Source organism: Dipodomys spectabilis, unplaced genomic scaffold (genome assembly GCF_019054845.1).
Source record: "Dipodomys spectabilis isolate Male_0828 unplaced genomic scaffold, ASM1905484v1 ptg000173l, whole genome shotgun sequence".
Lineage (NCBI taxonomy): Eukaryota > Metazoa > Chordata > Mammalia > Rodentia > Heteromyidae > Dipodomys > Dipodomys spectabilis.
In genome coordinates this window covers 1,558,306-1,694,155 of record NW_024870850.1, presented here as the reverse complement: position 1 = coordinate 1,694,155, position 135,850 = coordinate 1,558,306, and the positions used below count along the sequence as shown (strand labels likewise).

Here is a 135,850-nt window from a genome sequence, read left to right as displayed (position 1 = left end):
CTTTCTCTTTTTTTTTTTTCTTTTTAAATTATCTTTTTGTTTTTTGTTTAGCTCTACTGAACTTCTCATCATTTTCTTCTTCCTTTCTTATCCTTTTCACCTTCTCCTCTCGTTCTTCTTTATGTGACTTAATTCTTGTCCTGCACATCCTCAGATAAACCCATAGTTGACTATTAGACCCTATCCCCCATTGTGTACACACTTAATCCACAAATTGATTACTCAAGTCAAAACCTCTAAGACTTAAATTCCTTAATAGCAGTACTACCTCTTTTTATTTTTAAGTTTTTCACATCTCCTTTATATCCCTCCCCTTCTATCAATACATTCACGTTTTTATCTAAATAGATTGTTATCGAATCTACATAATTTCATTAATTTCTACCTTTCTATTTTTTCTGGTCTCTTTTCTTTTCCCGTTCCCTTTCTTTTTTTCTCTCTCTCTCTACTTTCATCCTACCCAACCTATTTCCTGCTTTGAGATTAAGACTTAGTTAACTCTCCCTGAGCCTCCCCACACCAATCTATTCCTATTTTTTTACCCACATCTCTCCCTAACCCTAATAATTTCTGGTCTTCCAAATTCATCTTTGCGGTTCGTAGTCCATTAACTTATAGTTGTTTGATGCTGAATAGATGTATCCGTTGAACTAGATTGTATCTGTAGACTATTGACTGTGAAAATTCAGACTGGGGTTGATGCTTGCCTTAAGATAGTGTTCTAGCACAAAACTGGTGCTATTTTCATCTCAAATGGGCACAGTAAGCAGGAAAAACACAAGAAAAATGGCAAATCCGGGTATCTCAATTCCCAATCCCGATAATCAGGGGACAGAACAGATAATGAATAATCCAGAGGAGAATTCCCAAATAGCTCTACAAACACTGCTGGCAAACATGATAAATCAAAAGATTGAAAGCATACAAGGGTCTCTGTATGAGCATGATAGGGAGAGAGAGGAGTCATTCCAAAAGTTTATACAGGAATATCATAAGCGTGAGGAAGCTACTCAAAAGCTGATACAGGATTTGCATGAGCAGCTTGAGAATACTCAGAGAGAAAGGCAAGAATGGCAAGAACAGGCTGAGAACACTCAAAGAGAACTACAGGAATCCTACGAACCGGAGGAAGCTAATAAGAGTAATACAGGAATTGAGAGAGCAGGAAGAGAATACACAAAGATCACTAAAGGCATTCATGGAATCCATTAACAAAGAGCTGAAGGAAGTCAGGGAGACCACAAAGAAAATGCTGAATGGAACCCAACAGAAGGAATGGGAGTTCAAGGAAACCATAACCAATCAACTAAGTGATCTGAGAATAAACACTGAACATCAAATTAAGGAAGTAAAGAAGTTCATACAAGATCTAAAACAAATCTTCAACAAAGAACTTGAGGCCATCAAAGCTGACCAATTAGAAGGAAAGGAGACAAAAAACAAAGTAGAAAGTCTTGACAGCAGGTTAGACCATGCAGAAGATCGATTTTCAGGGATTGAAGACAGCCTAGATATTATAGAGAAAGAACATACAATCATCCAACACAAGTCCAAGAAATATGATAGATCTATCCAATACTTGGAAGACACCATCAGAAGGCCTAATCTAAGGATAATGGGTGTAGAGGAGCACCTAGAAACAGAAGTTAATGGTCTAGGAAATTTGTTTAACAGGATTCTAGCAGAGAACTTCCCAAACATGCAAAAAGATAGGTCTATTCAGATACAAGAAGCTTTTAGAACTCCAAACAGACCAGACCAGAATAGGACATCCCACCGTCACATTATAATCCACACAGGATCAACTCAGACCAAGGAAAAGATCCTTAAAACTGTCAAGGAGAAAAGATTAATCACCTATAAAGGAAAACCAATTAGAATCGCCTCAGATTTCTCAGCAGAGACAATCAAAGCAAGAAGAGCCTGGAATGATGTATGTCATGCCCTAAAAACAAACAACTATCAAGAATACTGTACCCAGCTAAACTCTCCTTCATAACTGAAGGCCAAATAAAAACCTTCCATAGCAAAGAAAAATGGAAACAATACAGCTCCACCAAACTAGCCCTACAAAAGATTCTTAAAGATGTCCTACACATAGAAAAACAACAAGACCACAATAAAGGTCAAGAAACTGCACCCAAACTGAGAATCCAAGAACCATAGGAAGAACCCAGTTTTTGCAACCCCCAAGAAGGTGGATAAAATGGCAGGAACTCCCAAATACCTCTCAGTCTTATTTCTTAACATTAACGGACTGAATTCTCTAATTAAGCGACATAGACTGTCTAGTTGGATTAAAAAACAAGACCCTTCTATCTGCTGCCTTCAGGAGTCACATCTTGCGAGTAAAAACAAACACATTTTCAATGTTAAAGGTTGGAACAAAATCTACCAAGCAAATGGCCCCCATAAACAGGCGGGAGTTGCAATCCTAATATCAGTTAAAATAGACTTCAAATTAAAATTCGTGAGAAGAGATAAAGAAAGTCGCTACATACTAATTAAGGGATCTCTCTTTCAGGAGGATATTACAATTCTAAATATCTACTCGCCAAACAATGGAGCACCCAAATTTATCCAAGAAACACTACTTTCCCTCAAATCCCATATAACTACAAAGACATTAATTGTTGGGGATTTTAACACACCACTCTCCCCACTAGATAGATCAACTCGGCAAAAACTCAACAGAGAAACTACAGATCTAAACAGCTGCATAGATCAACTAGATTTAACAGATATCTACTGAACATTTCACCCAGCAGCATCAGAATACACATTTTTCTCAGCAGCACATGGAACATTTTCTAAAATAGACCACATTTTAGGCCACAAAGCAAACTTGTCCAAATTCAGAAACATTGAATTTATACCTTGCATTCTCTCAGACCACAAGGGAATAAAATTAGAACTCAACACCAAAAGCCACCAAAGAAAGTCTGGTATCACATGGAGGATGAACAACACACTGCTGTATCAAGAGTGGGTCATGGAAGAGATTAGAAAGGAAATTCAATGTTCATGCTATTCAACAAAAATGAACATACAAATTACCAGCTCCTCTGGGACACAGCAAAGGCAGTACTCAGAGGCAAGTTTATAGCTCTGAGCTCCTACATCAACAAATTGGAGAGATCTGAAACCAACAATTTAATGACACATCTAAACCTCCTTGAAAAAGAGCAGCAAGATAAACCCCAATCCAGTAGACGGAAAGAAATAATCAAAATTAAATCAGAATTAAATGAATTAGAATCCAAAAAAAACTATAGAAAGAATCAACAAAACAAAGAGTTGGTTCTTCGAAAAAATTAACAAAATTGACAGACCCTTAGCAAATATTATCAGAAAAAGAAGAGAATACACCCAAATAAATAAACTCAGAGACGAGAATGGAAACATCACCACGGAAAAAACCAAGATTCAAAACATTATAAGGGAATACTTCTCAAAACTTTATGCTAATAAGTTTGAGAACTTGACAGAAATGGACCTTTTCCTAGCAAATATTGACATGCCAAAACTAAACCAAGATGAGTTAAACCAGCTTAACAGGCCCATATCAAGCATTGAAATAGAAACAGCAATAAGAAACCTTCCAGCTAAGAAAAGTCCAGGACCAGATGGTTTTACAGCGGAATTCTACAAGGCCTTCAAAGCAGAGCTCACACCAACACTCCTCCAACTCTTCAATGAAATTGAAAGGGAAAGTTCACTACTGAACACACTCTATGAAGCCATCATAACCCTCATCCCAAAACCAGGCAGGGACTCATCAAAGAAAGAGAACTATGGACCCATTTCTTTGATGTATATTGATGCAAAACTTCTCAACAAAATATTGGCCAATCGACTTCAACAATTCATCCAAAAAATCATACACCATGATCAAACAGGATTCATTTCAGGGATGCAAAGCTGGTTCAATATACACAAATCAATTAATATTATTCATCACATTAACAGGAGCAAGAATAAGAACCAGATGGTTATCTCAATAGATGCAGAAAAAGCATTTGACAAGACCCAACACCCTTTATGATGAAAGTTTTGGAAAAATTAGGAATCCATGGAACATTCCTCAATACAATAAAGGCTGTATATGACAAAGCTACAACCACCATTATACTTAATGGTGAAAAAATAAAGCCATTTCCTCTTAACTCAGGAACAAGACAAGGATGTCCACTCTCTCCACTTCTCTTTAATCTAGTATTAGAATGCCTAGCTACAGCAATAAGACAAGATGCAGACATAAAGGGGATCCAAATAGGGAAAGAAGAAATAAAACTCTCCCTCTTTGCAGACGACATGATCTTGTATTTAAAGAATCCCATAGACTCCACTCCCAAATTACTCAAGCTGATTCAAAACTTTGGCAAAGTAGCAGGGTATAAAATTAACTCTCAAAATTCAATGGCTTTTCTGTATGCCAACAATGAGAAAAGTGTGGCTGAAATTAGGAAAGCAACTCCATTTGTAGTAGCCCCACAAAAAATAAAATACCTAGGAATTAACTTAACCAAAGATGTGAAGGGCCTCTATGATGAAAACTTTAAAATCTTGAAAAAGGAAATCAACACAGAACTTAGAAAATGGCAAAAGCTCCCATGCTCATGGATTGGAAAGATTAACATCGTGAAAATGGCAATACTTCCCAAGGCTATCTACAAATTCAACGCAATACCTATCAAAATTCCACCCTCATTCTTCAAGGAAATAGAAGAGGCAATCCAAAAATTCATATGGAACAATAAAAGACCCCAAATAGCAAAAACGATCCTCAACGGAAAGAACACTGCTGGAGGAATATCAATACCAAATTTCAAACTCTACTATAAAGCCATAATAATCAAAACAGCTTAGTATGGGCATAAGAACAGACCTCAGGACCAATGGAATAGAATTGAAAACCCAGAAATGAACCTACAGACCTATAGCCATCTAATCTTCGATAAGGGAGCTAAAACAATAGAATGGAAGAAAGAGAGCCTCTTCAGTAAATGGTGCTGGCAAAATTGGTTAGCTACTTGTAGAAAACTAAAGCTAGATCCTTATATATCACCCTGCACCAGAATCAACTCCAAATGGATCAAAGACCTCGAAGTCAAAGCAGACACTTTGAAAACATTAGAGGATGGAATAGGCGAAACCCTAGGTCTCCTTGGCTCAGGCCGAAATTTTCTGAATAGAGACCCGGAAACACAACAAATCAAAGAAAGTTTGAACAAATGGGATTGCATAAAGTTACAGAGCTTCTGCTTGGCAAAGGACATAGCTAGCAAGATCAATAGAAAGCCCACGGATTGGGAGAAGTTCTTTACTAGCCATACAATGGACAAGGGTCTCATATCTAAAATATACTTTGAACTCAAAAAATTAAATCCCCCAACAACAAATCCTCAAAGAAACAACTGCCCAATAAACAAGTGGGTGAAAGACTTAAAGAGAAACTTCTCTGAAGAAGAACGAAGGATGGCCAATAGACACATGAAGAAATGCTCAACATCCCTAGCCATAAAAGAAATGCAAATCAAAATAACATTGAGATACAACCTCACTCCAGTTAGAATGGCAAAAATCAAGAACTCTAAAAACAACAGATGCTGGAGGGGATGTGGACAGAAGGGAACCTTACTTCATTGTTGGTGGGAATATAAACTTTTTCAACCACTTTGGAAAGTAGTATGGAGGTTCCTCAAAAGACTCCACATAGAACTCCCCTATGACCCAGCAATCCCACTTTTGGGCATTTACCCAAATGTTTACAAACAAGACAACACTAAAGCTACCAGCACAACTATGTTTATTGCAGCATTATTTACCATAGCTAAGATCTGGAACCAACCCAGATGCCCCTAAGTAGCTGAGTGGATCAAGAAAATGTGGTAAACATACACAATGGAAATCTATGCCGCCATCAGAAAGAATGACATTGCCCCATTTGTTAGGAAATGGAAAGACTTGGAAAAAATTATATTAAGCGAAGTAAGCCAGGCCCAAAGAAACATAGGCCCCATGGTTTCCCTTATTTGCAATATTTAGTATATGTATGAGTCAAGCAGAAAAGGTCAGATAATGTGATGTTAGGAAAATGAACCCTTAGATATGTATTTTAATGTTTTTTTCTTTCATGCATGTGTTTCTAACGCATATATAAGATTATTTCTTTGTTGCTTTGTAAGTCCCTCCCCCACAGTATAACCCCTGCTTTCACTATATTTGATGTCACTATAACTTGTGGAGGAGATCAGAAAAAACAAGTCGTTTAAGGATACAGGTGGAACATGATCTTGTATTTAAAGAATCCCATAGACTCCACTCCCAAATTACTCAAGCTGATTCAAAACTTTGGCAAAGTAGCAGGTTATAAAATTAACCCCCAAAAATCAATGGCTTTTCTGTATGCCAACAATGAGAAAAGTGTGGCTGAAATTAGGAAAGCAACTCCATTTGTAATAGCCCCACAAAAAATAAAATACCTAGGAATTAACTTAACTAAAGAAGTGAAGGACCTCTATGATGAAAACTTTAAAATCTTGAAAAAGGAAATCAACACAGAACTTAAAAAATGGCAAAACCTCCCATGCTCCTGGATTGGAAAGATTAACATCGTGAAAATGGCAATACTTCCCAAGGCTATCTACAAATTCAACGCAATACCTATCAAAATTCCACCCTCATTCTTCAAGGAAATAGAAGAGGCAATCCAAAAATTCATATGGAACAATAAAAGACCCCGAATAGCAAAAACGCTCCTCAACGGAAAGAACACTGCTGGAGGAATATCAATACCAAATTTCAAACTCTACTATAAAGCCATAGTAATCAAAACAGCTTGGTATTGGCATAAGAACAGACCTCGGGACCAATGGAATAGAATTGAAAACCCAGAAATGAACCTACAGACCTATAGCCATCTAATCTTCGATAAGGGAGCTAAAACAATAGAATGGAAGACAGACAGCCTCTTCAGTAAATGGTGCTGGCAAAACTGGTTAACTACATGTAGAAAACTAAAGCTAGATCCTTATATATCACCCTGCACCAGAATCAACTCCAAATGGATCAAAGACCTTGAACTCAAAGCAGACACTCTGAAAACATTAGAGGATGGAATAGGAGAAACCCTAGGTCTCCTTGGCTCAGGCCGAAATTTTCTGAATAGAGACCCGGAAACACAACAAATCAAAGAAAGGCTGGACAAATGGGATTGTATAAGGTTGCAGAGCTTCTGCAGGGCAAATGACATAGCTAGCAAGACCAATAGAAAGCCCACGGACTGGGAGAAGATCTTTACTAGCCATACAACGGACAAGGGTCTCATATCTAAAATATACTTGGAACTCAAAAAATTAAACCACCCAACAACAAATCCTCAAAGAAACAACTGCCCAATAAGTAAGTGGGCGAAAGACTTAAAGAGAAGCTTCTCTGAAGAAGAAAGAAGGATGGCCTATAGACACATGAAGAAATGTTCAATATCCCTAGCCATAAAAGAAATGCAAATCAAAACAACATTGAGATATCACCTCACTCCAGTTAGAACAGCATAAATCAAGAACTCTAACAACAACAGATGCTGCAGGGGATGTGGACAGAAAGGAACCTTACTTCATTGTTGGTGGGAATGTAAACTTGTTCAACCACTTTGGAAAGCAGTATGGAGGTTCCTCAAAAGACTCCACATAGAGCTCCCCAATGACCCAGCAATCCCACTTTTGGGCATTTACCCAAATGATCACAAACAAGGCCACACTAAAGCTACCAGCACAACTATGTTTATTGCAGCATTATTTACCATAGCTAAGACATGGAACCAACCCAGATGCCCCTCAGTAGATGAATGGATCAAGAAGATGTGGTATATATACACAATGGAATTCTATGCCTCCATCAGAAAGAATGACATTTCCCCATTTGTTAGGAAATGGAAAGGCTTGGAAAAAATTATATTAAGTGAAGTAAGCCAGGCCCAAAGAAACATAGGTCCCATGGTTTCCCTTATTTGCAATATCTAGTATAGGTATGAGTCAAGCGGAAAAAGTCAGATAATGTGATGTTAGGAAAACGAAACCTCAAATATGTATTTTAATGTTTTTGTTTCTTTCATGCATGTGTTTCTAACGCATTTATAAGATTATTTCTTTGTTGCTTTGTATGTCCCTCCCCCACAGTGTAACCCCCGCTTTCACTATATTTGATGTCAGTATAACATGTGGAGGAGATGGGGACAAACAAGTCGTTTAAGGATTCAGGTGGACCTGTTGCAACAATGAGAAGTACAAAATGTCATGTCAAAACCAGCTTTACAATGTCGGTGGGGGGGGTGGGGGGGTATGATTGGGTGGGAGGGAGGGGGGAGGCTGGGAAGGGAGGCGAAGGGTAAACAAAGGAGGAGGCTGCAATGCTTGGTAAGAAATGTATGCATGTATGCATTATCCTGCCCATGTAATTGTAACCCCTCTGTACAGTATGTTCTCAAATAAAATAAAATAAAATTTAAAAAAAAAAAAGGATACAGGTGGACCTGTTGCAACAATGAGAAGTACAAGTTGTCATGTCCAAAACGAGCTTTACAATGTCGATGGGGGGGGTGGGGGGGGGGGGAAGGATTGGGAACTGGGGGTTGGGCGGAGGCTGGGACGGGATGTGAAGGGTAAACAAAGGAGGAGGCTGCAATGCTTGGTAAGAAATGTACGCATCATCCTGCCCATGTAATTGTAACCCCTCTGTACAGTATGTTCACAAATAAAATAAAATATATTTTTAAAAAAAGCAAATATACACTCAAGCAGTAGAGGACTATGAGTAATTCCATAAGTGAATGTATAGAAATGTTATAATGAATGCTTTTCATTTAACTTTTAATGAGATTTTTCATTGAACAATTTAAGATAAAATATTAAAGACATACAAACGAAAACTGAAACTGCATTTTATTCCTCCCATCTTTTGTAATACTAGATATCCATGTGATATAGTAATTCCTAGAAATATTAATAATTTCCCACTTCCTAAGAATTATGTGTATTATTTAACACATTCACAATGTTAGAACATTCTCAGCTTACTTGTATAGTCATTCTTATCAATAAGTTTTATAAATTTTGAAATTATATCTTCCTGAGGTAACTGTACAAAAGTGTTGTCATTCAACAGATTAATTTATAAATACAGTGCCTCTTGATCAAGGTCTTCGTGTTCTTTCTGGGTCTTCTATTCTATTCCATTGATCCTTTGCCCTACCATTTTCCCAGAACCAAGCTGATATCATTACTATGGCTCTGTAATAGGGTTTGAAGTATGGTAATATCAGTCACCCAACACTGTTCTGACTGTTAAGTATTGCCCTAATGTTCGTGGTGCTTTTTATTTTCCATGAGCTTTTGGATTGCTTTCTCTATCTCTTTCAAGAATTTTGTTGGGATTTTGATGGATATTCCATTGAATTTGGAAATTGCTTTGTGCACTATTGTCATTTTTCACAATGCTAATTCTTAAAATCCAGGAGTATAATATTTCTTTTCATCTGTTTAAGTCATCTTGCATTTCCTTTTCCATTATAGAGGTCTGTCACTTATTAGTTATGGTCCATGCATTTTATATGTTTGAGGCAATTACTAATGAGGTTGCTTTTATAATTTCAGCATTGATCCTCTTAACAACAGCTTAAAGAAAGGTAATTGATTTTTTATTGTTTTTTTATTGTGAAAATACTGTACAGAGGGGTTACAATTACATGGGCAAGATAATGAGTACATTTCTTATCAAGCATTGTAGCCTCCTCCTTTGTTTCCCCTTCCCATACTTTCCCATCCTCCCCTGCCCCCGCTCCTAATTCTCCCTCCCCCCCACCAAAGTTGTAAAGTTCGTTTTTCCACATAACGACTTGTACATCTCGTTGTAATGGATCCACCTGTATCCCTATTTAAACAATTTGTTTTTTCCCTTCCCCTCCACAAATTATACTGACATCAAATACAGTGAAAGCAGGGGTTATACCATGGGGGAGGGACATACAAAGCAACAAAGAAATAATCTTATAAATGTGTTAGAAACAATCACCTGAATGAAATAAAATTGAATACACATCTTAGGGTTCATTTCTCTAACATCAGTCAAGCAGAAAATGTAAATGATTTTTTTGGTGGATTTCATACCTAGCTATTTTGCCAATTTTGGAGACACTTAAGTACAGTATATTGTCATCTCTAAAAAGGCATAATTTTATTCTTGCTTCTCTACTTGGTTCCCATAAATGTTTTTCCCTTGTTTTCTGCTTTTGCTAGGAATTCCAATACAAGGTTGAAGACGAATGGAGAGACTGGATATCCTTGTCTTGTTAATGATTTTAAGGGAAATGGCTTTACTTGTTCACCATTGAGCATAATGTTGGCTATAGGTTTGTCATATACAGCCTTTGTTTTATTGAGGAATGTCTTAAAGGTCCATAGCTTCTCCAGAGTTTTTATCACAAAGGGTTGTTGGATCTTATCAAAGGCTTTTTCTGTATTGATCGGGATGATCATGTGGTTCTTGCCTTTGCTTCTGTTGATATGTTCTAATATGCAAATTGACTTACATATGTTAAACTATATTTGCATCCCTGGGATAAATCCTGTTTGATCATAGTGTATGATATTTTCATCAGTGTTTGGATTCTATTTATCAGTTTTTTGTTGAGCATTGTTGCATAAATGTTCACCAACGAGATAGAGATGAAGTTCCCTTTTCTCAATGTGCACTCATCTTATTTGAGGATAAGTGTAATGCTTGGTCCATAAAATGAATAGTGTTTCCTCACTTTCTATTTCATTGAAGAGTTTGAGAATAATTGATAATAATTTTATAGGTCTTTTAGAGTTCAACTGCAATGCCACCAGGTCCTGGGCTTTTCCTGGAAGGGTCGTTTGCTATTGCCAATTCAATCTCATTGTTTGTGATGTGTCTGTATTCATTTGATGTTATTTATTTGGTTTTATTTTTATTGTTACTGTAAAGTTAATATTGACAAGGGTTACAGTTACATGAGTTAGATATTCAGTAATGAGGACAATTCTTTTTCAAGAATGTTTCCCCTTCCATCTCTCTCTCTCCCACTCTTTTCTTCTTGTCCTCACCCACAAGATGGCCAATTCATTTTCCACAGTGTCTAGTGAGTATCACTGTTGTACTTTTTTATCCTTGTTCAACCTTTTATGTGCCCTCAATTACCCTCCAAAATACAAACAAACAAAAGAAAATGTAAAGAGAACAAAACAACAGCAACAATGGAAAATAAAAATTTTTCCTTTTCTTGGAGTTCATTTCATAGTATATAATTTTATATAGTCATCTGTACATGTCTACCATGACTTTGTCTACCATTCTTATAGATATCTTCCCTTGATCTCTCTATGTTAATGTCTAGGGTACCATAAAATATATCATCTCCCAGTGTGTGTGTGTGTGTGTGTGTGTGTGTGTGTGTGTGTGTGTGTGTGTGTGTGTGTGTGTGTGTGTGTGTGTGGTGTGTTTGTTGTAGTCACTTAGTTTACTTGTAGATTTATGGACATGTTTAGTTACAGAAAGGAGGGGAAATATTCAGCTTTTATTTCTCTGGCTCTGGCTTACTTTGCTTAATATAATTTTTCAAAGTACTTCCATTTCCTTACGAATATCATTTTTTATGATGGATGAGTAGAATTTCATTGTGTATATAACATGTTTTCTTGTTCTATTTTCCACTGAAGGATTTCTACATCGATTGCATATCTTGGCTGTGGTAAACAAGGTTGTAATAAACATGGTTGTGCTTAGGGCTTTAGAATGGCCTGGTTTGTGATCCATTGAATAAATGTCCAGTAGTAGAATTGCTAGGTCATAGGGAAGCTCTGTGTTTAGTCTTTTAAGAAACTTTCATACTGGTTTCCAGAGTGATTGAACAAGTTTACATTCCCAACAACAGATTCACAGAATTCCATTTTGGACACATCTCTGTCAACATATGTTAGTGTTAGTTTTCTTGATAAAGGCCATTCTAATTGGAGTGAGGTGCACTATCAATGTTACTTTGATTGGCACTTCTCTTATGGCCAGAGATATTGAATACTTATTCATGTGCCTCTTGGCCATTCTTTTTGCTTCCTCTGAAAAGTATCTCTTTTAAGTCTTTGATTTATAGTGAATGAAGATTTTCTCTCATGCTGTGGGCTATTTATCTTGTTAGCTATGTCCCCTGCTATGCAGAAACCCTTCACTTTGATATGATCCAGTCTTTATCCAGTCTTTCTTTGATTTGTTGTGATTCTGGATTTTTGTTTAGAAAGTTTTGCCCATTCCTAGAAGGATTAGGATTTCCCTTTCCCCTTCTTGTAATATTTGCACCATATCTGCCCTTACATTGAGGTCTTTTTTCATCCATTTAAGAATTGATTCTGGTGAAAGATGATATATTGTTATGTAGCTTCAATTTTCTGCATGTAGATACCCAATTTTGTGATCACCATTTGTTTTAGAGCTGTCTTTCTTCCAAACTGTGTTTTTGTCTCCCTTATCAAATATTAGCTGGCTATATGTTTGTGGGATCATTTCTGTGTCTTCTACTGTGTGGTATTTGTTCTTAGGCATATTCTTGTGCCAGTATCAAGCTATTTTTCTTACTATTGTTTTGAAATAAAGCTTGAAATTTGGTACTGATATTCCTCCAGCATGGTTCTTCCTAATGAAGATTGGTTTCGCTATGCTAGGTCTTTTCTTATTCTCTTTGAATTTTGGGGTTCATATTCCTAATTCTTTGGAGAAAATTGCTGGGATTTTTTTTTGGGGGTCCAGTCGTGGGGCTTGAACTCTGGGCCTGGGCGCTGTCCCTCAGCTTTCAGCTCAAGGTTAGCGCTCTACCACTTGAGCCACAGTGCCATTTCTGGTTTTTTTTCTTTTTGCTTATGTGGTGCTGGGGAGTCGAACCCAGGGCCTCATGCATGCAAGGCAAGCGCTCTACCACTGAGCCACCTTCCCAGCCCCAGTTGCTGGGATTTTAATCGATATAGCATTTTTTTGTTTGTTTTTTGTTTTCTTTGTTGGTCATGGTGCTTGAACTCTAGGCGTGGGTGCTGCTTCTCAGCTCTTCAGCTCAATGCTAGCATTCTACCACTTGAGCCACTGTGCCACTTCCAGTTTTCTGGTGGTTTATTGGAGATAAGAGTCTCATGGCTTTTCCTGCCCAGGCTGGCTTTGAACCACGATCCTCACATCTCAGCCTCCTGAGTAGTTAGGATTACAGGTGTGAGCCACCGGTGCCTAGCTTTGCATTAGTTTTACATATTCCTCTGGGCTGAATTTCCATTTTCAAGATATTAATTCTTCCAAACCAAGTGCACAGGGTATTTCTCCATTTCCTTAAGTCTGCTTCAATTTTGATTTCAGAGACAAAAAGTTTTTACATTATAGATCCTTCCCATCTTTGCTGAAGTTAATTTCAAAATATTTTATTTTTATGAGGCTATTACAGATGATGTTGCTTTTCTGATTGAGTACTTTGGGCACCCAGGAAGGGTGCTGATATTTGTAGTTTGCCAAAGTGTTGAATCAAATCAAGTAGCTTGAGTTAGGAATCCATAGGATTATTTCAATACAGGATCATATCATCTGCAGAGAGGGATAACTTTACTTTTATTCATATCACCTTTATGTGTTTCTCTTGCCTTTTTTCTCTTGGTAAGAATTCCAGCACTATGTTGAAGAGGGATGGAGAAAATGGGCCTTCTATTCTTTTTCTTGATTCTAGAGGGAATGCTTTGAAATTTTCCCCATTAAGTATAATTCTGGCTATATATTTTGTCATATACAGGAACTGCTTCTGAAAGATAGAAGCTGTATATTTTCCTTTGTTGAGATGTCGGTCCTTGTGTGAATGAGTAGAGCAATCAGAATTGAAAACAAATGTTTTCAGGCCCCAAATTCTGAGTGCTCTACCTTGTCAGTTGCATCCTAAGCTCCAAAGGGTGATGACTTTTGTCAAATGACTTTTCTACATCTATTGAGATGATCATGCTGTTGGGTGAGAGTCTGCTGTTAAATCTAGTTGGTTGGTGTAGTTTAGAGTTCTGAAGGTTCTTGGGTGAGTTTTTGCCTAACTGATCTATCCAGCAGTGACAATGATGTGTTAAAGCCACCAACTATCAATGTGTTTGATCTATGTGTATTTTTAAGATGTATATGTTTGATGAAATTGATTAGTCCAGCCTTTGGTGTGAAGATATTTAGAATTTTCATTTCTTCCAGGAATATAGTTCCCTTTATTAGTATGTAATGACCTTGTTTGTCTTTCTTTACTGATTTTAATTTGAAATCTATGTTAAAATATTGATTGGGACTCTGGCTCTTTTATTTATTTTCTTCCAACCCTTTATTTTGAGAATGCTTTGTTAGCAAGATGTGTCTTTTGTAGGCAGCAGATGGACAGATCTTGCTTTTGGATCCAAGAAGTCAGTCTGTATTTTAATTGGAGAGTTAAGTCCATTGATATTGGGGGTTAGGACTGAGAGGTGTCTGGTAATGCCTACCAGCTTATTTCCATCTTTAGTGGTCATGACTCCTCTTTTCCTGCTATGTTTCTCTGGTTCTCTGGTAAGGGGCAATTTCTCTGCCTACAAGTTATCCTTGTCTGTATGAAGGGCAGCTTTTAATATTTTTTTAGAGGGCTAGTTGGTTGGACATAAATTGTTTCAAGTTTTCTGTGTTATGGAATATATCAATTTGTCCTTGAATTATGAAGGAGAACTTTGCTAAGTTCACTATTCTTGGTTGATAATTGCTTGATTTTATGGTTTGGAACACAACATTCCTTACTCTTCTTGTTTTTGTGTTCTCAGCTGAGAAGCTTGTGCTTATTCAGATAGGTTTTCCTTTATAAGTAATCAACCATCTCTCGCTGACACATTTTAGGATCCTTTCCTGGGTCTCTACTGATCCTGTATGAATTGTAATGTGGCTATTTTTTATTCTATTCCAATCCAGCCTTTTGGGTGTCCTAAATGTTTCTTGTATCTGAATAGGCCTTTCTTTTTAGATATTTGGGAGGTTCTCTGCTAAGATTCTGTGAACTATGTTTCCTATCCCCTTGTCTATCTGCTCTTCCCCCTTGTATTGTGTATTGTTAGTCCTGAAAATGGCTTGTTTCTTAGATTTTTTCTGCATAACTTCCTGGCATGCCATTTAATCTATTCTATCTTCCAGATCTGAGACTCTGTCTTTTGTTTCATCTATTCTGGTACAGAATCTTTCCCCTTTCTAGTTTAATTCTCTGTTTTCTGTTTGGTCATTTCTGAGGGTTTCTATCTCTTACTAGAATTCTGGTTTTAGGCTGTGTAAAGACTCTTTACATCACAAATTTGTTTGTATTTTCCTTAATCTCCTTTACTATCTTGGTTCAGGGTTTGTAGAGATCATTGAGGGTTAATGTGGGTTCTGATGCGCTGTGCAATTGTACTATTTAATTTTGACTGTCAGATGAACGTATTAAGCTGGTGAGGTTAAGGTTAGAATGGAGAAGGTTAGTTTTCAGGATAATATTTGATTGAGATGGGTACACGTTTTAAAGGAATTAGAGGAAAAAATAAGCAGGAGATAGGGAATGAGTGTGGTGAAGGATATAAGTGAGGGAGAGGAAGGAAGAGAAAAAGAAATGGAAGGGAAAGAGAAAAGAAGAAACAAACATATTGAGGAAGAAGTCAGGTAAAGAAAAGTTGGATTAAGCTCTCTGAAGCCTAATGCTGCCTTCTCTAAAAGGTTCAAGGTCATTGCTGTCTCCTGTCAGAGTTCAGCTCTTCTTATAAAGAGAGAAGGGCCATATAAGGAAGAATAGGTTATTATTTAGGTGTACTTTGCAAACAACAGACCATAACTTGTGAAAACACATATTTCAAATCATCACATCTGTAGACCCAAAGCATTCAAGTTGGATATTCATGTTCTCTGAAGAGTGAGGAAGGGAAAGAGGGAAAAAGAAAAACATTCTTTGCTAAGAGATAAGGGCAGTTCTGCATTGCAGTTTCTATAGGAATGGCTGAATTAGGACACCTTTGGTGGAAGATCCTGAGTTTCCAGTGGTAACTTGACTCTAGTTGCTCCTAGAACTCTATGCAGCTGTTCCCATAAGAGATGCTTGGATGGGAAATGTAGTGGGAGATATCATTGTTGTCACCTTTTTTCCTGTGTTGTGGTGAGTCCTGGTGCTGTTTTTGTGGTGTCTCCCTGGATGCATGTGCTCCCTAGGGTGTTGCTGTCCTCATGGTGGAGTTTGGGGAGAGTTGGGAATTGTCCTTTGCTGGCACATGGGTGGGTCCTGGTTTGTCTTCCCAGGTGCTCCCTTGGCTATGTGTGGTATTGATGTCAGCCAGTGGGAGTATGGAGGAGAGTTGGGAGTTTTAGTTTGCTGGCAGAGGAGGAGAGCTCTATCTCTTGAGACTTGTCACTGTAGCTCCAGATGATGTGGATCTTTTTCCTCTTCAAATATGTTGCTGCCCTCTTCAGCGGGGGTTCAGTCAGGGCACTTTGGGTCACCAAAGGAAGCTGGTCCTTCAAGGCAAGGTTATGGGTTGGGTACTCACAGATTCTGGAGCCTGTGCTTAGTGGGCTAGGGAAGTCTTGGTGAGGGACTTCTTTGTCTGGATGTGTCCATGTCAAACTCCTCTTTCTGGTTTCCTCTCCTCTCTCCAGTCCTGTGGTGTGTCTATCCTCTTCTTAGTCTCCCTGAGCTGCCTGGAGTGGCATGGGGCCTAGACTGTCTGCTAAGAGTGAGTATGCGTACTAGCTTGCTGTCTTCTGCTTTTGCATTTATGCAGTGAGATATTGCATTAGAATTACTTTCTGTTAAAGTTTGATTGGTGTGGATCTCTTGTGGAAAAATGTGTGGTAGGACCTTAAATCTCTATTTGGTCAGTGATATCTAAGGAGTTTACCTGTGATGATGCCACCATCTTATTATAAATATCAGGCCTGTTTTTGATATGCATCATTAGGGTATTGACCTGAGGTTTTTCTAATTTGTTGATGCAATCATGAACATGAACTGTTCTCTGAGTATTGCATTTTTGGTCCCCATCCAGTTGGTATTTCATGTTTTTATCTACATTGAATCCTAGAAATGATCAAATATCCTATCTAATTTCTTCAAAGACTTACTGATTACTCAGTAATGAATTGTTCACTTTCTATGAGTTTGAGTATTTTCTGTGAAGGGTTTTCCTGTTGAACTCTACTTTTATTGTATTGCCAGGATACAGGATATATATATATGTGTGTGTGTGTGTGTGTGTGTGTGTGTGTGTGTGTGTGTGTGTGTGTGTGTGTGTGTGTGTATTTATTATTTATTGTAAATACAATACATACACACACATATCCACACACACACATTCTTGTATCTTTTTCTTGCTCATTAACAGTTCTGCCTTTTAGACTGGAAAATTACTTAAATATTACTTATAGGAGTTGTCTGCTGGAAATATATTCTCTTAACTATGCTTGTCTGGGGAGATTATTATTCCACCTTCATTACTAAAGGATATCTTTCTCCCTAAAATACTCCTGGTGGATAATTTGGATATTTTTATAGTCAATATTGTAAAGATACCCTGACATCTTCTCCTGACTCTTGTGGATTCTACTGAGAAGTCTGTGGTTCAGGAAACAGGGACATAGCTATGTGTTATGGGTCTAAATTCTCTTCTAGACTAGAGAATCTACCCTGTATACGTATTTCACTTGTGAGAGCTTGATCATAAAACAATTTGATGTAGATGTCATGGTCAGAAATTTGTTTATCCTTTAATTTTTAGGTAACTTACATCCTATCCTTGTCTATGCTAGGAATTTTAAATTCTGTCACTACTTATTAGAACAGGCATTTAAAATTATGGGCATTCCCAACCATTTGCTGAATGCCAAAAACACTATTATTTGCTTTTTGGAAAATGCTTTGTCAACTTTTACAACCCTTTTTCACACATTTTCGCTCTTATGGTTTACATCTCTATATGTGTATATTCAATCAATTTTTCTTCATGCTCACTATTTTCTTCTGCTTAGAAGACTTCACTAAATTTGATACGCTTTCATTGTCATTGTTTCTCATATACTTACACCATATGTTGAACAAATTAATCCTTTTATTTGTGTTTCCATCATGCCTTCATTGTTTTACTTTAAAACAATGCCTGTTTATTTCATTATATGAATTTCTTTAGAATAGGCACATGCACAAACACATCATTGCACACAGACAGGACAGAGAGAAAGAAACTAATTTACTTTGATCCTCTGTCTTCCATTGTATTGGTTTATTTTTCATATCTCAAACTAATATTTTAGAAAGGGAGTAGTCATCACTACATTTTACCATGGTAAAATGGAACTGGGATTTCAATGTAAAGCATTCCTTACATTTCGATTCTCATCCATTGTATTTGTGGTTCCTTTCTCCATAATGACTTTATTGGAGTAGGATGCATCTCTTTAATTTTGGTACATAAATAAAAATAAAGTTGCCTCACCTTATATTTGAGCTCTTCTTCTGGTTGATATTGCAGGAAGAGATGTTCAATATGTTAGGTGTGTGAGCAGAGATTGCTGTAGAATCTTTCATAATTAACACTTTGTTTCTGAAAGCTGCTCATAAATTGAACATTTGTTAGTTAGACTGGCCTGCCACACAAGCACATAATATAAACTAGGTGACTAAAGTAGACTTATTTTTTACACAGATGAACTTAGTTACCTTAAGATAAAGGCAAGAGAATATTTGCTGTCTGATGTAAACCTAAAACAATGGTCAACAGCTATTTCCTGAGGTGCATGTGGTAGTGGGAAAATCGCTCTCTCTCTCACTTTCTCTCTTTCTTTTTCTTATTGTGAAAATACTGTACAGAGGGGTTATAATTACATGTGCAAGATAATGAGTACATTTCTTATCAAGCATTGTAGCCTCCTCCTTTGTTTCCCCTTCCCATCCCGTCCCATCATCCCCCTCCCACCTCCACACCCAATCCTCCCTGCCCCCCACGGCACAAAAGTTGTAAAGTTTGTTTTCTACATAACGACTTGCACATCTCATTGTTGCAATGGGTCCAACTGTATCCCTATTTAAGTGATTTGTTTTTCCCCTTCCTCTCCAGAAATTGTACCAACATCAAATACAGTGAAAGCAGGGGTTATACTGTGGGGGAGGGACATACAAAGCAACAAAGAAATATTCTTATAAATGTGTTAGAAACAATCACATGAAAGAAAAAAAAACATTTGAATACATATCTTAAGGTTCATTTCCCTAACATCACCTTATCTGACCTTTTATGCTTGACTCAGACATATACTAGATATTGCAAATAAGGGAAACCCTGGGACCTATGTTTCTTTGGGCCTGGCTTACTTCACTTAATATAATTTTTCCAAGCCTTTCCATTTCCTAACAAATGGGGCAATGTCATTCTTTCTGATGGAGGCATAGAATTTCATTGTGTATATATACCACATTTTCTTGATCCATTCATCTACTGAGGGACATCTGGGTTGGTTCCATATCTTAGCTATAGTAAATAATGCTGCAATAAACATAGTTGTGCTGGTAGCTTTAGTGTGGTCTTGTTTGTAAACATTTGGGTAAATGCCCAAAAATGGGATTGCTGGGTCATAGGGGAGCTCTATGTGAAGTCTTTTGAGGAACCTCCATACTTCTTTCCAAAGTGGTTGAACAAGTTTACACTCCCACCAACAATGAAGTAAGGTTCCCTTCTGTCCACATCCCCTCCAGCATCTGTTGTTGTTAGAGTTCTTTATTTTAGCCTTCTAACTGGATTGAGGTGGTATCTCAATGTTGTTTTGATTTGCATTTCTTTTATCTCAAAGTAGGTTGAGCATTTCTTCATGTGTCTATTGGCCATCCTTCTTTCTTCTTCAGAGAAGTTTCTCTTTATGTCTTTAGCCCACTTATTTATTGGGTAGTTGTTTCTTTGAGGATTTGTTGCTGGGGGATTTAATTTTTTGAGTTCCAGGTATATTTTAGATATGAGACCCCTGTCCGTTGTATGGCTAGTGAAGATCTTCTCCCAATTTGTGGGCTTTCTATTGATCTTGCTAACTATGTCCTTTGCCATGCAGAAGCTCTGCAATTTCATGCAATCCCATTTGTCCAACCTTTCTTTGATTTGTTGTGTTTCTGGGTCTTTATTAAGAAAATTTCAGCCTGTTCCAAGGAGACCTAGGGTTTCTCCTATTCCATTCTGTAATGTTTTCAGAGTGTCTGATTTGACTTCGAGGTCTTTCTTTTTCTGTCTCTCTGTCTCTCATCTTAAATAAGTTTCTGAATCTCATTCATGACAAATTCCCTTCATGTTCTTTCCTAATTCTATATACAAGCATAAGACAATACATTCATATTCCATCACAATTGATAATGTTTTAACATATTTATGGACAAAGAAACAAGGATTCAATCCAGAAAATCATAAGTTTTGAAGTACTCCTACTCAATTTCTATCCTCATTATGTAGGATCTTCAAGAACTATCAGTTTGTTTTGGCCGTGGCTTTTGCTATTGAGATCAACAAAAACCCTGATCTTTTGCATAACTTGACTCTCAGACTTGATATCTATGATGTTCACTTCAGAGCTTGGACAATGCTTAAGAATCCCTTCATTTGGCTCTTTGGAAAATACAAGATTCCAAATTACTCCTGAATGAGAGACAGGAGATCTATGGCAGTACTTACAGGACCATCAGGAATAACATCTGACCAGATTGGGACATTGCTGGGACTCTACAGATTTCCACAGGTGATGGTGGGAGGTGTGGAAGTATACAAAAATGTCTAATTTGGTGGCATTTTAGGTGTTAGAAGAGAATAAAAAAAAGAAGAGAATGGTAGGAAGAGACTGGATTTATAAACCTATCATATGTTGTTGTACTGAAGAGTAAGTACTTAAAGATGGTGGAATATATATTCCACTGTTTGGAAAAGAAGATGGAAAAGTTCAAGCAGATAAATGGATAATTTATTGATTCAAGCCTTATCAATAATTTTCTTTAATAAATTACAAAATGGAAAATGACTTTGCAGTGTGAAAATATGTTGAGCAGTGTACTGATGGCTCACACTTGTAATACAGGCTGCTCAGAAAGCTAGTATCTCCAATTAACCAATAAAAACACAAAGTGAATGTGTGACTCAAATAGTAGAGCACCAGTCTTTGGGGGAAAAGCCAAGGAATTGCAAGAGGCCATGAGTTTATGCACCTGTACTTGTATGTACAAACACACACACACACACACACACACACACAAAACAAACACACACACACACACACACACACACACATAGAAAATGTGTTAAATGAAGAAAGTCAGCATCAGAACAAGAAAGGATAAATGAGTTCTCTCATATGTGAAAGTTAGATCTACAATATGAATATGTAATATGAAATAAATATGGAACACACATAGTTATTTACATAAATACATGATCAATATGGTATAATGAGGCATGGAACTCCATTGTTTAACTTTTCTGATCTACTCACAGTATAAAAAAGAACACCAGAAGGCTGAAGCATGCCTTGTCTGACTGGAGTAGATATTTAGGGGGAAAGGCAGATGAATACCAAATGGACAGATGGGGAAAAATATCATAATATTCAATGTACATATGTGGAAATGGAATTAGGAAAGCTGTGGAGTGGGTAGAGTTGATATAAATGGGAAGAATTCTTGGAAATAGTGACAAAGAGCAAGACACATTTTACAAATAAATCAACATGTTGTACAACTATTTGAAAATGATTAATATATCATTTCAAAAATAAAAACTTACCTTCCACCTTCTTCAGCTGGTTCTTAACATACTTCAAGAGTGAGATTGTGACTCATGTAGTTGTATCCCCTCTATACAATAAAATTAAAAATTAAAAAGCCAGGAAAAACAAAAGGGTCAGATTGTGATTGATGGCAATCTTCTCATTCATGGAGCATCCAATTTTTTTTCCCATTAGTTTAACTTTGAGCCTTTTGATCATGCCCTGAATGATCATAACAAATTTCCTGCTCTCTATCAGATGGCTCCAAAGGACACATCAATAGCCAATGCCATGGTCTCTTTACTGTTTCACTTCAGCTGGAATTGGGTGGGACTGTTGACCTCACAAGATGAGAATGGTGCATGGGTTCTTGCTGAATTAAAAGAAGAGAAGGTCAAGAAAAGAGTTTGTGTAGACTATGAGATAGTGATCTCAAGCCAATCCAATTCACATATATTCAAACTCATGGCAGTTTATAACAAGATCAACAAATCTTCAGCAAATGTCCTCATCATATATGGTGACAATGATTCATTAATAACTATAATAGTGTGTCTTGAGCAAATTTTAATACAAGGCAAAGTTTGTGTCATGAATTCACAGTGGGATTTCACCATAAGAACGAGATATTTCACTCTAGGCTCATTGAATGTACCTCTTATTTTTACACAGCCTCATGTATATGTTTCTAGATTCACAGATTTTATCAAGGCAGTAAACCCTTCCAAATACCCAGAAGACATTTTTCTTGCTAGGCTGTGGTTTTTGTCTTTTAATTGTTCAGGTCTGAGTCTGACTGTGTAACATGGGACAACTGTCCTCATGACGCCTCTTTGGATTGGTTGCCTAGGCATATTTTTGACATGACTATGTCTGGACACAGTTACAATATATACAATGCTGAGTATGCTGTGGCCCAGGCTCTCCATGAGATGCTTCTTCAACAAACAGAAGTTCAAACAGTGGGAAATAGGAAAGGAACAGTGCTTTCCCCTGCAAAGGTAATTTCTTCTATGTTGGAGAGCCCACACGATGAACAAAGGCATTTGCTAGAGGGGTTTCTTATTGTATGAATTTCAATATTTCTGGATGTATGCATGTATGTTTATGTATATATACACATATGTATATGTACACACATTTATATAACTGTATTCATAGGTCATACATACCTTGGATTCTGATATTAATGAATTATATTTCAGTATATGAAGTAATTTTCTCAAATGTGAAGCTCTATCTTTAATATTAACAAAACCTACTGTAAATACAAAATTGAGTAAACATAGATTAATGCTTAAAAATTAAATATATCAGGTGCTTTTGAGACCCAAAAAATTCTTTATGTTGCAGTGTCTGTGAGATACTCTAAACCAAGTGCATATGCTCTTAAGTAAACACCAGGTCAGTAACAGGGATACAATATATTCCATGTTTCTATGTTATGTTTTTGCAAGTTCAGGGGCTTAAACTCAGGACCTGGGCTGAGTCTCTTTGCGCTCAAGGATTGCATTCAAGCACTTAAGCACAGCACTGCTTCTAGATTTTTCTGAGTAGTTTATTGGAAACAAAGCTCTCACAGACTTTTCTTCCCAGCCTGGCTTTGAAGCATGATCCCCTGATCTGGACCTCCAGAATAGATAAGAATACATTCATGAGTCACCGGCACCTTGCTTATAAATTTCATTAGTTTCCAATAACTTCAGCATGTTCATAGCTAATGTTTTGAAAACTGTAAATTCAGCTTTTCTTCAATCATAGCAAGATATGACCTACTGAACAGAATTGTCCATATTTTTCATAAGTGACCTGGGTTCATTCAACTTTTGGTATTAAAATTTAATAAGTCCAACTATTAACATTCACGAAAAAGGGATTTGGCAAGCTATAGCAAAATGGTTTCTCTTGAAAAAAGGCCTTCTACTCCTTTTCTGACAGATAAGGTTATTTTTCAGAAAGATTATTTTTATTCTGCCATAGATTTTCTTCTGGGATATTTCATTAGGTGTCTGTGATATTCTTGAATTCAGATTTAGAGATTAAAGGCAATCAGAAGCTTTTCTTACATTTTCTGTCATAAATCTGGGAGTGTACCTCACCATAAGAAAATATCTCCCTTATAGCTGCACCCTTTTCTGAAGAACATCCAGTTTTACAGTTCTACTGGAGACCAAGTGATTTGGGATAAGAAAAGGAAATTGGAGCCAGAGTATGATATTCTGAACATTTGGGATTTTCCATCGGGTCTTGAACTTGCAGTGAAAATAGGAATGTTTTCTCCATATGCTCCACATGGCAATCGACTGTCTTTATCTGAAGATTTGATAGAGTGGGTCATTCGAACTACAGAGGTGGGTTGGATCTAATCCTAATAATTTTGAGGACACACAAGTCAGCAAAAGTCACCCTTTAAATGCATACCTAGCTGAGTGTCAGCGACGTTCTCTCATAATCCTACTTACTCAGTGAGTTGAGTTCTGAATATCATAGTTTAAAATAAGCTCACCCAGGAAAGTCTCTGAGACACTTATCTCCAATTAACCACCAAAAATCTGGAAGTAAAGCTCTGACTCAATAGTACTGTGCTAAACTTGAGCAAAAACACCAATTCCAGTGCCCAGATCTTGAGTTATAACCCAAAGATCAGATCTGAAACAAGTAAATATGTTTCTAAATATTGATTTAGAATATTGTCATAAGATATAAACTATATATTTCTCAGTAGATTTCTAACACTGTGATAAAGTACCTGATGAGTTGCTCCCTTCTATAGAAATTCATTCAATGGTTAATTGACCTGCTACTTAACAGGCTACAGTGAAAGGAATCTTTGAAGGCACCTGTGAGAAGATTCTCACATCATGGACACTGGAAAGGGAACAGAAAGATACAATAGTCCTGTGGTTTACATAACCCTATAAAGTGGAGGTCTTCCTCCTTACCCTTCCCCATGTAACAGAAGATATGTATAAGACAACATATATGACACAAATTAAAGTAAATCCCATAGGGCTGTACACTAGGAATTACTTTCTCACCACTAGTTTCTACCTTTTAAAGATCTCATACATTTCAATAACTGAACAGGCTAGAAATCAAGGTTGTAGCATATAAGGTTTTGGAAATCATAGCTGTAACAAATCATAGCTGTAACAAAATTCAATTACTCCACTACACTCATCTGCATAGAAACATTATGCTTAATAATACATTATTTAAAGCAATGGTCTTTTTGGACTGTTAGCTATAAGTCTGAAGAGTTACTAAACATCTCTGATTTTCCTCAGACTCCTCACTCTATCTGCAGTGAGAATCGTGGGACTGGATTCAGGAAATCTCCTCAGGAAGGAAAGGCTGCCTGTTGTTTTGATTGCACCCCTTGCCCAGAGAATGAGATTGCTAATGGGACAGGTAATTCTGTGACTAATGAAGAAATTCTTCAACCCACCCTAGTTGTCTTCAACCCAAACAAGCAATGCAAAAGTTGTTTATTCGGATTACAGAGCCCCTCTTCCTTCAATCTATTAATAAATTAATTTTGAAAAATACAGGTATTGCTAATTACAATATGATAGATCATGCCTTTGAATTACCTATTTAGTAATTTTTAGTCTATTGCAGTCAAAATTTTCTCCAGGAATCCTTCTTATTACTGAACATTAGGGCAAGTAAACTCTAACATGAAATTTAAAAAAGTCTTACTAAGGACTGTTTTGATCTTAAAAGTTACATTTAACCCATACAAAAAATATGGATCTTGCATACCATTGTTTGACAGTTCCCAGAACTGTTATTAGCACAGGGCAAGGTCTCAGAAAGGTGGATTCAGTATGAGAAGTGAGCATGACTATTGAGTGCCCAAGAGTGGTCACTCTATTCCTACAGTTGCAGAGGTGAGTAGGCCACACAAACATAAGGAGATGAATTCAAATATGCCATAGGATAAAATTAATGTTATTTTATATACACCTGTATAATTACAAATTTAAATATGATTTGAAAAACAGTTAATGAGAGTGAACAAAACTGTAGAAAATATATTAGGTTTTACAATGCCTCAACTATTACATTATCAATATGTTTGATAGTCACAGAAGGAAAACAGTTGAATAAAAAAGCCTGAAGAAGTTGGAAATAGGAGGTGGTTATGGTTTGGTAAAGAAAAATACTTTTATGATAGTAAGTACTGACGTCTTAGGATTATACCTAAGTAAATAATTTCCTAAACTCTTTGAAGAAAAAGAAGTTCGTAAAAACAACTAATGGAAGTGTATACTTTCCACCAGAAATGCAGCAATGTATGAAGTGTCCAGAACATAAGTATGCCAACACACACAGGATTCAATACCTCCTGAGAGCTGTAAGTTTCCTGGCCTTTGGAGATCCCTTGGGCATGGCTCTGGCCTGTTTGTCTATGCTAACTGCTGTTGTTCTTGGGATGTTTGTGAAACATCAAGACACTGCCATTGTCAGGGCCAATAACCGGGCTCTCAGCTACATCTTGCTCATCTCCCTCATCTTCTGTTTCCTCTGTTCCTTGCTCTTTCTTGGACATCCCAACAGTCACCTGCATCCTGCAGCAGGTCACTTTTGGGATTGTGTTCACTGTGGCTGTATCCACAGTGTTGGCCAAAACAGTGACTGTGGTTCTGGCCTTCAAGGCCACTTCTCCAGGGAGAAGGATGAGGTGGCTGCTGGTATCGGGGGCTCCTAACTTCATCATCCTCATCTGCATCTTTGTCCAGGTGACTCTCTGTGGACTCTGGCTGGTAAACTCCCCTCCCTTTGTGGACACAGATGCACACTCTGAACATGGCCACATCATCATCCTGTGCAACAAGGGATCCCTCACTGCCTTCTACTGTGTCCTGGGATACCTGGGATCCCTGGCCATGGCCAGCTTCACTGTGGCTTTTCTGGCCAGGAACCTGCCTGACACCTTCAATGAAGCCAAGTTCCTGACCTTCAGCATGCTGGTGTCCTGCAGTGTGTGGGTCACCTTCCTGCCTGTCTACCACAGTGCCCAGGGGAAGGTCATGGTGACTGTGGAGGTCTTCTCCATCTTGGCCTCTGGGGCAGGGGTTCTAGGCTGCATTTTTGCCCCCAAATGTTACATCTTGTTAGTGCCCAATAGAAATTCTCTGCATGGTTTCAGGGATAAAATACATAGTAGGAGACATTAGCTTTCTTATGATTAACCTCCTGTTTCATTAGTATACAGGAGGTCTGGTCTAAATCTACAGTAATTTTCCATTGTTCTATTAATGTGTATTGTGGAATTTTTACTTCAATGAATGAGGATCTATTGCTCATGTTTCTACTAATGGAAGTGACAAATGGTGTGGATCACCATTTCAATTAGAATTTTTCTTGTATAGTTTTGGTTCCTTCTATTCCTCATATTTGATTCCTCCTTCTCCCTTCTCAGTTTCTTTCACTGTTGTGTTTTGCAATCATGTTCCCAAATTTTCAAGTATACTGACTTTGTTTATTCACACTAATATGTTGAAAAATCCTCTAATACTTTTTATTGAGCTTTTCTTCTCATAAAGTTTCACCTTTTAATATGATCCTTAGAAATTGTTTTGTTCAATACTTGTATATTTCTACTCACACATTCACCTTTTTCAATAATCCTGAGTCTCTTTTGTGGCACTCTTCTCATTGTCTGTGTCTCTCTTTCTCTTTGCCACTCTCCATCTCCTCTATCTTCCTCCTCCCTCTCATGCTTCTTTCTTTTTTTTCAAATTATATTTTACTGTAAAGATGCTGAACAGAGGTGTTACCATTACATGAGTAATGCAATGAGTACATTACTTGTCGATCATTGTTACCCCTTCCCTTGTTGTTGTCCCACAATCCCTTCCCTCCCCCACCTCCCACACTCCTCTCACCCCACCCTACCCCACCTGACTGGAAGTTTATGTCTATGACAGGATGAAGAGGTCAAAAGCTATGTACATATGACCATATAAGCTGATGCTAAGCAAAATGAACCCTAATATAGGACACAATATTTTTTTATCTTTCCTGCTGTTGTTTTTATTGTACTTATAATGTACTATGTGATTTTTTGTTTCTTTGTATGTTCTTCCCAAATGTATAATCCCTTTGTCATTGTATTTGATTCTGGTGTCCTTTATCTTGTATATACATTTTTCTAATTTGGGGAGGGAAAGTGAAATAACCAAATGCTGAAATAAGGTTATAGGTGACCCACTGTAACAATGAGATGTACAAGACATTCTGTTGAAAATGAACTTTACAACTTTGGAGGGGAGGGAGGAGTTGAGGAGGTGGGAGGTAAAGGAGGGTAGGGGAAAACAGGAGGGGGTAACAATGCTCAATAGGAAATGGACTCATTACATTGTTTATGTAACTGTAACCCTTCTGTACAGTATCTTTACAATAATAGATATATATATATAAAGATAAAAGTCCTTAATACATCATACTTTGTTCCTCTATGGTTGGCTATACCTTCCAATTTATTTGTGTTTAATCATTCTTTAATTAATTTTGGTATGTAGAATTTTGTGCATTAAATATATATAACATTATCTCTTATAAGTTTATCACATTTATAATCTGTTAAAACATGAACATTTTTATATGTCACATTTCAAAAGACTATATTTGATAAGGAAACATTACTTATTGTTGCAAATATTCTGACTTAGTGGGTTCTATACTATTTCTATATAATTAAGACATATCGACACAACTGCACTCATTTCTTGCCTCTTCTAGTGTTCATTACATGTTTCTTTTGATATTATTAATTCATTTATGCATGCTTCAGTTCAAGGCTTACACTGTGCCAGGCACCAGTGGCAAAAGTCCTGCAATCCTAGCTACTCAGGAGGCTGAGATCTGAGGATCGTGATTCAAAGCCAGCCCAGGCAGGAAAGTCAGTGAAACTCATCTCCAATAAACCAGAAGTGGCATTGTAGCTCAAGTGGTAGAGTGCTATCCTTGATCTAAGGGACCGTGCTCAGGCCCAGAGTTCAAGCCCCATGATGAACAAAAATAAAAAATAAAAAAGGGAGTACCATCATGGCTTTTCTGCAAAGACTGGGATTGAATCCTGATCCTCAAATCTCAGGCACCTGAGTAGCTAAGAGTTACAGGCATGAGCCACCAGCCACCAGCTCTTACATATTTTAAAGATGTACTCAATAGAATTCCTTTCTAGATTTTCATTGCAATTTTAAGTGAACTTACACAATATTTACACTCTGAAATGTATAGGCATGGATGAATGGATGTATTGAAAGATGGATGGATGGATGGGAGGCATGGAAGATTAATGTGAGTGAGAGAAGTTTGTGATTAAATGGATGAAAGACATGCAAAGAAAGGAAGGAGTGTAAAAATTTTGCTGATTTCTTTCAAAGATTTCTGTAAATTCTAACAAAACATTATGTCTAATGTATGAAAAAATAATAACGGAGTTCCTTGAAACTGGTTTGAAACGAGGAATGAGTGAATGTTATAAAAATCACAAACATGTATAAAATATCATTGTGAATCCCATTTTTGCAAATACACACTGATAAAAATAAATGAAAATATAAAAATGAAAATTTAAGGTCCTTCAACTTCGAAGAGTTAAACAATATTTTCTCTGTGCCCCAAAGTTACTGGAGGACAAAGAGCTTTCCTCATTCCTCCCCTCAATCTAGCACCAGGACTAATGACTGAAATAAATTCTTCCTTACTTACAACTTGAACTTTTTCACTCATCTCTATTTTCTTTTTCTTCTTTATTGAGATTAATTATATAACTTTCACAGTAATGTGGTGTAGTGATACTTAGCTAAAGTCACTAACACATTTTAACCTTCACAATGCAACTTGTCATTGTCTTCATCTACAAAGTTTATGAACTCTACAGACTTTAACAATAAAAGCATTTCTTCCAAACTAGGTGATTTGTACATTTCTTTCCTTTTGCTTAGTGTCAGCTGTTTCCTTTCTCTCTGTCATCTTTCCCTCCCATCGCCACCCTTGAGTTGCTTAGTTCACTTTCATCAATGTGCAGAGCAGCTGATGGGCCACTCTGATGTTTTTTTTTCACCTGTTTGCCTCTAGTTCTGGGCCCTCCTACTAGTTTCCCTCAAATGTGTACATCTATACACCATATATGGGTCAAGAACATAGAGTCATCTAGAAACTACATGACAAATTAAGAAGAGGTCCTTTGTTTCTTTGGTCCTATTTAATCATCTGTTTTCCACATTTATAATGCCTTTCATTCTATTTCAGTCACTACATTGAATATTCAATTGAATTTATCATACCAAACTTGCTCTACAGAAGAAAAGGTAAATGTTTTCCATCCTTTTATACATAATTCAATATAGCCTGGAATAAACGGCATGAATGTAAAAAACTTTCTTAGCATATTCTAAAGACTTTGGGGTAAATCTCTTAAAATACTTTACATGTCCTGTAAGATTCAGATCAAGAGAAGAAACTTGTCCCATTACTGGAAAGAGATTTTGTTTCAGGACAGAAAACTACCCTCCATGAGGGCTTTCACTGTCAATATGTACTTCTCCACCGACATCTTCTCTACTCACTCACAAAGCTGTTGAGCAATAACAAGGCTGAATTTAACAAGGAGAGGGAATTCACCTTAACCAGAAATACCAGTGTGAATCACTGAAACTTTCTGTCATGGGTCCCCTAATCTAAACCAGATACAATGGAAGAGTGAACTAAGAAACAAGGAATCTCAATATGGTTTTCATTTGCATTTCTTTTATGGTTAGAGAGGTTGAGCTTTTCTTCATGTGTCTATTGGCCATTCTTCTTTCCTCTTCAGGTAAGTTTTTCTTTAAGTCTTCAGCCCACTTATTTATCAGGCAGTTGTTTCTTTGAGGATTTGTTGTTGGGGGATTTAATTTTTTTGTGTCCCAAGTATATTTTAGAGAAGAGACCCTTATCCGTTGTATGGCTAGTGAAGATCTCCCAATCTGTGGGCTTTCTATTGATCTTGCTAACTATGTCGTTTGCCATGCAGAAGCTCTGCAGCTTCATACAATCCCATTTGTCCAACTTTTCTTTGATTTGTTGTGTTTCTGAGTCTCTACTGAGAAAATTTTGGCCTGTGCCAAGGAGATCTAGGGTTTCTCATATTCCATCCTGTAATTTTTTCAGGGTGTCTGATTTGACTCGGAGGACTTTGATCGATTTGGAGTTGATTCTGGTGCAGGGTGACATATAAGGATCTAACTTTAGTTTCTACAGGTGATTAACAAATTTTGCCAGCACCATTTACTGAAGAGGATGTCATTCTTCCGTTCTATTTTTAACTCCCTTACCGAAAATTAGGTGGCTGTAAGTTTGTGGGTTCGTTTCTGGGTTTTCAGTTCTATTCTATTGGTCCTCATGTCTGTTCTTGTGCCAATACAAAGCTGTTTTGATTACTATGGCCATGTAGTTGAGTTTGAGAATTGGTATTTATATTCCTTCAGCTCTATTCTTTCCATTCACCATTTGGGTAATTATATTCCTTCAGTTCTTTCTGTTTTCACTATTCGGGTCTTTTATTGTTCCATATGAATTTTTGGATTGCTTCTTCTATTTCATTGAAGAATGAGGTTGGAATATTGATAGGTATCACATTGAATTTGTAGATAGCCTTGGGAAGAATTGCCATTTTCACGATGTTGATGCTTCCAATCCAGGAGCAGGGAGGTTTTTCCACTTCCTAAGTTCTGCTTTGATTTCCTTTTTCATGTTTTTAAAGTTTTCATCAGAGTGGTCATTCACCTCTTAGTTAATTCCTAGGTATTTGTTTTTTGTGGGGCTATTACGAATGGAGTTGCTTTCCTGATGTCAGCCACGCTTTTCTCATTGCTGGCATACAGAGAAGCCATTGATTTTTGAGGGTTACTTTTATACCCTGCTATTTTGCCAAAGTTTCAAATCAGCTCGAGTAATTTGGGAGTGGAGTCCATGGGATTCTTTAAACACAAGATCATGTCATCTGCAAAAATGGAGAGAGTTTTACTTGTTCAACCACTTCGGAAAAAAGTATGAAGATTCCTCAAAAGACTCCACATAGAGCTTCCCTATGACCCAGCAATCCCACTTTGGGGCATTTACCCAAATGATCATAAGCAAGACTATACTAAAGCTATCAGCACAACTATGTTTATTGCAACATTCTTTACTTTAGCTAAGATATAAAAACAACCCAGATGCCCCTTGGTAGATGAATGGATCAAGAAAATGTGGTATATATACATATACAAAATTTCTATCCCTCCACCAGAAAGAATGATCCACCCCATTTGTTAGGAAATAGAAAGACTTGGAAAAACTTATATTAAGTGATGTAAGCCAACCCAAAAAACATACGTCCCATGGTTTCTGTTATTGGCAATAACTAGTATATGTTAGGATAAGCAGAAAAGGTCAAAAGTTACATGCATATGACCAGATATGATGATGTTAAGTGAAGTGAACCCCAAGATAGGGACACAAGTGGCTTTTTTTCTTTCTTACTATTGTTTCTAACATTTATAATGTACCATATGATTTTTTTTTCTTTGTGTGTTCCTCCCCCTTAGTAAAACCCCTTTTTTCACTCTATTGGATGTCAGTGCCCTGCATCTTGTATACACATTTCTCTAATTTGGGGAGTGGAAGGGGAAAATGCTTAAATAGGGATACAAGTTGACTCATTGTTAACAATGAGATGTAAAATACACCATGTTATAAAATGAACTTTACTATTTAGACGGAGGAGTAGGGGAGTTTAGTTGTGGGAGGGAAATTATGGTGGGGAAAAAAGGATGGAGTAAACAATGCTTGATAGTAAATGTCCTCATTACCTTGCTCATGTAACTGTAACCCCTATGCACAGTATTTTTACAATAAAAACATATAAAAATGTAAAAAAAAACTACAAAGAAAGAAACAAAGAAGTCCTTGTGTACACTAAGGTCACAATTCATGTGGTGGCTCAATTGTCAGTGACCAGAATACATACTCTTACATGTCAATTATCATTAAATTCATGTACATTATTCAATATTTCTCAAGATCCAAATCTTCAGTTCACTGAACACAAGTCACATACAGACACTTATCTCCAGAAAAACATGCCATTCTCAGTATTTTCTGAGATCATGCTATTCTTGCACTTCCAAAGGTTTGTTCTAGCTTTTGTACCAAGGCATTTTTCTTCCTAACTCATCCTAGAAGACTGTAACTTTACAGACTCCTCGACCCATCTAAGATTCCTGACGCAGTGAGTGAAATGGTCTCAGACATTTTGGTTCCTTTGGGCAGCAGTCACACATGGTGGTTCTTCAATTCTGACCAGGAAGTGACCGCATCCTCTGCTTTGGTAGATCAGGATTCCCCACCTGAATTCTATGGAATATTTTTAAATGCTGGGTGGAACATTTTGAAGAATTCAGAAACTCTGACAAGTGAAGTCTAGTACTAAAACACCTTGTAAAAACTCACCTGCACCCAGGTCCAACGCCAATGTTTTGCACACAACTGGCACCAGGAATGACAAACCCTACACACAAGCACTCTAGGGAAATAGAGAAGCTGCACTTGTTACTTGAGTAAGTAAAAGGTAAAATGCTTCATATATTACTTGTTATGAGTAGAAATACATTAGGTTTCCTAATACAGTAGTGGGAAAATTTGGAAACATTAGTTCTATGTAACAGTGTAATTCTTAAAAATACCAAATGGATAAATGCTTCACCATACAAGATTCCTTTCTCAGCATCTTGGAAGCAACTTCTGGATGCAGGAAGACTTCTCATCTATGATCCAGGCAGGTTGTCTATGGTTGCAAAAGTCCAACTTGCATACACACAATGGCAGTACATGTGCTGATTACATGTTTCCACTAACAGACCTTCTATTTCTATGCCACCTTGTCGCCATCTTCTCCAGGACCCTGGGGCCAGGTAGCTCAGGATGTCCTAATTTATGAATGATCCTTATTTTCCTACCCTCCATGAATTCAGAAACTAAAACTTAACCCAGTATGGAACAGATAACAAAAACAACAAAATATTTAGTATAGGCAGTCACTTCCTAATTAAAATTTCAAATAACTCAGTAAATAAGAACAAGAATTTACAAATGTGATTACATCAAACTAAATGCCTTTGGTTAAACAAAGTTAGCAGTCTCAAGACTAAATAGATGGCCTACAGAATTTGCCAACTAAACATCTGGCAAGTGATTCATAACCAGAATATAAAAGAAACTCAGAAAACTAAACTCCTAAAGAACCAAAAATCCAACTAACAAATTGCCAGACAAACTTAAGCACACTTCTCAAAACCAGAAGCATAAATGGTTAATAAAGGAAAAGCAAAGCCAAACAACACTAAATTTTATGTCACTTCAGTGACACAGTCTATCATCAAAAATACAACTGAGGAATTTTCCTAAGAATATAGTGAAAGGGGACACTTACATATTATTCATGGGAACGTAATTTCATGCAACCACTATAGAAAACAATATGTAGGATCCTCAAGATATTATAGATTTATGATATGAACCAGTGCCACCACCTTGTGAGGCTGAGGCCCATTGCATGCATACATGTACACAACAAAGTTAATCCTCTATCCATCTAACATATGCTACTAAGAATTTTTAAAGTAACTGATCAGATCCTTTAAAATGTAATGATTATACAACTTTAAAAGACCAGTGGCAATTTCATTAGAAACGTTTTTTTCTTTTCCTCCCACATTTTAAAGTACATATGTGATGTATATTGTCTGATACCCTAATGCATGATTGTGAACAAGTGTACCAAAATATGCATCCAAAACTACAGCCTTGTGTAGAGTATGTCCACCGCCCTCAAGTAGCTCTGTTCTCCAGGGCCACTGAAGTCTTTGAATGGAATTTGGGTCTAACATATGTTGACAAGTAGAAAACATAGAGTTGCTTTTGATATTGATTTAGGTTTCTGACAGAAAAGAATTTCCTCTATTATCACATGTTCTCAGACCACTGCATCCTGAAAATGTCTTGATCTATGTTAGCAACATACGTAATAGTTACCTGTTTGAAGGTAAAAGTTGAGAATGCAAAAGTGGAACTCAATTTCACCATTGACCTTGAGTTATTCACTTGTAATTGCTTGCTTCAGCAACATCACTGATTCCTTGGGCAACAGCATTTCTAGAGGCCTCTGCACATGCAATTCTTATTGAAACTTCCCTGTTATCAACCACCAATGCCACCAATGTTCTGTGGCTGGCATATATCTATATATCTCATCTCTCTCTCTTTCTCTCTCTCTCTCTCTCTCTCTCTCTCTATATATATATATATACATATATATATAGTGTGTGTGTGTGTGTGTGTGTGTGTGTGTGTGTGAATCAATCCTCTGAGTGTGATGCCCTTATAACTTTCATTGACATCTCATAGGCATGGACTTTGTGTGGACACTTCACCATGCATAGGACATGGAATCCTCTGAGGGAGTCCAGTTGCATCAGATGGCTTTCATGAAAATAGTTTCTTGACACACACCATGGACCAAATACATCCAAGATAACTGTCCCTGGGGCCTCATTCTCTGAAGTCTTGGATGAAATCATAGCACCTGGAGTGGAGAAGGTAAATCTGCAAACATGTTTTCCAACTCATGTTTTTCTCCTGGATGAAGGCCACCAAAGCCAGGCCTCAGGCTAGAGTTTTACAAATTACTTCTGGTGACACACAAGAGGCTTTGAGGAAAGGTGAGCTATAGTGTATACCTCTGTCAATATAAAGACACATACGTACATATATAAAGATATATGAAGATACATACCTGAAACTGTGGGCCTCACTTCCAGCCAGAATTTCAGCTTAGAATATGATTCAGGGATGTGGCCTTTGACTTTCACACTCCTTCTCCAGTTTCCCCTCTTTATCAGGTCCTTGGCTGGCACTAGCTGCTTTTCTAGTATGAAGCAACGAGCACACATGGATGGAGATGTGATGATCACTGGGTTTTTCCCTCTCTATGCTCTGGAAAAAGCTCATAGTAACCTTGATGCTTCCAGACAAGAAGAGAACACGCTGTAAGTAATTCAATATTTTATTCCCATGTACTGTTCTGTTCTGAGGATGGGTGATGGCTGAGGGAACTCTAGGTACACACATCAATGTCTGTATTTTCTACACTGACTATCATCTGTATTGAAGCAGGAACAGCTCAATTTCACTGTTTTATCTTACATCTATTGTTGAGTGATTTTCTGCCTGCTAGTAGGACAGGACTCTATTTCCATACAGCTTCTCCTTTGCAGGCCAGTAAATTCTTCACTTTACTTCTGCATGCCTGTATCTCCTACACTTCAGCTGTCATTGCAGAAAGTGAAGTGATGTTATTACAATCAACCTGAATCACTGGCATGACATCTGTACTAAAGGGCTGTAGCTACATTTCCTGGCCCCCTAAGCCAGTAGTTTTGTGAACTTTTCTCTAGGAACATCTATATTTTGAGAATGTTGATAAAGTGTCGAATGGTAGGCTGGAGGCTCATGCCTGATGCCTGTAGTCATAACTATTCATGGGGCAGATAATTAAGAATGGAAGTTTGAAGCTGGCCCCGGCACAAAAATCTGTGAGACTTTTATCTCCAATTAACCAACCCAAAGCTAGAAGTGTGGCTCAAGTGACAGTGTGCTAGCCTTGAACATAAAAAGTTCAAGGACAGTGTCCAGACACTGATTTTATGCTCTAGGACTGTGTCTCCTCCTTGGCTCTCTCCGTTTTCTCTGTCTGTTCTCTGTGTCTTACTCTCTGTCTCTCACACATGTCCACACACATATTCTTATTATAGACAAGTAGTTACTGTCCCAAATTAAGCATTGTATCATTATTTTATGTCAAATATGATGCACAACCCATGCCTTACCAGGCTGGTTAGTGTGATAAGGATCACTTACTGGAGAATTTTATCTGCCACAGTAAGTTCTGCTTTACTTGTGCACATTCATATTCTTAAATTTGGTTCTGTAACATAGAGTCTCAGCAATACATAGCTGCACTTAAAAAAGAAAAGAAGTAGTTGGAGAGGTGGGGAGGGAAGGGATGATAGGGGAAAAACAAAGGAGGAGGTAACAATGCTCTATAGGAAATGTACTCATATCTTACTCATGAAACTGTAACCCCTCTGTACACTATTTGAACAATAAAAACATGTAAAAAAAAGAAAAGAAAATAACTGCACAGAACTTCAAGAAATTCTAGCAAAGTGATTCCTACTGCAAAAGAAAATGTCATTGTGTCTATCATTTTCACTCCTTTTCAAGTACTGGTGTGACAACTATAGACTGAGGTAGCTGCCCACAATTAAGAGCAGAGATCCCAGGATAGGAATTGCTCTCTTCCCTGCAATAGCATATATTTTTCCTTATTGATCACTAGTACATTCATCTTTCTTTAGTGCTGGGAACTCAGGGCCCGGCACTGTGCTGTCCTTGAACATTTTGCTGAAGGCTAGTGCTCTAGCACTTAAGCCACAGCTCCACTTCCAGCATTTTTGGTGGTTAAATGGAAATAAGAGTCTCACAGATATTCCTGCCCAAGCTAGCTTCAAAACACAATCCTCATATCTCAGCCTCATGAGTAGTTAAGACTACAGGCACGACACACTAGTGTCTGGCTTAACTTATTTATATTACCACTATTTACACACGTTTGGCTGATTTTCATTCTCTTAATTTCCCAAAAATATATTTGAGTGCTTTTGTTAAGGCATTGATATAGACACATCGAGTAGTATGATTTCAGCCAATTATGTTTCTTAGCTACCAATAGATATGAAGTAAAGTCTTACCTGGCTTAGGAAAATTTTATGTGTGCTATTGACTACAGATAGCAATAATTATTGACTAAGTCTTTCTTGTAGATAAATAGCACACTGCAATTAGACATGAGTAGGTGACAGATTTGACTCAAGTCTACACCCATTGATTTGGGGTGATGCTTATCAATTTTGATAAAATATAGAGCTTATGCCAAGTACCTGATTCATATTGTAGTTCCACCATGCATGTAACATATTTTGATTATATTCACGCATTTTTTATAACCATTTTATTGTGTCACACTTCTTTTTTTCTCTCCAATATTTCCAATTTCTTTTACTCATTTTCATTTTTCTGAGGTAGCTAGGAGTGAGCCACTGATCACTGGCTTGCTTTACATTCTTGATTGTCTTTTCCTCTCAAAACTGATACTCTACCACTTGACCTACACTTCCACTTATAGCTTTTTGTTAGTTAACTAGAGATAAAGTGTGTCATGGTCTTTTCTGTACCACCTTGCTTTGACTCAGAATTCTTAGCCCTTTGCTTCCTGTTTAGCTAGGATTGCAGACATAAGCCACCATTAGAGATAGCTTCAATTTCTTGAAGTATCTCCAAGCTTTACTTCTTATATACCTTTATCAAAAATGCAATTTTTGTCTGGATTGATATATAACTGATGTATATCCTGCTTGCTCAAATGATTGAACATTTTTTCTGCTGTGATTTTCTATTTCTAATTTTTTTATTGTGAAAATACCATACACAGGGGTTACAATTACATGGGCAAGATAATGAATGCATTTCTTATCAAGCACTATTGCCTCCTCCTTTGTTTCCCCTTACCATCCATTCCCATCTCCCCCCTACACGGTCCTCTCCTCTCCCCCCTTCCCTTCTACCCCCCCTCGTCAAAGTTGTAAAGTTTATTTTTGACATAACATCTTCTACATCTCATTGTTGCAATGGGTCCACATGTATCACTATTTAAACAATTTTTTCCCTTCCCCTCCACAAATTATACCAACATCAAATACAGTGAAAACAGGGGTTATACCATGGGGGAGGGACATACAAAGCAACAAAGAAATATTTTATAAGTATGTTTGAAACAATAGCAAGAAAGAAAACGCATTTGAGTCCTTATCTTGGGGTTCATTTCACTTAACATCAACTTATCTGACCATTTCTGCTTGTCTTGGAAAAAATTATAATAAGTGAAGTAAGCCAGCAACAAAGAAACATAGGTCCCATTGTTTTCCTTCTTTGCAATATCTATTTCTAATTTTTAAGTGTGTATTTCTTGATTAGATTTTGTCTCTACTTGTGTTTTAGAGTTGTTTTTCACTATTTTTTTCATATATATATATATATATATATACATTATAAAAAATACTGTACAGAGGGGTTACAGTGACATGAGTAAAGTAATGAGTACATTTTGCATCGATCAGTGTTACCTCCTCTTTTGATTTCCCCTACCACCCTTCCCTCCCAACCTCCCCAACTCCTCCCCCAAATTGTAAAGTTCATTTTCAACATAGTGTCATGTACATCTCATTGCTACAATGGGTCAACCTGTATCCTTATTTCAGCAGTTTGGTATTTCTCTTCCTTTTCCCAAATTAGAAAAATGTATAGGTGAGATTCAGGGCACCAGAATCAAATACAGTGAAAACAGGGGTATTACCATGGGAGAACATACAAAAGAAACAAAAAAATCACATAGTACATTATAAATACATTAAAAACAACAGCAAGAAATATAAAACCTATTTTTTTGTTTTTTTAAATGTTTTTATTATAAAAATAGTGTACAGAGGGGTTACAGTTACATGAGTAAGGTAATGAGTACTTTCCCATCGAACATTCTTACCTCCTCCTTTATTTTTCCCCTACCATCCCTTCCCTCCCTACCTCCCTAACTCCTCCGTCCCTCCTCTCCACAAGTTGTAAAGTTCGTTTTCAACAAAGGTCTTGTACATCTCATTGTTACCATGGGTCAACCTGTATCAACCTGCATTTTGTTTTTTCCCTTCCCCTCCCCAAATTTTGTGTCCCTATCTTGGGGTTCAATTCACTTAGCATCATCTTATATGGTCATATGTACATAGCTTTTTATCTTTTCCGCTTGTCTTAGACATATATTAGTTATTGCAAATAAGGGAAACTATGAAACCTATGTTTCTTTGGGCCTGACTTACTTCACTTAATATAATTGTTTCCAGTCCTCTCTGAAATGAATAGCTAGCAAGATTTTTAACTATTCAATTGTCTGTTTCAAAGTTTCTTTCATTATGCTGTATATTTTCAATTGAATACCAACACAGCTGCTTTAACTTCCATTTCTGGAGGTGGAATTTAAGGCCTTGTATATGAGACAATTGATTCTAGCACATAGTCAAAAGCAGAGATTAATTCTTGCTGTTGTTTTATGAGCTATTTGAATTGTATTTAAGTTACCTGTGTGTGTATGGTCCCCTCATTTTCTCTATTACTTGCAAAGTTTAGGTCTCTATTAAGAACTAATCTATTTTTTTATTGAAAAGGTCATGAGCTGGGGGTTACAATTACATAGGTAAGACTATAAGCAAATTTGTTTTTAATCATTGTTTCCCCGTCCCTCTTTACATCTAACTTAACACTTCCCTCTCCCCCAAAAAAGTTGAAATGTTCATATCCTACATAGTGTCAAATGAATATCAATGTTGCTATGGCTCATCAATTGTTCTGCTGCTTCTGTGATTCTCTCTCCCCTCCACATATTGCATTGTCTATTATGCAAAACACAAGGTACAAAAAAACTAATAGAAATGAATAAAGAAAAAAACAATGATGAAGGTAAAAAAAAACCTATATGCAGGGTCTAATGAGAATCTCGTTTCCACAAGTTGTAGTTCATGTTCATATGCTTCATTATCAAACCAAATGCCCCTCAGTAGATGAGTGGATCAAGAAAATGTGGTATATACACACAATGGAAGTCTAGGCTTCCATCAGAAAGAATAACATTGTTCCATTCATAAGGAAATGGAAAGACTTGCAAAAATTTATATTAAGTGAAATAAGCCAGACCCAAAGAAAAGCTTGCCACATGATTTCCCTCATTTTTCAGAATTAGAATATGTGTATGATATTCTTAACAGAGGTTCTCAATAACCCAAGTGCTTAGTGCAAAGAACTAAACAATTTTGACATTAAAAAATATATGGTGTTTCACGCATAAATGCCCAGTTTCACAATGTCATCCCTTCTTATGGGTGTGGGGTTTAAGCCATGTATTATTTGGCACCTTCTCCAAGAATCAGATATCTATTGTTTGCAATTACTTTTTGGTCTTTTATTTCCTTGATCCATGTATCTGTTTTCATCAGAATTTTTTCTGCTATTATAGCTCTGCAGTATAAGAGAAAACCAGATATAGAGATACTGTCATGTTGTTCTTCTGCCTTAAGGTAGCTCAGGCTAATTGAGGATTTCCTTTTTCATAAAATTTAGTTGTGCCTTTTTAATTTTTGTGAGGGAACTGATAGGAATTTTGATGGAGACTCCAATGAATCTGTAGCTGGTTTTTCAGTAATACCGCTATTTTCACCATACTGATAGTGGGATCCAGAATAATGGGTGATATGTGTTGATATGTGTAATTTTGTTGCTTTTGCCTTTGATATTGCATGATTTTTACTTCAGTCTTATCCCCCTGCTGTTTTTGTAAAGCCTCCTCTTTGCTTTATTGATTATTGCTATTGTGTTCTTTATTCTCTAATTCTTTTCCTTATACTTGATTATTTCATTATTTCTACTTATCTTGGGTTTATTTTTCTAGTTCCATGAGATACAGCATAGATTCTTTAGTACAGTGTCTGTACTCCTGATTTCAGCAAAGGTTGTTAAAGTGCCATTTCATTCCTCTTTTTCTGTATCTGTAGATTCTGATAATTGTTTTCATTTTTTTGTTCCAAAAAGCAGTTATCTTCTTGAAGTTTGGCTTGAAAACAAATCATTTAATGATGCATTAATCACTGAATGAAATTGAATATTTTAAGTGAAATTTATTTTTTTACCTGAAAAATAATTCATTTCATTTCCATGTTATGGGCATATTTTCGGTGTTTTCCTGGTTAATTTCTACTCTTACTACAGTGTGGTCTACAGGTGTGCTCGACATACTTTCAATACTTTTTAAATCTGGCTAGATTTGTGTGTTATCATACGATCTCTTCTGGAGATCAAATGCTCAGTATGTTGATGAAAAATGGTTTATTCAGACGTTGGTGAAATGTTCTATAAGTGGATGTGAGACTCATCTAATCAAAGGTGACATTTAATCCTCATACCTCCCTGTTGAGTTTCTCTGGATGATCTCTCCAGAAAATCTTCAACTATTAATATATCGAGGACTATTTCAAAGGCTGCTTAAGTTAAGTGATTGGATAGTGTGTTAATATACATTTACAATTGTTATGTCATCTTGTTGATTTGATCCATCTATCATTACTACAAACTTGTCACATTTGGTTGCTTTGATTAAAGTCTGTGATATACGATGGATGCTTCTGCTTTCTTTTGGCTTTTATGTGCGTGAGCCGCCTTATTCCACTGCTTTTTTGTCCTTTCACTTATTGTTTATTTCTATTATAAAGCTGATGTACAGAGGGGGTTACAGTTGCATAAGTGAAAGAGTACATTTCTTTTGGAACAACGTCACCTGTTCCCTTGCTATGTTTGCTTCCCATCCTCAGCCACAACTTCAATAGTTTATTTTCAGCATAGTGTCTAGTGAGTAGCACTGCCTCATTTGTTTACACTTTGTTCCACCATTTCTGTGCCCCCATGCTCTCACAAAAACACATGCATGAACAAACCAAAGGTAGATAAAATAGCAAAATAAGTAAAATAAACAAATGAACAAACAAACAAAAACCTCTTGTGACCATTTACTGGAGTTCATTTCGACAAATATAATTTTGCATGATCAGATGCACATCGTTATTTCACCTTTGTGTTCCTCTCCTAAATATAATCTTTATTCACACTGTGTGGAATACCTAGAGACCTGTACAATTTATCATGTTCAAGTGACTTTTTATTGGTGGTGGTGGTGGTCATGGGGCTTGAACTCTGATGCTGTCCCTGAGCTCTTCAGCTCAAGGCAAGCACTCTACCGCTTGACACAGCACCGCATCTGGTTTTCTAGTGGTTCTTTGGAGTTAAGAGTTTCAAGGACTTTCCTGCTTGGGCTCCCTTTGAACCATGATCCTCATATCTAAGTCTTCTGAGTAGCTAGGATTACAGGCATGAACCACCAGCACCCATCCCAAATGTCTTTTTTAAATTGTTTTTTTTTTTTTTTTTATCATTTGGCTTGTTTATTTGTAGATTTAGAAGTACATTCTAGCTACTACATTCAGAAAAACCATGCAAACTATGCTTCTCTGGGTCTGCCTTACATTCCTTTCTTACACTCATTGAGGGCCACTGATGGCGAATTGTGTTTCTTGGAATCAAACTATCATTTGGATTGGAGGTTTTATTCATTCAGACATTCTAACTCTTATTGGTAGTTTCTTGCGTTTCCATTCCCAGTCATTATTGACAGATCACTTGTCACTACTTCCAATATGTGACTTCTTCTTCAGGTTTATTGCAACTTCTTCCGCCCTTGCTCTCCATCTAGAATCTTCTATTGAGTTCAATAGTAGTGACTTTTGACTTTTGGAATATGAGTTTTAATTTGTCGGTTATACATTCTGTGGTGCTTGTGGGGCTAAAATAGATTACAACAAACTATTTAGGAATGATGACAGCTATCCTTGACAATGAGGATAAAAAAGAAACAAAATATACACACGCAAATAGTAGAGGACTGTGATCAAATCCATAAATGAATTACAGAAAGGTTATAATGAAATCTTTTCATTTAACTGTTAGTGAAACTTTTTCATTTAATATTTTAAGATAAAATATTAAAGACATACAAATGAAAACTGCAACTGCATTGTATTCCTCCCATCATTTGTAAATTGGATATTCAAATTTATATTGATCTATGGTAATTACTAGATATATTACCAATTTTTCCCTCTTCATAGGAATTATGTGTAAGATTTGTCTACCACATTTACAATGTTAGAACATTCGCAGGTCACTTTTTATAGTCACTCTTACCAGTAAGTTTTATACAGTTTTAGATTTTTATTCTCTTTTGGTAGAAGTACAACAAATTACCATTCAATAGAACAGTTTATGAATACAGTGCCTCTTGATCAGTGCCCCTTTCAACATTCTCACCCACACCTCCCACCCCACTCCCTTCTTTTCTTAATTTTAGGTTATTTATTGAATTGTTTTTTGCCATTTAACAAACAATTTATGTGCACTTTATGTATACTGATGTATATATACCCCCATCCTGGCACTCATTTTTTGGACTTGGACTCTATCTTTCTAAAGAATTATACTATTTGTGTTCTCCATAGATTCTATTAAACTCAGTTAATTCATTTATAAATGCTTGTGTGCCCCAGGCACATTTTAGTTCCCAACAATCATACAACCTGTGCTTCTCTGAGTCTGGTTTACTTCACTTAACACAATCTTTTCCTAGTCTTTCCATTTCTTTATGAATGGTTTGATGTCATTCTTTGTAATGGATGAACAGAATTCCATTGTGTATACAGACTACATTTTCCTCCACTGAGGAACATCTGGACTGCTTCCATATCTTGCCTATAGTAAATAAAGCTGCAATAAGCATGGTTGTAGTGGCAGCATTGTTGGAACATTCTCAGCTCAATGGTATAGTCACTCTTACTAGTAAGTTTAATAGATTTTTTAAATTTTATTTGCTTTATGCAGTTGTATAAAGAGAGCAGTTGATGAATTCAGTGCCTCAATATCACTCCCACCTGAACCCCATGCTTCATTTTCTTAATTTTAGATTAGGTCTTGATTTTTTGCCATTTATCAAAGCAATTCATGTATACAATGCATCTTGATCTGTGTCATCCCTTCAATATGTTTCATCCAACCCTTCCCTTATTTGTCCTAATTTTGTGGCATATACAATGCATTCTTGCCTGCATTCTACTCATCTCCCATATTCATGCTTCTATTCCTATACATTTGACCTCCTACACCCTGCAGGTATTCCTAATACTCATTTTGTTGGGCTTAGACTTTATCTTTCTTAGTAATTACATTATTTTTGCTCTCCATGGATTCTTTTTTTAAAATTTATTTATTGTGAAAATACTGTACAGAGGAGTTACAATTACATGGGCAAGATAAGGAGTACATTTCTTATCAAGCATTGTTGCCTCTTCTTTGTTTCCCCTTCCCATCCCTTCCCATACTCCCCCTACTTCCCTCACTCGATCCTCCCCCCCCCCACCAAAGCTGTAAAGTTCGTTTTTCGACATAACTACTTGTACATCTCATTGTTGCAAATGGGTCTACCTGTATCCCTAGTTAAACGATTTGTTTTTGCCCTTCCCATCCACAAATTATACAAACATCAAATATAGTGAAAGTAAGGGTTATACCTTGGGGAGGGACCTACAAAGCAACATAGAAATCATCTTATAAATATGTTAGAAACAATTGCATGAAAGAAAAAAAACATTTGAATACTTATCTTGGGGTCTCCATAGATTCTATTATACTTCAGTTAATTCATTTAAAATGGCTTGGATACCACTCAGTGTGCTTACTTCCAGATTTATAGACACATTCTAGTTTCCATTAAAGAGAGAAATCATACAATCTGCGTTTCTCTGGGTCTGACTTACTTCATATTTCATAATCCTCTCCAAATCTTTCCATTCCTTTATCTTTTTAATTTTTTTTTTTTTTTTTTTTTTTTTTTGGTCAGCCATGGGGCTTGAACTCTGGGACTAAGTGCTGTCCCTCAACTCTTCAGCTCAAGATGAGCACTCTACCACTTGAGCTACAGTGCCACTTCCAGTTTTCTGGTGGTTTATTGGTGATAAGAGTTTCAGGGACATTCCTGCCCGGGCTGGCTTTGAACTGCGATCCTCAGATCTCAGCCTCTTGAAAATCTACGATTATAGGTGTGAGCCACCGGTCCCTAGCTTCCATTTCTTTATTAATGGTTCAATGCCATTCTTTATCATGAATAAGCAGAATTCCATTGTGTATATAGATGTATCTGGGCTAATTCAATACCTTGGCTATATTAAATAAAGCTGCAATAAACATGGTTGTGGTGATAGCTTTAATGTGACTTTGTTTGTTCAGTATTGGATATATGCTCAGAAGTGGAGTTGTTGGCTCCTAGGATAGTTTTATGTTTAGTGTTTGAGGACCCTCCATACTACTTTCCAAACTAGTTGAACAAATTTCTATTCCCACCAACAGTGTAATAGAGTCTCTTTGGACCACATCCTCACCAACATTTCTTATTGTTTTCTTGATAATGGCCATTCTGGGTTGAGACACAGTCCCAGTTTGGTCTTCATTTGCATTTCTTTATAGAAAGCGATGTTCAACATTTTTTAATGTGTCTATTTGCCATTGTTATTTCTTCTTCTAAGAAGTCTCTCTGAAGTCATTAGCTCATTTATTACTCAGATACTCTTAACTGTGCTTCTCTGAGAACATCTTTATCCTTTCTTCATTTCTAAAGGATATCTTTTGTAGGCTCAATATTCTTTGTGGATAATTTACATATATTTTATCTGCATTATTACTGTAAAGATTTCTTGCCACATTCTCTAGATTTATATGGATACTACTGAGGATTAGCTATTAGGCAAATGAGAGCACACCTATATGATATAAGTCCCATTTCTGTTATAGTTTAGAGAATCCTCCCTGTATATGTATCTCACTTGTGAAATCATGATGAGACAGCTTGCTGTAGATGTTATGGCCAAAAATTTCATTGCCCTTCATGTTAAGGAATAGAACACTGTATCCTTGTTCACAATTCCTTTTTTGAAAATAATCAACTTTTGACAAACCATTTCACACATCTTCATTCTTACTTACAGTTTGCTTTGCCATATGTGTGGTTCAATTACATTTCCCTCAAAGTCACTATTTTCTTCTGTTTAGAAGACTTCACAAACATGATAGGTTTTCATTGTAATCATTTCGTATATACCTACAGCATATGTTGAACAAGTTTATCCTTTAATTAGTAGTTCCGATGTGCCTTCATTGTTTCCATTTTTGAAGAATGTCTGTTGATTTCATTATATAAATTTCTTTAGAATGTGCATAACACATGCACATGTGGGCAAGTGCGTACACGTGCATGTGTGTGCGCATGTGCACATGCATGTCCACATACACACACACTGGCACTCACAGATATGAAACACAGAAAAAAAGAAAAGTACTTTGAAACTTTTTTGGAGGGTCCAGTCATGGGGCCTGAACTCTGGGCCTGGGCGCTGTCCCTCAACTCGTCAGCTCAATGCTAGCACTCTACCACTTGAGCCAGAGCACCACTTCCAGCTTTTATTTCTACTTATGTGGTGATGAGGAATCAAACTCAGGACCTCATGTATGCAAGGCAAGCACTCTACCACTGATCCACATTCCCAGCCACTTTGAAACTTTTTATTTCTCTCTATTTGTTCCTTTTCAGTTTCTCAATCTATATATATTTGGAAGAGAATAGTGAGCACAGCATTTTACCATGGTGGCCTTGGAATTGGGATTGCATTGTAATTCTTCCTTACAGTTCTCTTCTCAACCTCCATATTGGAGGCTCCCCTCTCCATAATTAGTTCATTGAAGTTGAATGCAACCCTTTTGTTTTATTGCATAAATAAAAACAAAATTCTCTCACCTTATATTTTAGCTCTTGTTCTGGTTGATATTCCAGGAAGAGCTGTTCAACAAGTTAAGTCTATTAGAACAGTTTGCTATATAATCTTTCATAAATAACACTTTGCTTCTGAAAGTTACTCTTAATTTGAACATTCATTAGTTAGTCTGACCTGCCATACAAACGCATAACATAACTGGGTGACTCAAACACAAGATTTCCAGAATATTTTCTGCCTCATGAAAACCTAATGCAATGGATAAGCGCTTTTTTGCTGTGGTGCATGCAATAGTGGGGGAAAAGGATGTCTCTCAGCTTAATTAAGTTTCTGAATCTCATTCGTGGCATGTTCCTTTCATGTCCTTACTTAATTCTACATACAAACATAAGACATTGCATTCACATTCTATTCCAATTAGGATAATATTTTAACAGTCATTAGCAGAGAATTGAGAATTCAATCCATGAAAATCCTAAGTTCTGTAAAAATCCTCCTAAATTTCTATGCTTATTATACAGGCTTATCTTCAAGAACTATCAGTTTGTTTTGGCCTTGGCTTTTGCTATTGAGGAGATCAACAAAAACCCTGATCTTTTACACAACTTCTCTCTGGGATTTGATATGTATAATATTCACTTCAGAGCTTGGACAATGTTCAAGAATCCCTTCACTTGGCTCTTTGGGAAGTACAAGATTCCAAACTACTCCTGTATGAGAGAAAGGAGGTCTATAGCAGTACTTACAGGACCATCAGGAATAAAATCTGACCAAATTGGGACGTTGCTGGGACTCTACAGATTTCCACAGGTGAGGGTGGAAGATGTAGAAGGATATAAAAATGACTAATATTTCATGTGCTAGAAGAGAATGAAGGAAGAGACTTATGAGCCTATCAAATTTTGTGGCATCAAAAAGTAAGTATTCAAAATTATATATAAAGTGGGATGTGTGTGTGTGTGTGTGTGTGTGTGTGTGTGTGTGTGTGTGTATTCACTGTTCAAGAAAGGAGAAATGGAGAGTTAGAGCAGACAAATAATTTATTGTTTCAAGCCTTATCAATATTTTTCTTTAATACAATCAGGAAACGGAAAATGACTTTGTAGTGTGAAGATATGTTGAGCAGGGTACTGATGACCCACACCTGTATGCTAACTAATCAGGAAACTTGTATCTGCAATTAACCAGCAACAAGCAGAAAGTAAATGTGTAGATCAAGTGATTGACCAGTCTTGAGGGGGAAAAAACAAGGAAATGCATGAGGACATGAGTTTTTACCCCTCTACTGGCTTGTAAGTTCACTTAAAATTGCAATGAAAATCTAGAAAGGAATACTACTGAGTGCATCTTTAAAATATTATGTAAGAGCTGGTGGCTGGTGGCTCATGCCTGTAACTCTTAGCTACTCATGTGCCTGAGATTTGAGGATCAGGATTCAATCCCAGTTGAATGAAGTAAGTCAGGCTCAGATCCAGAAATGTGAAATGTGTTCTCTCATGTGTGAAAGTTAGATCTATAATATTAACTATGCAATATGAAATTAATATGGCACATGCACATAGCCTCTTACATATATATATATATATATATATTTGTATATGTATATATATGATCAATCTGGTGAAAGTATGGTATACATAGGGGTGAAAGTCCATGCTGTGACTTTTCTAATAAAAAATAAACACCAGATTGCATATCTTGTCTGAGTCAGGTAGGTGTTGACGGAAAAGGCAGAGGAACACGGAATGGATGGGTGGAATTAAACAATGTAATATTCAATATACATGTGTGAAAATGGAATTAGGAAAGGCAGGGAATGGTTAGGGTTGACATTGATGGGAAAAGTTGATAAAAAATAGTGACAGATCAGGAGACATTTTACAAATAAATTCACATATTCTACAACTATTCAAAAACAATTAAACTATTTTTTCAAAACTAAAACAAAACCTACCTTCTACCTACTTTACCTACTGGTAATCTTCTCATTCATGAAGCATCCGATTTTCTTTCTCTTTAGCTTACCATGGGGCCTTTTGATCATGGCCTGAGTGACCATCACAAGTTTCCTGCTCTCTATCAGATAGCTCCAAAGGACACATCAATAGCCACTGCCATGGTCTCCTTACTGCTTTACTTCAGCTGGAGCTGGGTAGGATTGCTGACCTCACAGGATGAGAATGGTTCATGGGTTCTTGCTGAATTGAAAGAAGAGATGACCAAGAACAGAGTTTGTGTGGCCTATGAGCTACTGATCTCAAGCAAAGGTGTGTCTCATCTATTCAAATTAATCGAAGTTTATAATGAGATAAATAAATCTTCAGCAAATGTCCTCATCATATATGGTGATAATGAATCACTACTAGATTTAATGGTGTGTATTGAGCAACTCTTAATCAAAGGCAAAGTTTGTATCATGAACTCACAGTGGGATTTAACCATGAGAAGGAAATATTTCATTCTAGGCTCATTGCATGTTCCTCTTATTTTTTCACATCATCATACAGATCTTTCTGGATTCACAGATTTTGTCAAGGCAGTAAACCCTTCCAAATACCCAGAAGACATTTTTCTTGCTAGGTTGTGGTTTCTGTCATTTAATTGCTCAGATGCTGACTCTGACTGTGTAACATGGGACAATTGTCCTCATGAAGCCTCTTTGGATTGGTTGTCTGGGTATATTTCTGTCATGACTATGTCTGGAGATAGTTACAATATATACAATGCTGTGTATGCTGTGGCCCAGGCTCTCCATGAGATGCTTCTTCATCAAACAGAAGATCACACAATGGGAAATAGAAAAGGAACAGTGCCTTCCCCTGCACAGGTAATTTCACCTTTGTTCAATGGCATACACCATGAACAAAGGCACTTCCTAGAATGTGTCTTATTCTATGAAATTGAATATTCCAGGTGTTTTCCCAAACCCAGGAAATAACTTTTTGTCGGTTTTGAGGCTTGAACTCTCAGCTTGGGCACTACTCAGCTCAAGGCGAGCACTCTACCACTTGAGCCACAGCACCACTTCCAGTTTTCTAGTGGTTTTTATTGGAGATGAGAGTCTCATGGACTTTCCTGCCCAGGCTGGCTTTGAACCGTGATCCTCAGATCTCAGCCTCCCTAGTAGCTAGGATTACAGGCATGAGCCACTGGCACCCAGCCGGAAATAACTTTTGTTTAAATATTATGAGGGGTTACAGACATATGTTCAAATGCTCTTCAGAAATCAACTGGCCAGTAACAAGAATAAAATGTATTCCATGATTCTGTATATTGTTTTTATTTTGTTGGTTCAGAAACATGAATGTTTTACCTGGGTCCCTTTGCCTTAGGCTAGCAATCTATCACTTGAGCCATACCAGTACTTCTCTTTTTTTTCTGAGTAATTTATTGGAGACAAGTCTCACGGACTTTCAGCCCATTCTGGATTTTAGCGGCAATCCTCAAATCTCAGCCTCCTGAATAGCTGAGTGTAGAGGTGTGAACCACCTGGCTTATGAAATCATTTAGTTACAGATAGCTTCAATCTGCTCATAGCAAATGTTGTGAAAACTGTGAATGCAGTTTTCTCTTATGAGTTTTTCAATAATAGCAAAGGAAGACCTACTGAAAGAATTTTTCATATATTTCATAAATCATCGTTTCATTCAACTTTGGTATTAAAAATTTAGCAAGCTCAAAGTGTAGACCTTCATAAAAATAGTGCTTATGCTAAGCTGTGCCTACACAATGGAGAATTGTCTCATTCATAACTACTTAAATCACATTGGTTTATTTTTTAATACAATTTTATTGTAAAAATACTGTACAGAAGGGTTACAGTTACATGAGCAAGGTAATGAGTACATTTCCTATCAAGCACTGTTAACTCCTCCTTTGTTTTTCCCCTACCACCCCTTCCTTTCCACCTCCACAACTGCTCTCCCCCACCCCGAAGTTGTAAAGTTCATTTTCAACATAATGTCTTGTGTATCTCATTGTTACAATGGGTCAACCTGTATCCTTATTTAAGTTTTTTGTTTTTTGCCTTCCTCACCCAAAATTCGACAAGTGTAGTATGTACGAGATGCAGGGCACCAACATCAAACACAGGAATTATACCGTGGAGGAGGAACAAACAAAGAAACAAAAAATTCACACATTACATTACAAATACTTTAGAAACAATAGCAAGAAAGAAAAATCACTTGTGTCCCTATCTTAGGGTTCATTTTGCTTAACATCATCTTATCTGGTCATATATACATAGCTTTTGAGCTTTTCTGTAATTGCACATAAGGGAAACCATGGGACCTATGTTTCCTTGGGCCTGGCTTACTTTACTTAATATAATTTCTTTCTGATAGAGGCATAAAATTCCATTGTGTGTGTGTGTGTGTGTGTGTGTGTGTGTGTGTGTGTGTGTGTGTGTGTGTGTGTGTGTGCATCACATTTTCTTGATCCATTCATATACTGAGGGGCATCTAAGTTGGTTCCATATCTTAGCTATGGTAAACAATGCTGCAATAAACATATTTGTGTGCTGGTAGCTTTAGTATGGTTCACCTTGGTTTCTCTTTGGGATAAAAGATCTTCTATTCCTTTTATAAGTGAACAGAATTCAAAAAGATTATTTTTATTCCTCCATAGGTTTTATTCTGTGATATTTCATTAGGTATCTCTCCTATTCTTCAATTCAGAATCAGGGATTAAAGGCATTCAGGAACTTTTCTTAGTTCAGGTTTTCTGTCTTAACTCTGGGATATACTTCACCATAAGATGATGTATCTATTTTAGCTGCACCCTTTTCTGGAAAACATCCAATTTTACAATCCTGTGGGAGACCAAGTGATTTTGGATGAGAAAAGGAAATTGGAGCCAGAGTATGACATTCTGAACATTTGGAATTTTCCAGAAGGTCTTCAATGTACAGTGAAAGTAGGAAAGTTTTCTCCATATGCTCTCCATGATAATCAACTGTCCTTATCAGAAGATATGGTAGAGTGGACCATAGGAACTGCAGAGGTGGGTTGGATCTAATCATAATGATTTTAAGGACAAATACATAAGTAAATGTCATCCTTTAAATTTATACCTGACTGAGTGCCAGCCACTTTCCTCTATATTCCTAGCTACTTGGATAGCTGTGATTTGAATATCATGGTTTAAAGTCAGCCCAAGCAGGAAAGTTTATGAGACTGTTACTGCCAATAAACCACTAAAAATCTGGAAGTAGAGCTGTGACTCAAGTAGTGGAGTTATAACCTTGAGCAAAAAAACTCAAGGCCACTGCCTAGATCTTGAGTTCAAACCCCAGGATCAGCACCAAAAAATTAAATGTTTTAAATATTGATTGAGAATATTTTCATAAAATATAAATTATATCTTTTTGGTAGGTTCCCTGCACTTGTGATAAAATACCTGAGGAATCACTTTATGTAGTGGAACCTTTTAGTTTGTTCCCTTCTGTGGATGCTACTTAGGCAGCTTTTGTGAGAGGAAACTTTGAAGGTGTCTGTGATAAGATTTATTCTTCAGAGCCACAGGAAACTTAGGCCTGGGGTTCACATAACCTTATAAAAGCTAGGTCCTCCTCTTTGCTTTGCCGCATGTCACAGATGAGTAAGAGACAAAATATAATGACTTGAATTCTCAAAAGCTCCATGGCACTGTATATTAGGACTTTTTCTTCACCATTAGTTTCTAACTTTTAAAGAGTCCATACTGTTCAATAGTTCAACAAGCTAGAAATTCAGGTGGAACATAAAAGTCTTTTAGAATAATGGGATATAGAATGTATAACCGAATTCAATTAATTGACTGGACTTAATTGCATAGAAACATTATGCTTAATAATCTGATTCTTTAAAACAATGGATTTTTGAAGAACTAGTTAAGAAAGTTTGAAGAGTTACTGACATATACTTGATTTTCCTCAGACTCCTCACTCTGTCTGCAGTAAGAATTGTTGTCCTGGATTCAGGAAATCTCATCAAGAAGGAAAGGCTGACTGTTGTTTTGATTGTACCCTTTGCCCAGAGAATGAGATTGCTAATGAGACAGGTAAGTCTGTAACTTACTAAGAAATTGTTCATCTCTCCCCTGTTTTCCTCAATTTAATGAAGTCAATGCAAAAGTTATACATCATTTTACTTCTCTCTGTTAATAATTTCATTTTCACAAGTGGTAGTATTGCTAGTTGATATATGATAGGTCATGAGCTTGAGTTACATATTTTAATGGTATTTTCTAGTCTACTGCAGGCCAAGTTATTTCATTAATCTCTCTTATCACCTAGGGTTAACACAACTATAAACTCTAATATGAAAGTAAACACAGTCATCTTAAAATTTACATTTTGTTCACACAGAACACATGGATGTTGCAAATATATTTCCCTCTGCCCAGAACTGCTCATATCACAAAGCAAATATTTAGAAAGGTGGATTCATTTTAAGAAGTGAGCATGAATATGTGTCCAGGAGTGGTTACTCTGTTCCTACTACTTCTCAGATGAGTTGGAGAGAAAAATAGAATGAGATGAATCAAGGATGTGCCATAGGATAAAATTAATGTTTTACAGAGACATGTAGGAAAATGTAAGCCATATTATTTACAATTTTCAATTGGATTGTAGAACAGGGTATAGTTCTGTTAATAAACATTAGAAAAAAGGTGTAGGAAGTCACTGGTACACTAGAATGTCCCAAACGGCACATTATCAACAGATGTAATAATCACTGAAAGAAAAAAAACGAATACAAAAGCCAAAATAAAAAAGATGCAAAGGAGAGGAAGTTATGGTTTAGAAAATAAATAAAAGTAGGTTTATGATACTTAATGTTAGAATTATATCCAAATGAACAATACCCTAATTTCTTTGAAGAAAGGGGCTTCACAACAAGAACTAATGATAATGGCAGCTTAAACTTCTTACCAGATATGGAACAGTGTATGAAGTGTCCAGATCATCAGTATGCCAACACACAGAGAGACCACTGCCTCCTGAGAGCTGAAAGTTTCCTGGCCTTTGGAGACCCCTTGGGCATGGCTCTGGCCTGCATGGCTCTCTGCTTCTCTATGCTCACTGCTGTTGTTCTTGGGATATTTGTGAAACACCAAGATACTGCCATTGTCAAGGCCAACAACAGGGCTCTCAGCTACATCTTGCTCATTTCCCTCATCTTCTGCTTCCTCTGTTCCTTGCTCTTTCTTGGACGTCCCAACACAGTCACCTGCATCCTGCAACAGATCACATTTGGGGTTGCATTCACTGTGTCTGTTTCTACTGTTTTGGCCAAAACAGTGACTGTGGTCCTGGCCTTCAAGGCCACTTCCCCAGGGAGAAAGATGAGGTGGCTGCTGGTATCAGGGGCTCCAAACCTCATCATTCCCATCTGCACCCTGATCCAGGTGACCCTCTGTGGACTTTGGTTGGGGACCTATCCTCCCTTTGTGGACACAGATGCACACTCTGAACATGGCCACATCATCATCCTGTGCAACAAGGGATCCCTCACTGCCTTCTACTGTGTCCTGGGATACCTGGGCTCCCTGGCCCTGGCCAGTTTCACTGTGGCTTTTCTGGCCAGGAACCTGCCTGACACCTTCAATGAAGCCAAGTTCCTGACCTTCAGCATGCTGGTGTTCTGCAGTGTGTGGCTCACCTTCCTGCCTGTCTACCACAGTGCTAAGGGGAAGGTCATGGTGGCAGTGGAGGTCTTCTCCATTTTGGCATCTGGTGCAGGACTCCTAGGCTGCATTTTTGCCCCAAGGTGCTACAATATCTTGTTAATGCTCAACAGAGATTCTCTACATGGCTTCAGGGATAAAAGACTATGTAGTAGAAGAAATTAATTTTCTCATGTTTAAACTCATATGCTTGAGTAGTATATATGTCTGGTCTAAATCTACAGTAATTTCTCATTGTTATACTAGTTTGTATTGTGAAATTTTTATTTCAATGAATAAGGGTCTTTTGCTCATTTTTCTGCTAGTAGCAGCCATAAGTAGTGGTGCTCACTTTTTAAATTTAACTGTTCCTGGTATAGTTTGGTTCCTCCTATTTAATCTGCATTTAATATTATCCCCTCTTCTCAGTTTATGTTCACTCTTGTCTTTCTGAATCATTTTTCTAAATTTTCAAGTATATTAACTTCTTTTCGACACTCTACCATGTTGCATAGTCCTTTAATTCATTTCATTAGTATTTTTCTCTTCACAAAGTTTCATCTTTTAACATGATTGGTAGAGGTTGTTTAGTTCAATACTTGTAAATTTCTACTCACATATTTTCCTTTTACAATAATCCCGAGTCTCTTTTGTGGGACCATTCTCTATATATCTATCTTTCTCTTTTTCTCTTTGTCTATCTCTATATCCTTCTATCTCTACTTCTTCCCTCTCACTCTGCTTTCCTCAGGTGGTGTAAGAAATGAATTGTATAAGCTACTAAACTACTCTTCAATTTAAAATTACAATTTAGAAGTACCTTTTGGGTTTTGTCTTAAAATTAATGTCTGTAATGCATCATAGTTTGCTCCTTTTGGCAATTATTGCTGTTTAATAATCCTTTATTAATTTGGTAACTAGAAATTTTTGCATTAAATATACATAAGATTATTTCTTATAATGGTATCACTTCTTACACTCTGTTGACACATGAACATTTTTGTCATATTCGAAAACTCTTAATTTGATAAAGAAAGCATTAGTTATTGTTTCAATTAGGTTGACTTAGTGGGTTCTGTACTATTTTTTTTACCAAATCATATATTTAAGACATATGAACACAATCACATTCGTTTTTTGTCTCTTCTAATTCTTATTACATGTTTCTTCTGATATTAAGTAAATTTATACATGATTGAACTCTAGGCCTAGACTGTCCTTACCATTTTCACTCAAGGCTACCTTGAACCCCAGCTTCATTTCTAGCTTTTTCATCTTTAATTGGAAATAAGAGTCTCATGGATTTTCCTGATCAGGATGACTTTAACTCTCTTCTCACATTTATATTTCTGACAAAGAAATGACTATGTAAGTGACTATTAATTTCTATTAATTAAATTTGTAGTTGACAATAAAACAATATATTGACAAAAATGTTTTGTGCATACTCTCTTCTTAAGGGCATGGTGTTTAACAATTGAAAAATATATGTGTGTTTTATTTCCAACTCCTCAGCATGGTAATCAAGATATGATCAAAATACTTACCAGTTTCTATTGAGCTTTCATCTATTTTTCATATAGACGTTACAATTCCATTATTAGAGTTAAGTCTATATTATTTTTCTATATTTCTATTGTAAAAATACTGTACAGAGGGGTTACAGTTACTTGAGTAAGGTAATAAGAACATTTCCTATCAAGCATTGTTGCCTCCTTCTTTGTTTTTCCCCTACCATCCTTTCCTTCCCCACCTCCCCAACTACTCCCCCCCACACCCTGCTGAAGTTGTAAAGTTTGTTTTCAACATAGTGTTCTGTACATCTCATTGTTACAATGGGTCAACCTGTATCCCTATTTAACATTTTTTTTGTTTTTTTTTCTTTCCTCTTTTACTATAAAAATGCTGTACAGGAGGGGCTACAGTTACATGAGTAAGGTAATGAGCACATTTCATAGTGAGCTTTATTACCTCCTCCTTTATTTTCTCCCTACCATCACTTCCCTCATCACCACCCCAACTCATCCCACCCAACCTCCCACCCCAACATTGTAACGTTCATTTTCAATATAGGGTCCTGTACATCTCGTCATTACAATGGGTCAGCCTGCATCCCCAATTAAGCATTCTGCAATATCCATTCCCCTCCCCAAATTAGAAAAATGTGTATAAAGGTGCAGAACACCAGTATCAAGTCCAGTGAAAACAAGGGTTATACCATGGGGGAAGAACATACAATACAAACAAAAGAATCACATAGTGCATTGTAAGTACATTAAAAACACTAGCAAGCAAGAAAGAAAAATAAATTAAAAAACTTCTTGTGTCCCAGTCTTGGGGTACACTTTGCTTAGCATTATCTCATGTGCTCATATGTACATAGCCTTTGACATTCTCTGCTTGTCCTAGACATGTACTAGTCACTGCAAACAAGGGAAACCATGGGACCTATGTTTCTTTGCGCCTGGCTTACTTTAGTTAATATAATTTTTTCCAAGTCTTTCCATTTCCTAACGAAAGAGGCAGTCATCTTTTTCTGACGGAGGCATAGAATTCCATTATTGATATATATATATATATATATATATATATCACATTTTCTTGATCCATGCATTTACTGAGAGGTATCTGGGTTGGTTTCATATCTTAGCTATGGTAAATAATGCTGCTATTAACATGGTTGTGCTGGTAGCTTTGATATGACCTTGTTTGTGATCAATTGGTTAAATTCCCCAAAGTGAGATTGCTAGGTCAGAAAAGAGCTCTATGTAGAGTCTTTTGAGGAAACTCCATACTGCTTTCCAGAGCGTTTGAACAAGTTTACACTCCCACCAACAATGCAGTAGCGTTCCCTTTGACCATATCCCTTCCAGCATCATGACAGTGCTCTTACAGGTAGCCCCCACTATGTGTCTTGGACCAAAAGAAGATCTAGGGGCACAGCCACACTTTACCTCAAGAGATCCATGCCAATCAAACTAAACTCCTAAACACTTTTGCTACTACAAGAGGTCTATCCTAGCAGGCAAATAAGGAAAGAGGAAAGAGAAACAGTGATTGGGACCCCTGCAGAGCAGCTGCACCAGGAGGCTCCTGCTGCCCCCCCCCCCACCTGCTCTGGGACTGTCTGCAGACTTTAAGCAGAGGAGCACCCAAAAACTGAAGAAAGCGCTCAACACTAGACCCACAGAAAGTTAGGAGGGAATCTGCTGAAGACCTCCAAGCAAGCGAATCCCCCAGCTCAACCCACCTCCTCCCCTGGGGCGGCTATGAGAAAGGAGTGAACTCAGCAATACTGCCATTACAATCGCCAGAAATTCGCACTACTGGGTAAGTCCCCAAACTCAGCCCAAGACTGTAGTGCTGACAGGATTCCCTTGGGCCCCAGCCAACCCCACACAAGGTTCCCAGGAAACCATAGCCACAACCAATCCATTGCTCTAAGCTCTTTTGGCCAACTCCCCTGAAGACTTGGCACTCTGCTGGGACCTGCTCCCTCCCTGCTGCCACCCTGGCTCTCACAGCCTCAGCACCACCAAGAGTCTATAGGCATCTCCACAGAAACACCTAGCAGCTGCAGGCAGACAGCCCCAAGGCTACCCTGGCTGCCTGCCGGCCACCTCCCTCTGCCTCTGCTGCAAACCAGCATGTACTCCTGCAGCCCACATCAGCCTGCTGCACCAACCTCCACCTGGGACCTCAGCACCAGGACTCCCCATGCCACCACAGAGGAGACCCTTCAGCATCAGCAGAGCCACCCCCCCATCTGTACCTGCCAACACCCAGACCTTCTGACTGAGAACCTGCCAACTCCATCCTACCCTCCAGAGCACAGGCTCTGTGGTCCAGCACAGCACCAACTACAGACCTCATGAGTAACCCAACTGAGTCCACTCCCTGGGTGGCAATCCCTGTGGGATCCCAAAGCTCTCTGATCCAAGCCCCCTTCCAAAAGGGAGGGATCATACCAGAACAGAACAGGGACCTAAGCTCTGTTCCTAAGGCTCTTGTGACTACCTGGGAAAGCTGGGTACAGAGCTCCAGGCCTATGTTAACAGTCTACAAACCTGAAACCCCCAAAACTCCCTCTCACCAGGCCTGAGAGTGGGACTATGGATAGCAGGCACCCTCCCCCATCAAAAGCATTTTGTTTTTTCCCTTTTCCTCCCCAAATTAGAAATATGCAAGATGCAGGGCACCAGAATCAAATACGGTGAAAACAGGTGTTATACCATGGGGGAGGAACATACCAAAGAAACAAAAAAACCACATAGTGCATTAGAAATATGTTAAAAAAAACAATAGCAAGAAAGGAAAAACCATTTGTGTCTCTATCTTGGGGTTCATTTCACTTATCATCACCTTATATGGTCATAGCAATCCCACTTTTGGGGATATACGTAAATGATCACAAACAAGGGTACACTAAATCTACCAGCACAACTATGTTTATCGCAGCATTATTTACCATAGCTGAGATATGGAACCAACCCAGATGCCCCTCAGTAGATGAATGGATCAAGAAAATGTGACACATATATACACACATATATATGTATGTACACATACACACACACACAATGGAATTCTATGCCTCTATAAGAAAAAATGACATCGTCCCATTTGTTAGGAAATGGAAAGACTTGGAAAAATTATATTAAGTGAAGTAAGCCAGACCCAAAGAAACATAGGTCCCATGGTTTTCCTTATTTGCAATAACTAGTATATGTCTAGGACAAGCAGAAAAGGTATAAAGCTACGCACATATGTCCACATAAGATGATGTTAAGCAAATTGAGTCTATATTATTGTGTAAAATACTGAATCCTCATGATGTGAAATGAAATGGTTGGAAGAATATTTGATTTTAGTGCTTTTGCCTAATATTTTGAACCCTGCTCATTTCTTATTAGTTGGGATTTCGGTAAAGTTGCATCATGCTCTCTGTCTTCTTAAATGAAGGAATAAAGAGAATGTATACATGGATGGATTAAAGTGCTCAAGCAAGAGTGTATGGATGGCAGGACTGGAGAAAGCTAATGGCACATAAAAAAAGAAGCTTATAGAGTATAAAAAGGACAGAAACATGAAGAATGGAACAAGGAAAATGTAGCAATATGAAGTTACTTTTCTTTTGTGTTACAATAAAACTTTATTCATGAAAAGTAGGCTGGATTTGGCTCCTAAATTATGTTTTGCCTATCTTGGTGTTGTGTGTTTGTGTGTGTGGTATTGAGAATCAAATGCCATATGAAAAAAAAATCTAATTTTTGTTGCTTTCAACGGCTTAGATATATTCTATTAAAACATTAGGGATTTCACATGCATGAATGAAAATAAAACACTGTAGGGCATTAAGATAATTTAAATTTTTAAAGGAAATAAATAAACAGTAATGGATATGAGCACATTATTTCAAAAGACTTCATGTGCCCATATCATACAGAAATCCATTTTACCATATACACTAGAAAATTTAAAGTAATACACAAACTAAATTTAAAGGTCAATCTACTTAGAGTTGGTAAAATAACTTTTTTTGGTCTGGCCCAATTGAATTTTTACTCCATTAAGATAAACTAAACTAAACAAACACATAATTGATGTCATATTAACTCCAAATGATGGCTTTACAAAAAGTAAATAAAACTAGGATCCAAAATCTAATAAGAGACATAATAGATTTCTATGATGAAAAGTAAAGCTTTGAAGTAAGAAACTTGATAAGAACCAGAAAATGGGAAGCATTCCTGTGTGTATAGACTGGCATAATTAAAACTATGGATGTAACAATGTTCCAAAAAGTATACCATAGATTCAATGCTATTTCCCTGAAATTACTGGAAATTTTTTCAGGAATAGAAAAAAAATAATCCTAAACCAAAAACCAATGACAAATACCTATAATCCTAGTTGAGAATATGAAGATGCTTGACTTATTTCAGCTGGGGCAAAGTGTTTATAAGATCTCTTACCTGGGTGGGGTAGCAGACATCTGTAATCCCAGCTCTGTAAGAATCGGAGATGGATAATCAGAGTTCCAGTGGAGTACTGTACAGATGTTGGTGTCAACAGTGGTGAGCGCCTGGAATCACAGCTATGATGGGAATGTACAAAAGGATTGATGTCCTGGCCTATGTTTATGCCCGATGACATGTTGGTGTCATTTGGCACACAGAAGACAAGAGTCTTGGTCTGGTTTATTTTCTACGGTATCCACTAGTCATGGTGGGGGGTGGGGGACTTGTTATGGCCCTCGTCTTGGATTGGCATCTATTTCCAGAGGGACCAGGAGCAGCATTCCAGTACCCAGACCTCATTTGAGATCTGAGGTGAAGGCACTGGTTCCCATTATGATTTAAAGGGAGATTGTCCCCACACAACTGGATTGAGACAGATGTGGGTCTCCGATGGGACCAGCTCCCACACGCTGGTGAAGGAGATTATCTTCATTCATATATTTGGCCCTTATCTTCCTTGTTCCAGGTTTGTTTCTATTTCCCATGGAGTGAGGGACTCCAGCCACTGGACTGGCATACATACTTTCAAATGTTGACTTTATGAAAAAAAAATACCTAGGATACAAATTCTAATGAAAGACCTGTAAAAGACCCCTATACTGAAAGGTAAAGCTTTGATGTAAGAAATTTGAAAAACTCCCCCTTGGTGTAATCCCTGTTTTCACAGTACTTGATGTTGGCATAATTTGTGGAGGAGAAGGGAAAAACAAATTGTTTAAATAGGGATACATGTGGATACATTGCAACAAAGAGATGTACAAGTCCTTATGTTGAAAAACGAACTTTAAAACATTGGGTGCGGGGGTGTTGGGAGGGCAGGGATGGTAAGGAGGAGGCAACAATGCTTGACAAGAAATGTACTCATTACCTTGTTCATGTAATTGTAACCCCTCTGTACGGTATTTTTTTTTTTTTTGGTCCGGTCATGGGGCCTGAACTCTGGACCTGGGCGCTGTCCCTCAGCTCTTCAGCTCAAGGCTAGCGCTCTACCACTGGAGCCACAGCGCCATTTCCGGCTTTTTTCTTTTTGCTAATTGGTGCTGAGGAATCAAACCCAGGGCCTCATGCAGGCAAGGCAAGTGCTCTACCACTGAGCCACATTCCCAGCCCCTGTACGGTATTTTTACAATAAAAAACATTAATAAAAAACATACTTCACTTAATATAATTTTTTCCAAGTCTTTCCATTTCCTAACAAATGGGGCAATGTCATTCTTTCTGATGGAGGCATAGAATTCCATTGTGTTTATATACGACATTTTCTTGGTCCATTCATCTACTGAGGGGCATCTGGAATGATATTTTCACAATAAAAAAAATTTAAAAAAATATAATGAAGAAAGTACAGGAAAATAAAGAAATTGGAAAACCAGAAAGAATTCCTGTGTCCACAAACTGGAAGAATTAAAATTCTGAATGTGGCTATGTTCCTAAAAGACATTATAGATTCAATGCTATTCCCCTGAAAATTTCTGGGGTTTTTTTTTTTTTTTTTTTTTTTTTGCTGGAACAGAAAGGGAAATCTTTGTCTGAATCTAGGTGGGGCAAAAAGTTTATGGTGGACAAGAAATGTACTCACTACCTCCTCCGTATATCACCTTGACAATTTAAAAAAAAAAAGTTTATGGGATTTCTTGCTGTGTGGATAGCAGATGTCTGTCCTCCCAGCTCTGTAAGGGGTGGAGCTTGAGAGAATCAGAGCTCCAGTGCAGTCCTGTACAGATGTTAGTGTCAATAGTAGTGCACTCCTGTAATCATTCCTATGATGGGAATGTGCAAAAGGATTGAAATTCTCCTGTATTTAAGCCTGGTGGCTTGTTCACGGTTTGTGACACACATTAGACCAGTGTCTTGGCCCAGTTTGTGTCTCGGATAGGCAAATTCCTGCTAGTCATACTGGGAAGGGGAGGAGGGAGATGGCAACTCATTATGGCCCTAGTCATGGATTCACATTATTTCCAGAGGGGCCAGTAGCAGCGTTCCAGCACTCAGATCTCATTTGAGACGTAGGAGGGAAGGCACTGGTTTCGATTTTGCTTTCACAGGAAATTGTTCCCACACAAAGTCTTGGATTGAGACAGATGTGGGTCTTGGAGGGTGTGGGCTCCCACATTCTGGTTCAGGAAATTGTTTTCACTTGTATCCTAGGCTGACATCTTCGTGACCCCGGGTTGGTTTCTACTTCCTTCGGAGAGTGGGTGTGAGGCATCGGACTGGCAGGCTCTTGGCCCTGGGCTGGCTGGCTTGCACCTGGTTGGTAGTAAGTGCTTGGTCCCGCCCTGGCCTAAGCCTGGCAAGTGGCGCGTGCATAGCCCTGGGCTAACTCGTGCTGGTGCACTAGCACGTGCTTGGCCCCCAGGCTGGCAAGCTCTTCTCAGACTGGTGGGTTATCTGGCTGGCCTGAAGTAAGGTCTGAGGGAGTCTAAATTCAGACCTCAGGGGTGACAGTGAGCTTTGGAAGGGGCATGCTCCCAACAGGTGAGAGGGAGATTGTCTCCGCTGTCTTTTTAACAAATCAGGTTTCCACAGGCAGCCAGGATTACATAAGGTGTTTGGTCTTATTTCTGAACCAGTATTAGTACCAGTGGTCTCTTGCTGGAAGCAGACAAATGAGAGGGATGAAGATGGTTTCTGGCCTCTTTATCCTCTTCGAATATGGTGTCCTGGGAGGGAGAGGTCTGGGCCTAGCACTCTGGGTCATTAGCAGTGCAGCCTCCCATGTGACTGGTCCTCAGATGGGTATTCGCAGTTCCGCATGATGGTACTGGGCTGACCGGCTGCACTATGAAAGTATCCTGCCCCTGGATGCTGGACTCTCATCTACTTGATCTGTGTCCTTGGGTGTGCTGGTCAAATTCCTAGCACCATGAACGTTTTCTGCATCTGGATACTGTGGTCTCACCTTAACCTGTGTCGCTGTGTGTGCTGGTTGGGGTCCTGACATTTTGAAAGTTTTCTGCATCTGGTTGCTGTGATTTCACATTGTTGATCCTTGCTGCTCTGGACACAGGTTGCTCTACCTATGAGAAAAATCTCAATTTGTACTGCAATTTTAGCCTAAGTCCGCATTTAATACTACCCTATTTAATTAATATACTACTCCTTTTCTTGTGTCTTTTCTAATTGCTTTCCTAAATATGTAAACTAAAGTTCTGCCCTTCTATCATTATATTGCTTAGTTCTCTAAGATATTTCCCGCTTATCAATGTTCTAAATTTTAAAGTGCTCATGGAGTATGTTTGGTTCAAGAGTCTATTCATATATTTGCATTCTACAATATTCTTGAGTCTATTTGGTTCAATCTCTCCTTATCTCCACATTGCCTTTAAAATTCTAGGAATGGAAGGAGTTCCAGAAGATGTTGGAAAATTAACAGGGGACCAACAGAACTCTCTCTGAAGAGCAGAGTTTTAGAGTCTGGATGGTTACATGATGTAAGCTGCAATTACACAGGGATTAATACAAAAGAAGAAAATTATAAGCAGCCTGCATACCAAGACAGATTTAAGCACCTGCCGGTGTCAGCAGTGGCAAAGATGGTGGCTGGGGGAGCCATAACATACTGTGATGGCAGCAGAGACAGCATGCACTTGGACTTTCTACTTTACCTTCACCATGAACTCAAAGACCAAGAAAGGAAATCCACAACCCAGCTGGCCACAGACACATGCAGAAAGAACTCACCACATTGTGGATGGTCTGAAACACCACAAGAAAATGTGACCACCCCACCAAGAACATAATCCCTTCCTTCCAAAGAACAACACCTGGAAGGAAATTCTTCCCCCTACCAGAGAAGAATGTCATCTTTAATAGTGGCATGGAGCCTACTAGAGCAACTGGACAGTAACACTTGCTGGAGAAACAGTGACATTTTTCAAAATGGCAAATGACTCTGGTGTCCTTACATCTCTCCTCTCTAGCAGAAAAAAATATGACTCCATGGGAAGGGAGGCAGCTCCACTCAGGGGGATGCAGGGTCAGGGAGAGAAGGCCACACATCTCTCCAGAAAATAAAAACAAGCTCAGCATCCAGGAATATTGCAGCCCAACCTGCAGCTAGCCAGGCATCATGGAATTATAAACAAAAATTCTCACTGAAAAAAAAACTGGACAGGTCATAAAATTTGAGGACAGTTTCAGGCTGGGCCAAAAGGAAGGTCTCAAGATCTTGCCCCTCTCAGGATCTAGACCCTCTCAGGTTCTACCCCCTCTGTCTAAATGAATTCTCTGCCCAGCTACCATATGCAACTAAGAATTTTAAAAGTAAGTGATAAAATCCTATCAATGTAATAAATAAACAAATGTAAATGACCCTTGATAATATCATTAGAAAAGTTTTTTTCCTCCTGCAGTTTTAAAGTACATGCATGATATATTTTCTGACACCCAGTGCATGATAATGGATAAGTGTCCCACAACGTGCATCCAACACTACAGCCTTGTACAGACTGTTTATTATGCTGAAGTATCTCTGTTCTCCAGGGCCACTGAAGTCTACATGGAATTTGAATCTAAAATATGTTGACAACTTGAAAACATAGAGTTGTTTTTGATATTGACTTAGGTTTGTGATAGAAAAAATTTCCTCTATTATCGTGTGTTCTCAGACTACTACATCCTGAAAATGTCTTGATGTGTGTTAGCATATTTAGTAGTCATTATCTTTTTAAAAAGGAAAGTTCAGAATGCAAAAGTGGAACTCAATCTCAACACTGACTTTGAGTTATTTATTCACATGTAATTGTTAGTTTCAGCAGCATCATTGCTTCCTCAGGCAACAATAAATGGGTACATTTCTAGAGGACACTGCATATGGAATTCTTGTGAGCACATCCCTGTATCAACCACCAATGTTCTGTGCCTATTATGGACATTGTGGGTGGGAATCAACCTTCTTGGTATGATACCCTTGTAACTTTACTTGAGATATAGACTTTTTGTGGACATTTCACCATGCACATCAAATGGCATCCTCTGAGGAAATCCAGTTGCATCATCCCAAATGGCTTTCATGAAAACAGCTACTTGACACAGATGTTGACCAAAAAAACCATCCAAGGTAACTCCATCTCTTGGGCCTCACAATCTGTGGTCTTGGATGAAATCATAGCACCTGGGGTAATTCCACAAACATGTTTCCCAACTCATGGTTTTCTCCTGAATAAAGGCCACAGATGTAGAGCCCCAGGGAATACTTTTACACATGACTTCTGGGGACTCACAGGAGGCTTTGATGAAAGGTGAACTATAGTATAGATTCCTATCAATAAAAGGACACATATGTTCATAAAGAGATATCTGTCTTCGGGTCCTCACTTCTAGACAGAATTTCAGAGTGGCAGAGGCTTCAGGGATGTACCTTTTGTCTTTCATACTCCTACTTCTCCAGCTTCCCCTCCCTGTCAGGTCCTTGGCTGGCACTAGCTGCTTCTCTACTATGAAGCACCGAGCACACATGGATGGAGACCTGATGATCACTGGATTGTTCCCTCTCTACACTTTGGGAATTGATCGCAGTAATAGCGATTCTTCCTGGAAAGAAGACCACACACCGTAAGTAACTCATCATTACTGTTTTATTCTGAGGATGGGCAGTGGCTCAGGGAGCTCAATGTTCTGTCTCCTCTCCACTGACCTCCTGTCCATATTGTACCAGGAACAGCTCAATTTCATAATTTAGTCTTATATCTACAGCTAGTAGGAAAGGACTCTATCTTGTTCCAGGTATCTTCTACTTTCCAGGTTGGTAGGGTCTTCACTTTAGTCCAGAAACTCTTATCACTTCTCTATCCCAGGTGCCATCACAGAAAATGAAGGAATGTTATTACAATCAAGCTGAGTCCCTGGAATGAGTCTGGGACTCAAAGGATGCAGCTACATATTCTGACCCCTGGGCTAGTAATCTTAGGACTTTTCCTTATTAACACCTATATTTTGAAGACATGGATAAAAATTCTTATTGAAGGCTGGGTGACTCACGCCTGTAATCCTAACTACTCATGTGGCTGATATCTGAGGATGGAGATTTGAAGCCTGTCAAGGCACAAAAATCTTCAAGACTTTTATCTCCAATTAACAAGCCAAAAGCTGTCAGTGGAGATATTTCTCAAGTGACAGAGTGCTAGCTTTGAGTAAAAAAACTCAAGGAGAGTTTCTGATGCACTGATTTCAAGCCCTAGGATTGCCACACCCAAAGACACACACACTTATATTATTACTAAAGACAAGTAGATACTGTTGCAAACTAAGCCTTGTGTCATTATTTCATGTCAGAAATGCTCCACAATCCAAGCATTACCAGGCAGCTCCATGGTAAATTTTCCCTTATGGGAAAATTTTATATGCCCTGATGAGTTCTGCTTTACTTGTGCAAATGCATATTCTTGGCTTTTAGTTGGTTCCAGGGTCTCATTAAGTAAAAGCCAATAAAGAAAAAAGGAAAATGACCATGAAGAACTTCAAAGAATTCTGGCAAATGATCTGATTCCTACTGCATTGTTTCTACTGTCATTGTTTTCATCATTTACACTTTTTTTCAAGTACCTCTATGACAAGTATAACCTAATGTAGCTGCCCGAAGATGAGAGCAGAGATCACAGGACAGGAATTACTCTTTTCCCTCCTATAGAAGATGTATACCCTTGTCTTATATGTCACTGATGTGGGTAACTTTCTTTTATTTTGGTACTGGGAACTGGCCCTGAACTGTTTTGCTGAAGGCTAGTGCTCTAGCATTTCAGCCACATCTCCACTTCTGGCACTTTCTGGTGGTTAAATAGAGATAAGAGTCTCACAGACATCCCTGCCCAAGCTGGTTTCAAAACACTGTTCTCAGATCCCAGCTTCTTAAGTGTATAAGAATACAGGTGTGAATCGCTAGTGCCTGGCTTAGTTTATTTTTATTATCCACTATTTTACCAAGTTTACTTGATTTTCATTCTCTTAATTTCCTAAAATGTTTGAGTACTTTTTATCATGTGCTAATATAACCGCATTAAGTATTATGGTTTCAGCCAATGGATGTTTATTATCTACACATAGATATGAAATGAAGTCTGGTCTGGGATAGTAAAATTTTATGTGTAGTATTGGCTATGGATAGCAGTATTTATTCAATAAGATTTTCTTGTAGATAAATGTAGCATGGCAACTAGACATCAGTAGATGAGAGATTTGACTGAACTCTATACCCACTGATGTTACAGCAATGTTTCTCAATTTTTACACAATGTGGTGCTTGTGCCAATTATATGGTCCATATTGTAGTTTCACCACGCATGCCTCATACATTGAGTTGAGGCATTCGCTATATTTATGATTATTTTTATATCTTTTGCCACGTCCTTTTTCACTCTGCCATATCTATCATTTCTTCTGCTCATTTTTAGAGTCCTCAAAGTAGCTAGGATTAGAGGCAGGAGCCATGGTGACTGGCTTGCTTTGCACTCTTGATTGGCTTTTTCTCTCAAGGCTGATGCTCTATCACTTGAGCTACACCTCCACTTCTAGCTTCTTGTTGGTTAATTGGAGATGAAGAGTGTCATGGACTGTTCTGCCACTGCTGACCTTGGCTCAAGACCCTTGCCTCTTAGCCTCCTGTTTGGCTAGGATTTCAAGCATGAGCCACCAGTGGAGGTAGTTTTAATTTCTTGAGAAATCACCAGTCTTTAAGTTTTATGTACCATCACCAAAACTGCAATCTGTGTCTGGGTTGATAGGCAACACATAATCACTGATTTGTATTTTCCTAATTGCTCAAATGGTTGAACCTTTTTTTCTTCATTGGTTATCCATTTGTACTTTTTCATTTTTAAATTGTCTGTTCCTTTATTGAATTATCCTACTGGTATATAAGTTTTGGAGCTGTTTTCCACTATGCTATTATTCCTCTATGAAATGAATAGCTAGCAAGATATTTAACAATGCATTTGGCTGCCCTAGCATTTCTTTCATTGTACCAAAGATTTCAATTGGATACAACCACAGCTTCTTTCCCTATCCAAGAATCAGATATCTGTAGTTGTTTGCAATTACTTCTTGGTCTTATATTTCTTTGATCCATGTGTCTGTTTTATTGATTTTTTCTACTATTATGACAACACAGTATAAGTGCAATTTAGTGTCTTGGGAATGAGATAAAGTATTCTATCACTTAGTCCAACCCACAGCTTAATTATTGCTGTCATTTTATGAGCTATTTGAGTTCTGTTTAAGTTACCTGTGTATGTACATTTCCTCTCATTTTCTCTATTACTTTCAAAGTTCCAGGCTCTATTAAGAACTGACCAATTTTCAGTTTAAAAAAAAAAACAAGTTGAAAATAGAAACTAGTTTCTGTGTGGAAACTCAATTTTACAATGCCACCCCATAATAAGGGTGCCATCTTTAAGCTGTGTATTATTTCACAACTTCTCCAAGAATCAGATATCTGTAGTTGTTTGCAATTACTTGTTGGTTTTATATTTCTTTGATCCATGTGTCTGCTATATTGATTTTTTTCTGCTATAATGGCAAAACAGTATAAGAGAAAAACAGATGTAAGTATAATTCAGAATTGTTCTTGTGCCTTAAGATAGCTCTTGCTAATAGAGGATTTACTTTTTCATAAAATTTAGTCTTCCTTGTTCTATTTCTATAAAGGAAGTGATGGGGAATTTTGATGGAGACTGCACTGAATCTGCAGATGACTTTTCAATAAAAATGATTATTTTCATGAGACTGACTCTCACATCCAGAATAATGGAGTGTTTGTGTTGGTATGTGTAATTTTGTTGCTTTACCCTCTGATTGTTCATGATTTTGACTTCAGTCTGATCACACTGTTATTTATGTAGAACCTCCTCTTTGCGTTATTGAATATTACTATTGTGTTATTATTTTCTGATACTTTTTCTTCTACTGATTATTTCAATTCCTTCTACTGAGTTGGGATTTATTTTTCTAGTTTCTTGAGATGCATTTTAGGGCCTTTAGAACAGTTTCTGCACTCCTGATTTAAGCAAAGAGTGTTACCCTTTCATTTTTTTCCCTCCCTGTTCTGTACCTACAGATTCTGATATTCTCTGTTTTGCAAGGAAATTTGTTTTGAACAACAGTTCATTTAATTTTGTGCTAATCATTTAATTAAATTGAGTAATTTAATTTCATTATTTATTCATGGTTGAAAAAAATTCATTTCTAAGGTTATGTGCATATATTTTCTGTTTTTTCTTGTGTGATCTGTATATGTTCATGGTAGACTCAATATTTTAAAAACCTGGTTAGTTTTGTGTCCTATCCCATGATCTTTCCTGGAAAATTCTTGGTATGTTCATGAAAGATGATTTATTCAGACTTTGGATGAACTGTTCAATAGGTGAATGTGAAGCTCATCTTGTCAAGGGTGAAACTGAATTCCAGTACCTCCCTGTTTATTTTCATGATGATCTCTCCATAAAATCTTCAGCTTTTATTGTGTTGATTATTTTAAAGTCTGCTTAAATATAGTTAAATGCTTTGATAGTCTGTTAATATACATTCAGAATCGCTAAATCATCTTATTGATTTTATCCTTCATCATTTCATTACAAACTTGTCACATTTTGGTGCTTTCATTGAAGTCTATTTGATCTGATATGTGATGGGTACTTCAGTTTTCTCTTGTTTTTCATTTGCATGGACTGCCTTATTCCATTCCTTTTTCACGAATTGTATATTGTTGTTATAAAGGTGATGTACAGCCTGATTACATGTACATGAGTCAGATAAAGAGTACTTTGCTTTTTGACCATTATTACTTCTTCCATCCCTCTCTGTCTTTCCCTCCCATCCTCACCCACAAGTTATATAGTTCATTTTGAGTATGCTGTCTAGTGAGTACTACTGTTGAACTTGTTCATGCTTTGTCTCATTGCTTTTGTGTCCCCATTCCATCCCAAAAAACATATGAATGAACAAAACAAGATAAATCAAAACAACAACAAAGGAAAAGAACCTCTAGTTTCCATTTCCTGGAGTTCATTTCAATGAATATTATTTTATATGATCAGATGCACATAGGTATTGAGCCTTTGCATTCCTCTCCTAAGATTATCCTCCCTTATTCTCATTGTGCAGAATGCCTAGACAGTTGTAAAATATATCATGTCTCAGTTGGGTGTTTTTATATTTAGTTTCTTTACTTGCAGATTTATGTGAACACTCTATATGCACATTCATTTCCCTGGGTATGGCTTACATTTCTTTCTTCCAGTCATTGAGGGACATTGATGGTGAACTGAGTTTCTTGGAACCAACAAATCATTTGGCCTCAAATTTTCATTCATTGAGCCATTCTATTGATAGATTTTCCTGCATTTCCATCCCAGTCATTATTGACAGATCACATCTCACTACTGCCATTATGTATCTTGTTCTCCAGGTTTCTTAAAACTTCTTCTACACTTTCTCTCTTCTTAGAGACTTCAATGGCTATTGAGTTCAATAGTAGAGAACATGGATTTCCAGATTAGGAGTTTCCATTTGTCTGTTTTGAACTTTGTGATACTTAGAGGTATTAAAATAGGTTACAACAAGTTCTTTTAGAAGGATGACAACAATCCATGATGATGAGGATGAAATAAAAAGAGAAAATACACACAAATAGTAGAGGGTTATGATCAAATCCATGTAAATGTGCAGAAATGTTATAATGAAATTTTTCATTAAATTTTTATGATTTTTTATTACATATAATGCATATTATCATTATATATTATCATATTATTACATATATAATGTATATTATATATTACATATAATATACATAATATAAATTATGTATATAATATATTATGTATATTATATATAGTATTATATAATATATATTATATATGTAATAAAAAGTTTCATATAGATAGATAGATAGATAGTCTGTCATGGGGCTTGAACTCTGCGCCTGGGTGCTGTCCCTCAACTATTCAGCTCAAAGCTAGCACACTACCTCTTGAGTCATAAGATCACTTCCAGTTTTCTGGTCATTTATTGGAGATAAGAGTCTCACAGTCTTTCCTGCCCCGTCTGGCTTTGAAATATGATCCTCTGATCTCAGCCTCCTAAATAGCTAGGATTACAGGCGTGAGCCACCACCACCCAGCTTTTATTTAATATTTTAAGATACAATATTAATGAAATACAAATGAAAACTGTAACTGCCTTGTATTCCTCCCATCATTTGTAATATTGGATATCCAAATTTACATTGCTCTATAGTAATCACTACATATATTAATAATTTTCCCTCTTCAGAAGAATTATCCCTACAATTTGTCTAGAATATTTACTAGGTTAGAACATTCTCAGATCAGTTGTCTTGTCACTCTTTTTTTTGGGGGGGGGGTGGGTCCAGTCATGAGCCTGAACTCTGGGCCTGGGCACTGTCCCTCAGCTCTTTAGCTCAAGGCTAGCGCTCTACCACTTGAGCCACAGTGCCACTTCCAGCTTTTTTTTTCTGTTTATGTGGTGCTGAGGAATCGAACCCAGGGCCTCATGCATATAAGGCAAGCACTCTACCACTGAGCCACCTTCCCAGCCTGTATTTTCATTCTTACCAATAGGTTTTATATAATTTTTAATCTCATTTTCTTTAGATTCTAGTAAACAGGAATTAATATTCAACATAAAAGTTTATGAATACACTGCCTCTTGATCAATGTCACCACTTTTAACATTCTCACCTACCCCTCCTACACCTCCTCTTCCTTCACTTTTTTTTGGGGGGGGCTCCGGTCATGGGGCCTGAACTCTGGGCCTGGGCGCTGTCCCTCAGCTCTTCAGCTCAAGGCTAGTGCTCTACCACTTGAGCCACAACACCACTTCTGGCTTTTTTCTTATGTGGTGCTGAGGAATTGAACCCAGGGCCTCATGCATGCAAGGCAAGTGTTGTACCACTGAGCCACCTTCCCAGCCCTCATTCACTTTCTTAATTTTAGATTATGTGTTGAATTTTATCATTTAACAGTGAAATTTATGTATATAATACATTTGATCATTGTCATCCTTTTAACATGCTCTCCTTTACCCATCCCTGTTTTCTAAGTTCTGTGGCCTATACAATGCATTCTTGCCTACTCATTTCCCCTATTCATACTTCTATCCCTCTTCTTTTTGTCTTACCTCCCCCCGACACACACAGATTCCAATTACTCATTTTGTTGAGCTTTCACTTTATATTTCTAAAGAATTATACTAATTTTGTCCTCTATAAAGTCTCTTATACTTCAATAAATTCATTTATAACTACTTGGGTGCTTACTTCTATTTTTACCCAGTTACTGAATCCCCAAAACACTAATATTTGCTTTTCTGAAATACTGTTGTCAAAATTTAACAAAACCTTTTTTTGGTCGGTCATGGGGCTTGAACTCTGGGCCTGGGTGCTGTCCCTCAGCTCTTCAGCTCAAGGCTAGTACTGTACTATTTGAACCACACGGCTCTGGTGGTTTTTATTGGAGACAAGAGTTTCATGGACTTTCTTGCCCGAGTTGGTTCTGACCTGCAATCCTCAGATCTTAGCCTCCTGAGTATTTAGGAATATAGGCATGAGCCACCAGTGCCCAGTGATGAAACTTTTATTCACTCTTCACTCTTGCTTCCAGTTTACTCGTCCATATGTGTATGATCAATCAACTTTTCTTCAATCTCACTATTTTCTTCTGTTTAGAAGATATCACCAACATGATAGGCATCCATGGGGATGATTTCACATATGACTGTATATGTCAAACATATTGTTTCCTTTTAAAAATGGGTGTTGATTTCATGATATTAATTTCTTTATAATGCACATGCACATACACACACAAACACACACTTGTACACACAGACAGGACACAGAGAAAGGTAAAAGAGTACTTTGATCCCCTTTATTCCTCTCTATTCTTTTCTTTACAGTATTTCAATCTAAATATATTGGGAAGTGGGTAGTGATCATTGTACTTTACAATATTGGCCTTGGTCCTGGGATTTCAATGTAAAGCTTGCTTACAATTCTCTCCTCATCCCCTGTGTTTGAGGTTCCTCTCTCCATAATGAGTTCATTGGAGTTGGATGCATACATTTTTTAGTTACATAAAGAAGAATAAAATTCCCTCACCTGATACTTGAGCTCTTCTTCTGAATGATATTGGGAGAGCTGTTCAATACGTTGGGTTTGTGAACACAGCTTGGTATAGAAACTTTCGCAAATAAGACTTTGCTTCTGAAAGTTGCTCTTAAAGTGAACATTGGTTAGTTAGCCTTGCCAGCTACAAAACATAATTTGGGTGCTTAAAAACAAGATTTATTTTTCACACAGATAGAACTAGTTATCCTATGATAAAGGAAATGGAATATTTGATGATCACGAAAGCCTAATCCATGTTTACCAGACAACAGCTTTTTGTTGTGGTGCATATGATAGTGAGGAAAAAGCATGCTCTTTTCAGCTGAATCACATTCATGACATACTCTCTTCATGTCATTACCTGATTCTGTATACAACCATAAAACACTGCATTCCTATTCCATCCCAAATGAAGATAATGTTTTAACATATTCATTAGCAAAGAAGCAAGCATTCAATGCAGCAAAGTCATAAGTCTTGAAATGCTCCACAATTTCTATGCTCATTATGCAGGTTTGTCTTCAAGAACTATCAGTTTGTTTTGGCCTTGGCTTTTGCTATTGAGGAGATCAACAAAAACCCTGAACTCTTACATAACTTGACTCTGGGATTTGATGTCTATGATGTCCAATTTGGAACGTGGAGAATATTTAAGAATCCCTTCATTTGGCTTTTTGGGAAGTACAAGATTCCAAACTACTCTTGTCTGAGAGAAAACAGGTCTAGAGCAGTACTAACAGGACCATTTGGAATAACATCTGCCCTCATTGGGACATTGCTGCAACTCTACAGATTTCCACAGGTGAGGGTTGGAGGGATACAAAAATCTCTAATTGGTGCCATTTTCGGTGTTAGAAGATAATGATAGGAAGAACCTGGATTTATGTGCCTATCAAGTTTTATGGTATCAAAAGTAAGTACTCCAAGCTAGTGGGATATGTATATTCCTACTGTTTGGGAAAATAGAAGAATTCGTCTAACCAATGTATTTTTTATTATTTCAAGTCTTACCAATAATTTCCTTGTGGTGTGAAGATATGATGAGCAGAGTACTGGTGACTTGTACCTGAAATCTTAGCTACTCAGAAACATTTCCAATTAACAAGCAAAAAGCAAGATGTGAATGTGTGGCTCAAACAGTAGAGTACAAGCCTTGAAATAAAAAGCCAAGCAAGTGTCTGACGCCTTGAGTTTGTGCCCCTGTACTAGCATGCACATTCACACAAACACAAGTATATGAACACACATATACACACACACACAAGATATTACGTTGAGTGTAACCATTCTGGCTTAGAACGAGAAGTGGAAATGTTTTCTCTCATATGTAAAAGTTAGATCTAAAATTCAAGCATGCCATATTAAAATATATAGGACACATACATAGCCATTTACATATATACATGATCAATCCAACTAAAGTATGGTATACATAAAGGTGGAACACCATAGTAAAATTTCTGGAATTCCAGAAAGATGAAGCATATCTTCTGCAAAGAGGGTAAATATTAAGGGGAAAAGGTAGAGAATAGGGAATGGATTGGATGGGAAATCAACACAGTATTCAATGTACATATTTGAAAATGGAAAGGAAAACTCAAGGCATGGTAGGGTTGATATAGATGGGAGAAGTTGATAGAAATAGTGACAGAGATTAAGAGACATTATATAAGTAATTGGATAGATCGTACAACTATTAAATAATTCAACTATTTCTTTCAAAAATTAAACCAAAACCCTAGCTTTCACCTACTTCAACTGTTTCTTAACATATTTCAAGATTGCGATTATGATGGATGGCAATCTTCTCGTTCATGGAGCATCCAATTTTCTTTCCGTTTAGCTTACATTTGGGCCTTTTGATCATTCCCTGAGTGACCATCACAAGTTTCCTGCTCTCTATCAGGTGGCCCCAAAGGACACATCAATAGCCACTGCCATGGTGTCATTACTGCTTCACTTCACCTGGAGCTGGGTTGGACTGTTCACTTCACAAGATGAGAATGGCTTGTGGATGCTTCCTGAACTTAAAGAAGAAATGGCCAAGAATAGAGTTTGTGTAGCCTATGAGCTACCAATATCAAGCAAAGGCACTGAACATATAATCAGAATTATGGCCGTTTATAATGAGATAAATAAATCTTCAGCAAATGTCCTCATCATTTATGGTGATAATGAATCACTATTAGATTTAATGCTGTTTGTTGAGCAATTTTTAATAAAAGGCAAAGTTTGTATCATGAACTCACAGTGGGATTTAAAAACGAGGAGATATTTCATGCTAGGCTCATTCCCTGTACCTCTTATTTTCTCACACCATCATGCAGATGTTTCTGGATTCACAGATTTTGTCAAAGCAGTTCACCCTTCCAAATACCCAGAAGACTATTTTCTTGCAAAGCTGTGGTTTCTCTCTTATAATTGCTCAGATGCTGACTCTGACTGTGTATCATGGGACAGTTGTCCTCGTGATGCCTCCTTGGATTGGTTGCCTAGGCACATTTTTGACATTACCATGTCTAGAGACAGTTACAATATATATAATGCTGTGTATGCTGTGGCCCAGGCTCTCCATGAGATGCTTCTTCATCAAACAGAAGTTCAAACAATGGGAAATAGAAAAAGGACAGTGCATTCCCCTGTACAGGTAATTTTTCTTTACTGGTTGGCACACATCATGAGCAACAGCACTTCCTGGAAAATGTACTGGATGAAATTAAATATTTGGATTGATTTTCCAAAACCCAGGAAATTACTTTTTTATCTATCATGGGGCTTGAACTCTGGGCCTGGGCGCTGTCCCTCAGCTCTTCAGCTCAAGGCTAGCTCTCTACCACTTGAGCCAAAGCACGACTCTCAGTTTTCTGGTGGTTTATTGGAGATAAGAGTCACACAGACTTCCCACCTGGGCTGGCTTTGAACCATGATCCTCAGATCTCAGCCTCCTAAGTAGCTAGGATTATAAGCATGAGCCACCAGTGCTATGCCAGGAAATTATTTTTGTTTAAATGTCTTAGAGATACTCTAGATATATTTGCAAATTTTCTTACAAATAAACAGGCCAGTAACAAAAATTAAATATAATTCATATTTTTATAATGCATTTTGTGCCTTTGTTGGCTTTTTGTATTCATTTGGTTTTTGCGGATCCTAGGGCTTGACATCAGGGACTGGATGCTGTTCCAAGATCACTTTGTACTCATACCTAGTGCTCTACCACTAGAGCCATGCCACCACTTCCAGCTTTTACTGAGTAGTTTTTTAAGAGTCTTATGGGATTTTCTGCCTGGAATGGTTTCCAACCATGATCTTCAGAGCTTATCCTCCTGAGTACCTAAAATTTTAGGCATGAGCCACCAGATCTTGGCTTATGAGTTGGTTTCATTACAAATAACCTCAACATGCTCATAGTTAATGTTTTGAAAACTGTAAATTCAGCTTCTTTCTATGAGTTTCTTGAATAATAGCAAAGGATCATTTGTTTAACAGAATTATCCATATTTTTCATATGTGATCTATTTTCATTCAACTTCCATATTAAAAGTTTAGCAAACTCCAAGTAAAGGCATTCATAAAAAAGTGATAGTTGGGAAAAACTGTAGCTAAGCAACCGAGTATTATCTCATTCCTGGCTGTTTGTTGGGAATTGGTTTCTCTTATTTAAACAAAAATCCTTCTGATCCTTTTCTGACAGATCAGGATTCAGAGAGATTATTTCATTCCTCCATAGAATTTCTTCTGCTATACTTCATTAGGTGGCTATGCTATGCTTGGATTGAGAGACAGAGTTTGAAGGCAATCAGGAGCTTTTCTTACTTCAGGTTTTCTGTCTTAACTTGGATATACTTCACCAGAAAATGATGTATCTCTTTTAGCTGCACCCTTTTCTGAAAAACATCCAATTTTACAACCCTGCTGGAGACCAAGTGATTTTGGATGAGAAAAGGAAATTGGAGCCAGAGTATGACATTCTGAACATTTGGAATTTTCCAGAAGGTCTTCAACTGGAGGTGAAAGTAGGAAACTTTTCTCCATATGCTCTCCATGGTAATCAACTGTCTTTATCTGAAGATATGGTAGAGTGGGCCATAGGAACTACAGAGGTGGGTTGGCTCTAATCATAATGATTTTTTAAATTTCATTTTATTGTAAAGATGCTATATAGAGGGGTTACAGTCACATGACTAAGGCAATGAGTACATTTCTTATCGAGCATTGTTTCCCTTTCCCTAGTTGTTCTCCCACTATTCCTGCCCTCCCCCATATCACTAAAATCATAATAATTTTAAGGACATCTATGTAAGTAAAAGTCATCATTCAACTTTACACCTGTCTGACTATCAGCAACTTTCACTTGTAACTTAGCTATTCAGATAGCTGAGATCTGAATATCACAATTTAAAATTAGTCCACACATGAACATCTATGAAGTTCTTATCGCCAATTAACCACCAAAAATCAGGAAGTGGAGATGTAATTCAAGTAGTAGAGTGCTAAATTTGAGCAAAAATGCTCAAGGCCACTGCTTAGAGTCTTGAGTTCAAGCCCCAGGTCTGACTACCATCAAAAATTTTTTTTAATGTTTTCCTAAATGTTGATTTTGAATACCTTCATAAAAATAAATAATATATTTTAGTAAGTTTCTCACACTGTGATAAAGTATGTGATGAATCACTGTATTTAGATGAATGGTTTATTCTGTGGCGTTTTCATTCCATAGAATGTTGACCTGCTACATAGGCATCTTTGGGAAGAGGAATCATTGAAGATGCCTGGGAAAAGAGTCTCACTTCATGGTCACTGGAAAACCAAGAGAAAGATGATTCTGGGGTTCACAAAACACTATAAAAAAAGGAGGTTTTCCTCCAGGCTCTTCTCCACTTTACACATGAGGAGGGGACAACACATAATGACATGAACTCATGCCAGTTCATTAGGCTCTCCACAGGGACTTATTTTCTCTAAATGAGTATCCCATACTTTTCACTAGTTCAACAGGCTACTAATAAGGTTGCATCTCATAAGCCTTTGAGAATAATGGCATTTAGAATCTATAACAGAATTCAAATAATTGACTACATTTACCCACATAGAAACATAATCCTTAATAATCTGATTTTTTTAAAAAAACAATGGTATTTTTGGAGTGTGGGGTATGAGTCTAAACAGTTACTGACACACCTCTGACTTTCGTCAGACTCCTCACTCTGTCTGCAGTGAGAGTTGTGGTCCAGGATTCAGGAAATCTCCTCAGGAGGGAAAGGCTGCCTGTTGCTTTTCTTGTAACCCTTGCCAACAGAATGAGATCACTAATGAGACAGGTAAGTCCATGTCTTAGTAAGGAATTCTTCATTTCTCTCTTGTTTTCCTCAGTCAAACAAACTCAATGCAAAAGTTGTGTATTAGGGTTGCCCAGCCCATTTGCCTTTTCTCTGGTATGGTGGTATTGCTAATGAAATATAATATATCATTGTTTTGAATTACACATTTAGTAATATTTTTGATATACTGCAGGCAAAGTTATTTGCAAGAATGCCTCTTATCATGAATCATTGGACAAGGGTGAACTGAAATAAATTAAATGTAAGTTTTATTAAGGACAGTGATCTTTTTTATGTTGATACTGTTTTTATTGTAAAAATACTGTTCAGAGGGGATACAGTTATATGAGCAAGGTAATGAGTACATTTCCTATCAAGCATTGTTGCCTCCACGTTTGTTTTTACCCTACTATCCTACCCACCCACCTCCACAACTACACTGCCCCCCACAACCCCACCTAAATTATAAAGTTCATTTTTCAACATAATGTCTTGTACATCTCATTGTTACAATGGGTCAACCTGTATCCCTATTTAAGAATTATGTTTTTCCCTTCCTCTCCCCAAATTAGAGAAAGTTGTATACAATATGTAGGGCACCAACATCAAATACTGTGAAAAGCGGGGTTATACCGTGGGGGAGGAACATACAAAGAAAAAATCACATGGTACATTATAACTAGGTTAGAAACAATAGCAAGAAAAAACAAACCACTTGTGTCCCTATTTTGGGGTTCATTTCACTTAACATCATCTTATCTGGTCATATGTACATAACCATCTTTCTGCTTGTCCCAGACATATAAGTTACTGCAAATAAGGTAAATCATGGGACCCATGTTTCTTTGGGCCTGGCTTACTAAACTTAATATAATTTTTTCCAAGTCTTTCCATTTCCTAACAGATGGAGCAATGGCATTCTTTCTGATGGAGGCATAGAATACCATTGTGTGTGTGTGTGTGTCTGTGTGTGTGTGTGTGTGTGTGTATCACATTTTCTTGATCCATTCATCTATTGAGGAGCATCTGAGTTGGTTCCACATCTTAGCTATAGTAAATAATTCTGCAATAAACATAGTTGTGCTGTTAGCTTTTGTATGGTCTTGTTTGTGATCATTTGGGTACATGCCAAAAAGAGGGATTGCTGGGATACAGGGGAGGTCTATGTGGAGTCTTTTGAGGAACCTTCATACTGTTTTCCAGAGTGATTGAACGAGTTTGCACCCCAACCAACAGAGAAGTAGGGTTCCAGTCTGGCCACATCCCCTCCAGCATCTATGGTTGTTAGAGTTCTTGATTATAGCCATTCTTTTTTTTTTTTTTGGTCGGTCTTGGGGCTTGAACCACAGGCTTGGGCGCTGTTCTTGCACTCTTCGGTTCAAGGCAAGCACTCTACTGCTTGAGCCAGGACACCACTTTTGGTTTTCTAGTGGTTTATTGGAGATAAGAGTCTCACGGACTTTCCTGCCCGGGCTGGCTTTGAACCATGATCCTCACATCTCAGCCTCCGGAGTAGCTAGATTACAGGCGTGAGCCACCATCGCCCCGCTGATTATTCTAACAGGGGTGAGGTGCAATCTCAATTTTCTTTTGATTTGCCTTTCTTTTATGGCTATAGAGGTTGAGCCATTCATGTGTCTATTGGCCATTCTTATTTCTTCCTCAGAGAAGTTTCTCTTTAAGTCTTTAGCCAACTTATTGGACAGTTGTTTCTTTGAGATTTGTTGTTGGGGGATTTCTTTTTTTGAATTCCAAGTAAATTTTAGACATGAGACCCTTGTCCATTGTATAGCTAGTGAAGATCTTCTCCCAGGCTATGGACTTTCTATTGGTCTTGTTAGCTATGTGCCTTGCCATACAGGAGTTCTGCAGCTTCATGCAATCCCACTTATCCAAACTTTTTTTGATTTGTTGTGTTTCTGGGGCTCTATTAGAAAATTTTCAGCCTATGCCAAGGATACCTAAGGTTTCCCCTATTCCTTCCCCTAATGTTTTCATGGAGTCTGCTTTGCCTCCGAGGTCGTTGATCCATTTGGAGTTGATTCTGGTTCAGGGTGATATATAAAGATCTAGCTTAAGTTTTCTACAGGTGATTAACTAATTCTGCCACCACCATTTACTGAAGAGGCTGTCTTTCTTCCATTCTATTTTTAGTCCTGTTATTGAAAAATATTTAGCTATATGTCTGTGGGTTCATTTCTGGAATTTCAATTCTATTCCATTGGTCCTGAGGTCTGTTCTTGTGCCAGTACCAAGCTATTTTGATTACTCTGGCTTTGTAGTAGAGTTTGAAATTTGCCATTGATATTCCTCCAGCATTGTTCTTTCTGTAAAAGATTGTTTTTGCTATTCAGGGTCTTTTATTGTTGCATGTGAATTTTTAGATTGCCTCTTCTATTTCCTTGAAGAATGAGGTTAGAATATTGATAGGTATCACATTGAACTTGTAGATACCTTAGGGAATTATTGCCATTTTCATGATTTTGATCCTTCCAATCCAGGAGCATGGGAGATTTTTCCTCTTCCTAAGTTCTGCTTTGATTTCCTTTTTCAGGTTTTTAAAGTTTTCATCATAGAGGTCCTTCACTTTAGTTGTTAATTCTTAGGTATTTTATTTTTTGTGAGCTACTACAAAAGGAGTTGCTTTCCTGATTTCAGGTGCCCTCTTCTCATTGTTGTCATACAGAAAAGCCATTGATTTTTGAGGGTTAATTTTATACCCCGCTACTTTGCCAAAGTTTCAAATCAGCTCGAGTAATTTGGGAGTGGAGTCTATGGGATTCTTTAAATACAAGATCATGTCATCTGCAAAGAGGGAGAGTTTTACTTGATCTTTTCCTATTTGGACCCCTTTTATGTTTGTATCTTGTCTTATTGCTATAGCTAGGCATTCTAATGCTAAATTGAAGAGAAGTGAAGAAATTGGACATCCTTTTCTCATTCCTGAGTTTAGAAGAAATGGCTTCAGTTTTTCACCATTAAGTATAATACTGCCTGGAGGCTTGTCATATACGGCCTTTATTGTATTGAGGAATGTTCCATGAATTCCTGGTTTTTCCAGAGCCTTCATCATAAAGGGGTGTTGGATCTTGTCAAATGCTTTTTCTGCATCTATTGAGATAACCATGTGGTTCTTATCCTTGCTTCTGTTGATTTGATGAATCATATTAATTGATTTATGTATATTGAACCAGTTTTGCATCCCTGACATGAATCCTGTTTGATCGTGGTGTACGATTTTTTGGATGAATTGTTGAAGTTGATTGGCCAAAATTTTGTTAAGTTTTGCATCAATATTCATAAAAGAAAAGGGTCTATAGTTCTCTTTCTTTGATGAGTCCTTGCCTGGTTTTGGGATGAGGGTTAAGATGGCTTCATAGAGTTCGGTAGTGAAATTTCAATTTCAGTTTCATTGACAAGTTGGAGGAGTATTGGTGTGAGTTCTGCTTTTAAGCCCTTGTAGAATTCAGCTGTAAATCCATCCTGAGCTTTTCTTAGATGGGAGGCCTCTTATTGCTTTTTGTGTTTCAAGGCTTGATATGGGTCTGTTAAGTTGGTTTAACTCATCTTGGTTTAGTTTCAGCATCTTGATATTTGCAAGGAAATAGTCCATTTCTTCCACATTCTCAAACTTATTAGCATAAATGTTTGAAAAGTATTTGCTTATAATACTCTGAATCTTAGTTGGTTCTGCTATGAGGTTTCCATTCTCAACTCTGAGTTTGTTTATTAGGTTGTGTTCTCTTATTTTTGTTGATTCGTTCTATGGTTTTTTTGTGGATTCTAATTAATTTAATTCTGATTTAATTTAATTCATTTCTTTCTGTCTACTGGATTGGGGTTTAGCTTGCTGCTCATTTTCAAAGAGATTCAGATATCTCATTAAATTGTTGGTTTTAGATATCTCCAGTTTGTTGCTATAGTAACTCAGAGCTATAAATTTGCCTCTGAGTACTGCCTTTGCTGTGTCCCAGAGGAGCTGGTAATTTCTGTGTTCATTTTTGTTGGATATCATGAACATTTGATTTTCCTTTCTCAATCTTTCAGCCTCCATGAGTTACAGGACTTTCTTTGGTTGCTTTTATTGTTGACTTCTAATTTTATTCCTTTGTGGTCTGAGAGAATGGGGGCGTAAGTTCAATGTTTCTGAATTTGGAAAAGTTTGCTTTGTGACCTAAAATGTGGTCTATTTTGGAAAATGTTCCATGTGCTGCTGAGAAAAACATGTATTCTGATGCTTCTGGGTGAAATATTAGGTAGATGTCTGTTAAATCTATTTGATCTATGCAGTTGTTTAGATCTGCAGAATCTCTGTTGAGTTTTTGCCGAGTTGATCTATCTAGTGGGGATAGTGGAGTGTTAAAGTCTCCAAAAATTAATGTCTTTGGATCTATGTGAGATTTGAAGGGAAGTAGTGTTTCTTGGATACATTTGGGTGCTCCGTTGTTTGGTGAATAGATATTTAAGGGTCGCAGTATCCTCCTTAAGGAGAGATATTAGTATGTAGTGGAGAGGTAAAGGAAAGATTGAACTTAACGCAATCCTAATCTCACAGAGGAAATGGGTAGAACAGAATGAATAGAGAGAAATAAACAAGAAAAAATTGAAAAAACAAAAGTTTAAATTTTAGAAATGAAACTCTTAAAAACTATGTAAGTATAAACAAATAACACTGATAGTAGAAAAGGATAGAATGAGAGAAGGAAAAAGAAAAAGGAAAAAGGAAAGGAATAAAAAATTTAATAATGGAATACTTAAAAAGTATATAGGTGTAACCAAATAATACTACTATTAAAGAAGTTAAGACTAATATGTTGTGAATTAAGTAATCAATTTCTGAATTAAGTACGTTGAAAATGAAGGATAAGGTCTAATAATTGACGATGGGTATATATCTGTGGATGAGCAGAACACCAATTAAGTCAGGCAAAAATAAAGACAAAAATAAAAGGACCAAAATGTTAAAAGAGATTTAAAACATGAGCACACACAAACACATACACACACCCTAAAATAAAAATTATGAAGAAAAAAAAAGAGAAACTCTTTTATTGAAAAATAGGTAGAAAAAGAGTTCTTTGATTTTTTTAGGTAGCTAGGGGGAAGATTTGTATATCCCATCTGTCTGTAACCAGTCTCATGGTGGAGTCTCTGGTTTGCTTGCGGTGTTTGGTTTTCCTGTTTCTTGATTGTTTTCTTAAGTCAGTTTTTTTGAGCAAGCAGAAAAAAGCTCTGCCTTACCCAGAACTTTGTGATCCTCCTCCCAGGCTAGTTCAGTGGGAGGGTCATCTGCTGAGTATCACAAAAGAGTCAGATGGCTGTTTCTTCTAGCTTGGAGTTGCTGTGATGAGGCTAAGTTCTGGGTAGGGATGAAGCCTGTCAGCAATCAGTAGCTTTTCCTTGAGTGGCTAGCTCTGGAGACAAACACATTTCCCAGCCTGGAGCCATTCTCAGGATTTATGTTTACTTAGTTTCAATTGTTTGTCTTTTATCCCTCCTCCTGCTGGGTGTCCTGTCTAGGCTGCAGTGGGAAGGGACAGCCTCTGGCTCTGTTTACCCAGTGAAGAAAGTCATTCCTCTGGTGGCAGAGCTCCCTCTGCCTGGGAAAGGCAACTTTCCACTGGCTGGAGCTGAGCCTGGCAGGTCGGATCAGGTTCCTGTGACCTGTTGAATGGCTCCTATTGCTTTCTTCCAAGACCTGAGTTGGAGCTAGTTGCTTGGGCCAGGCCTTTGTCAGTATGAAAGATGGGGTTCTTCTCCAGTGGTGGTGGAGGGGCTACCTTCCACTGCTGCACCTTGAGAAGGAGTAAAGATGTCTTGGAGGTATTCATATCAGCCTATTGGTTTCGGGGCCATCTATGTTCTGTGATCAGCAGGATGAAGATTCTGGCTCCTTATCAGTTCTTGCTGGTGGTGAGTAGAATCCACTCATACACCATGTCTGGTGCCTTTGTCTCGGGATCTCTCTGTTGATATGATGGCCACCACCAGGGACATTGGCAAGTGCTCCTTGACCAAGCAACCGGGATTTTTCTTCTCTGGCCAAACACTCTGTAGTGTGATGGCACACTTGGTGTGATTTTCTAGCCTAGGACTGTTCACTAGAACACTAAAAGTGCTTTCTATGCAAGAGTTGGATTAGCTTCCAGGTTCTCCTCTGCCATCTTCCTACAGATTCCACAGTGATTGTTTTAAGTTACACTTTTGTCCACACAGAAAAGATGAATCTTGCATATTGCTATTTTTCAGTGCCCACAACTGTTCTTGGCACAGGACAAGCGTTCAGAAAGGCAGATTCAGTTGAAGAAGTGAGCATTACTATAGAGTTTCCAAGACTGTTTTCTCTGCTCCTACTGTTTCACAGATAAATAGGCAAGATGAACATAATTAGATGAATTCAAGTATGTGCCACAAGAATCAAATTGTTTTACAGAGTCATGCAGGAAATTGTGACATGTACAATTAAAATTTTCAGTAGGATTGGAAAGTAGGGCACAGCTCAGTTCATAAGAGTGAGGAAAAGTGCAGAAAATTGTCAGGATATTAGAATACCACAACTGTCATGATGTTAATATATGTGATAATCACTGAAGGAACAAAGTTGAATTTTTATGTAAAAGCCTGAATAAAGAACTAGATGATAATGGAAACAGGTCATGGTTTAGAAAAGAAAAAAATACTTTTATTGTAAATGCTGACAGGTTAGGATAACTTCTAAGTGAAAAATTTCCTAAATTATTTGAAGTAAAAGACATTCACAACAAGAACTAATGGTAGCTTACACTTCCCACCAGATATGGGCCAGTGTGTGAAATGTGCAGATCATCAGTATGTCAACACACAGAGAAATCAGTGCCTCCTGAGAGATGCAAGTTTCCTGGCTTTTGGAGATCCCTTGGGCATGGCTCTGGCCTGCATGGCTATCTGCTTCTCTATGCTAACTGTTGCTGTTCTTGGGATATTTGTGAAACACCAAGACACTGCCATTGTCAAGGCCAATAACCGGACTCTCAGCTACATCTTGCTCATCTCCCTCATCTTCTGTTTCCTCTGTTCCTTGCTCTTTCTGGGCCATCCCAACACAGTCACCTGCATCCTGCAACAGGTCACATTTGGAGTGGTGTTCACTGTAGCTGTTTCCACAGTACTAGCTAAAACAGTGACTGTGGTCCTGGCTTTCAAGGCCACTTCCCCAGGGAGAAAGATGAGGTGGCTGCTGGTATCAGGGGCGCCAAACCTCATCATTCCCATCTGCACCCTGATCCAGGTGACCCTCTGTGTACTCTGGTTGGGGACCTATCCTCCCTTTGTGGACACAGATGCGCAGTCTGAACATGGCCACATCATCATCCTGTGCAACAAGGGCTCTCTCACTGCCTTCTACTGTGTCCTGGGATACCTGGGCTCTCTGGCCCTGGCCAGCTTCACTGTGGCTTTTCTGGCCAGGAACCTGCCTGACACCTTCAATGAAGCCAAGTTCCTGACCTTCAGCATGCTGGTGTTTTGCAGTGTGTGGGTCACCTTCCTGCCTGTCTACCACAGTGCCACAGGGAAGGTCATGGTGGCTGTGGAGGTCTTCTCCATCTTGGCCTCTGGTGCAGGACTCCTAGGCTGCATATTTGCACCAAAGTGTTACAACATCTTGTTAGTGCCAAATAAAAATTCTCTGCATTGTTTCAGTGATAAAAAACCTAGTAGGAGAAACAAACATTCTTAAGACTATACTCACATTTTGATTACTAACGTTTTTTACAGTAATTTTTTTTCTTCTTGTAATGCTTAGTATTATGAAATGTTTACTTCGATAATAAGGATCTATTGTGCATTTTCTAGTCGTGGTAGTCACAAGTATTCACCATTTAAAGTGGAATTTTTCTGCTATATTTTTGCTTCCTCCTATTCAATCTAAACATTACTCTATCATACCTTCTTTTTAGTGTCTTTTTCACTGATGATTTTTGAAATCACTTTTCTAAATTTTTAAATAAACTTCCGCTCTGAATACCACCATGATACAGAGTCTTCTAATATGTTTCATTAGTATTTTACTCTTGACAAATTTTCCTCTTTAAATATCATCCTCAGAGATTGTTTTGGTCACTACTTCTGTATTTCTATTCACACATTCACCTTTTGCAAGTATGCTGAGTCTCTTTGGTGGCACCTTTCTTGATGTGTCTTTGTCTGTCTTTCTTTTTGCCATTCTCCATCTCCTTCTCTCTCAGCAGTCCTCCCTCTCAGGCTGCTTTCCTCATATGGCATTAGGAATGACTTGGATAAGCTATAAAAATATTCTTCACTTTAAGATTATAATGTAGAAGATCTTTTGACTCTTCTAAGATTAAATTCTCTAATGCATCATAGCTTGCTCTCCATGTCTAGATATACTTTTTAATTTGTTGTTCATTAATGAATTTTTACTCATTTAATACATAAAATTTTAAATAATGAATATATATGATTATTTCTTTTAATGTAGCACTTCTTACAATCTGTTGAAAGATGAATAATTTTTAATTTTGTTGTTGGTTGTGGGGCTTGAACTCTGGGACTGTGTGCTCTCCTTGAGCCCTTCAGCTCAAGATCAGCAATCTACCATTGAACCACAGCACCATTTCCAGTTTTCTGGTGGTTAGTTGGAGATAAGAGTCCCACAGACTTTATTGCCAAGGGTGGTTTTGAACCAAAATCCTCAGATCTCAGCCTCCTGAGTAGTTAGGGTTACAGGCATAAGCCAGCAGTGCCTGGCTGAAATATGAACATTTCAAAACTCTCAATTTGATAAGGAAAGCATGACTTATTCTTTCAAGTAGATTGACTTAGTAGATTCTATACTATTTCTACAGAATCACATATTCAAGTCATATAGACACAATTGTACCCATTTCTCATCTCTTCTAGTGTTCATTACAAGTTTCTTCTTACATTAATTAAATTCATTAAATTAATTAAATTTTTCATGCTTGAACTATACTGTGTTTTTCAATCATGTCTCTGTTACCACTTGAGCCACAGCTCCATTTCTAGCTTTTTTGGTCTTTCATTGACATTCCTGCCCACATAGACTTTCCCGCCCAAACTGAAGGCCAACCTCTTCTCACAGTTACATTTCTCATAAAGAAATGACTGTGTAACTGACTCTAGTTTTCTATAAATTAATTTTTTGAAAATATAACAATATTTGGGGAAAATTATGTGCATTGTTTTGGTTGAGGGCATACTGTTTAACAAATGAAAATGTAATTAATTTCCAACTTCTTCAGTATGTTAATTAGATATATAAAAATACTCATCAGCGCTGAGAAGGTAGCTCAGTGGTAGAGTGCTTGCCTTGCATGCCTGAGGCCCTGGGTTCGATTCCTCAGCACCTCATAAGCAAAAAGAAAAAACCAGAAGTGGCACGGTGGCTCAAGTGGTAGAGCGCTAACCTTGAGCTGAAGAGCTGAGGGATAGTGCCCAGGCCCACAGTTCAGGCCCCACACACGACCGGACCCGAAATAAATAAATAAATAATACTCTTCAGTTTCTATTCAGTTTTTTCGATCTTCCTTTTTTTGTGTTAGGAATTTCATAAATAGGGATGAGTTTATATTATTGAGTAAACAAAGGGGGAGGCAACAATGCTTGATAAGAAATGTACTCATTATCTTGCCCATGTAATTGTAAGCCATCTGTATGCTATTTTCACATTAAATAAAATACTGAATCTGGGGCTGGGAAGGTGGCTCAGTGGTACAGCGCTTGCCTTGCATGCTTGAGGCCCTGGGTTCGATTCCTCAGCAACATATAAGCAGAAGTGGCACTGTGGCTCAAATGGTAGGGCACTAGCCTTGAGCTGAAGAACTGAGGGACAGTGCCCAGTCCCAGAATCCAGGCCCCACGACCGGACCCAAAAAAAAAAATATTGAATCTTCATTGTGTGATTTGAAATTGTTCGGAGAACATGTGATTTCAGTGAATTTGCACAATATTTTGTAGTCCTTGCTAACTTTTCTTTTTTCACATTTTTATATGTTTTTATTGTAAAATACTGTACAAAGGGGTTACAGTTACATGAGTAGGTTAATGAGTACATTTCCTGTCGAGCACTGTTACCTCCTCCTTTGCTTTTCCCCTACCATCCCTTCCCTTGCCACCTCCCTAATGCTTCTCTTCCCCACCTGACATTGTAAAGTTCCTTTTGTACATCTCCTTGTTACAATGGGTCATCCTATTATTTCAGCATTTTGTTTCTTCCTTTCCCCTCCCCAAATTAGAAAAATGTATATACAAGATGCAGGACACTGGAATCAAATACAGTGACAATGGGGACTATACAATGTGAAATTGTTGTGAGAACATGTGATTTCAGTGATTTTGCATAATATTTTATAGACTTTGCTAATTTTTCTTACGATTTCAGTAAACTTACAAAACACTTTTTCTCTTAAATGAAGAAACAAAAAGAATGCATGGATGGATTTGATGTGTTAAAGTAAGATTGGATGGATGGAAGACAAGGAAAAAGTTAATGGACTGTAAAGGAATAGTTCATGGAAAAATAGGAGAGTGGTAGGGAGAAATGAACAAGGAAAATGTAGCCATATACATTTTTTTCGTTTGTGTTAAAATAAAACTTTACTCATAAAAAGAAGGCTGGAGGTGGCCCTTGAATCATGATTTGCCTATCTTGTGTGTGTGTGTGTGTGTGTGTGTGTGTGTGTGTGTGTGTGTGTGTGTGTGTATGGTATTGGGATCATATGTCATATTTTATATGATTTTTGTTGCTTTCAAAAGGTTTAGATATATTCTATCAAGCACTACAGATTCAATTCATCATTGAAAATGACGTAAGGGAAGCCATTAAGGTAATTTCAATTTTTAGAGGAAATAAAAAGTAATGGATATAAGCACATTTGGAGAAAAGAATGCATGTGCCCATATAAAATGATCATAATGAAACCCATTTTTACTATATACACTAGCTTGATGTTGGTGGCTCACTCCTTCACTCCTAGCTACTCAGGAGGCTTAGTTATGAGGATCGCAATTCAAAGCCAGTCCAAGCAGGAAACGCTATTTGACTCTTAGCTCCAATTAACCACCAGAAAACTAGAAGAAGTGCTGTGGCTCAAGGGGTAGGGTGCTTCCCTTGAGGTGAGGAGCTCAGGGACAGCACCCAGGCCAGAGTTCAAGCCCCAAGACCAACAAAAGAAAATCAATCTACTTAGAGTTGGAAAAATAATATCTCTTTTGTCTATTTGGACTAAAAAAAAATTAATTCTTTAAAATAAAAGAAACTAAAGATGGACTCAAATTTGCTTCCATATATACCTTCAAGTTCTGGCTTTATAAAAACAAATGCATAGAACTCAAAACCTATGAAAAGATCTGTAAAGACCTCTACAATGAAAAGCAAAGCTATGAAATAAGAAATTGTATAACAGCCAGAAAATGGAAACACATCCTATTTTCAGAGATGGGCAGAATTAAAATTGTGAAAGTGACTATAATCTCAAAAGTAAATTATACTTTCAATGGTATTTCAATGAAAATTGCAGTGTATGTTTTGCAGGAATTGAAAAATCCTAAGCAAAAATCCAGTCTTGAACACATATAATCTGTATTGAGAATAAGAATATCCTCTCTGAATCCAAACTGAGAAAAAAAGCTAATGGTATTTGTTACCTGGATGTGGTGACAGATGTCTGTCATCCCAGCTCTGTAAAAGGTGGAGATTGAAGGAATCAGAGCTCCAGTACAGTCATGTACAGATGTTAATCTCAACAGTGGTGCATTCCTATAATCACCGCTATGATGGGAATGTAAAAAAAGCATTGAAGTCCCTTTGCTGGCACTGATAGGAAAGGAGCATAAAATCATAAAAAATAATGCACAGAGCAAACTGGTGTTGGAGACTCAGGCCTATAATTCTAGTGACTCAGGCAGGTGAGATCTGAGCATTGTGGTTCAAAACCAGCCTGGACTGGAAAGACTGTGAGCCTCTTATCTTCAAGTAACTAATAAAAAGGTGGAAAGGGAGATATGACTCAAAGTGGTAGATCACTAGAATTGAGCACAAAAACTCAAGAACAGTTCCCAGGTCCTGAGTGTCCAGAAATGGTACCAAAATTAAAAAAAAGAAACCAAAAAGACAGAGTAGAAGAGAAGAGACATAGCAGGGTTATGATAAAGTAACATTACCTTTTAGTCTTCACTGTGGGAACCCTCCAGTAAAACAGCCAGTCTATCACATGACTTACAGCAGAAGAGCTAAGAAAATGAGGCCAGGAAGCAAAGTAGCTTGGAATCAATAAATAGCACCGAGTGGATTTCAGATAGAATAACTACACGACCATGGCAGTTGTTGCATCTCCTGAACTCCAAGAGATGAACAAGCTTCTGTACATCCCCACAGACTTTAGCAGAGAAACAATGAACACACCTACATAAAATCTGTCAGAAAAACAAGATGAGAGGCTTCAGGTGGGCAGGACATTGGGGCCAGCTACATCATTATGTGTGGAACCGTAGCTCAGTAGCTTCCAAGGAGGTAAACAATGGCCAAGAGCAGAATAAACTGCGAGTGGTTGGTTGAGTTGGGGTAAATAAAAGCCACAGGCTGGTAAAAACTGTGTGAGGCTGGGAGGCTAAGGGGTCAGACTTCTAAAATTTTCACTGAAGATCACATTGAGCTCCTATGCTGGAAAAATGGGCGCAAATAGATTCAGTTTCAAAATACAATCTATCAAATATCACCAAGTGCCTCAAAAATGTCACTTTCAAAAAAGGAATGACAATTGTGATATATTAAAAAATAATCACAAAGCAATTTAAACAAAACAGCAATCACCAGACTGAGGAAGAAGTCAGGAAAATCATCAATGTCCACTTCCCAACACAAAATATCTGAAATACCTAGGAATAAATGTAAGCAAGGAGTGGAAAGAGATAAGCTAAGAAACACAACAAAGTAGAAGACATAGGAAGAAATAAAATATCTCTATTGGTAATGGTTTGGGAAAAGGAATATTGTGAAAACATCTGTATTACCCAAAAGTATATATAGATCTAAAGCAATTCTTATAAGAAATCCCAAAATTACTCTTCATAAAATTGAAAATTCAGTTCAAAAGCTCATACAGAAGCAAAGATCCCCAAAAGCCAAAGCGATCTAAAGCAAAAATAGTAATGCAGGAGTGATTACAACACAGATTACTACAGAGCCCTACTAATATACTCAGCATTGTACTTTCCCAAACTCAAACATTTAAACCAGAAAATAGATCAGAGGACCTCAAAATAAATTTGACAAAGGAGTCCACCATGCCCACTCACACAAGATGCACACTCAAGTGTGGTAAAACTTGATAAAAGTCAGAAAACTGTGAAGCACATCTCAGGAAGTGGAAAAACCTCCCATGCTCCTGGATTGGGAGGATTAACATCATGAAAATGGCAATACTGCCAAAGGCTATCTACAATTTCATTGAAATACCCATCAACATCCAATTCTCATTTTTCAATGAAATAGAAGCAGCAAATAAAATTTCGTATGGAACGATGAAAGACCCAGAACAGCAAAAACAATGCTTACCAGAAAGTAACATGCTGGAGAAATATCAATACCAAACTTCAAACTCTACTACCAAACCATTGTAATTTAAATGGGTTGGTACTGGCACAAGAACAGACATGAGGATTAATGAATACAACTAAAAACACAGAAATGAACCTGCAGACCTAGCGCCACCTAGTCTTCAATAAGGGAGCCACAAAAAAAAAAAATAGGATGGATGAAAGAAAGCCTCTTCAGTACATAGTGCTGGAAAAATTGATTAAACAACTATAGATAACTAAAGTTAGTTCCTTATGTGTCACCATGCATCATCTTAAACTCCAAGTGTACCAAAGACCTCAAAGTAAAAGAAGAAATCCTGAAAACATTAGAGGAAGAAATAGGAGAAAGTCTAGGGCTCCATGTCACAGGCTGATATTTTCTCAATAAAGACCCAGAAACATACAAATCAAAGAAAGTTTGGACAAATGGGATTGTATGACATTACAGAGCTTCTGCATGGCAAAGGACATAGCTAGCAAGATCAATAGAAAGCCCATGGATTGGGAAAAGAGCTTCACTAGCCAGACAACAGAAAAGATACTCATAACTAAAACATATTTAAAATAAAAAAATTAAATCCCCCCAAAACAAATCTTCAAAGAGACAACAATCCCATTAATAAGTGAGCTAAAATTTAAATTCTTCTCAAAAGAAGAAATACGAATGGCCAATAGACATATAAAAAATGATCAAGCTCTCTCACCATAAAAGATACCAAAATCAAAACAACATCAAGATCTACCTTACCCAATTAGAGTATGTATAATTAAGAAATCTAATAACAACAGACGCTGGAGGGGATGATGCCAAAAGGGAACCCTACTGCCTTAAAGTCAAATAACTACCAACGAAGAATATTCTACCCAGCTAAGCTCTCATTCATAGCAGAAGGACAAATAAAATTCCACAGCAAGGGAAATTGGAAGCAATATATCGCTACCAAATCAGCTCGTCAAAAAAATTCTCAAAGACTTTCTTCATATAAAAGAAACAACAAGAACAGAATATAGGCAATAAAGCTGTCCACAAACAGAGAAATACATAATCACAACAAGAAAAGCCAAGACACAAATTTCCTGTCCCCCCACCCCCAAAAAAAGGGACAAAGAGGTAGGGACAACCAGCCACCACTCAATCCTAACCCTTAATATTAATGGTCTTAACTTTCCAATTAAGTGACAGATTGTCCAGTTGGATCAAAAAGCAAGATCCATCTATTTGCTGTTTTCAAGAGACACACCTTGCCCACAAAAATAAGCATATTCTGAAAGTGAAAGGCTGGAATAAAATATATCAAGCAAATGGCCCACATAAACAGGTGAGAGTTGCAATCCTAATATCAGATAAAATAGACTTCAACTTAAAATCAATGAGAACTGATAAAGAAGTTCACTACATACTAATTAAGGGATCTCTCCTTCCTCAGGATATTACAATTCTAAATATCTACTCACCAAGTAACAGAGCACCCAAATTTATACAAGAAACGAAAACAAATTGTTTGAATAGGGATATAGGTGGACAAATTGAAACAATGAGATGTACAAGACGCTATGCTGAAAAACAAACTTTACAACTTTGGCGAGAAGGGGAGAAGGGAGGGAAGCTGGTGGGGGGAGGGGATATAGGAGGGCAGAGATGGTAAGGGAAAACAAAGGAGGAGGCCACAATCCTTGATAAGAAATGTACTCATTACCTTGCTCATGTAATTGTAACCTCTCTGTATGGTATTTTCACAATAAACAAAACCTTATTAATAAAAAAAGAAACACTACTTTCCCTCAAATCTCACATAGATCCAAAGACATAAATTGGTGCTGATTTAATACACCACTATCCCCATTAGATAGATCAACCTAGAAAAAACTCGACAAAGAAACCTTGGATCTCAAAATCTGCATAGATCAACTAGACTTAACAGATATATACTGAATATTTCACCTAGCAGCATCAGATTACACCTTCTTCTCAGCAGCACATGGAATATTCTCCAAAATAGAACACATTCTAGGCCACAAAGCAAATCTGTCCAAATTCAGAAAGCTTGAAATTATGCCCTACATTCCTCAGACCACAAGGAAATAGAATTAGAATTCAACACCAAAAGCCACCAAAGAAATACTGTAACACATGGAGGCTGAAAAACACACTGTTGAACCACCAGTTGGTCATGGAAGAGATTAGAAAGAAAATTCAAATCTTCATGTTATTTAACAAAAATGAACACACAAACTATCAATTCCTCTGGGACACAGAAAAGGCAGTACTCAGAGGCAAGTTTATAGCTCTGAGGTCCTACATCAACAAATGGGAAAGATCTGAAATCAACTATTTAATGAGGCACCTAAATCTCCTTGAAACAAAACAAAAAGCTAAACCCCAATCCAGTAGACAGAAAAAAATAATTAAAATTAAATTCGAATTAAATGAATTAGAGTCCCAAAAATCTATAGAAAGAATTGACAAAGCAAAGAGTTGGTTTTTCAAAAAATTAATAAAATTGATAGACCCTTAGCAACTCTTATGAGAAAAAAGAGAACACACCCAAATAAACTCAGAGATGAGAATGGAAATATCACTACAGAAACAGCCAAGATTCAGAATATAATAAGGGGATACTTCTCAAACCTGTATGCTAGTAAATTTGAGAATCTGAAAGATAAGGACAAATTTCTAGCAAATATTGACATGCCCAAACTAAACCAACATGATTTAAAATTACTTAACAGACCCATACCAAGCATCGAAATAGAAGCAGCAATAAAAGACCTCCCACCCAACAAAAGCACAGGACCAGATAGATTTACTGCTGAATTCTCCAAGGCCTTCCAAGCAGAACTCGCACTAATACTTCTCCATCTCTTCAATGAAATGGAAAGCAAAAATTCACTACCACACTCTTTTTATGAAGCCAGCATAACCCTCATCCCCAAACCAGGCAGGGACTCATCAATGAAAGAGAACTAAAGACTCATTTTTTTGATGAATATCGATGCAAAACTTCTCAACAAAATCTTGGTCAATCGACTTCAACAACTCATCAAAAAAAAAATCACACACCACGATCAAACAGGATTCTTTTCAGGGATGCAAAGCAGGTTCAATGTACGCATAACAATGTAATTCATCACATCAAAAAGAGCAAAGATAAGAACCACATCATTTTTTAGCCTTTATTGTGGTCTTTTTGGTTTTCTATGTGTAGGACATCTTTAAGTACCTTTTGGAGAGCTGGTTTGGTGGAGATAGACTTTAAGTTTTTCTTTCCTATGAAAGGTTTTTATTTGACCTCCGGTTATGAAGGAGAGTTTAGCTGGATACAGTATTCTTGGTTGATAGTTTTTTGTCTTTAGGGCGTGGCATACATCATTCCAGACTCTTCTTGCTTTCATTGTCTCTGCTGAGAAATCTGAGGTGATTTTAATTGGTTTCCTTTTATAGGTGATTGATCTTTTCTCCTTCACAGCTTTAAGGATTTTTTCCTTGGTCTGAATTGATCCTGTGTGGATTATAATATGATGGTGGGATGTCCTATTCTGGTCTGGTCTATTTGGAGTTCCAAAAGCTTCTTGTATCTGAATAGGCCTATCTTTTTGCATGTTTGGGAAGTTCTCTGCTAGCATCCTGTTAAACAAATTTTCTAGACCATTAACTTCTGTTTCTAGGTGCTACGCTACACCCATTATCCTCAGATTAGGCTTTCTGATGGTGTCTTCCAAGTATTGAATTGATCTATCATATTTCTTGTCTTGGATGGTTAAGTGTTCTTTCTCTATAATATCTATGGTGTCTTCAATCGCCAAGATTCGATCTTCTGCATGGTCTAACCTGCTGTCAAGACTTTCTACTTTGTTTTTTATTTCTTTTCCTTCTAATTGGTCAGCTTTGATGACTTCAAATTCTTTGTTGGAGCTTTGTTTTAGATCTTGTATGAACTTCTTTCTTCCTTAATTTGGTGTTCAGTGTTTATTCTCAAATCACTTAGTTGATTGGTTATGGTTTCCTTGGACTCCCATTGCTTCTGTTGGGCTCTATTCAGCATTCCCTTTGTGGTCTCCCTGAATTCTTTCAGATGTCTGTTTATGGATTCCATGAATGCCTCTTTGATCTTTGTCTATTTTCATCCTGCTCTTGCAACTCTAGTATTACTCTTTGATTAACTTCCTCACATTCATTCAATTCCTGTAGTTCTCTTTGACTGTTCTCACCCTGCTCATGCAATTCCTGTTTCTCTTTGACAATTCTCATCCTGTTCATGCAATTCCTTTATTTCTCTTTGGCTGTTCTCAACCTGTTCATTCAATTCCTGTATCAATCTTTGAGTAGCTTCCTCAAGCTCATGGGATTCCTCTATTAATCTTTTGTTTGCTTCCTCTTTTTCCTATCACACTCACACTGAGTCCTTTGCAGTTTTCAACCTTTTCATAAACCATGTAATGTTTGTAGAGCTTTTGGGGACCTCTCCTATGGATTATTCATGAACTTTTCTGTCACCTGATTATCATTTGTGGGAGTTGAGATACCCGGACTTGCCATTTTTCTGGCGTTTTTCTGGCTTGTTCTGCCCATTTGGTACGGAAGTAACACCAATTTTGAGCTAGAATACTATTTTAAGGAATGCATCAACCAGAGCCCTATACTTGCACAGTCAAATTGGCTGCAGATACAGTCTACTTCAACAGATACAATCTATTCAACATCAAACAACTTCCCTAGCCATAAAAGAAATGCAAATCAACACATTGAGATACCACCTCACCTCAGTTAGAATGGCTATAATCAAGAACTCTAATAACAACATATGCTGGAGAAGATGTGGACAGAAGGGAACCTTACTGCATTGTTGGTGGGAGTGTAAACTTGTTCATCAGCTTCGGAAAGCACTATGGAGGTTCCTCAAAAGACTCCACACAGAGTTCCCCTAAGACCCAGCATTCCCACTTTTGGGCATTTACCAAATGATCACATACAAGAACATGCTAAAGCTACCAACACAACTATGTTTATTGAAGCATTATTTGCCATATGGAACCAACCCAGATGCCCCGCAGTAGAGGAGTGGATCAAGATAATGTGGTATATATACACAATGGAATTCTATGCCTCCATCAGAAAGAATGACATTGCCCAATTTGTTAGGAAATGTAAAGACTTGGAAAAAATTATATTAAGTTAAGTAAGCCAGGCTCTAAGAAACATGGTTTCCCTTATTTGCAATAACTCGTATATGTCAGAGACAATCAGAAACAGTGAGATAAATTGATGGTAGGCAAAATGAACCCCAAGATATGGACTCAAATGTTTTTTTTCTTTCGCACTATTGTGTCTAACATACTTATAAGCTATTTCTTTGTTGCTGTGTATGTCCCTTCCCCACGGTATAACCCCTTTTTTCACTGTATTTGATGTTGGTATAATTTGTGGAGGGGAAGGGAAAAAACTAATAGTTTAAATAGGGGTACAGGGGGACCCATTGCAACAATGAGATATACAAGACATTATGTTGAAAAATGAACTTTATAACTTTGGTGTGGGGAGTGGGGGGAGGCATAAGGGGGTTGAAGAGGAAAATTGGAAGCTAACGGGAAACAAAGGAGGAGGCACCCATGCTTCATAAGAAAAGTACTCATTACCTTGCCCATGTAATTGTAACCCTCTGTACAGTATTTTCACAATTTAAAAAATTAATTAAAAATAAAAAAAGAACCACAGCATTATCTCAACACATGCAGAAAAAGCATTTGACAAGATCCAACACCCCTTTATCATGAAAGCTCTGGAAAAACTTGGAATCCATGGAACATTACTCAATATGATAAAGGCTGTATATGACAAACCTGCAGCCAGCACTATACTTAATGGCGAAAAGTTAAAGCCTCTAAATTCAGGAGCAATACAATGATCTCCACTCTCTGCACTCCTCTTCAACCTAGTATTAGAATGCGTGGTTGGGGAAATAAGACAAGATGCAGACAAAATGGTGATCCAAATAGGGAAAGATGAAATAAAACTCTCCCTCTTTGCAGATGACAAAATCTTGTCCTTAAAGAACCCCATGGACTCCGCACCAAAGTTACATGAGCTGATTAGAAACTGGCAAAGTAGCAGGGTATAAAAATTAACCATCAGAAATCAATTGCTCTATGCCAATAATGAGAAGAGCAGGACTGAAATTAGGAAAGCAACCCCTTTTAATAGCTACACAAAAAATAAAATACTTAGGAGTTCACAAAAGGGGTGAAGGACCAGTATGACAAAAACTTTAAAAACCTGAATAAGGAAATTGAAGCAGAACTAAGCAAGTAGAAAAACTTCCCTTGCTCCTGGATTGGGAGGATTAACAACATGAAACTGGCAATACTGCCAAAGGCTATCTACAAATTCAATGTGATACCATCAATATCCCAACCTCATTCTTCAATGAAATAGAAGAAGCAATCCAAATTTTTTTTTTTGGGTCCGGTGGTGGGGCCTGAATTCTGGGCCTGGGCGCTGTCCCTCAGCTCTTCAGCTCAAGGCTAGCACTCTACCACTTGAGCCACAGCGCCACTTCCGGCTTTTTTTCTTTTTGCTTATGTGGGGCTGAGGAATCGAATCCAGGGCCTAGAGCATGCAAGGCAAGCGCTCTACCACTGAGCCACCTTCCCAGCCCCGCAATCCAAAATTTTATATGGAACAATTAAAGACCTCACATAGCAAAAACAATCCTTAGTAGAAAGAACAGCGCCAGGGGAATACCAATTCCAAATTTCAAACTCTACTACAAATCCATAATAACCAAACCAACTTGGTACTGGCACAGAACAGACCTGATGACCAATGGAATAGGACTGAAGACCCAGAAATGAACCCACAGACTATAGCCACCTAAATTTTGACAAGGGAGCTAAAGAAATTGAATGGAAGAAAAATAGCCTTTTCAGTAAATGGGGCTGGCAAAATTGGTTAAACACTTGTAAAAAACTTAAACTAAATCCATATATACCACCCTGCACCAGAATCAACTCCAAATGGATCAAAGACCTCGAAATAAAAGCAGACTCCATGAAAACATTATAGGAAGCAATAGGAGAAACTCTAGGGCTCCTAGGTACAGGCCAAAATTTTCTTACTAGACACTCACAAGCACCACAAATCAAAGAAAGGTTGAACAAATCTGATTGCATGAAACTGTGGAGCTTCTGCAAGGCAAAGGACATAGCTAGCAAGATCAACAGAAGGCTCACAGCCTGGGAGAAGAGCTTCATTAACCATACAACAGACAAGGGTCTCATATCTAAAATATACTTAGAACTCAAAAAACTAAATCCAGCAACAAATCCTCAAAGAAACAATTGCCCGATTAATAAATGAACTAAATACTTAAAGAGAAACTTCTCTGAAGAAAATGGCCAATAGACATGAAGAAATGCTCAGCTTCTCAAGTCATAAAAGAAATGCAAATCAAGACAACGTTGAGATTCCACCTCACTCGAGTTAGAATGGCCTTAATCAAGAAATCTAGTAACAACAGATGCTGGAGGGAATGTGCTCCAAAGGAAACCCCACTGCATTGTTGGTGAGAGTGTAAACTTGTTCAACCACTTTCAAAAGCAGTATGGATGTTCCTCAAAAGACTCCATATAGAGCTCCCTTATGACCTAGCAATCCCACTTTTGGGCATTTACCTGAACAATCACAACCAAGACAATACTAAAGCTACCAGCATAATCATGTTTATTGCAACATTATTTACCATAGCTAAGATATGGAACCAACCCAGATGCCCCTCAGTAGATGAATATATCAAGAAAATGTGATACACACTTATGCACACACTCACACACACACACAATGGAATTCTATGCCTCCGTCAGAAAGAATGACATTGCCTCATTTGTTAGGAAATGGAAAGTCTTGGAAAAATTACATTAAATGAAGTAAGCCAGGCCCAAAAAACATAGGTCCCATGGTTTCCCTTTTTTGCAATGACTAGTAAATGGACAAACGGAGAAGGTCAAAGGCTATGTATATATGACCACATGAGATAATGTTAAGCAAAATGTACCCCAAGACAGGGATACAAGTGGATTTTTTTTCTTGATAGTGTTTTTAATGTACTTACAATACACTACCTGATTCTTTTGTTTCTTTTGTATGTTCTTCGCCCACAGTATAACCCCTGTTCTCACTGGATTTGATGCCCGTGTTCTGCACCCTGTATATACATTTTTGTAATTTGGAGAGGGTAAGGGATATTGGGGAACGCTTAAATGGGGATGCAGGCTGACCCATTGTGACAATGATATGTAGAGGACACTATGTTGAAAACGAACTTTACAATGTCGGGGTGGTTGGGGGTTGGGATGAGTTGGGGAGGTGGGGAGGGAAGTGATGGTATGGGGAAAACAAAGGAGGTAACAACCCTTGCTACGAAATGTATTCATTACCCCACTCATGTAACTGTAACCCCTCTATGCATTATTTTTACAACAACTATATATGAAATAAAAAAGTAGTTCTTTAAAACTTACCACTTTTTTATATCTTTTGAAACATGGAATTTTTATTAATATATATTTATTATAAAGATACTGTACAGAAAAGTTACAGTTACATGAGTAAGATAATGAGTACATTTCCTATCAAGCATTGTTGCCCACTCCTTTGTTTTTCCCCTACCTTCCACTGCCTCCCAACCTCCCCAACTCCTCCCTTCCCCGTGAAGTCATAAAGTTCGTTTGCAACATAGTGTCATGTACATCTCATTGCTACAATGGGTCAACGTGTATCCTTATTTCAGCAATTTGTCATTTCCCCTCCCCTCCCCAAATTAGAAAAATGTATATACAAGATGCAGGGAACCAAAATCAAATACAGTGAAAACGGGTTATACCATGGGGAAAGAACATACAAAAGAAACAAAAAAATCACATAGTACTTTATAAGTACATTAAAAACAACAGCAAGAAACATGAACATTTTTATCTGTCACATTTCAAATGTCTACATTTGATAAGGAAGCATTACTTATTATTTCAAATATTCTGATTTAGTGTGTTCTATACTATTTCTGTGTATTTAAGACATATCCACACAACTGCACTCACTTCTGGTCTCTCTTCTAGGGCTCATTACATGTTACATCTTATATTCATTAAATTCATTTATGCATATTTCAACTCAAGACCTACACTGTCCCTTAGCTTTATAATTTGAGGTTGCTTTACCACTTGAACCACAACTCTACATCCAGTTTTTTGTCGTAAATTGTAGATAAGAGTATCATCATGAACTTTCCAACTCAGACTGAGATTGAATTGTGATCCCCAGATCTCGGGCACCTAGTAGCTAGAGTTACAGGCATGAGCCACCAGCCCCCAGCTCTTGCATAATATTAAAGATGCACTCAATAATGCTCATTTCTAGTTTCTCCTTTGCAGTCGTAAGTGAGCTTACACAATATTTACACTCCGAAATGTATAGGCAAGGATGAATGGATGTATTGAAAGATGGATGGATGGATGGATGGATGGATGGATGGATGGATGGATGGATGGATGGTTGGGAGGCATTGAAAGATTAATGGCAGTGAGAGAATTTTGTGGTTAAATGGATGAAAGACATAGGCAAAGAAAGGAAGAGATGTAAAAAATTTTACTGATTGTTTTCAAAAGGTTCTATGAATTCGAACAAAACATTAGGTCTAATGTATGAAAAAATAATGTAGCTCATTAAAATTGGCTTGAAATGTCAATGGAGCAAGAAAAAAGGATGAGGCAAATATAAGAAACCACAAACATGTATAAAATATCATTATGAACCCCATTTTTACAAATACACACTACTAAGAAAATATAAAATGAAAAATTAAGGTCAGTCAACTAAGAGTAGTTCAACAATACTTTCTCTGAGCTTTGCTTTGGCCCAAACATACTAGAGGGCAAAGACCTCTCCTCATGCCTCTCCTCAATCTAGCACAAAGACCTAATGATTGAAATAAATTCTTCCTTACTTACAACTTGAACTTTCTCACTCATCTCTATTTTCTTTTTCTTCTTTATTGAGATTAAGTAATCCCATAAATTTCACAGTACTGGGGCATAGTGATACTTAGCTAAGGTCATTAACACATTTTAGCCTTCTCAATGCAACTTGTCATCATCTTCATTTGCAAAGCTTGTGAATGTTACAGATTTTAACAATAAAACTAGTTCTTCCAAACTAGGTGATTTGTACATTTCTTTCCTTTTGCTTAGTGTCAGTCGTTTCCTCTTTCTCTCTCTTTCCCACCCTCCCATCACCAGCCTTGAATTGCTTAGTTCACTTTCATCAATGTGAAGAGCAGCTGATAGGCCCCTCTGCGTATTTTTTCACCAATTTGCCTCTAGTTCTGTGCCCTCCTGCTAGCTTCCCTCAGATATGTACATGTACACACCATACATGGGGACAAGAACATAGAGTCATCTAGAAACTGTATGACAAATTAAGAAGAGGTCCTTTGTTTCTTGGATCTTATTTAATCATCTGTTTTCTACATTTGTCATGCCTTTTATTCTATTTCAGTCACTACATTGAAAATTCAATTGAATTTATCATACCAAAATTGCTCTACAGAAGAAAAGGTAAAAGTTTTCCATCTTTTTACAGACAATTCAATATAGCCTAGAATAATGGCATAAACATAAAAAAAAAAAAACTTCCTTACTTCCTTAGCATACTAACTTCTAGAGACTTTGGGGTCAATCTCTTAAAATAATTTACATGTACTGTAAGATTCAGATCATGAGAAGAAAGTTGTCTTTTTCCTGGAGAGATTCTATTTCAGGACAGAAAACCAGCCTTCATGAGGGCTTTCACTGTCAATAGCTCTTTTTCCATAGACATCCTCTCTGCTCACAAACATGAAGAGCAATAACAAGGTTGAACTTAGCAAGAAGGAATCATCAGCATCCACCCTTGACCACTGTTCCCAGAATGTACTGAGAAATAAGGAAGCCCTCGTGTACCCTAAGGTCACAATTCAGGTAGTGGCTCAGGCTCATACATTCTCTATGACAAGAGAACATACTGTTGCATGTCAATTATCATTAAAGTCATGTACATTATTCAATATTTCTTAAAATCCAAATCTTCCTATCACTGAACACAAATCATGTACAGAAATTTGTCTCCAGTATTTTCTGAGGTCATGCTATTCTTACACTTCTGAAGGCTTGTTGTTCTAGTTTTTGTACCAAGACATTGTTCTTCCTAACTCATCCTAGAAGATTGTAGCTTTACAGACTCCTCGACTCATTTAAGATTCCTGACCCTGTGAGTGAAATGGACTCAGACATTGTGGTTCCATTGGGCAGCAGTCACACATGGTTGTTCCTCAGTTCTGACCAAGAAATGACCACATCCTCTGCTTTGGTAGATGGGGATTCCCCACCTGAATTCTGTGGAATATTTTCAAGTGCTGTGTGAAACATTTTGAAGAATTCAGGAACTCTGACAAGTGAGGTCTAGTACTAAAACACTTTGTAAAATGCTCACTTGCATCCAGGTCACAATAGGAATGTTTTGCATTCAAATGGCACCAGGAATGACAAACTCTACATATAATGATTCTAGGGAGGGAGAAAAGCTGCACTTGTTACTTGAGTAAGTAAAAGGTAACATCTTTCATGTATTATTGTTATGAGAAGAAATGAATTCTGTTTCCTAATCCAGTACTGGGAAAATTTGGAAACTTTATTTCTATATATCACAGTGTAATTCTTTTTTAATAATAATTCTTATTGAGATTGAATGATTACATAAATATCACAAATTTCACAGTATTGTAGGATAGTGATACTTAAAGTTACAAACACATTTTAACTTTCACAAGGCAAACTGTCATTATCTTGGTCTATAAAGTGAATTCTATAACGTTTGACAGTACAACTATTTCTTATGCATTGGGTGATATGTACATTTCTTTTGCTTAATGTTAGCTGTTCTCAGTGTAGTTCATAAAAAATACTAAATGGATAAATGTTTCACCATAGAAGATTCCTATCTCAGAATCTTAGAAGGTATTTCTGGCTGCAGGAAGACTTCTCATCTATGATCCAGGCAGGTTGCCTGTGGTTGAAAAAGTCTAACTTGTGTACACACAAGGGCAGTACATGTGCTGATTTCATAGTTCCACAAACAGAACTTCTATCACTATGCCATATTGCAGCCATCTTCTCCTGGACAGTGTGGCCAGGTAGCTCAGGATGCCCTAATTTCGGAATGATCCTTGTTTTCCCTAGCCTCAAGAAATTCAGGAGATTAAAGTTAAAGTAGTACAGTACAGACAACAAAAACAATGAATCATTTAGGATAGACAGTCACTTCCTAATTAAAACTTCAAATATAATTATACCTGGACATAATTAAGCAGCACTCAACACTCACACAGTGTCAACAAAGCAGGATATTCTTAGGAGAGAATAACAAGGGCTCAAAAGCTATGTGTAAGATGACAGAGGAGAAGCTGGAGGCTAAACAAGCTCTCACCTAGAAAGCTGTTTTAGTGTTCCAGTGAACAGTTGTAAGCCAGAGAATCACACCAAGTGTGCCATCACAGTACAGAGAGTTAGGCCAGAGAGGGAAAATCCAAGCAAGGAGACAGATCTGAGCACTTGCCAGCTGCAGAGGCGGTGGCCGTACCCACCATACCTGCAACACAGAGAGTCCAGGACGAAGGAGCCAGACAAAGCAGGCCAGCATATTCTACTCAACACCAGCAAGAACCCACAAAAAGCAGACATCTTCATCCTGCACTTCACAAACCAGAGACGACCCAGGAACCAAGACTCAGCATGAGTAGAAGCCAGATGTCCTCACTCCTTCTCAGGGAGCAAAGGGGGGAAAGCCACCCTTCCTCCCCCCACTACCGGAGATCTCCATCTTTGATACTGACAAAGGCCCGGCTGAGCACCTAGCTCCAACTCAGGCCTTGGAAGAAAACTAGAGTCATTTAGCAGGTCACAAGAACCTATCCTGACCTGTCAGACTCAGCTCCACCCAGGGAAAAGTCACCCAGATCCGGCTGCCAGCCCCAGGAGTGGCTTTCTTCACAGAGTAAACAGAGCCTGAGGCTGCCCCTCCCTTTAGCAGCCTGGACAATCTATTGAAATTCAGTAAATATAAACCCTGAGAATGGCTCCAGGCTGGGCTCTGTGAGTTTCTCACAAGCTAGCCCCTCAGGGAAAAGCTACTGTTTGCTGAAAGGCCTCAACTCTACCCAGAACCTAGCCTAATCACAACATCTCCAAACTAGAGGAAACAGCCATCTCCCTCTTTTGTGATACTCAAAGCAGAACTCCCTCCCATTGAAGTAGCCTGGGAGGAGGATCACAAAATCTTGGGTAAAGCAGAGCATATTTCTGCCTGCTCAAACAAACTGACTTAAGAAACCAAAGCCACAGGAAAATCAAACACCACAAGCAGACCAGAGAAAACTAGAGACTGGTTATGGACACAAGGGAGATACAGGATCTTCCCATTCTCCCCTCAAAAAAATCAAATAACTTTTTTTTGTACCTTTTATAAAAAATTTTTTATATCTAAAACTTTTTTTAATTTTTATCTTTTAAAAAAACAATTGTTTCCTACTATCTTTTTTTCTTTCTCTTATAATTTTTATTTTAGGGGTATATGTGTGTGCCCGTTTTTCTTTCTTTTTTTTTTTTTTTTTAAAAATTTATGTTTTTTGTTTTTTTTTAGCTCTACTGAACTTTTGACCTTTTTTTCTTTCTTTCTCATTCTTTTTACCTTTTCTTCTCTTTTGTTCTTCTTTGTGTGACTTAATTGCTATTCTGCACATCCTCAGATATAACCTTAGTCGAATATTAGACCTTATCCCCCATTGTGTACACACTTAATCCAGAAATTTATTACTCAATTCAAAATCTCTTAAACTTAAATTTCTTCATAGCAGTACTACCGCTTTACACCTATATAAAATTTTAAGCATTTTTATTTTTACGTTTTTCATGTCTCCTTTATATCCCCCCTTCTCTCATTATATGCACGTTCTTCTCTGAATATTTTGTTTTAAATTTTGCATAGTTTTTAAGCATTGCACTGTTTATTTTTTAATTTTTGCTTTTCTATTTTCCTTGTCTCTTTTTTTCTCTTTCTCTTTCTTATTTTTGTCTCTCTCTATACTTTCATCCTATCCAACCGATTTCCCGCTTTGAGATTAGGACTTAGTTAACTCTCCCTGTGCCTTCAAACATCCCTTTATTCGGATTTTTACCCACATCTCTCCCTAAACCTAATAATTTCTAGTTTGCCAAATTCTTCTTTGCGGTTTGTAGCTCATTAATATATAGTTGTTTGATGTTGAATAGATATATCTGTTGAACTAGATTGTATCTGCAGACTTTGGTTGATGCTTGCCTTCAGATAATGTTCTAGCACAAAACTGGTGTTACTTTCATCCCAAATGGGGAGAGTAAGGAGGAAAAGCACAAGAAAAATGGCAAGACTGGGTATCTCAAATCCAACTCCTGATAATCAGGAGACATAAGAGATAATGAATAATCCAGAGGAGACTTCCCAAATAGCTCGACAAACACTGCTGGCAAACATGATAAACGAAAAGATGGAAAACCTATAAAGGTCTCTGTATGAACTTGATAGGGAGAGAGAGGAGGCAAACCAAAGGTTAATACAGGAATATCATGAGTGTGAGGAAGCTCCTCAAAAACTGATACAAGAATTGTGAAAGCCGCTTGAGAAGACTCAAAGAGAAAGGCAGGAATGGCATGAGAGGCTGAGAGCACTCAAAGAGAACTACAGGAATGGTGTGAACATGAGGAAGCTAAGCAAAGAGTAATACAGGAATTGAGAGAGCAGGATGAGAATACACAGAGATCTCTAAAGGCCTTCAGGGAATCCATTAACAAGGAGCTGAAGGAAGTCAGGGAAACCACAAAGGGAATGCTTAATGGAACCCAACGGAAGGAATGGGAATCCAAGGAAACCATAACCAATCAATTAAATGATTTGAGAATAAACACTGAACACCAAATTAAGGAAGTAAAGAAGTCCATACAAGATCTAAAACAAAGCTTCAACAAAGAATTTGAAGCCATAAAAGCTGACCAATTAGAAGGAAAAGAAATAATAAAAAGTAGAAAGTCTTGACACCTGGTTAGACCATGCAGAAGATCGAATCTCGGCGATTGAAGACACCATAGATATTATAGAGAAAGAACACTTAACCATCCAAGACAAGAAATATGATAGATCAATTCAATACTTGGAAGACACCATCAGAAAGCCTAATCTGAGGATAATGGGTGTAGAGTAGCACCTAGAAACAGAAGTTAATGGTCTAGAAAATTTGTTTAACAGGATGCTAGCAGTGAACTTCCCAAACATGCAAAAAGATAGGCCTATTCAGATACAAGAAGCTTTTGGAACTCCAAATAGACCAGACCAGAATAGGACATCCCACCATCACATTATAATCCACACAGGAACAATTCAGACCAAGGAAAAAATCCTTAAAGCTGTCAAGGAGAAAAGATTAATCACCTATAAAAGGAAACCAATTAGAATCACTTCAGATTTCTCAGCAGAGACAATCAAAGCAAGAAGAGCCTGCAATAATGTATCCCATGCCCTAAAGACAAACAACTATCAACCAAGAATACTGTACCCAGCTAAACTGTCCTTCATAACTGAAGAGCAAATAAAAACCTTACATAGCAAAGAAAAATTGAAACAATATATCTCCACCAAACCAGCCCTACAAAAGATTCTTAAAGATGTCCTACACATAGAAAACCAAAAAGACCACAATAAAGGCCAAGAAACTACACCCAAACTGATAATCCAAGAACCATAGGAAGAACCCAGTAACTGCAGCCCCCAAGAAGGTGGATTAAATGTCAGGGACTCACAAATACCTCTCAGTCCTATCTCTCAACATTAACGGAATTAACTCTCCAATTAAGCCACATAGACTGTCAAGTTGGATTAAAAAGCACGATCGTTCTATCTATTACCTTCAAGAGTCACATCTTGCCCATAAAAACAAACACATTTTCAATGTTAAAGGCTAGAACAAAATCTACCAAGCAAACGGCCCCCATAAACAGGCAGGAGTTGCAATCCTAATATTAGATAAAATAGATTTCAAATTAAAATTCATGAGGAGAGATAAAGACGGGCGCTACATACTAATTAAGTGATATCTCCTTCAGGAGGTTATTACAATTCTAAATATCTATTCACCAAACAACGGAGCACCCAAATGTATCCAAGAAACACTACTTTCCCTCAAATCCCACACAGATCCAAAGACATTCATTGTTGAGGATTTTAACACACCACTTTCCCAACTAGATAGATCAACTCCGCAAAAATTCAACGGAGAAACTGCAGATCTAAACAACCGCATAGATCAACTAGATTTAACAGACACCTACAGAATATTTCACCCAGCAGCATCAGAATACACGTGCTTCTCAGCAGCACATAGAACATTTTCTAAAAGAGACCACATTTTGGGCTATGAAGCAAACTAGTCCAAATTCAGAAACACTGAAGTTATACCTTGCATTCTCTCAGACCACAAGGGAATAAAATTAGAACTCAACACCAAAAGCCACCAAAGAATATCTGGTAACACATGGAGGCTGAACAACACACTGTTGAATCTCATGAGTGGGTCATGGAAGAGATTAGAAAGGAAATTCAAATGCTCATGATATAAAACAAAAATGAGCACACAAATTACCAGCTCCTCTGGGACACAGCAAAGGCAGTACTCAGGAGCAAGTTTATAGCTATGAGTTCCTACATCAACAAATTGGAGAGATTTCAAACCACCAATTTAATGAGACATCTGAACCTCCTTGAAAAAGAGCAGCAAGGTAAACCCTAATCCAGTAGACAGAAAGAAATAATTAAAGTTAAATCAGAATTAAATGAATTAGAATCTAAAAAAAAACTATTGAAAGAATCAACAAAACAAAGAGTTGGTTCTTCGAAAAAATTTACAACATTGACAGACCCTTAGCAAATCTTATCAGAAAAAGAAGAGAACACACCCAAATAAATAAACTCAGAGATGAGATTGGAAGCATCACCTCAGAAACAACCAAGATTCAGAACTTTATGAGGGAATACTTCTCAAAACTTTATGCTAATAAGTTTGAGAACTTGACAGAAATGGACCTTTTCCTAGCAAATATTGACCTGCCAAAATTAAACCAAGGTGAGTTAAGCCATCTTAACAGGCCCATATCAAGCACTGAAATAGAAACAGCAATAAGAGACCTCGCAGCTAAGAAAAGTCCAGGACCAGATGGTTTTACAGCGGAATTCTACAAGGCCTTCAAAGCAGAGCTCACACAAACACATTCTATGAAGCCATCATAACCCTCATCCCAAAACCAGGCAGGGACTCATCAAAGAAAGAGAACTATAGACCCATTTATTTGTTGAACATTGATGCAAAACTTCTCAACAAAATTTTGGCCAATCGACTTTAACAATCCATCCAAAAAATCATACACCATGATCAAACAGGATTCATTTCAGGGATGCAAAGCTGGTTCAATATACGCAAATCAAGTAATATAATCATCACTTCAACAGGAGCAAGGATAAGAACCACGTGGTTATCTCAACAGATGCAGAAAAAGCATTTGACAAGATCCGACACTCCTTTATGATAAAGGTTCTGAAAAAATTAGGAATCCATGGAACATTCCTCAATGTAATAAAGGCTGTATATGACAAACCTATAACCAGTATTATACTTAACGATGAAAAACTAAAGCCATTTCCTCTTAACTCAGGAACGAGACAAGGATGTCCATTTTCTCCACTTGTCTTCAATCTAGTGTTAGAATGCCTAGCTACAGCAATAAGACAAGATGCAAACATAAAGGGGATCCAAATAGGGAAAGAAGAAGTAAAACTCTCCCTCTTTGCAGATGGCATGGTCTTGTATTTAAAGAATCCCCTAGACTCCACTCCCAAATTACTCAAGCTGATTCAAAACTTTAGCAAAGTAGCAGGGTATAAAATTAACCCTCAAAAACCTATGGCTTTTATGTATGCTAACAATGAGAAAAGTGTGGCTGAAATTAGGAAAGGAACATCATTCGTAATATTCCCACAAAAAATAAAATACCTAGGAATTAACTTAACCAAAGAAGTGAAGGACCTCTATGATGAAAACTTTAAAAACTTGAAAAAGGAAATCAAAACAGAACTTTGAAAGTGGAAAAAACTCCCATGCTCCTGGATTGGAAAGATAACAATCATGAAAATGGCAATACTTCCCAAGGCTATCTACAAATTCCATGCGATACCTATCAAAATTCCAACCTCATTCTTCAAGGAAATGGAAGAGGCAATCCAAAAATTCATATGGAACAATAAAAGACCCCAAATAGCGAAAACGATCCTCAACAGAAAGAACAGTGCTGGAGGAATATCAATACCAAATTTAAAACTCTATTTAAAGCCATAGTAATCAAAACAGCTTGGTACCGGCACCAGAACAGACCTTGGAACCAATGGAATAGAATTGAAAACACAGAAATGAACCTACAGACCTATAGCCATCTAATCTTCGATAAGGGAGCTAAAAAAAAATAGAATGGAAGAAAGACAGCCTCTTCAGTAAATGGTGCTGTCAAAATTGGTTAACTACTTGTAGAAAACTAAAACTAGATCCTTATATATCACCCTGCACCAGAATCAACTCCAAATGGATCAAAGACCTCAGAGTCAAAGCAGACACTCTGAAAACATTACAGGATGGAATAAGAGAAACCCTAGGTTTCCTTGGCACAGGCCAAAATTTTCTTAATAGAGACCCAGAAGCACAAGTCAAAGAAAGGTTGGACAAATGGGATTGCATGAAATTGCATAGCTTCTGCGTGGGAAACGACATAGGTAGCAAGATCAATAGAAAGCCCACGGATTGGGAGAAGATCTTCACTAGGCATACAACAGAAAATGGTCTCATATCTAAAATATCCCTTGAACTCAATAAATTAAATCCCCAACAACAAATCTTCAAAGAAACAAATGACCAATAAACAAGTGGGCTAAAGATTTAAAGAGAAACTTCTCTGAAGAGGAAAGAAAGATGGCCAATAGACACATGAACAAATGCTCAACCTCCCTAGTCATAAAAGAAATGCAAATTAAAAGGACATTGAGATACCACCTCACCCCAGTTAGAATGGCTAAAATCAAGAACTCTAATAACAGCAGATCCTGGAAGGGCTGTGGACAGAAGGGAACCTTACCGCATTGTTGGTGGGAGTGTAAACTTGTTCAACCACTTTGGAAAGCAGTATGGAGGTTCCTCATAAGACTCCACATAGAGCTCCCCTATGACTCAGCAATCCCACTTTTGGGCATTTACTCAAATGTTTACAAAGAAGACCACACTAAAGCTACCAACCCGACTATTACAGCATTATTTACTATAGCTAAGATATGGAACCAACCCAGATGCCCCTCAGTAGATGAATGGATCAAGAAAATGTGGTATATATACAAAATGGAATTCTATGCCTCCATCAGAAAGAATGACATTGCCCCATTTGTTAGGAAATGGAAAGACTTGGAAAAAAATTATATTAAGTGAAGTAAACCAGGCCCAAAGAAACATAGGTCCCATGGTTTCCCTTATTTGAAATATCTAGTATATGTCTAAGTCAAGCAGAAAAGGTCAGATAAGGTGATGTTAGGGAAATGAACCCTAAGATATGTATTCAAATGTTTTTTTTTCTTTCATGTGATTGTTTCTAACACATTTATAAGATTTTTTCTTGGTTGCTTTGTATGTCCCTCCCCCACAGAATAACCCCTGCTTTCACTGTATTTCATGTCGGTATAATTTGTAGAGGGGAAGGGGAAAATCAAATCGTTTAAATAGAGATACAGGTGGGCCCATTGCAACAATGAGATGTACAAGTCGTTATGTCGAAAACGAGCTTTACAACTTTGGTGGGGGGGACGGGAGGATTAGGTAGTGGGGAGGTGAGGGGATAATGTGAAGGGATGGGAGGGGGAAACAAGGGAGGAGGCTACAATGCTTGATAAGAAATGTACTCATTATCTTGCCCACCTAATTTTAACCCATCTGTACAATATTTTCACAATAAATAAATTTAGAAAGCTATGTGTATATAATCATATAAAATGATGTTTATTGAAATTAACCTCAAAAATGGAAACAAGGTGTTCTTTATTGTACTATTTGCAGTTCTTTTTTTCCATCCTTGTTTTTATTGATTTATTCCTCTTTGTTGCTATTTTTTAATTTCTTTACTCTTTGTCATGGATGTAAGTTTACGTGATTTAGGGAGGGAAAATGGAAGCACACAAATGGTGGGACGAAAAGTAAACACTGTTCAAAAAGAACTCTTCTCACTTATGTACTTATGTAACTGCAACAATCTGTACATCACCTTTACAATAAAATTTAATTTTTTTAAACTTCAAATAACTCAGCAAATAAGAACAAGAATTTGCAAATGAGATTAATCAAACTAAAAACCTTTGGCAACACAAAATTAACAGTCACCAGACTGAATAGATGGCCTGCAGAATTTACCAACTAAACATCTGGCAAGTGACTAGTGACAAGAATATATAGGAAGCTCAGAAAACTAAACCCCTAAAGAATTAACAATACAATTAACAAATTGGCGAACAAACTCGAAGATACTTCTCAAAATCAGAAGTCTAAATGGTTAATAAAGGAAATGCAAAGCCAAACAACACTTAATTTAATCTTACTCCAGTGATCATGTCTATCATAAGGAATATTTTTAAGAATGGAGGGAAAGGGAAGGTCACACACTATTGATGGAAATGTAATTTCATGCAACCACTATGGACATCAGTATGTAGGTTTCTCAAGAAACTATAAATTTATGATTTGAACAAGTGCCACCACCTTGTGAGACTGAGGTCCATTGGATGCGTACATGCACCTGTCTAACTCAATCCTCTGTCCAGCAAATTCATGCTACTAATAATTTAAAAAAATAAGTGATAAAATCTTACATAATGTACAGAATATACAACTGTAAAGATGAGTGGCAATCTCATTTTTTTAGCTTTTCCTTCTACATTTTAAAGTATTTTTACTGTAAAGATGCTGTACTAGGGGTTATAGTTACAGGAGTAAGGTAATGAGTGCATTTCCTATCGAGCATTGTTACCCGCTCCTTTGTTTATCCCCTACTATCCCTTCTCTCCCTACCTCTCCATATACTCCATTCCCCGGAAATGTAAAGTTCATTTTCAACATAGTGTCTTGTACATCTCATTGTTACAATAGGTCAACCTGTGTCCTTGCTTTAGCATTTTGTCATTTCCTTTCTCCTCCCCAAATTAGAAAATTGTATATTCAAGAGACAGGGCACCAGAATCAAATACAATGACAAAATTTTCTCCTGCATTTTTAAAGTACATATGTGATGTATATTTTCTGAGACCCAGTATATGGTTCTGAAGAAATGTATCAAAATATGCATTGAACACCACAGCCTTGTGTAGAATATATCAACAGCCCTGATGTAGCTCTGCTCTCTGGGACCACTGAAATCTCTGAATGGAATTCACATCTAATATATGTGAGCAAGTAGAAAGCATAAAGTTACTTTTGATACTAATTTAGCTTTGTGATACAGAAGAATTTCTTCTATCACAGGCTCTCAACCCAGTGCATCATGAATAAGTCTTGATCTATTTTAGCAACTTAAGTAATAATAAATTTTTTGAAGGTAAAATTTCAGACTGCAAAAGTGGAATTCAATTTCAGCATTAACCTTGAGTTATTGACATGTAATTTCTAGTTTGAGCAGCAGCATTGCTTCCTCAGGCAATACTAAATGACTGAATTTTTAGAGTGCTCTTATTGAAAGCTCCCTGTTATCAACCACCAATGTTCTGTGGCTGTTATGGACATTGTGTGTGTGTGTGTGTGTGTGTGTGTGTGTGTGTGTGTGTGTGTGAACACATCCTCTGGGTGTGATGCTCTCAGAACTTTAGTTGACATCTCACAGGCATATGCTTTTTGTGGACATTTCACCATGCACAGCACATGGCATCCTCTGAGGTGATCCAGTTGCATCATCCCAAATGCCTTTTATGCAAACAGTTTCTTGACACAGATATTGGACAAAATTCCAAGATAACTCCATCTCTGGGGCCTCACTATCTGTGGTCCTGGATGAAATCATAGCACCTGGGGTGAAGAAAACTCCACAAATGTGTTTTCCATCTCATGTTTTTCTCCTGGATGAAGGCCCTGGGGAATAATTTTATACATTATTTCGGGGACTCAAAAGGCTTTGATGAAAGGGGAGTTATAGTGTAGATCACTATCAAAAAGGAGACACATATGCACATATAAAAAGACATACAAATATACATACCTGACATGTGGGCCTCACTTCTAACCAGAAATTCAGCATGGCAGATGCTTCAGGGATGTGCCTTTTGGTTTTCACACTCCTTCTTCTCCAGCTTCCCCTCCTTGTCAGGTCCTTGGCTGGCACTAGCTGCTTCTCTACTATGAAGCACCGAACACATATGGATGGAGATGTGATGATCGCTGGATTTTTCCCACTCAACACTTTGGGAATAGATCACAGTAACAACCATGATTCCAGCCAAGAAGATCAAATGCCATCAGTAACTCATCTTTTTATTCCCATTTACTGTTTTGTTCTGAGGATGGGCAATGGCTGAGGAAATCCTGGGGCACACATCAATGTAATCTGTCTTGTCTATGCTGAACTCCATCTGATTGCACCATGAGCAGCTCAGTCTCATCCTGTCATACGACTACAGTTGAATGATTTTCTGCCTGCTAATAGGAGAAGACCCTACTTCCTTCATACAGATTCTCCTTTCCAGGTCAGAAAATTCTTCACTTTAACAGCCCTGTGTCTCCTCCATTTCAGGTGTCATTACAGAGAATGAAGTAATGTTATCACACTGAAGCTGAATCACTCACATGTGATCTGTACTAAAAGGCTGAAGCCACATTTACTGCTTCCATAGGCCAGTATTGTAAGAACTTTTCTTCAGTAACATCTACGTTATGAGAATATGGATAAAATTTCTTATGGTAGGCTGGTGGCTCATGCCTGTAAATTTAACTACTTATGGTGCTGATATCTAAAGATCAAGGTTTGAAGCCAGCTCAGGCAGTTAAATCTGTAGACTTTTATTTCCAATTAACCATCCAAAAGCTGTAAGTGAAGCTGTGGATCAAGTGACAGAAGTATTAGCCTGGATCAGAAAAGCTCAAGGACACTGTCCAGGCACTGATTTCATGACCTTGAACTCTCTGTCTCTCTGTCTCTGTGTCTCTCACCCCCCTCTCTCTCTCACAAACACACACACAAACACACACATTCTTACTGTAGACAAGTAGTTACTGTTTCAAACTATACCTTGTGTCATTATTTTATGTCAGATATGCTGCCTAACCCATGTCTTACCAGAAAAGTTAGCTTTTTAAAGTTCACTTATGGGAGAAGTTTATCTGCCCCAGGTGAGTTCTACTTTACTTGAATGATCTACTTTACTTCAATGAATGTTCTTGACTTTTGGTCTGTAACACAGAGTCTCACTAATAAATGGTTACACTAAAAAATAGAAAGAAAAGAAAACACTGTACAGAAATTCAAGAAACTCTAGCAAACTGATTCTTATTGCAAGAGAAAAATGTCATTGTGACTACTATTTCCACTTGTTTACAAGGGATGGTGTGGCATACTCTGAAGTAGCTGCCCACATTTGAGAACAGTGATCCAAGGGTAGGAATTACTCTCTTCTGTGCCATGGAAGATATATGACTTTACCTTATATATCACTGGTATGTAGATTATCTTTTTTCCTTTTGTGCAGGTCCTTGGAACTAAGGACCTGGGCCCTGTTTCTGAACAGTTTTGATGAAAGCTATTGCTCTAGCATTTAAACCACAGGTCCACTTCTGGCCTTTTTGGTAGTAAAATGGGGATAAGAGTCTCACAAACATCCCTGCTCAACCTAGCTTCAAACATTCTCGTCAGATCTCAGCCTCAGATCTCAGTATTTAAGCCTCTAAGCATGAATCACTAGTGCCTGGCTTAGCTTATTCTTTGTATTCCCCACTATTTACCCATGTTCATCTGATTTTTATTCTCTAAATTTCCAAAAATACATTTGATTATTTTTGTTAGTGTGCTAATATAGACATACTGAGTATTATGGTTTAATCCATGGATGTTTCTTAGCTACCCACAGATACAAAGTAAGTCTGGTTTGGTTAGCAACATTTGATGTATGCTATTGACTACAGATAGCAATATTGATCCATAAGCTTTTCTTGCAGATAGAACACTAAATTTCAACATGAGTAGGTAAGAGATTTAGCTTGAATTTAAGCCTGCTGGCATTACAGTGATGTTTACCAATTTTTACACAATATTGGATTGTGTCAATACCTGGTTTATATTGCAGTTCCACAACACAGGTGTGTACTTTGATTATATTCAAACACTCTTTTATGATCATGTTTTATACCTTGTTGTACATCCTTTTTTCTCTCCCATATCTCTAAGTTCTTCTGCTCATTTTCAGCTTTCTGATGTCACTAAGCTCAAGATACTAGTAATTTGTTTGCTTTGCATTTGTGGATAGCTTTTTCTCTCGAAGATGATACTCTTCCAATTGAGCTTCATATCCACTTCTAGCTTTTTGTTGATTAACTTAAGATAGAATATCATGGACTTTTCTGCCCCAGCTGGTTTTGACTCAGGATCTGTGCTTCTCAGCCTCTTGATCAGCCAGGATTAAAGGCAAAATCTACCAGTAGAGGTAGTTTTAATTTCTTGAAGAATCTCCAATCTTTAATTTTTATATACCATCACCAAATGGACAATTTATATCTGTGTTGATGGGCAATTGATGGGTGTCATCATTGCTCAAATCATTAAATATTTTTTGGTGCTGATTTCTATTTGTACTTTTAATTTTCAAAGGCTCTCTTCCTTGATTGGATTTTTCTCAAATGCTATTTAAGTCTTAAAATTGTTTTACACTGTGCTGTCTGTCCTCTGTGAGATGAGTACCTAGCAAGATTTTTAATTATTCATTTGTCTGTCCCACCAGTTCTCTCATTGTGCTGAAGCTTTTCTATTAGGTACAAGGACAGTTACTTTACTTTACCACTTTTGGGAGTGGAATTTAGGGCCTTGCAAATGAGACAAATGACTCTACAACTTAGTGAAAAACAGAGTTTAATCCGTGCTATTATTTTATGAGCTATTTGAGTTCTGTGTAAGTTACTTCTGTATGTATGGTTTCCTTTTCTCTATTACATGCAAAGATCTAGTCTCTATTAAGAGCTAATTAGGATATGGAGCTGTGGCTCAAAGTGGCAAAGTGCTAACTTTGAGCAGAAGAGCTCAGGGACAGCACCCAAGCTCTGACTTTAAGCTCCATGATTGACAAAAAGGGAAAAAAAGAAAAAAATTGTTTAAAAAGCTGATTAATTTTGATTTTACAAATACAAAGGGTCTAGTTTTAGCATTTCACACATGTATACCCAGTTTCACAATGCTACTCTTGCTAAAGTTGTCATGTTTAGGCTATCTATTATTTAGCAACTTCCCCAAAAATCACATACCTGTAGTGTTTTTGTAATTACTTCTTGGCCTTATTTTTAAAGTTACTTTTGTATGGATGTTTTCCTTCATTTTTTCTATTACTTGTAAAGCTCCAGTCTTTAGTAAAAATATAATTAGGAGCTGTGGCTCAAATGCTAGACACTAGCCTTGAGCAGAAGAGCTCAGGGACAGCACCCAGGTCCTGAGTTCAAGCCCCATGATGGACTAAAAACATTGCTTTTAAAGAACTGATTAATTTTGATTTTAAAAATATTAGGGGTCCAGTTTTAGTGTTTTACACATCGATACCCAATTTCACAATGCCACCCTTTGCTAAGAGTATCATGTTTAGACTCTGGATTATTTGGAAGCTTCTCCAAGAATCAGCTATATGTAGTTTTTTTGCAATTACTAACTTGGCCTTATTTTTTGTATCTATGTGTCTATTTTTAATCAGTGTTTTCTTCTGCTCTTATGGCAGAAAAATAGGCATAGGGATAGTTCAGTATTACTCATGTCTGAAGATAGCTCTGGTTAATTGAATAATTCTTTTTCCCAATATTTCATTTTGCCATTTCTACTTGTGTGATTGAAGTGTAAGGAATATTGATGGAGACTAAACTGAATCTGTAAATAATTTTTCAGCAATATATTCACTGTACTGATTCTAGCATACAGAATAATGGGAGGTATGTGTGGCTGACATGTGTAATGTTATTGCTTTCCCATTTGATGCATCATGATTTTTACTTAAGTCTTATGGCTGTGTTGTTTTTGTGGAACTTTCTGTTTGCTAGATTGATGAATGTTGTTGTGTTTTTTCTCTAATACTTTTACTTCTACTTGAATATTTCATTCCTTCTACTAAATTTTTTTTTTCTAGTTTCATGAGATACAGAGTATCTATACTCATGATTTAAACAAAGGTCCTTTTTTCATTTAATTTCCTTTTTTATATTTGTAGGTAATAAGTAAATTTCTGGTCAAACTTGTTACCACTTCCTTCATTTTCTCCTACTTTCCCTCCTACACACATCAACATCTCCAAGTTGTATAGGTCATTTCCAATATATTGTCTTGTTTATATTGCTGTTGCATTGGTTTCCCCCTTGTCCTTTGTCTCACCATTCTGTTGTTCCCATTCCTTTCCCTAGTTCGAATATATATATATATATATATATATATATATATATATATATATATATATAATTCCAGGGTACCAAAATCAAATACAGAGAGAACAAGTGATATAGTATCATTTTATTGCTCCTTTCTCAATATCTATAGATTCTCACATTCTGTTTTAATTTTTTTGTCCAAATGATTTTGTTTATTTCTTGTTTTCCTTAAAAACATGTCATTTAATCAAGTTTTAATCAGTTAATTAAACTGAATAATTTTGACTACATTAAATTATTCATTTATTGATAAAAACTATTCCATTGTATGTTCATGTTAAGTGCATATTGTCAGGGTTTTCCTGTAGCCTTACTAGAGTGTGATGGGCATGTGTACTCAAGATACTTTCAATACATTTAATATCTGACTTGGTTTCATGTCCTCCCATATGAACTCTCCTGGAGAACACTTAATATGTTGATGAAAGTTGGTTTATTCCGAAGTTGGATGAAAGGTTCTGTACTTGTATGTGAGGCCCACCTAATTAAGGGTGAAATTTAACTCTGATAACTGCATGTTGATTTTGTCTGGATGATTTCTAGTAAATCCGCAACTATAATTGTATTGAAGAATACCTCAAAGTCTGCTTAAATAGAACTAAATGCTTGCAGAGTGTATTAATACACATTTACAATTCTTATATCCTCTTGTTTGGTTGCATTGATTAAAGTCTACTTGATTTGATATGTTATGAATACATCTGCTTTCCTTTCACTTTCATTTGCATGAAATGCCTTATTTCATTTATTTTTGACCTTTCATGTGTTGATTAGTGCTATTTTAAAAATGATATATTTACATAAGTTAAAGAGTCTTTATTATATATGTTTTTATGTAAAAATATTTTACAGAGGAGTTACAGTTACCCAGTAAGGTAGTGAGTACATTTCCTATTGAGCATTATTACCCCCTCCTTTGTTTTCCCCTCCCAAACACCCCAATGCCTCCCTCTCCCCCAACCACACCCGAAGTTGTAAAGTTTGTTTTCAACATACTGTCTTGTACATCTCATTGTTACAATCTCATTGCTTCATTGGGTCAAACTGTATCCTTAATTAAGCATTTTGTTATTGGCCATCGCCTCTCCAAATTAGAAAAAAATGTATATACAAGATGGAGCGCACCAGAATCAAATACAGTGAAAACAGGCATTATATCATGGGGGAAGAACATACAAAAGAAACGAAAAACTCACACAATATATTATAAATACATTAAAAACAGTAAGAGATAAAACCCCACTTGTTTCCCTATCTTGGGGTTCATTTGACTTAACATCAACTTATATGGTCATATATACATAGCTTTTGAACTTTTCTGCTTATTCTAGACATGTACTAGTTATTGCACATAAGGGAAACCATGGGACCTATGTTTCTTTGGGCTTGGCTTACCTCACTTAATATAATTTTTTGAGGTCTTTCCATTTCCTAACAAATGGGGCAATGTCATTCTTTCTGATGAAGGCATAGAATTCCATTGTATATTTATAGACCACATTTGTTGATCCATTCATCTACAGAGGGAAAACTGGGTTGGTTTGGTATTGTAAGAAATGCTGTCATAAACATAGTTGTGCTGGTAGCCTTAGTAAGGCCTGGTTTGTGATCCTTCGGGTAAATGCCCAAAAGTGGGATCGCTGGGTCATAGAGCAGCTCTATGTGGAGTCTTTTGAGGAACCTCCATACTACTTTCTAAATTGGTTGAACAAGTAAGTTTACACTCCCACCAACAATACAGTAAGGTTCCCTTCTGTCCACATCCCCTCCAGCATCTGTTGTTTTAGAGTTCTTGATTTTAGCCATTCTAACTGGATATCAATGTCGTTTTGATTTGCATTTCTTTTATGGCTAGGGAGGTTGAGCATTTCTTAATGTGTCTATTGGCCATCCTTCTTTCCTCTTCAGAGAACTTTCTCTTTAAATCTTCAGCCCACTTATTTATTGGGCAGTTGTTTCTTTGAAGATTTGTTGTTGGCGGATTTAATTTTTTGAGTTCCAGGTATATTTTAGATATGAGACCATTGTCCGTTGTATGCCTAGTGAAGATCTTCTCTCATTCCATGGGCTTTCTATTGATCTTGCTAGCTATGTCCTTTGCTATGCAGAAGCTATGAAACTTCATGGAATTCCATTTGTCCAACCTTTCTTTGATTTGTTGTGTTTCTGGGTCTCTATTAAGAAAATTTTGGCCTGTGCCAAGGAGACCTGGAGTTTCTCCTAATCCATCCTGTAATGTTTTCAGAGTGTCTACTTGACTCCGAGATCTTTGATCCATTTGGAGTTGATTCTGGTGCAGGTGATAGTTTTCTACAAGTAGTTAACCAATTTTTCCAGCACCATTTACTGAAGACGCTGTCTTTCTTCCATTCTATTTTTTTAGCTCCCTTATCAAAGATTAAATGGCTATAGGTCTGTAGGTTCATGTCTGGGTTTTCAATTCTATTCCATTGGTCCTGAGGTTGTTCTTGTGCCAGTACCAAGCTGTTTTGATTACTATGGCTTTATAGTAGAGGTCGAAATTTGGTATTGATATTCCTCCAGTACTGTTCTTTCTGTTGAGGATCGTTTTTGCTATTCGGAGTCTTTTAATGTTCCATATGATTTTTTGGATTGCCTCTTCTATTTCCTTGAAGAATGAGGTTGGAATTTTGATAGGTATCGCATTGAATTTGTAGATAGCCTTGGGAAGTATTGCCATTTTCACGATGTTGATCTTTCCAATCCAGGAGCATGGGAGTTTTGCCACTTTCTAAGTTTTGTTTTGATTTCCTTTTTCAAGTTTTTAAAGTTTTCATCATAGAGGTCCTTCAATTCTTCGGTTAAGTTTATTTCGAGATATTTTATTTTTTGTGGGGCTATTACGAATGGAGTTGCTTTCCTAATTTCAGCCACACTTTTCTCATTGTTGGCATACAGAAAAGCCATAGGTTTTTGAGGGTATAAATTAGAGATTATAAAATTAAACCTGCTTCTTTGCCAAAATTTTGAAGCAGCTTGAGTAATTTGGGAGTAGAGTCTATGGGATTCTTTAAATACAAGATCATGTCATCTGCAAAGAGGGAGAGTTTTACTTCTTCTTTCTCAATTTGGATCCCCTTTATGTTTGCATCTTGTCTTATTGCTGTAGCTAGGCATTCTAATACTACATTAAAGAGAAGTGGAGAGAGTGGACATCCTTATCTTATTCCTGAGTTAAGAGGAAATGGCTTTTGTTTTTCACCTTTAAGTATAATACTGGCTGTAGTTTTGTCATATACAGCCTTTATTGTATTGAGGAATGTCCCATGGATTCCTAATTTTTCTAGAACTTTCATCATAAAAGAGTGTTGGATCTTGTCAAATGCTTTTTCTGCATCTATTGAGATAATCATGTGGTTCTTATCCTTGCTCCTGTTGATGTGATGATTATATTAATTGATTTGCGTATATTGAACCAGCTTTGCATCCCTGAAATGAATTTTGTTTGATCACGGTGTATTACTTTTTGGATGGATTGTTGAAGTCGATTGGCCAAAATTTTGTTGAGTAGTTTCCATCAATGTTCATCAAAGAATTGGATCTATAGTTCTCTTTCTTTGATGAGTCCCTGCCTGGTTTGGGGATGAGGGTTATGATGGCTTTATAGAATGTGTTTGGTAGTGAACTTTCCCTTTCAATTTCATTGAAGAGTTGGAGGAGTGTTGGTGTGAGCTCTGCTTTGAAGGCCTTGTAGAATTCCGCTGTAAAACCGTCTGGTCCTGGACTTTTCTTAGCTGGGAGGTCTCTTATTGCTGTTTCTATTTCAATGCTTGATATGGGCCTGTTAAGATGGCTTAACTCATCTTGGTTTAGTTTTGGCATGTCAATATTTGCTAGGAAATGGTCCATTCTGCCAAGTTCTCAAACATATTAGCATGAAGTTTTGAGAAGTATTCCCTCATAAAGTTCTGAATCTTGGTTGTTTCTGTGGTGATGTTTCCATTCTCAGCGCTGAGTTTATTTATTTGGATGTGTTCTCTTCTTTTGCTGATAAGATTTGCTAAGGGTCTGTCAATATTGTAAATTTTTTCGAAGAACCAACTCTTTGTTTTGTTGATTCTTTCTATAGTTTTTTTGGATTCTAATTCATTTAATTCTGATTTAATTTTAATTATTTCTTTCTGTCTACTGGATAGGGGTTTACCTTGCTGATCTTTTTCAAGGAGGTTCAGATGTCTCATTATATTGTTGGTTTCAGATCTCTCCAATTTGTTGATATAGGAACTCAGAGCTATAAACTTGTCCCTGAGTACTGCCTTTGCTGTGTCCCAGAGGAGCTGGTAATTTGTGTGCTCATTTTTGTTGAATATCATGAACATTTGAATTTCCTTTCTAATCTTTTCCATGACCCACTCATGATTCAACAGTGTGTTGTTCAGCCTCCATGTGTTACCAGATATTCTTTGGTGGCTTTTGGTGTCGAGTTATAATTTTTTCCCTTGTGGTCTGAGAGAATGCAAGGTATAACTTCAGTATTTCTGAATTTGGACAAGTTGCTTCGTGGCCTAAAATGTGGTCTTTTTTAGAAAATGTTCCATGAGCTGCTGTGAAAATTGTGTATTCTGATGCTGCTGGGTGAAATATTCTGTAGGTGTCTGTTAAATCTAGTAGATCTATGCAGTTGTTTAGATCTGCAGTTTCTCCGTTGAATTTTTGCGGAGTTGATCTATCTAGTTGGGAAAGTGGTGTGTTAAAATCCTCAACAATGAATGTCTTTGGATCTGTGTGGGATTTGAGGGAAAGTAGTGTTTCTTGGATACATTTGGGTGCTCCGTTGTTTGGCAAATAGATATTTAGAATTGTATTATCCTACTGAAGGAGAGATCCCTTAATTAGTATATAGCGACCTTCTTTATCTCTTCTCATGAATTTTAATTTGAAGTCTATTTTATCTGATATTAGGATTGCAACTCCCACCTGTTTATGGGGGCCGTTTGCTTGGTAGATTTTGTTCCAGCCATTAACATTGAAAATGTGTTTGTTTTTATGGGGCAAGTTGTGACTCCTGAAGGCAGCAGATAGAAGGATCTTGCTTTTTAATCCTGCTGACAGCCTATGTCGCTTAATTGGAGAGTTAAGTCCGTTAATGTTGAGAGATAGGACTGAGAGGTATTTGGGTGTACCTGGCATTTAATCCACCTTCTTGGGGGCTGCAGTTACTGGGTTCTTCCTATGGTTCTTGGATTCTCAGTTTGGGTGTAGTTTCTTGGCCTTTATTGTGGTCTTTTTGGTTTTCTATGTGTAGGACATCTTTAAGAATATTTTGTAAGGCTGGTTTGGTGGAGATATATTGTTTCAATTTTTCTTTGCTATGGAAGGTTTTTATTTGCTCTTCAGTTATGAAGGAGAGTTTAGCTGGGTACAGTACTCTTGGTTGATAGTTGTTCATCTTTAGGGCATGGCATACATTATTCCAGGGAAGGGCAGCCTCAGGCTCTGTTTCCCCAGTGAAGAAAGCCACTCCTGGGGCTGGTGGCCCAAGTTGGGTGACTTTTCCCTGGGTGGAGTTGAGTCTGGCAGGTCAGCTTAGGTTCTGGTGACCTGCTAAATGACTCTAGTTTTCTTCCAAGGCCTTAGTTGGAGCTTGCAGCTCAGCCGGGCCTTCAAAGATGGAGATCTCCAGTAGTGGGAGGGGAGGGGTGGCCTTCCCTCCTCTGCTCCCTGAGAGGGAGTGAGGACATCTGGCTTCTACTCACATCGAGTCTTGGTTCCTGGGTCATCTCTGGTCTTTGAACTGCAGGCTGAAGATGTCTGCTCCTTGTCAGTTCTTACTGGTGTTGAGTAGAATCCGCTCGCCCATTGTGTCTGGCTCCTTCATCCCGGACTCTTTGTGCAGGTATGGCGGCTATGGCCGTGCTGCTACCACAGCTGCCGCCGCAGTGGCGGCTGCTGGGAAGTGCTCAGATCTGTCTCCTTGCCTGGATTTTCCCTCTCTGGCTTTTCCCTCTCTGTACTGTGATAGCACAGTTGGTGTGATTCTCTGGCTTAGGACAGTTCACTGGAACACTAAAACTGCTTTCTATGCGAGAGCTTGTTTAGCCTCCAGCGTCTTCTCCGCCATCTTCCCGGAACTCCCAGCTTCAATTTCTTGAAGAATCTCCAAGCTTTACTTTTTGTATACCTTTACCAAAATTGCAATTTTTTGTCTGGGTTAATGAATAACTGATATGTGTCCTGATTGCTCAAATTACTGAACATTTTTTTCTGATGTGATTTTCTATTTCTAATTTTTACATGTCTGTTCCTTGATTAGATTTTGTCTCTACTTATGTTTTAGAGTTATTTCCCACTATTCTGACAATTTTTGTTACAGTTACATGAGTAAGGTAATGAGTACATTTTGTATCAAGAATTTTTACCTCCTCATTTGTTTTCTCCTACCATCGCTTCCCTCCCTACCTCCCCAACTCCATCCTCCCCACAAGTTGTAAAGCTCATTTCAGCATAGTGTCATGTGCATATCATTGTTACAATGGGTCAACCTCTATCCTTATTTCAGCACTTTGTTATTTCCCCTCCCCTCCCTAAATTAGAAAAATGTATATACAAGATTCAGGGCACAAGAATCAAATTCAGTGAAAACAGGGGCTAAACCATGGGAGAAGACCATACAAAAGAAACAAAAAAACCACATAGTACATTATAAATACATTAAAAACAGCAGCAAGAAAGATAAAACCTCTTGTGTACCTATCTTAGTGTTCAATTAACTTAGCATCATCTTATATGGTCATATGTACATAGCTTTTTACCTTTTCTGCTTGTCTTAGACATATATTAGTTATTGCAAATAATAGAAACCATGGGACCAATGTTTTTTTGGGCCTGGCCTACTTCACTTAATATAATTTTTTCCAATCCTCTCTGAGATGAATAGCTAGCAAGATTTTTAACTATTCAATTGGCTATTTCAAAGTTTCTTTCATTGTGCTGTAGACTTTCAATTGGATACCACCACAGCTACTTTACATTTCCAGTGCTAGAGGTGGAATTTAGGGCCTTGTATATGAAACAATGGATTCTAGCACACAATCAAAAGCAGAGATTAATTCTTGCTATTATTTTATGAGCTACTTGAGTTCTATTTAAGATACCTGTGCGTGTATGAGCCCCTCATTTTCTCTATTACATGCAAAGTTCAAGTCTCTATTAAGAATGAATCTATTTTTTATTTTTTTAATTGAAAAGGTGATAATCTGGGGGTTACATTTACATAGGTAAGGCTATAATTACATTTGTTTAAATCAGTGTTTCCCCATCCTTCTTTATTTCCAACTTAACACCTCCCTCTTCCCCACCCCAAAATTGAAATGTCATATCCCACATAGTATCAAGTGAGTAACAACATTTGTATGGTTCATTCGTTGTTCTGCTGTTTCTGTGATTCCCTTTCCCCTCCACATATTGCATTGTCTATTATGCAAAACACAAGGAACAAAAAATTAATAGAAATAAAGAAAGTAAAAAACAATGATGAAGTGAAAAAAAAAACTATATACAGGGTCTAATGAGACACTCCTGTTTCCACAACCTGTAGTTCATGTACATATGCTTTATTATCAAAACAAATGTCCCTTACTAGATGAATGGATCAAGAAAATGTGGTACATACACACATACATAAGGAAATGGAGTAGTACAACTTTGGTGGGGGGACGGGGAGGATTGGGTGGGGGGGACAGGAGGAGGATGGGAAGGGATGGGAAGGGGAAACAAAGGAGGAGGCTACAATGCTTGATAAGAAATGTACTCATTATCTTGCCCATGTAATTGTAACCCCTCTGTACAGTATTTTCACAATAAAATCAAAATAAGGAAATGGAAAGACTTGGAAAAACTTCTATTAAGTGAAGTAAGCGATACCCAAAGAAAAGCAGGTCACATGATTTCCCTCATTTGTCAGAACTAGAATATGTATATGATATTTTTTTTCTTTTCAGCATGGTTTTTATTTATTATTAATAACTTTTTATTGTGAAAATACCATACAGAGGGGTTACAATTACATGAGCAAGTTATGAGTACATTTCTTATAAAGCATTGTTGCCTCCTGGGTTCTTAACAGTCCAAGTGCTTAGTGCAAAGTACTAATCAATTTTGACATTAAAAAATACATGGTCCCTGTTTTCTCTGTATTTGATGTTGGTATACATTGTGGAGGGGAAAGGAAAAATAATTGTTTAAATAGGGATAGAGGTGGACCCATTGCAACAATGAGATGTACAAGACGTTCTGTCGAAAAATGAATTTACAATTTTGGTGTGGGCGGGGAGATTTGAAGGTAAGGGAAGGGGAAACAAAGGAGGCAACAATGCACTCATTACCTTGCCCAAGTAATTGTAACTCCTCTGTACGGTATTTTCATACTTTAAAAAAAAAGTAATAACAAAAACAAATAACTGCAACACATAAAAAAAATACATGGTCTAGATTTAGTGTTTCACACATGCCCATTTCACAACGTCATCCCTTCCTATGGGTGTCGGGTTTAAGTCATGTATTACTGGCACCTTCTCCAAGAATCAGATATCTATTGTTTGCCATTACTTTTTGGTCTTATATTTCCTTGATCCATATGTCTGTTTTAATCAGAATTTTTTCTGCTATTATAGCTTTGCAGTATAAGAGAAAAACAGATATAGAGATACTGCCATGTTGTTCTTCTGCCTTAAGGTAGCTCAGGTTAATTGAGTATTTCCTTTTCCATAAAATTTAGTTGTGACTTTCTTATTTTTGTGAAGGAACTGATAGGAATTTTGATGGAGACTCCACTGAATCTGTAGCTGGTTTTTCAGTAATACCGCTATTTTCAACATACTGATAGTGGGATCCAAAATAAGGAGCGGGGGTAATGTGTTGATATGTGTAATTTTCTTGCTTTTCCCTTTGATAGTGCACGATTTTTACTTCAGTATTATCCTCCTGTTGTTTTTGTAAAGCCTCCTCTTTGCTTTATTGATTATTGCTATTATATTCTTTATTCTCTAATTCTTTTCCTTGTTTGATTATTTCAATATTTCTACTTATCTTGGGTTTATTTTTCTAGTTCCGTGAGATGCAGCATAGATTCTTTTTTTTAAAATTTAATTTAATTTTATTTGAGAACATACTGTACAGAGGGGTAACAATTACATGGGCAGGATAATGCATACATTTCTTACCAAGCATTGCAGCCTCTTCCTTTGTTTACCCTTCACCTCCCTTCCCTGCATCCACCTCCCCCCCACGCAATGCTTCCCTCCCTCCCCCCCCCCCCACACCGACATTGTAAAGCTCGGTTTTGACATGACATTTTGTACTTCTCATTGTTGCAACAGGTCCACCTGAATCCTTAAACGACTTGTTTGTCCCCATCTCCACAAGTTATACTGACATCAAATATAGTGAAAGGGGGGATTACACTGTGGGGGAGGGACATACAAAACAACAAAGAAATAATCTTATAAATGCGTTAGAAACACATGCATGAAAGAAAAAAAAACATTAAAATACATATTTAAGGGATCGTATTCCTAACATCACATTATCTGACCTTTTCCGCTTGACTCATACATATACTAGATATTGCATATAAGGGAAACCATGGGACCTATGTTTCTTTGGGCCTGGCTTACTTCACTTAATACAATTTTTTCCAAGCCTTTCCATTTCCTAACAAATGGCGAAATGTCATTCTTTCTGATGGAGACATAGAATTCCATTGTATATATATACCACATTTTCTTGATCCATTCATCTACTGAGGGGCATCTGGGTTGGTTCCATATCTTAGCTATGGTAAATAATGCTGCAATAAACATAGTTGTGCTGGTAGCTTTAGTGTGGTCTTGTTTGTAAACATTTGGGTAAATGCCCAAAAGTGGGATTGCTGGGTCATAGGGGAGCTCTATGTGAAGTCTTTTCAGGAACCTCCATACTAATTTCCAAAGTGGTTGAACAAGTCTACACTCCAACCAACAATGAAGTAAGGTTCCCTTCTGTCCACATACCCTCCAGCATCTGTTGTTATTAGAGTTCTTGATTTTAGCCATTCTAACTGGAGTGAGGTGGTATCTCAATGTTGTTTTGATTTGCATTTCTTTTATGGCTAGGGAGATTGAGCATTTCTTCATGTGTCTATTGGCCATCCTTCTTTCTTCTTCAGAGAAGTTTCTCTTTAAGTCTTTAGCCCACTTATTTATTGGGCAGTTGTTTCTTTGGGGATTTGTGGTTGGGGGATTTAATTTTTTGAGTTCCAAGTATATTTTAGATATGAGACCCTTGTCCGTTGTATGGTACTGAAGATCTTCTCCCAATCCGTAAGGCTTTCTGTTGATCTTGCTAGCTATGTCCTTTGCCATGCAGAAGCTCTGCAACTTCATGCAATCCCATTTGTCCAACCTTTCTTTGATTTTTTGTGTTTCTGGGTCTCTATTAAGAAAATTTCAGCCTGAGCCAAGGAGACCTGGGGTTTCTCCTATTCCATCCTGTAATGTTTTCAGAGTGTCTGCTTTGACTTCGAGGTCTTTGATCCATTTGGAGTTGATTCTGGTGCACGGTGATATATAAAGATCGAGCTTTACTTTTCTACAAGTAGTTAACCAATTTTGCCAGCACCATTTACTGAAGAGGCTGTCTTTCTTTCATTCTATTTTTTTAACTCCTTTATCGAAGATTAGATGGCTATAGGTCTGTAGGTTCATTTCTGGGTTTTCAATTCTTTTCCATTGGTCCTGAGGTCTGCTTTTGTGCCAGTACCAAGCTGTTTTGATTACTATGGCTTTATAGTAGAGTTTGAAATTTGGTATTGATATTCCTCCAGCACTGATCTTTCTGTTGAGGATGGTTTTTGCTATTCAGGATCTTTTATTGTTCCATATGAATTTTTGGCTTGCCTCTTCTATTTCCTTGAAGAATGTAGTTGGAATTTTGATGGTATCTCATTGAATTTGTAGATAGCCTTGGGAAGTATTGCCATTTTCACGATGTTAATCTTTCCAATGCAGGAGCATGGGAGTTTTTGCCACTTTCTAAGTTCTGATTTGATTTCCTTTTTCAAGTTTTTAAAGAGGTCTTTCACTTTTTTGGTTAATTCCTAGATAGTTTATTTTTTGTGGGGCTATTACGAATGGAGTTGCTTTCCTAATTTCAGCCCCACTTTTCTCATTGTTGGCATACAGAAAAGCCATTGATTTGGGGGGGTTAATTTTATAACCTCCTACTTTGCCAAAGTTTTGAATCAGCTTGAGTAATTTGGGAATGGAGTCTATGGGATTCTTTAAATACAAGATCATGTCATCTGCAAAGAAGGGGAGTTTTATTTCTTCTTTCCCTACTTGGATCCTCTTTATGTGAAACCAAAAATTTTAATGAGATATCTGACCCTCCTTAAAAAAGAGGAGCAAGAAAACTCCAATACATTAGAAGGAAAGAAATAATTAACATTAAATCAGAATTAAATGGATTAGAATTAAAAAAAAAAAGTAAGAATCAACAAAACAAAAAGTTGGTTCTTTGAAAAAATTAACAAAATTGACAGACTCTCAACAAATCTTGTCAGAAAAAGAAGAGAACACATGCAGACAAATAAACTCAGAGATGAGAATGGAAATATCACCACAGACACAACCAGGATTCAGAACATTATAAGGGAAGACTTCTCAAAACTTTATGCTAATAAGTTTGACAACTTGGCAGAAATTGACCTTTTCCTAGCAAATATCAACATGCTGAAACTAAACCAAGATGAGTTAAACCATCATAACAGGCCCATATCAAGCATTGAAATAGAAACAACAATAAAAGACTTCCCATCTAAGAAAAGCCCAGGACCAGATGGGTTTACAGCAGAATTCTACAAGGGCTTCAAAGCAGAGCTCACACCAATAGTCCTCCAACTCTTCAATGAAATCGAAAGATAATGTTCACTACAGAACTCATTCTATGAAACCATCATAACACATACCAAACCAGGCAGGGACTCATCAAAGAAAGAGAACTATAGACCCATATCTTTGATGAACATCCATGCAAAACTTCTCAACAAAATTTTGGTCAATCGAATTCAACAATTCTTCCAAAAAAATATACAAAACGATCAAACAAGATACATTTCAGGGATACAAAGCTGGTGCAATATATGCAAATCAATTAATATAATTCATCACATCAACAAGAGCAAAGATAATAACTGCATGATTATCTCAATAGATGCAGAAACAGCATTTGACAAGGTCTAAAACCCCTTTATGATGAAGGCTCTTGAAAAAGTAGGAATCCAGGGAACATTCCTCAATACAATAAAAGCTATCTATGACAAACCCACAGCCAGCATTATACTTAATGGTGAAAAATTAAAGCCATTTCCTCTTAACCCAGGAATGAGATGAGGATGTCCACTCTTTCCACTTCTCTTTAATTTATTATTAGAATGCCCAGTTGCAGCAATAAGACAAGTAGCAAACATAAAAGATATCCAAATAGGGAAAGATGAAGTAAAACTCTCCCTCTTTGGAGATGATATCATCTTTTATTTATAGAATCCCACGGACTCCACTCCCAAATTACTCAAGCTGATTCAAAACTTTGGCAAAGTAGCAGGGTATAAAATTTACCCTCAAAAACCAATGGCTTTTTTGTATGCCAACAATGAGAAGAGCGTGTCTGAAATCAAGAAAGCAACTCCATTTGTAATAGCCCCACAAAAAATAAAATACCTAGGAATTAACTTAACCAAAGAAGTGAAGGACCTCAATAATGAGAACTTTAAAAACATGAAAAAGGAAATCAAAACAGGACTTAGAAAGTGGAAAACCTTTCAGCTCCTGGATTGGAAGGATCAACATCTTGGAAATGACAAAACTTCCCAAGGCTATCCACAAATTCAATTCGACACCTGTCAATATTCAAACCTCATTCTTCAAGGAAATAGAAGAGGCAATCCAAAAATTCATATGGAACAATAAAAGACCCCGAATAGCAAAAATGATCCTTAACAGAAAGAACAGTGCTGGAGGAATATCAATACCAAATTTCAAACTCTACTACAAAGCCATAGAAATCAAAACAGCTTGGTACTGGTACAAGAGCAGACCTCAGGACCAAAGGGATAGAACTGAAAACCCAGAAATGAATCCACAGATCTATAGCCATCTAATCTTTGATAAGGGAGCTAAAAAAAAATGCAAGAAAGACAAACTTTTCAGTAAACAGTGCTGACAAAATTGGTTAATCACTTGTAGGAAACAAAAACTAGATCCTTATATATCACTCTGTACTATAATCAACTCCAAATGGATCAAATGCCTCAGAATCAAAGCAGACACTCTGCAAACATTACAGGATGAAATTGGAGAAACCCTAGGTCTCCTTAGCACAGGCTGAAATTTTCTTATAATGAAAGAAGTGTAGGACAAATGGTATTGCATGAAATTGCAGAACTTCTGCATGGCAAAGGATCATAGCTAGCAAGATCAATAGAAAGCCCAGGAATTGGGAGAAGATCTTCACTAGCAATACAATGGACAAAGGTCTCATATCTAAAATATACTTGGAACACAAAAAATTAAATCCCCCAACAAAAAATCCTCAAAGAAACAACTGCCCAATCAACAACTGGGCCAAAGACTTACAGAGAAGGCTGGGAAGGTGGCTCAGTGGTAGAGTGCTTGCCTTGCATGCATGAAGCCCTGGGTTCGATTATTCAGCACCACATAAGCAAATAGAAAAAAGCCGTAAGTGGCATTGTGGCTCAAGTGGTAGAATGCTAGCCTTGAACTGAAGAGCTGAGGGACAGCGCCAGGCCCAGAGTTCAGGCCCCACAACGGGATCCAAAAAAAAAAAACTCACAGAGAAACTTTTCTGATACATGCAGAAATGCTCAACTTCCCTAGCCATAAAATTCAAATCAAACAACCTTGAGATAGCACCTCACCCCAGTTAGAATGGCTATCATCAAGAACTCTAATAACAACAGATGCTGGAGGGGATGTGGACAGAAGGGAACCTTACTGCATTGTTGGTGGGAGTGTAAACTTTTTCAACCACTTTGGAAAGTAGTATGGAGGTTCCTCAAAAGAATCCATCCACATAGAGCTCCCCTATGACCCAGCAATCCCACTTTTGGGCATTTACCCAAATGATCACAAACAAGGCCATACTAAAGCTACCAGCACAACTATGTTTATTGCAACATTACTTATCATTTCAGCCACAACTCTACTTCCAAACTTGTGGATAATAGCACATGAGGGTATCATGGAGTTTCCTGCTCAACTTTTACTTTGAACCATGAACCTTAGATCCAACCACTTGAGTAGCTAGACTTAGGCATGAATCATGGCTCTCAAGCTCTTGTGTAATATTCCTTTTCTTGAACTCTGGGCCTGGCTTTGTCCCTGAGCTCAAGGCCAGTGCTCTACCACTTGAGCCGCAGCACCACTTCTGGTTTTTTGAGTGGTTTATTGGAGATCAGAGTCTCATGGCCTTTCCTGCCCAAACTGGCTTTGAACCGTGATCCTCAGATCTCAGCCTCGTGAGTAGCTAGGATGACAGGCTTGAGCTACCAGAGCCCAGCTCTGATTCTTGTTGTTTTTTTTTTTTTAAATTTTATTTTATTTTATTTGAGAACATACTGTACAGAGGGGTTACAATTACATGGGTAGGATAATGCATACATTTCTTACCAAGCATTGCAGCCTCCTCCTTTGTTTACCCTTCACCTCCCTTCCCAGCCTTCCCCCTCCCCCCCACCCAATCCTTCCCTCCCCCCACCGACATTGTAGAGCTCATTTTTGACATGACATTTTGTACTTCTCATTGTTGCAACAGGTCCACCTGAATCCTTAAACGACTTGTTTGTCCCCATCTCCTCCACAAGTTATACTGACATCAAATATAGTGAAAGAGGGGGTTACACTGTGGGGGAGGGACATACAAAGCAACAAAGAAATAATCTCATAAATGCATTAGAAACACATGCATGTAAGGAAAAAAACATTAAAATACATATTTAAGGGTTCGTTTTCCTAACATCACATTATTTGACCTTTTCCGCTTGACCAGGCACTATATCTCCCTAACTCATCCTAGACGTTTCTAGATTTACAGACCCCCCTGCCCTTTTCTGATTCTCTCTGAGGGAAATGGGCTCAGATATTTTTGTGGTTGCTTTGGGCAGCAGTCACACATTGTGGGTCCTCACTTCGCACTAGGGAAATAGCCACTCCCCTGCTTCTGTATATGGCGATTCCCCACCTGAATTCTGTGGAACACTTTGAGATGATGGGTAGAACAATTCAGAAACTCTGGCAAGTCTTGTAAAAGGCTCACCTCTACCCAGGTCACAATGCCAATATTTTGCACCCAAATGGCATTGGGAATGACAAAATCAACACACAATGATTCTAAGGAGATAGAGAAACTGCACTTACTACTTATGTAAGTAAAGGGTAAAACCTTTCATGTTATCTGCACATACGATTATGAGCAAAAGTGCAGTAAGTTTCCTCGTGGGATACCTGGAAAATTTGGAAATATTAGTTCTATCTGATACAGTGGAATTCTTAAAAATACTAAGTGGAAAAATGATTCATTGTAGAAGATTCCTTTCTCAGCATCTTGGAAGCATCTTCTAGCTGCAAGGAGAGTTTTAGTCTATGATCCAGGCAGGTTACCCATGGTTGCAAAGGTCTCATGTGTGTAGACACAAACAAAGTACATGGGCTGATTAAACAGTTCCATTAACAGAGCTTCTATCTCTATGCTACATTACAACCATCTTCTAGACACTGTGGCCAGGTAGCTCATGATCCCCTAATTTGTGAACTATCCTTGTTTTCTTTTTCTTGGGGGGGCGTGC

General features: G+C 37.5%; 2 protein-coding genes across 2 annotated transcripts; both read left to right on the top strand.

Annotated features, from left to right (window-relative positions):
- The first annotated feature begins 35,814 nt into the window (after positions 1-35,814).
- LOC122119866 (vomeronasal type-2 receptor 116-like) lies at positions 35,815-55,280 on the top strand. The gene is made up of 6 exons (XM_042693934.1): positions 35,815-35,912; positions 47,966-48,254; positions 49,465-50,271; positions 52,221-52,448; positions 53,363-53,486; positions 54,364-55,280. Exons 1-6 carry the CDS (start codon positions 35,815-35,817, stop codon positions 55,278-55,280), a joined length of 2,463 nt encoding a protein of 820 aa, XP_042549868.1.
- Positions 55,281-66,070: 10,790 nt separating this feature from the next.
- On the top strand, positions 66,071-117,116 carry LOC122119865 (vomeronasal type-2 receptor 116-like). The gene is made up of 11 exons (XM_042693933.1): positions 66,071-66,357; positions 66,524-66,670; positions 74,751-75,039; positions 76,081-76,884; positions 78,113-78,340; positions 79,435-79,558; positions 86,353-87,252; positions 90,335-90,405; positions 104,021-104,164; positions 115,680-115,847; positions 117,072-117,116. Exons 1-11 carry the CDS (start codon positions 66,071-66,073, stop codon positions 117,114-117,116), a joined length of 3,207 nt encoding a protein of 1,068 aa, XP_042549867.1.
- Positions 117,117-135,850: the final 18,734 nt, after the last annotated feature.

Bases quoted from the DNA above. Each gene is read 5' to 3' on its own strand.
- LOC122119866 (XM_042693934.1), top strand. From the start codon at position 35,815: ATGGATGGAGATGTGATGATCACTGGGTTTTTCCCTCTCTATGCTCTG. The intron at 35,913-47,965 runs GTAAGTAATTCA...CTTATTATACAG, and splicing joins AGACAAGAAGAGAACACGCT to GCTTATCTTCAAGAACTATC. The intron at 50,272-52,220 runs GTAATTTCACCT...TATCTATTTTAG, and splicing joins CAGTGCCTTCCCCTGCACAG to CTGCACCCTTTTCTGGAAAA.
- LOC122119865 (XM_042693933.1), top strand. From the start codon at position 66,071: ATGCACATCAAATGGCATCCTCTGAGGAAATCCAGTTGCATCATCCCA. The intron at 75,040-76,080 runs GTGAGGGTTGGA...CTTTCCGTTTAG, and splicing joins AACTCTACAGATTTCCACAG to CTTACATTTGGGCCTTTTGA. The intron at 78,341-79,434 runs GTGGGTTGGCTC...GACTTTCGTCAG, and splicing joins GGGCCATAGGAACTACAGAG to ACTCCTCACTCTGTCTGCAG.